Source organism: Micromys minutus (assembly GCF_963924665.1).
Source record: "Micromys minutus genome assembly, chromosome: 16".
Lineage (NCBI taxonomy): Eukaryota > Metazoa > Chordata > Mammalia > Rodentia > Muridae > Micromys > Micromys minutus.
In genome coordinates this window covers 48864876-49006834 of record NC_137985.1, presented here as the reverse complement: position 1 = coordinate 49006834, position 141959 = coordinate 48864876, and the positions used below count along the sequence as shown (strand labels likewise).

The window sequence follows — 141959 nt, the reverse complement described above, 5'->3', positions numbered from 1 at the left end:
CTCCAATTATAAACCAAGTCTTCCTTAGGAAGCTGAGGCATGTGGCAGAACCCCAGGCTTTCCTAGACACCCATGTGACAGCTATGTTCATCACACCCCCCAAGGCATACAGTGTGCAGGCACTGGGGCAGGCTGTGTAGGTCTCAAGTGCTCCCCAGTAACTGCTGTGAGTAGTAGCTTTCTTACCTTTGTGCTGCCTGTGCCCAGAGGCACAAGGAGTGCTGTTTGCTTACACACACACACACACACACACACTCACCATGCACATACATTCCCCTCTAGGCCTGCAACAGCCTCATCGACCTTGATGCGGATGAGCTGATCTCGGCTGCCTGTGTGGTTTATGCTGAGCTCATGCAAAAGGAGGTAAGCTGACCAGTGGACTGTCCTCCTCCTTTGTCATCCTCCTCCTCCTCCAATCCTCTTCCAAGAAGCCTTCCCTGCCTATAGCAGTCACCCTTGTCTTCAGAGATACTGCGTGTTCCCTCCCACTTCTCGCTATTAATATCCTGGGCTCGCAGCCTTTATTTTCCATTCCCTATGTCCTTCCCAAGGGGTCCAAGTACAGACCTGGATCTCCAGGGGTTCAGGAGAACGTCACCAGCTGGACAGACTGGAGTGAGAACAGTCTGGGTGTCTGTTTATACCACATCTTTTTGGCTTTCTTTATCCCCAGGTTCCTCAGCCGTTAAAGGATTTCTTGCTCTAAGGACACCAACACTCACAATGGACGCATACCCGCAATGGACTGGAGGAAGGCAAACTCTTCAGGAATGGGGTCAGGATTAGTGGGTATTGGGGTGGGGACATAGACAATACAGTACCATAGAAACCACCTCTGGACTATTGCCTTGTGGTGGTCACATGTCTCCTTTGACCTCGGAGACCTCAGAGTGAACCTACTCCTGTGAGGTTAGGGAGGAGACACACTGAGGCCAACTCATGGATCTTCAGAGGTGCAACCTGAAAACAAATAGGCAGGATAGGACGACTCTGAAAGCCTCCCACACATGTGTCCCAGACAAGAGTATACAGAGACCACCACAGCTGAGATTGGGTTCTCAGGGGAAAAGAGCTCTGGTCTTTACATGTCCTCATTACCCCCTTTCCTCTCAACACAGTCATCAGATTCTCTCCCACACCCCAGGCTTCTCTCCATCTATGGAAGAACCAACCCAAAACCCCGGCCATTAGGTCATTCCCCTCCTGGTCTCAAAAGTCCACCTCATAATTTTACCTTTATTCCTCCGCCGCTGAGAGTCTCCTAATCTAAGCTGAGCTTCCCAGGCTTTCTCATCGTCTTCCGAGACTGCATTCTCACCCTTGCCTAGGAAACTACTCTCTCCTGGAGCAAGAGGGACATGTCTCCTAGGCCATACCACAGTCCCCTCAAGTTCCCTGCCCAGCCTGCCTAGGCTTTGTAAGCATGGGAAAGGGGTTGGAACCACAGAGGGATTGGCTGTGTGCCTCAAAGTTGCACATTGGCACACACACACACACACACACACACACACACACACACACTTACTTATAGGTACTACAGTTTTCAGGGAGTCCTGTGGGTTCAGTGGTTTTGCAGCAGACACCAGTCCCTGGGGTAACATCCAACCATCCTTCCCCCAACTCCAACTAACAACGGTTCTTTCCTGGCTCTGAGATGTCAGTCCCAGAGACAGTCTCTCACCCATGCCCAGCTCTCAGTTTCTTAGCTGTTGGTTTTGATGGAGGTGCTGAGTAGTGGAGCCCTGTCCTACCAGCTGGGTTTTCTCCGCATAGTTAAGAAGAGCATTAGCAGCAAAGCCCGTGGTAAATTCATGTGCTGTGCTCTCCTTAGCTCTGTATCCTCAAGATGAGACAGTGTAGATTAGCGTTGGTTTTTGTTGTTGTTTCTCCAAATAACAGTATGAAGTAAAACATTCTCCTTGGCATTGGAGCAGTAGTTTCATACTCTTTAGAGGTCCTTTGGCCCGGTGGCATAAGTTAGCCTATTACTCTTAGTTTGAATGTTCACACAATACCATTCAGCTCAAGAATAAAACGCAAAAAACCAAAAACAACCCCCCCCCAACAAAAGTCATAACATTTCTAAGGAATGAGTTCAACCCTTTTCTTTTTTAATATTTATTTTTAAAATATCATGTATGTATGTATGTAAGTGTCTGTGTGCAGATATCCATATCAAGGAGACCAAAAGAGGACATCAGAACCCCTGGAGCTGGAATTACAGGCAGGTTTGAGCAACCCAGCCTGAACACTGGAAACCAAACCTGGGTCCTCTGCAAGCGCAGAATGAACTCTCAGCCACTTAACCACTTAACCCTGAGCCATCTCTCCAGCCACACAAACCTGTTTTATACATCACTGGAGATATTGGCAAGAAGGCTCAGAAAGTTAGACAATTACCTTCAAGTCTGACAACTTGAGTTTGATCCCTGGGACATGGTGGGAGGATATAATTGAATTCCAATAGCTGCCCTTGCCACCTATTTTCTGTGTATGGGTAAGTTTACCCTATGTGTGTGTGTATGCACGCGCACACACACACACATGCACACACGCAAGTGTACACATGCATGCACACTTTTAAATAAACAAAACGTGTTTTAAATTCACTAGCACCCCACAGTTACAGTCTTTTTCCTCTTGGCTGAAGTAAGGTTGCTGAGCCCAGAGCCTGTCTTGCTATATATGGTACATCCCCCTTGAATTTCACATCCTTCCTACAGTTTCTTCAAGGATCCTCTGGCCTACTGGAGAGCATGTTTGAAATCTCTGTGATGTCTTAAAGTTGAGGAGCTTAGGTATGAACAGAGAACAGTCCTGGTGTAGATAAAATCTAAGCTTGGGGGCAGGACAAGAGGTCAGAGCCCTCGTTCACCTGCTACATTCCCAGGGGGTCAGCGGCAGGCCATGGCTGAGACCTTCCTCTTTTGCTTGTTATATATAACCTGAGCCAGGTATCTGTGGATGAATCAATTATATCACCCGGTGGGCTTCTCCTAGCAAGGTCTGTGGAAAAGCCCTAGTGTCATCACACCCAAAGTCAGCATCGTTCAAGGGCCTGAATTTGGTATAAAAGGTTACTTCAGTGCACACTGAGTACTATATTGATGTGTTCAGACATCAGTAAAATACCTCATCCCAAATCATCCAGAGAAATCCTTGGTTGTCACCCTAGAAGCTGGGATGTTCCTGAGGAACCAGCCTGCTTCCATCTTAGACTCGAAAGTCATCTTATGGTAAAGACAAAATCCTGTTTACGATGACATCTGCTTCTTCAGGATTGGGCTATGTCCCACTTGTAACCTTAACTACAAATGGGTCTGTCCTGCCTGTTCCAGAAAATGGCAACCATGTCAGTTCAAAAAAAGTCTAACCACCTTCCAACTCTTTGTTTCAAAGGTTATTATGACCACCCATTGTCATGGCTATCTGCTTCTCTAATCCCATCTGTTTGCCAAATACCCCATTAGGAAACCCCCTACCTCTGAGCTATAAAAGCCAAATGCTAAAACTAAACTCTGTCTTAAGGGGAGGTAACCTATGTATATACATTTAAAAACTTGCTTTAATTAATTTGACCATGATACTTTGTGTTAGTGGCCTCTCTTTGTGTGTCTTTGGGATGAACAATTCCAGTACAAGGCACTGACTAAGTATGTGGTGGGTCCCACACATAGCAAAGGGGGTAAGGGCATCTCCCTTCAAACTCTGCTTAGCTATTTATTTTTGTTGTTTGAGACTCTCGTGTAGCTCAGGCTGACTTAGGACTCCTTTTGCAGCTTGGGATAGCCTCGAACTTTTACTCCTCTGGCTTCTACCTCCTCAATGCTGAGATGACAGACAGGCTTGTGCCACCAAGCCTGGTCTATGCAGTGCTGAGAATCAGACGCAGGGCCTCATGGATGCTAGGAAAGCACTCTACCAGTGACTTACACTCCCAGTTCCTCTTTCCATTAGGGTGATAACTGCACTCAAAAGGGGTTGAGCCTTTACGACAATGACAATCATGTCTCTGGGGTCTCTATTTCCTCACACTCCACAGGTCCCCCTATATGAACCTGAGGGGAACACCAGCACAAATGATAGTATTAATTGGGAGCTGCCTGCTCTCCCAGTTCCAACTGTTTAGATGAAAGCAACACAAACACTGTCCCCATGGCCCTTAGAGTTGAGTGGGGGCCAGTGGGGACATTGAGTGTCACAGCAATGACAGTCTCTGGTCTGCTATCCGTCCATTAACAGATCTGGTCCTCTTCGGGGCTGTTCTCTCATCTCAAAAACCACCCTGTGTTCTGTGTTTGGTAATTAAGGACCCCAAATAGGCTGAGATGCTAGTTGTTAAGGGGTGTGCAGGAGGTTCCACCCATCTCCCCCTTTCCTTCTTTCAGCAAATTATTTCTTCGGTAAATTTGGGGAAGGGCCCCCAAGGAGCCATGGCCATTGTATCAAGTTCAGGCTCTCTGCTGGGGAGGGGAGGAGCTGGGTGGATGTTAGGGGCAGGGCTAGGCTGGAGCCCAGGACTAGGTAGGTATGCGTGACTAACTAAATGGAGAGGTAGGGTAGCCTGTCAGGAGAGGATAGGGGGGCACATCGGTGTGGCATACAGTTATTCTCTTATGACAGACTCTGGAGCTTCCCCACCTTTCCACCTGGATCACTCCCCAGGATCCTTCTAGAAATAAGCATTCCAACTTTTTTTTTCCTGAACTACCACATAAAAGAATCTCTTGGAGATGGGGGAATTAATAAGTACCCGAGTCTTAAAGACCTGACCCTCACCAGCAGTGACATGCAAATCGTACCCAAACACCCACAGTGCAGTATTCCGAGGCTGGAGGCAACTAGATGCAAATGGATGCAACAATTATGCAAACAAGGGCAGCCCCAGATTAATGGCCCCCACCCTTCAACCAGGCAGCAGCTGTCTCTTTGGAGGTTAGCCTGGGAAGATGCTGAATGGCCTGTTGGAAGCATCCAGAGGAAGGGTCAGCTCGCGGGTCAAGAGGGGAGATTGTTCACACACCTGGCTTTCGGATCCTCTGCTCTGAAAAAGCCTCCGTGTTTATCATCCTGGCAGGGTGTTTTCTAATGGGTCCTGGTCTCCAGGCTCAGGTTTTGTTTTTTGTTTTTGTTTTTTTTACTTCTTTGTGAATTTCACGTCATGCACCCCAACCCCACTCTTCTCCCCATCCTTCCATGTCTGCCCTCCCCCCACCCAAAGAAAACACAAACAAATAAATAAAAATGAATCTCACCGTGGGAGCTGCAGTGTGCCACACAGCCTACTCTTTTGCCCAAACACCTTTCCTTTACATGCTCACTGCAATGACTCATTTGGTCTGGTTCCAGGCCTCTGGCTTCTGCTACACTATCAATACTGGATCCTCACCAGGACGCCTCTCAGATTTCCTGTTGTCCTGTGTCATTGAGATCTCAAGGACTGGCCCCTTCCCATGTTCTAGGAATTCATAAATCGGGAAGATGTTAGGATGGGCCAACTCCTAGCCCTGGATCTGGGCCTGGGTGGTAGCCAAGTTGTTCATCCTGCCAGCTCCCCTACCTGGGGACCACAAGGACCAGCTCCTGCTTTGCCCAAGCAAGGGACAGAACCAGCTCTCTGGCTCTCACACCCTTGGGACCGGCTTTCCTGTGCCCACTCCATCAGGGCCAGTTCTACCTCACTGCCAGGTTTCCTGAGTGCTGCAGCCAGTGAGAAGTGAGGAGTGTGAGGCTAGCTCATCAGTGAGGAGTGTGAGGCTAGCTCATCAGTGAGGGGTGAGGAGTGTGAGGCTAGCTCATCAGTGAGGGGTGAGGAGTGTGAGGCTAGCTCATCAGTGAGGGGTGAGGAGTGTGAGGCTAGCTCATCAGTGAGGGGTGAGGAGTGTGAGGCTAGCTCATCAGTGAGGGGTGAGGAGTGTGAGGCTAGCTCATCAGTGAGGGGTGAGGAGTGTGAGGCTAGCTCATCAGTGAGGGGTGAGGAGTGTGAGGCTAGCTCATCAGTGAGGGGTGAGGAGTGTGAGGCTAGCTCATCAGTGAGGAGTGTGAGGCTAGCTCATCAGTGAGGAGTAAGGCTAGCTCATCGGAGTGTGAGGCTAGCTCATCAGTGAGGGGTGAGGAGTGTGAAGCTAGCTCATCAGTGAGGGGTGAGGAGTGTGAGGCTAGCTCATCAGTGAGGAGTAAGGCTAGCTCATCGGAGTGTGAGGCTAGCTCATCAGTGAGGGGTGAGGGGTGTGAGGCTAGCTCATCAGTGAGGGGTGAGGAGTGTGAGGCTAGCTCATCAGTGAGGAGTGTGAGGCTAGCTCATCAGTGAGGGGTGAGGAGTGTGAGGCTAGCTCATCAGTGAGGGGTGAGGAGTATGAAGCTAGCTCATCAGTGAGGGGTGAGAAGTGAGGAGTGTGAGGCTAGCTCATCAGTGAGGGGTGAGGAGTGTGAGGCTAGCTCATCAGTGAGGAGTAAGGCTAGCTCATCAGTCTCATGCCCTGAGGTCAGCTCTCCCAAGATTCTCAGGCAAGGGGCAGGGCCTGTATCCCCCTCACTCTCTCAGTTTACCTGTACCCACCCTACCAGGGCCAGCTCTACTGTGCTGCCCAGGTGAGGTACAGGGTGGGGTCCAGGGGACCACTCCCTGGAGTGCAACCAATGAGGGGCAGGGCCAACTCTGTGCAACCCTCAGACATCAATATGGCCCCAAGGAGGCAGTCCAGACCAGGGACAGCTACAAAACCGTTGGTGGTCTTAGGGGCCATGGACCCTGCATGGGGGTCTATAGGATATTTACAGACTCCTGTAGCTTCAGGGCCACAGACCCAGACATGGCCAGGACATCACCGTGGCCTCGGGTGGTAGCACAGGCTACTCCCCTCAGGATGTTCCTTACCACCCTCTCATCTCCAGCTCCACCTCTATTCATAGTGCAAGGACCATTCTGCTGCTGCTCTCCCATCTCTCCACCACACACTTGCTCATTATGGTGGTGGGCAGGGGGGCCTCTCGGGTGTCTCTGTCTGCCTGTGCCACATGGTGGTGGGCAGAGGCTTGAGTCTCAGTTTTAATGCTAGACAATGTTGTGTGACACTATTCCTAGAAAGCCAAACTAACCTGCTCACGCCAGATGGGGAACTGTTGACACACATAGACACCACAAAAGTCCAGTTGGTGTCCCCAGAGAGGCACGGGCAAATGCCTACCCACCCTCAATAGGAACTGATGACAGACCAAAGGAACGAAGCTCTTTTGGTGAATCGATGAGTTTCTTGGGAGTTACTTTCGGAATGAAGCAGGGTTGAGTGGTTACAGGAGCAGAAATGACTGGAAGCCGGCTGTGTCACTGAAGTTCACCTCAGCATAGATGAAGAACTCACAAGGACTGGAAACCCGGAGCCCACTGCACAACTTGCAGGCAGTTCAACAGATTCAGATTTGAGTGCCTTTTAACAGTCTTTCTTGTCTACAGAAGCTTGGGGAGGGCGGGGCTCTAGTACTTCTGAACAGTTTCAGGGACTTCCTAAAGCTTCTGAGGTGTTTATGTCAAGCTCCCATGCTGAATAGAGTACGCTATGGGCATCAGAAGACTCTTCTGTCTAAGATGGGGCGTTTTATCTGGGGGGAAACTGCTGCACAGCAGGCTCTGGTCTTTGGAGGGATGGTGGCGGTGACAGTGACGGTGAAGGTGATGGAGGTAAATGGAGAGACATTGGTGGACACAAGAGTTGGAAATACAGATGGGTCTTGACTATGGTCATGCCATTTTGTAAGACTCTTCCATCTTGGTTAAACGATGGTAACTCCTGAAACCAAAGTCATTTCTATCCTAGAACTAAAGAAACGTGTTCGTCTAGATTCTGTTTCCTACTGACCACGCCCCCAACCCCTAGCAGCCAACCACAGAGGTGTTTATTGATCACATGGCATTCCTTTTTCTTATCCCACATTCTCTAGCCCACCTTATTTCCCCAGGAAGAGCCAATGTGGCCCCAAAGTAAAGATTTTCAGTTCCCTTTTCCTACTCCCTCTTCTGTTCCTCTACCCGAGTCTCTAAGCCTATACCCCAGACAACAGGACTGATTTTCTTGCCGTAGAGACCCCTCCACTGCAGGTCTCTTCCCTGATGAAGCCTGTGCCAGGGCTGAATTGCTCACCCTCCTCTCTGTCTTTCCTTCTCCCCAAGCTTACGAGGTCCTTAATTTAATATGGTTCAATACAGAACTTCTCAGTTTTAAGCAGTGCAAATGTGATACACATGCTGTTAAAAGCATAACCCTCAATATTGCTTTTTTTTTTTTTTTTAACTTCTGTTTTTCAAGCCAGTAAAGACTGAACCTAGGGCTTCATTCACGCAAAGAGAGTTCTCTACATGCTCAGCTTTTTCTTTCCCTCTTTAAAGACAGGGTCTAGCTAGGTCACCCAGGCTGTCCTTGAACTTAAAATCCTTTTTCCTCAGTTGCCCAAGTAAATAAGATTATGTGTCTTAACCAACCTGGTTGAATTTTATATTTTTGTTTCTTCTCAGGCTACCCACAGACCGTAGCATATCCACTTCCACTGAGCCCCTACACCGTAATGGTCCATCCATTAGATGTCGGTGCCTTTCGAATTAGGGCGTTTTCGGTTCATAGGCTTGTCGAGACACAGGCTCATTATAAGCTGAGAAGACGGCCAGGGTGGAGGTGAGGGTGAAGTTCTTGGTGATGGTCGTGGCGTGAGCAATAGCCATGGTGACCACAGAGGTAAGGGTGGGTTTGGGGGTGGTAATGGATACGAGAAGGGTGGCAATACTGACACCGATAATGGTGACAGGATAACAGGTGGCAAGGCAAGGTGCTGTGGGCAAATGTGCCAGGGCAAGACCATGAGAAGTTCCGCCATCTTGTATTCTTGCTGAGACCATTCTTGAATTTAACTTGAATCTGAGAGCCTTGGTGGAGGAGCCCCTGGAATATTACCCAGCTCTATTCTAGGAAGCCAGGGTCAAGATGTACCACCTAACTTAGCTTCTGCTAAAATGCTTGCGTGCTAAGCAGGATGCCCTTACCGGAGATGAGGGGAAGAAATGGGTGAGAACGATCAGAGGGCAGAGTGGGAAGGGGATAAAAACTGGACTGTTGAAAGAGAAGGTAACAACAAACAAACAAAAAAACACTTGGCACTAAACTTGGGTCCTGAATACCTAAGTGTAATTCCCATCCGTCTGGAATAAAGATTTTCAATTGACTATAAATTGTGCTTGAGTGGTCACCTCTCTTGTGCTTCCTCAGACACAGGAAGAGATGACAGAGGTCATGTTCATCACTGCCATCATGGAAAGATGTCACTGTAAGGGTGAGGAAAGTCAATGGTGAAGAAAGGTGTGGTATCTGATTAGTCTCAAGATGGGGCCATCTGAAGGTCCTAGGATGCTGGCACTATGGCTTAGTCCAAGCTCAAAGGCCCGAACCATGGAAGTCAATGGTGTAATTTATTCTGAGGCTCTAAGGCTGAAAACTAGAGGGCGTGGTGTAAGTCCTCAAGTCTCAAGACCACTGAGCCTGCAGTTCAGATGAGTCTAGCTAGCTTCAGCAGTCTAGTTGCTACCTAAAGCCAACCATCACAGCCAGATGACACTTCAGGAGTGTCCCAAAAGCAATAGCAGAGGACCTCTATGGAACTGGTAGCTTCTCACAGTAAGGAGGTACTTACTGGCTCCCAATGATCAGTTCTGAGAAACCCAAATTTCCACAGGACATTCTTCAAAGGGAATCAATCCACCAGACTCCAGAAAAGAGGGCTTGCCCCTCCTCACCCCCCACCCCTGCCAGGAGTGTCTGAGAGTCACTGGGCCATCAGTACCCACTACCGAGTGTAAGACAGAAGGGGAGAGCTGCACTGGGGGGTAGGGAGAAGGAATCTATTGGTGTTTGCCCTTTAGAACTAAGCCTGTTTTGGTTGCAGATGGGCTGGAAGGGCGCTTAGGGCAGACGCAGCTCTGGGATCCCAGGGACTGTTAACAGCCCCAGAGCCTGTGAGTAGGTGTGTAGGTGTGTTAAGGACCATCTCTTCTCTCATACTATCTTTATCAATGTGACTTCCTTCCCTAACACTCCTCTCTCTCTCCCTCCCTCCTTCCCCCTTCCCCTCTCTTCCTTTCTTCATTCCTCCCCTGAACTCCCCCCACACCATATTTCACTATGACAATAAACTTTATCTTAAGGGCCCAGGTGGTGCCCATTTCTTTGGGGGATGGTGGTTTGGAGAAAGCAGGAACCTAGGAAAGGGCTGTTCTCCCAGGAAAAGGAAGCCACTGCAATAGTCTTATCCCTGACCAGGTTATAGGGAGATGCTGGCTGCTGGCCACAGTCAGATCAGTGTGGGTCTAAAGAAGAAAGCAAGTTTCTACGACCTGTTTCCCACTATGAGAAACCATCCAAAGGCCTCTCTAGTGCTTTTCGAACCTAAGACCAGCTATACGCCACAGAAACAAATATGAAAAAACAAATATAATTTAATTGTCATATTTAAAAAGCAAAAAGAATCAGGCATGGTGGGGCAGGTCCACAATCTCAGCTTTTGGAGGACTGAGGCAGAAAAGATATGTCAGCCTGGACCACATAGCAAGACTCTCGTATAAAGGAAAAGTAAAGAGCAACAAGTGCACACATTTATTTCATCCAGAATATACAAAATATTATTTCAACAGGTAATCAGTATAAAGTCACCTATAAAATTTTGGGTTTTTTTTTTTTTTTTTAAGTATTTTGTCTTCACAATTCACACCTGTCACCTTCTGGTTTCTGGTGTTCATCCTAACTGTACGACTGTGTATAGGCTGGTGTTTCTTTCATGAGTCCCATAGAAGCTGAGTCCAAAGGGTCTGGGGTTTAGGACCGGAGAGCCGAGCCCTTAGTTTGTCCACTTAGGTTGTCCTAGGACCTCCTGGGATAAAGAACCTGCGGGCTCTAGGACCTAGCTCACAGTTGGGTACAGTCCCACAGAGGTTTTATCTTACATCCTGTCCGAGTTCACCTAAGTGCCATCTAAAATGCTAATCTGTATCCCCAAAGTTCCTTGTCCTGGACTGTACCCCTTCTGCTTAGCAGGGAAGGCCCTGGGACCTACAAGAGACTAAAAAGGAAGTTAGGTAGTGTGGTTTGACTATGTTAGACTCGTGTGTGTGTGTGTGTGTGTGTGTGTGTGTGTATGTGTGTGTGTGTGTGTGTGTGTGTGTGTGTGTGTGTGAATGCTTGGCCCATAGGGAGTGGCACTATTAGGAGGTGTGGCCTTGTTGAAGTAGGTGTGGCCTTGTCTAAGTAGGTGTGGCCTTGTCATTGTCAGAGGAAGTGTGTCACTGTGGGGGTGGGCCTTTGAGATCTATGCTCAAGCTACATACAGTCTCTTCCTTGCTCCCTGCAGATCAAGATGTAGAACTCTCAGCTCCTTCTCCAGCACCATGTCTGCCTGGATGCTGCCATGCTTCCCACCATGATGACAATGGACTAAACCTCTGAAACTGTAAGCCAGCCCCAATTAAATGTTGTCCTTTATAAGAGTTGCTTTGGTCATGGTGTCTTTTCCTAGCAACAAAACCGTATTTGAGACAGGTGGTGCCAAGAAGAGGATGAGAAAGAGATTGAGAACAGGACCATATGACAAAGATACAAAGATGTGGGATGTAGGAGACTGGTGACATAGGGCCAGAGGGGAGCCTAGGATGAGAAAAAAAGAAACTATTAGGTGCCCATTTACCTTTCTGTGTGTAAGTGCGTGCGCGCGTGCGCACACACACACACACACACACACACACACACACACACCACAGATCCCTCATACAAATACACATATCCCACACATACCACACATACATCACATACCACACACACACATATCACACACACACATACCCAGGCCACCACACATACCACACACCACACACACACACACCACACCACACACATACACCACAGATCTCACACACACATACACATACCCCATACATAACACACATACCACACACACACACACACACACCACACCACACACATACACCACAGATCTCACACACACATACACATACCCCATACATACCACACATCACACACACACACACACACACACACACACAGAAGGAGAGTGAGAAGGAGAAGGGAGGAGACATCAGGATGTGAAGTAAGTGTATCTGGGCACAGGACAGAGAAGGGGATCTGCGAGGATGAGCTGGGAAGTACCTACCCCGGGTGGTTAGAGATGTGGACAGCAGCCTTCTGCAGATGGCCCCAGGGTGCTCGGCCTAAGGACCTGGTTGTTGTCCCCATACACTCCTTACTGTCCTGCTGTGCTTGGCATGACAAGGGCTGAGGGCTGAGCTGTCAGCCCTAAACCCTGCAAAGCCACCTTTGAACTCTCAGACCCCTGGGAACCAATACAAGGCTTGTGTGAGAACTCAACAAGGCTGCCCCACTCTGGGTACAAACAACTCTTGGCAGACAGTGCCTTTGTGCCAAGCAAGTGGATGGATGTGGATCCCCACTTCCTCTCAGTAGCAGCTGAGCTCCGTCCGTCCTTCATTCAGTTCCAGAGTTGAGGGAGACTGTACACGGTACCAGTCAAACTTGAAAGCCACATGCCATCAGTACCTTTTCCTGTTCCTCCCTCTTCCCCTGGACCAGAGGCCCAGCACTGTGGAGCTAAATGAGACGAGGCACTGATGGGCTAGCGTGTGTTAGCCCATCACGCTGGACCAAGGAGGCCAGAGTAGCAGGTCTAGACCCAGGTACAACTGGGCAATCACTGTTGGCTTTTACGTGGATGTTGGGGATTTGAACTTGGGTCCTTGAGCTTGCACTGTAAGCCCCTCACTCATCTCCCTTGCCTTTTCTAGCTTCTAGATGCATGAACCAGTTATTTGTGACTCAGAACCATTTCCTTCCAGCCTCCCAACCTCTTACTGCCATGCGTATTTCTCCCTCCACCTTCTTGCTACCTTCTGGTGAGAATTCCTGTGACTACATTCAGGACTCACTTAAAACACCCAAGATAACCCTCCACCCCATTCTAAGATCCTTAACAACCTCATCTGAGAAGCTTTTTTTGTCGTACAAGAGAACAAGTTCTGGGTATAAGGAAGCAGTTGGTCTCCCACTGTGGCCTTTCTCATCTCCTGCCAAGCATCCTGTTAATACTGCCCTAGCAGGGAGATCTCATCCTATCCAAGGACATGTGGAAGGGTTTGATGGTGAACGCCTGCCTCTCTACCTGGTAACTCCTTAGTCCTGATGGTATGAGGCACCCCACTACAAGGAAGGCAGAAGCAGCCTGTCTCCTTTTTTCTCCATCTCTAACTATAGTGGCTTTTCAAGACCTTGCTGCTTCAGGAAGCCTTCCTCGGCACAGACAGAACAGCTGCTTCCCCTCTGGAATTGCTCACTGGTACCTCTGCCGGGCACACCCCACAGCCTGCTTCCTTCATGAGTGAATCCATCAGCCTTTGCATGCCATCTTTTCTCCACTGTAGGTTAGGTCTTTCTCATCCCTGGTCCTCCCCAACCCCCACTCTCCTCACCTCTGCAGCTGCAAAGCCTAGTACGGGGTCTACACCCCTGGAGAGCAGGGGCCTTGTCTGTGTCCAATCAATCAAATAAATGTTTACAGAACTGGGTCATGCTGAGCCATTCCAGGATTCCCAAGGAAGGGGACAAAGTGCAAGGTGGCAGCTGACTCAGTGTAGGCTGGGGTACTCTGGGGGCATCAATCCAGCCTGGCAGCCGGTGAGGTGGCTGGAGGCTACTCCTGCAAGGCCACCTACTTCCGTCCCTCCCCCTCCTCAAAGCAATGACACACCCAGCTCCCAGCCCATCTGTTTCAATACCAGGTTGCCTCAGGAAGCTTCTTGTCTTCTGCACTCGTCAGAATGGCACACAGTCCCTGGGAAGCCTTCCCTCTGATTCTCTCAGTAACACATTGCTTCCTGCGTTGGTGCCTTTCCTCCAGATCACCACACAACTCCATGATACTCACTCAGTCCAAGAGACTCCGCTGTTCCTACCTGGCACCCTTGTCCCCCAGCCTCTCTTTATATGAGGGCATTCTCTGGTGTGTAAGCCAGGGAGAGATTAACTCACAGGAGGTCCTGGATGGGAGAGACAGGAACTGGTGGATTAATAGTCCCTGCTGCTCATCCCTAGGTTGGGATAGTTCTGAGGCCTGTTGTACAGTTAGAAATCCAGGAGGAAGGAGTCCCAGTAGCCCATGGTGGTAGCCCACTCACTACCACACTCTCACCCATCACCTTTTCCCTGCCTCACTTCCTTGCTCCCTCACGTTTCCTGGGACCATCTCCCAAGCCTATGTGCTCACATCCTCTGGGTGCTGGGATGGCAGGCTTGAGCTATGACCCCCCACCTTACTATGACCCCCCCACCTTACTATGACCCCCCACCTTACTATGACCCCCCACCTTACTCTTCTGTCATAAGACAACCCGAGAAAGGAGCACAGGGGACCAGGGAACACTTGAGGTGGGGGTTCTGCTGGATTCAGGCCCTTCCCTATTTTAGGGAAAGCAGATACCAGTTTGGCTTGGCTTGAAAAGAAAATCAGTTGTTCACATCTTTTTCCAAGTACACATTCAGTTGTGTCATGGGGAAAAGCCCGAAGTTCACCGTGGTGGGAATATCACACCATGGGAATTGGCAACGACTACAACTCCCCTTCCTAGTGTGCTACCAAAGCCTTTACTTAACTCCCATTTGCTTCCAATTTTTGGTCCCTCAATCCCCTTGCACCTATAAGGGTGTTTCAAGGAACGGAGCAGAATCATGTGCCCGGGGGAAGATGGATGTTCTGACAAATGTCCCAGGAATCCTTGTGCCTCCCATTCAGGTAGTATGACTGGAAATCATCTCACCTGTCCAAATGAAAGGAAGGAGTCAGACATCCTGGACTCATGGGGTGGGGGGAGTGACTAGTTCCTGGGCTCTAACACTGTGGGTTGGTGGCCTAGACAGTATCCTGGCTGCCAACACTGTGGATTGGAGGTCTCTATGCAGCCTCCCGGGATCTGGCACTGTAGGTGAGTAGCTAAGCTTTTCTCTCAGGCTCCAGCTGAGCTCCTGCGAGTCCCAGCCACTCAGACAAGGAGAGCCAGGGGGCTTTCGGTGCTGCTTCTTAGATAGGAAAACTTTGTTTCGAATTTATAATTCTCCACCACTTTCTCTGGGAAGCTGAGTCCCAGAAGCCCTCTGCTCTGTCACTTTGAAGGATGACAAGGCAAAGAGAGGGTGAGGCTGGAGAATAAAGAATTAGGTGGAGATTTCACAGATTAACATTTGACAGGTGGCAAGAACATCAAAAGACTAGAAGATCCTGCCTCACCTGGGCTTCATTCAACCAAAGGAGCAGGCGCAAAGCCTCCCAGGTACTTTATATAAACTTGGGAAGGGTGGGTACCATGTAAATGACACACAGAAGGTTATGCCAGGCCACCCTTCTCTCCTCTGTCCTCTTGGAGCTGGCCCACAGGCTGGGTCTGACGTGCTTCTTCTGTTTGTCTATAATTCCCCTTTAAGAAACTGCCTCCTTTCCTGCAAGGATCCATGTGCCTCTGGGTAGTTCTTGGTAAATAGACATGAGAACCCGGCATCTGGGAAGGTGAGGGAAGAAAAAGGAGCAGGGAGGCATCAGGAATGTACAACTGAATGCACCAGCACAGGGATCGCTAGGGTGTGGTGATTCCCTGGGATTCAGTGGTGGTGGGGAAGTTAAGATGTGTGAGCGCTGCCATTTGGTCTAACCATCTGACTGCCCCAGACTCAAGTCCACACCTGAAACATCTTAGAAAGCCAGCCATGACATAATGGCAGGATGTTCCTGCTCCTCCCCCCAACAAGGCCACTGGCCTATTTCCCCCCTTTGTTTGAACATTTGGAAGTGAGAGTCAGACTTCTGAAGATGAATTAGTCATGACCTGTGAAATTTAGATTCAATTTCTCTCTGTCTCTTCCTCTTCCCAGCATCTGTTACTCCGTGGATGGGGCCCAAGAGAGCCCCTAGATTCTCTGAGAAACGTATGCATTGACAGCAGCCGCTGAGCCCAGACATAGGAGTGGGAGGCAGCTACCAGGTGACTGTCCATATATAATCTGTGAGATGTTTGGATTCCACAGCGACTCGTGCCTTGAAGGTAGATTGGCTCGTGTTATCATGGGGCTGACCGCTTCAGGAAATAACCATATGCCATTGTCACAATCTTGGCTAGTGACGTCACTAGCATGGCAAGCTAAGATTTCAACCATCACATGACTAGACAAAATGGCAGTGCTCACACAACTGCTTACCTTCCCCAATGACAGTGAATTTCGTAGGGTCACCATATTCTAGAATTCCCTGAACTACTGACCCCCATCCTCTGTCTTTTCCGGGATCACAGAAACAGGTGACCCAGACAGGACCCCAACACAGGCACCAAAGCAGCTCTTAACAGCATCCTCCTCATACTTAACACAGCCTCCCCAGAGACCTGTCCCTGCCTGAAGGTGCGAGGGATGAGGGGAAGGGATGCTTGTAAAGTGAGTATGACTCCATTCCCTGCTTACTGACCTATAGCTTTGAATGCTAATACCTCCTGGTGCCCCGGGCTTCCAAGTCTCTTCTCCATAGGGATAATCCCTAATGGGACAAGTCCTATCCCAAAGGGCATAAGTATGAAAGAGTGAGACACTCCAGCAGGACGGAAAAAAAAAAAACCCCTATCTAGTGATGTCCTGCTCTCCTCCCTGAGAAAAAAAGACTCCAGTAAGGCTAAGACGATAGGTTCTTTGCCTCCTCAAAACCATTGTCCATGATTATTCACTTCTGCTCTGCTATGTCCCAACTGCTCTCAATCCCTTTGTTTATTTACTGTTCACGGTCCTATCTCCATGGGGACAGAGAGAATTCTCCAGGGAATAAGCATTAGAGTCAAAGAAGGAAACCCCCACCCACTTGCATGCTTTTTTAAACTTAATTCGTATGAGTATTTTGCCTGCATATATATGTCTGTGTACCATGTGTGTGGCTGGTGCCCTTAGAGCTCAGGAGAGGGCATCAGATCTCCTGGAAGTGGGGTTATATGGTTGTGAGCTGCCATGTGGGTGCTGGGAATCAAACTGGGTCCTCTGAAAGGGCAGTCCTGATGCTCTTCTGAGAGATTAAAGATTTATTTATTATATTTACATGAGCACACTGTTGATGTTTTCAGACACACCAGAAGAGGGCATCAAATTTTATTACAGATGGTTGTGAGCCACCATGTGGCTGCTGGGAATTGAGCTCAGTCGGTGCTCTTAACTGATGATCCATCTCTCCAGCTCCACAACCCCCCATTCTTAAACACTGTTAATCTGAGCGACAATTTTAAACAAAAAGGAACAAAGCAATTCATACAAGCAAGTTGTCTCCTGTCCAAAACTAATAGCCCGGTAGCTCAGGCATAAAGTTTTGTCTTATGAGGTTACTCTTTGGGGTGAGGGTTGTTTGGTTTTGCTTTTTTTTTTTTTTTTTTTTTTTTTTTCCTTTTCTTCCTCCAAGAGCTTCTTATACAGAGATGTTTGTTATTCTACTGAGACAAAGAAGATACCTGAAAGATACTGATGTTGGTGACTTTGATACAATGTTTCAGAATCAGGGTGGGGGGTGAGTGGTGGTGATGGTGGAGGTAGAATCCTGGTTTAAGGGAGTGTAAACCCAAGATATGGAGCCCAAACCAGTGTGTAGAATCTGCCTGTGGCTGTGCTCCGGGCACCCCCAAGGGTGTTAAACTATAGAATCTGGAGACAGGAAGGAGGGATCTCTAGCTGCATGGTCTCAGGTGCGCATTTCTACTCTCGAAGCCCTGGCGCACGCTTCTTTCTCCATAGGATCATATTGGGAAATCTACTTCAGTTTCCTTGGATTCTCCACTATATTGTATCCTCAAGAGTTGGGACAAGTTTGATCCTGAGATCCTAAAACAAGAGGTCAAAATTTTACAGTAATGCTTCCTGAACTCAATACAACTTGAATGGTAGGGGGAACTTTTGAATTATAACAGCAGCGTACAGCTGAATCTATTTAGTAAGAATCAAGGAAAAGGAGGCTGGAGAGATGAGTCAGGACCCAACAGGGAGGACATTAGCCGAAATACCCAAAAAGGGGGACAGAACCTGTAGAGACCATATCCAGTGGGCAAGCATGGCCCCTAGTTGAGAGATGGGGCCACCCACCTCAAAACCATGAATCCAGAATTCCTCCTGTCAAAACAAAATGCAGGGACAAAGAGTGGAACAGAAACTGAAGGACAGTCCATCCAGAGACTGCCCCACCTGGAGCTCCATTCCATCTGCAGACACCAAACCCAGACACTATTGCGGATGCCAAGGAGAACTTACTGGCAGGAGCCTGAGAGCCGGAGCTGGACCAATACAGATGCGGATGTACACAGCAAACATCAGACTGAGCACAGGGACCCCAATGGGGAAGTTAGGGCAAGGACTATAGGAGCTGAAGGAGTTTGCAACCCCATAGGAAGAACAACAGTATCCACCAACCAGACCTCCCAAAGTTCCGAGGGACTAAACCACCAACCAAAGAGTACACAGTGGGAGTGGGGAAACCCATGGCTTCAGTTGGATATGTAACAGTGGTTGGCCTTATCTGGCATCATTGGGAGGGGAGCCCCTTGGTCCTACGGAGGTTTGATGACACAGGATAAGGGAATTCTGGGGCCCTGAGGCAGGAGAGGGTGAGCGGTTGGGGGAACACCCTAATAGAGGCAGAGGGAGAGGAGATAGAGACCTTGTAGAAGAGAAACTGAGAAGAGTGATAACATTTGAAATGTAAATAAACAAAATAACCAATAAAAAAATGAAGGAAATAAAAAAGAGCACTGACTGCTCTTCCAGAGGTCCTGAGTTCAATCCCCAGCAACCACATGGTGGCCCACAACCATCTGTAATGGGAACCGATGCCCTCTTCTGGTGTGTCTGAAGAGAGCTACAGTGTACTCATATACATAAAATAAATAAATTTTTAAAAAATGAAGCCATGCAACCTAAGGGAAAATCCAAATTTCTTTATTTTAGATGATCCCTGGGTATGTCCAAAACCATCACCACCACTACCACCACCATCACCACCGACAACAAAACCAGGTAAACAAGAAACAAAAACAAAATAAAAAACCAAAAACAGGTAACAGACCAGGGCAGAGTGTCTTCTCTTGTGGCCTCCCCTCTGCCATCCTCTCCTAAGCCTATGGCACTCTCCTAAGGGAAACGCCTGGTCCCATGGAGACAATCCAAGTCCACGTCACCTTCTAAGTCACACACCTCCGAAAGGTAATAAGGCCCGAAGCTTCTTGAGGACCCACCCAGACCCACCAGCAACTTCAGCTTATGAACTCAAAGAGAAAAACTTCTTGCTGTATTCCTGAAGGGACACAGAAGATCTGAGAGGAAGCTAAAGAACATGCAGATGAGTTTCTCAAAACCCTAATGTGCACCAGCCCAGTACATAGGCCGTTCGAGATCAATAACCCACTTCCCAGAAGGGACTCATAAGTAGAGGATGGTGATAGAAAGCCTTACTGCAAGCGTCAGTAATTGCACTAGGATACGTTAATTATGATGAGACCAGAGAAGTCACTCAAGGGAGGGGAGGGGATCCTGCTTTATTTCTCGGCAGGCTATCTGTGGCTTTCAGGGAATAAGCCACTGCGATTCCTAACCCCACAAAGGACAGGCCCTTTTATTAGCCAGTCAGCCGATGGCCACAGATAGTTTCAGAGTTGGGCTGTTGGACGTTACCTTCTCAATTTCAACAACCAAGGTCTGGGGGAAAGACTAAGAGAATGAGGAGAGAGGAGAAAGGGACTCAAAGGATTGTGCTTGTCCTTGTCTGAGATATTGGCCAGATGTGTCTGCCAAGGGATACCATATTAATTCTCAGAGACCAGAAGGCCACACTCAGGGTTGCTTCAAGTACAAAGCCAAGGCATATAACTGCCTGCCCCCTCTACAGTCACGTCCAATGAGTAAGAACTTAAAGACTTGGTACTGGAAGGCAGATCACCCCTATTCTAAAAGAAAACATCATCAAAGCCCCAGCATCATGATCACCATACAGAACTGAGGGTCCAGGGAGCAGATAGGATATTTTAACCCCTGCTGAAGAACCTCAAGTTACACCATGCATGGAAGGTAAGACCGTTAATCTGCTTATAGATACTGGGGACAGTTCCCCAGTCTTTTCTTGCCTTTCTCCCTGGAACTTTTTTCTCCTGATCTATAGGTATGGTAGGGGCCTAGTTATGCCAGAAGGAGCTATTCTGATTAGTGGATGATATCTTCATATATATTGATAGGTCGCCCTACCATGGCAAACTCAGACCAAACTACCACCAAAATCCTAGACTTTCTATCCACTCTAGACTACCAAGTCTCTCAGAAAAAAGGCTGAGATAACTCATAGTTGAACTTGATCCATAAAAGATAAAACAAACATCTTGGATTCTGCATCCTTTAAAAGAAACAATCCCTTAACATAAAAGTAGATTCTCATGGAGGCCCCAGCACTGGGCATGCCCAGTATCTAAAAGTCTTTTTTTTTTTTTTTTTAATAGGATGCTGTAGCATCAGACTGAGCCCCATCTCTAAGAGCTGAAGCAGCCACAGCTCTGCTAGTTAAAAGGCTTCTGAGCTATCTTTGAGGCCAACCATTAGAAGCCTTCATACTCCATTAAGTAAAGGCCACACTGGAATTAAAGGAACAAGTGTGGTTAATGGAAGTACATCAGCAAAGTGTCAGGCCATTCTTCTATACAACATAAAGGTAACCAGAAAAATCTGTGGCACCCTAAACCCTGCCTCACTTGGGTCCATGGAGACTTCAGATCTGGCACACTTCTGTACTGAGACCGTTTTCACCCGTCCCTGACATAAGCAACTCGCCCCTGGATAATCCAAAGGGGATCTGACTTTCTGATGGGAGCAATTATATTTTTAAAGGACAACATAAGGCAGGATATCCAGTGGTCATGAAAAGAACAATAGTTTAGGCTTCCCCAACCCCCTTCTACCCTGGCACAGAAGAGAAGGCTCATTCTGGGGAAAAGGAAACGATTCACACTGAAGCATGCCCTCATGGTCTTACGTGCCCATGCACCATCTATGAAGATTGAGAAGTAATCTGTGGGATCATACTTAATTATCTATTTTTGTGTGTGTGCACATAACATGCCATATATGCAGAGGCGAGAGACCATTGATGGGAGTTAGTCCTTTCCTTCTGTGTCGGTTCCTGAGATTGAACACGGGCTATCAGGCTTGGCAGCAAATACCTTTCCCTGCTGAGCCCTCCCAGCTCTTAGAGTGAGGGTTATAATAGCCACCAGCTCACCCATAAAACCTGGACAAGAAATTCTAGATCTATTAGAAGCTATTCGGCTCGCCAAACAAGTGGCAGTATTCATTACAAGGGCTACCAGAAGAACATGGTCCAAGAAAATAGGCTGGCAGACAAAGAGACAAAAAACGGCACTCTTACAGATCCCCTGAGAGCTATCGCTGTCCCTCCAAAGAAGGATTATATAAATCCAAACTATACTCCTGGGAGAGACAATGGGCTCTAAAACAAGGGGCAACCAAAGGGGATCATGGATCTGTGTAGAGAATTAAACTGCTCCCCCTGCTCTCCAGGGGAAAATAATTAAAGGAATACGTGACTCTGTCCACTTGGGGAGAAATGTCACTCCAGAAATGGTAACTCAGTTGTTTCTAGGGTGGGGACTGACACCCACAGTAAAGTGTGTGTGTGTGTGTGTGTGTGTGTGTGTGTGTGTGTGTGTGTGTGACCTGTACTATGCTATGCATATGCACTGCATATGTTACAACTCTAGCCATACTCGTCCTCTACATCTCAAAGACATCCAGAAGGGTCAACCAGATGACTCAGTACATAATGATCCTATAGCAAGTCTGACAAGCTTTACAGGAATAAAGGAACAAGGTTATGCCCAACTGATGGGACTGTAAAAAATGTAGATCTGAAAACTGGGTCCTCCTTCTAACTGGGAAAGACCCATAGAACAGTAGGGTCCTTACCTAGTGGTCCTTACCTGTTGGCTGTGAAGCAGTGGGGGCGGGGGCCTGGGCTCAAATGTCGAAGATAAAACCAGTTATATTAAAATAGAAGATCCCAGTGTAGCACTGGAGGGAACATCTGCTCCTGGGAGCCAGTGGAAAATCTTAAAGGTTCTTTTCAAAATTCAAATTTAAGTGACACCTTTGATGGCAACTCACGTGGATGCTTTGAAACACTCCTTTTTGGGCACCTCTTGTTTCTCTCTCTCTAGAAATTCTTTACCTAAGTATTATGTGAGAGCTTGCCTTTTCTTAACTAGATAAACTCATTCTGCTTTTAATTTTATTTCTCATTCTACAAAAACCAAGACATCCACTGGTTCCTATTATAAACAAGATGAACTTCATTGACTCCTCTGATTACTGGCTTTGCCCTAAGATGCAACAACTGTACTAAGAACAATTATCTCTCAGAGACCTCCTAATCAGTATAGAGAAAATAGCTCAGGTCACGACTTACACTCATCAACCATAGGGTAGGAGGTGGCCCAAGTCTCGGGTATCCACATGGGAAGGCTGTGTCTTTGGAGTACATCTCTGAGCCAGAGGGCTACATAAATACTTTCCAAACACAGGCAAGTTTCTGTGTTTCTCATTTTGAGAGAACTGGCCCATTTATAGGTTGCTAAATGATTTCCTGTTCAATTTAGTGTATGCCAAGGCAAAGGAGGACCACACAGGAAACCAGAGAGTGATGAGGATTCAGACTGTGACCTGATCTTCTCTGTGTCCGGGGGCAACAGATACTTTAACTATTCCCTTAATAACAATGCTGAATTGCCACAGTAATGGTAGTACTGGGAATCTTTTGCTTGCCTCTATCAATACAATGGGTTTTTGTTAACATATATTCATAACCAAGGCAACTCAAGCTATTCTCTACAATTCAATCTTCTAACCTTTATCACCTGGCATGTAGCTTAAGTTCCCTATAGTAGCATCTTTTCTCCTCCACTATACACATGTGGTAATTTCTTGAAAACCATCACCCTTCTATTGGCCTTGAGAAGTACAAGACCCTCTATCTCTCATCTCCCTTTAAATCTTTCTATATCTACCATTTATAAGTATATTTGGGTCCGGAGTGCAACTACTGCTGTAAATTTACAGGACACTACATCTTACATGGAACAAGAATATTTTCTGTCCTTTCTCAGAGATGGCAATGTTGAGGTACCACTGTATCCACTTTTCCAGGACTAATAAAGTACACTAGAGATAATTTTTCAACTTTCATATATACTAGTTACCTGGAGTCTTTCCTCGAGACTTACCTGTTATACCCTCTTTATAGAAAAGGGAGAGACAGCTCCATGGGTACCAAACCATTCCCGAGTTTAGGGGCTTAATGTTGACGGTCCAGTGTTGGAATAATCAATAATGGGTTGAAGTACATTGAGGAGCTTTTTTTTTTCACTTATGGAAATTTTAAATTTCAAGAGGCCAGTTCCAAAACCCGTCTTTCGCACTATGAGAGACATAGGAAGCCACTGTAGTGGCTTCCATTCTAATAGACTGGAAGTTTCGATGGACTTCACTGCCAAAGTACACGTTGAGGTCACATCCATCCATGGGTAAGAACCAATCCCTGACACTATTAATGATACTCTGTTATACTTGCAGGAACCTGGCATAACTGTCCTCTGAGAGGCTCCACCTAGCAGCTGGCTGAAACAAATGCAGAGACCCACAGTCAAACATTAATGGAGCCCAGGAAGTCTTAGAAAAGAGTTGGGGAAAGGATTGAGGAACCTGGAGGGGATAGGGACGCCACAATAAGACCAACAGAGTCAACTAACCTGCGCCTTTAGGGGCTCCCACAGACTAAAACACTAATCAAAGAGCATACAAGGGTTGGGTCTAGGTCCCCTGCACATACATGTAGCAGATGTGTAGATTAGTCTTCCTGCTGGTCTTCCAACAACTAGAATGGGGGCTGTCCCTGACTCTGTTGCCTGCCTGTAGATCCTGTTCCGCTAACTGGGCTCTGTTGTCTGGCCTCAGTGAAAAAAGTTGTACTTACTCCTTCAGTGACATGAGGTACCAAGGTAGACTGGTACCCAGGGGGAACCTCCCCCTTCTCGGAGGTAAAGTTAAAGGGGGAGGGATTATGTGAAGCAGGACTGGGGAGGGGGCTGTTATTAGAATGTAAAGTGAGGGGCTGGAGAGATGGCTCAGTGGTTAAGAGCACCGACTGCTCTTCCAGAGGTCCTGAGTTCAATTCCCAGCAACCACATGGTGGCTCACAACCATCTATAATGGAATCTGATACCACACCAGAAGAGGTGTGTCTAAAGATAGCTACAGTGTACTTACTTATAATGAATAAATAATTTTTAAAACAAAGAATGTAAAGTGAATGAATAAACAAAGGGAAAGAAGAACAACATTCTACTGTGTACTCAACCTGTTTGTTTAACCTGCCTTTAAGAAAAGAATGTAACAACTAATCTTACTTGCCTTGGACTTCCAACAACCTAAGCCAATCTATGTATAGCTTTAATCTAAAAAAAAAAAAAAAAAAAAAAAAAAAAAAAAAAAAAAAAAAAAGATTTATTTATTATGTATACAACATTCCACCTACATGCATACCTACAGACCAGAAGAGGGCACCAGATCTCATTACAGATGGTCATGAGCCACCATGTAGTTGCTGGGAATTGAACTCAGGACCTCTGGAAGAACAAACAGTGCTTTTAACCTCTAAGCCATCTCTCCAGCCCCATATAGCTTTAATCTTAAGCTATTATATACTCTTCCATTCCCTGACACAAGAGTAAAGCATGTGTTTTTGCATGTGTATTATGATAATCATTTGCTGGAAAAGGCAAGTTGGCTGACGATGAATATCCACCATAAATGTTGGAAGCAGCATTCTGATATTGCTCGATAGTGTCTTTTTGCTTGTTTGTTATATTGGTCATTTGGGGTCAGCTGGAGTCAGTGACTTAATCCCTTGTAAAACTTTGTTAGAGATTTCTGGAAAGTATCCTTCATTCCTTCCCCCATGTGATGTTTTCCGTGCTGTTCAATAAAAGAAAGAAGAAACCCCTTTATGAAGGACAGACACACAGTAAAACACAGACACAGGGGCAGACTCCCAGACAACCTTCAAGCAGGTACAATTCAAGAGTCAGACAAACAAACAGAGGAAGACAGAAGACAAGGGAGAGGAGCAGTGGATTCAAATATCAGCTTACCCTTGGTTAAGTGGCATTAAGGGAACATGTTTTGATTTCTTTCATTCATGTGACACTGTTCTGTTGCTGTGAAAAGACACCCTAATCAAGGCAACTCTTATAAAAAGAAAGCATTTAATTGGAGACTTGCTTACAGTTTCAGAGGATTAGTTCATGATCATCTTGGTAGGAAGTGTGGCAGCAGGCTGGGATGGTGCTGGTGAAGTAGCTGAGAGCTTACATCTGATCTGTGGGCGGGAAGGGGGAAAAAGGGAGGAAAGAGAGACAGACAGAGACAGAGAGAGATACTGGGCCTAGTAAACCACCCTTGTGATGAACTTTCAACAAGGCCATACCCCAATCCTTCCCAAACAGTTCCACTACCTACCAAGTGTTTAAATATATGAGCTTATCAGAGCCATTCTCATTCAAGACATCACACACAGAGATGCATTATTAGTGAATTTGATTTTATTATTAATGCTTTCAAACTGATGCAGAGAAGGAAAGTCTAGAAATGACATATAAAAGGAGAAACAACAAACAACTGGAAACTCTTAGCCTACCTGGGCTTGAGTCAGCCAAGGGAGCATGCTCAAAAAGCCCATCAACTCACTGGGTGGGTACTATGTAAATGACCCTCAAAAAGTTATGCCTCCCCTGCTATGGCTCTCTAAGAGCCAGGGGGCATAAACCAGGTCTCACATACCTCCAAGCTCATCTATATGTCTCCCTTAGAGGCTACCTTCTTTCCTGTAACTATCCGTGTGTCTCTTACAGACTCTAGCAGCTGCCCTCTGGACTCAAATTTCCTATAACAAGAGGAGGAACCAGGAGAGAGGAGACCCAGGTAAGGGGTAGAAGAAAATGCTGGAGAAAATCATCTGAGAAGGATTGCAGGTCCTCCAGAACCAGTGCTGTTGGCCTTCTCCTTTATGTCTTCTTGGGGATAGACCGAGGAAGGAAGTGAGAGCTTGGGACGCAGGATGAGGGACCAGGTTACATGAGGAGAGACAAAGCCTGCTGAAGAGGAAATGATCAAGAGTTGGGGGGAGCCACAAAGCTCAATGGAAGAGAGGCTGCCCTTGGTTCTCTGTTTCCCCCATAAGTTTCTGATTGGGCCAACGAACTACAGTTGATGTAGAGCAAGTTTCTTGGTCTTCACTTGTGAGGTACGATATCCTGGCCCACAGGAGGGGAAACTGATCAGCGGGACAGATTTAACCCTGATCCTCCTTGAGAGTATGCTTGTAGTGCTGAGAAATCATTCCTTGTGTCCTAGCTGTGTTCACCTACAGGGTCACAGGACCCATTATACACCAACATCAGACATGTGGAGAAGAGACACTCAAACCTGGAAGAGGCTCACCCATCTCACTAGCCTGGTGACATGAGCAGGTATGTCCCTCATCAAGAGGTCCCTGCCCATTAATTGTTCCAGGCAGAGCTGGCAGCAGAGACGGTGCTTTGGGAGCAAAAGCCTCAACCACTCATCCAGGTAACAGACAACTGGGTCTCATTCCCTCCCTCTATCTGTCTCCTGTCTGTCTGTCTGTCTGCTTATCTATCTATCTATATATCTATCTATCCATCTATCTATCTACTCTATCATCCATCTATCGTCTATCTATCTCCTTTTTATTCCTCTTTCTCTCTCTGGTCCTCTCTCTCCCTACCAGCTAACTAGCCCGCAGCAAATAGCTAAATATAGTCCCTTATTCTTTCACTCCTAGGAACTGTCCATCAACATTAATTTCTCAGCTCAGTCATTCTAGCCACAAGCAGCTGCTGCTCCTGGAATGCTCTGAGCTGAACTCAGGCCATCTTCGCTGGGGTGGAGAAAGCATGTCTTGAAAGGGCTGCTTTCAAGAATGTGAAACCCACAAGGACTTTGGAACCAGAGACTGGAGTTTGAATTTTGGCTTTTGTAATTCCCATCCGGTCAACCTTAGGCAAGTTCTCATTTCTCTGAGCTTTACTGTTTTCATCTACATGGTGGGCTCATAAGATTGTTAGGATGGTCAATCACGATAACAGATATAAAGCTTCTTGCTGGGCCTTGGGCAGGGATGGATGGCTGTTTGCCCCTTGCCTTTATGGAAAGCCATTCTTGCCTGCCCCACAATAGCTCAGAATCTAGACTTAGACTGTTTAAGGTGGCTTCACTGAGATCTGAGATCAAGCACACACAAGCTATCTGTCCCTGACTTTCCTCTTTGACCCTGTGTAGCTGTCATATGTGTTTCTGGGGAGCTAGATTACCGCCCTTCACTGCTACTGTCTCTCACACACACATATGAAGCAAGCAAACTCAGAGATAGATAGTTGGAACATGCAACATACAAACACCCACCATGCCAATTCACATATAAGATATTCAGCCACTCAGAGGCCCAGATACATCCAGCCAGGCAAAACAGCACACACAGATTCACATCTGAAACATGCCAGAATGGACACAAATGAGACCACTGGCAATCTATGTGGACTCCCAGAGACACAAGAAGGTGCAAAAACACACAGGGAGCCTTCTATATGAGCAAGAACACATGCACACTGGCTGGCTTTGTGTGCAGCTATACCACCCCCTGCTGGAGACAGAAGCCTAAGGCATGGAGGCACCCCTGCATGGAGCACAGAGTCCCCGCATGGCTGCCTGAAGCACCGAGCCTTCGCCTGGGTCCTCCTCTTCAGCCTTGAGCCAGGCTTGGGCTCTGGTGTGTAAAGTGACTTTGGCGTCCTCTGCTGACGGCAGTGTTGCCTGCAGCCTGCATCAACCTTAGGGAAAAAGAACCAAGGCTGCAACTAGGGTAGGAAGAGAGAAAACAGAAAGGAGGTGAGGAATAAGGGGAGGAGAGATGAGCAACGTTCCCCTGCTCACATCACCAGAATTAAGATCCACTTACAGCTATCAACCCCTGAGACTTCTGGGTGGCAGACTGTGTGAGACACACAGGCTTCGGGAAGCATTTCTGGCTGCAATTCAAGCTGTGCCCTGACTCAGATACCTTTATACTTCTTCCAGAAAAGCCTGGCCAGACTGTCAGTCCTGATGAAGCATGAGCAAGGAGCCAGACAGACACGGGGATGGTGCCCTTGCTGCCCACCATTAGCTGTGACTTCATCCGCAACGATCAGGAAACACACCATTGCCATGAGTGTAAACGAACAGCCACGAGGCTGTTCTACTGTAAGTGGGGATGTTATTAAGGTCACAGCCTGGGCCGTGGGTGCCATGACATCCTGGGAGGTGGGCGACATGTGGGGTGGACATTGTCACATCTCTGCAGAAGACACACTGATAGAACTCTGCTGGGAGCACCAGTCCTGGCTGGCTAGCCTGGCTTCTCTGCGGGGCTTCCCTCTCGCTCTTAGTTGAGGTTGCTGCCTTGCTTTCAGCTGTGCATCTAACCCCAGCTTGACCAGAAGGCGGTCATGAAGAGGCACTTCTTTTCCTTGGCTTATAAGTTACTTGGAAACAGCCAGTGATCTGTCCTGTGGACAAACACACCCTGTAAAGAAAGAGACAAAATCAAGAAGCTGACAGGATGTGCTCAGTTCCCCTGGTCTTTCTTGCTGAGTGATGGGGGTCCTGATTGCATCTGACATTGTGGCTGCATCCCACAATTCTGTTGTCACCTTAAACTATTGCAACAGCTCCCCTCTCAATCCCCAAGTCTCCTGTCAATCTCCTACCAGTGTCACGGGCACCGCCTTAGTCACTGTTCTATTGCTATGAAGAGACACCATGACCAGGGCAACTCTTGTAGAGGAAAACATTTCACTGGGGCTGCCTTACACTTTCAGGTTTTGTCCATTATCACTATGGCAGGGAACATGGTGGCAGGCATGGTGCTGGTACTGCAGTGACCTGAGAGCTACATCCTGATCTGAAGTGGGGGGAGGCATGTTGGTCTGTGTGTGAGCTTTTGAAACCCCAGTGACACATTTTCTTCAACAAGGCCACCCCAATTTTTAAAATCCTCCTCAAATAGTATCACTCACTATTGGAGAAGTAATCAAGCACGTGAGCCAGTGGGAGGCATTGTTACTCAAACCACAGTCTATACCTTTGCTCACACTGGAGCTGGTCTCTGCCCCCTGGCCTGGCTGCACACCCCAAAGTCATGGCATCCCGATCTAGATCATTTTTCCTCTCCTTCTAGGCTTCTCTGAGGCTGGGGAGGAAACAGAAGCCACATTACTGTCTTGCCCTGGGTAGAAGGTCCCTGCTTCCCTGGCTGCTTCCCTCTCTGCTCTCTGCCCTGTGACTTGTGGTTTTTTTCATGGAGGGCCCACAAGTGAGGCCCCGTGGTGAGGACACCCGTTGTTAGCTCCTGCCAACTGCTTCACCCAGCACCCTCGTCACTGGCCATCTGTCCCCTATTTCTTCTTTCTACTGCTCAGCAAGCTCAGGGGTATAACACCAAGACCCGAATTTAGTAGCCCTATCCAGGGAATGAGAAATCTCTTTCTCCCTGTAGGAAATGCCCTGTGACTACAGAGCCAACCCTACAGACACAGCAAGGGGAGCAAATGGCCACCTAGACCCTGTTCTGCACTCTGTGTGTAAACAGTAAATACTAACTAACTGCTAACTACTGTTAAGTAGTGTAAAATACTGTGTCCCATGCCTGCTCTCTTCCTTGTCCTTTCAGAAGTGGTACCAGGGACCCTCTAGTAGCCTATAGGCAACTCTGAATGCCCAGCACGTTGTGCCTCAGGGTTTTGCAGTTTCAGTACTCAACTTTGGGTCCAGCTGTAGTTCTCCATTAGGAAGGAAAGCCCAGCCCAGCACAGAGACCCTTCTAATGCCGAAGTTCAACCCCACAAAGCTCCCTCCTGATCTGCAGAGACCCCTCTCCCTGATCTCAGTAGTGTGGGAGAGAAGCCTGAACCAGGAGGGGAAGCTAGCGGGGCTTGGGGGTGAGGGTGAGCATTCCCACGCCAGGACTGCCAAGGTTCTATAAGATGTGCAAGGCCTAGACCGGAATGTATCTTCCCTTGTCCTTCAGTATGGAGTGCCAGTGTCTGAGTCAGAGAACTATGTCGTGAGTCATAGATGAGACGCTGGTATAATGGTTCCTTGAGGTAAGAGGCTAGGCGGGAGGCTACCGGGCTTGTAGAGAGCATATCATCTGGCAATCCCTTTGGGGAATGGGCTACTTTGAAGGAGCTGACTGGGGTGTCTGAGTGAGACCCACAGGGCTGGTCACTCTAGCCATGGCTGAAGACACACTCCAGACCATCCCAGAGACAGGTTCCTCCCAGATGCCACCTTCCTCCTTCTCTGAAGGGGCAGGGTATGGTTTCAGAGGGGCCATGCCTGGGGGAACAGCCTGGCATCCTGGGACACTGGGCACATGGAAGTGGCCCTGCTAACAGGTAACGCGTCTTACTGAGTTGACCCCTGCCACCTTCCACTCTTAATTCCAAGCTTAAGCCATTATCTAAAGATGGCATTTGGGAAGAAGTTCTTACATAGAGTGAAGAGAAACAGGAGACATGTTCACACATGTGTGTGCTCGAGTGTGCGCGCGCTCGCGCACACACACACACACACATACACATACACACACAGAGAGAAACCTCCAACCAAACACACATACACACACACACACACACACACACACATACACACAGAGAGAGACCTCCAACCAAACACACACACACACACACACACACACACACATACACAGAGAGAGACCTCCAACCAAACACACACAGAGACAGAGACAGAGACAGAGAGACCTCCAAACAGATACAGGGCTCTGTGTTGATGCGGAGTTGAGGATGTATGTCTTGTAGTTCACAGACACCTGGTTTGTGTAGCACTGTGCTCAGTCCTTTAGTTTAAAATACAACAGACAGTTGGAAAGATCACCTAGCTAGGTGTGATTCTGCACAGCCCTCTCCTCCCCACCTAAACATCCCCCTCCTCCTGGTTCTGTACAGATCCTGTGTTTGGGGATAGAAGGATCATAAGTTTTTTTTTTTTTAAAAAAAGATTTATTTATTTTCATTGTGTGTGTGTGTGTGTGTGTGTTGCCAGCATATAAATACCCAGCATGCCTGCCTGGTGCCTTTGGAAATCTGAAGAGGGCACCGGATCCTCTGGAACTGAAGTTGTAAACAGTCTATGTGGGTGTTTGGAATTGAACCTGGGTCCTTTGCAAGAGCAGCAAGTGCTCTTAACTGCTGATTCATCTCTTCACCGCTGGGAAAAAACACACACACACACATAAAATTTTATAAGTTCTTATCTTTAAAGGAGGATTGTACAGAAGAGCAAACATATATCTGCACATATGCTCACCACACACACACACACACACACACACACACACACACACACACAGGGAACATTTGAAAAAATTCCGTCCCATGAAAGGAGATAGGTGTATCTTTCCAAGTGAGACAAAGCAAAGGGACCCACGTCTCCCTGGCCAGGGAGTTAGCTGAAGACTGCTAAGCACTGCTAAGTGCTATGAAGAACTGTGAAATACTATGAGAAGTGTTAGTTCTGGGTTGGATTCCCATTAAATCTTTATTGTGACACTGTTAGTGTTTTCTGTGGATGACTAACCTTGTCTGTAGCAGGCATTTGACAGGGCCTCCCATTATGCCTGGTAGCCATGACTGAGGAGCTGTCAGTCAAGTGGCCCTTCTACTGGCAATCAGCCAGGCTGCCACAAAGGCAGCCTCGTGGCTTGGGGCGTTTACTCTGAGGTCGCTCTAACAGCTGCAGAGGACCACTGAAGGCGTGGTCCAGTCTTGGCCCCCCTCGATGGTCTCCGTGGGCTTTAAAAGGCAGTGTTTAAAGCAGGATAAGCCGCTGTGAACTCTAAATACCCCTGCAGCCTTATTCACCTAAGCCAGGGTGACGATTCTTTCCCTGGTGGCCCAGGAAGAAGGCCTGTGGACAGTGCACATTATAATTCTTTATTTTTATGAGAGCTGTGCCGTGATTGATATAAAAATCATTACCATACTCTCTTTGCTATACTCTTCAGTTTGCTTTCATTTTTTTCCATCTATTGTGTGTGTGTGTGTGTGTTCGTATGTATATGTCCATGGGTCCATGTGTGTATCCGTGTGTGTGTGTGTGTGTCCATGTGTATGTCTGTCCATGTATGTGGGTATCCATGTGTGTGTGTCCATGTGTCCGTGTATGTGTGTGTACGTGTATCCATGTGGAAGGGGAGTGGCAGCAGTGGAGGTGGCGCTAGATGTCCTGGCAACAGCAGGAGTTATGAAGAGGTAGCAGAAGAGCTCCAGAGACAGGCTGTGAGAGAAGTGATGGGGTGGGGGTGGGGGCGGCAGAGACAGGGATCACAGAAGCACAGAGAAGGGCTGGGAGGGCTGGCAAGAGGGCTCAGTGGGTAAAGGTGCTTGCTGCCAAGTCCGCCCACCTGAGTTCAATCCTTGGAAGGACTCGCACCATTTGTCCTCTGATTCTGTGTGTGCCGCCCCCATATACAGTAAATATTCTTCCTTAATCATGAGAGAAAGCATGAGAGGCAAAGAGCCAGGGTGTAAGGGAGGGCTGTGAAGGGTTAGGATATGACGGTATGTACTCCAGTCACTGGAAGGCAGTCTTAGTAGCTGCTAACTCTTAAGGAGTGATGATACCAACACTGTAGGCCTAAACATCTATTAGAGGCTGTGGGAGCCAAGGGTTGCAACATCCAAGCCCCACTACGAGCTGTAACACTAGCAGGGCCTTCCTAGACACTACAGCCAACATTATAACAGTTGCTAGTAGTTAAGGCGCCCTGAGTGGAGAGGGCCCTGGCCAATGCCTGGAGCTCTCAGGGCTGGAGGCATAAGTCCCCCAGTTGCTGCCTAGCCACAGACTTTGTCTTTGAGGGCCAGAGGTAGACAGACTGGAGGAGTTTCTCCATGCATGGCCACGGTCTCTATGTGGGTGGAGCAGAAGCCCCCCCTCCCCGCCAACTGACTGGGAACCAACAATTTCAAAGGATTTATCCTGAAAATATAAAAACTTTCAGATGGCGTCTGCTCTGTACTCAATGCACTCTGAAATCAGGAACCCCAAGAAGGGCATGTTGAATGTAATAGTGGTGAGATGGGAAGGCTGAGGGGCAGGTAGAAACCCTAGGAACATGGGAGGGGCAGGCAGCAGGGCTGTAAGGAAGCCGAAGAGAGAAGAGGTAGCGGCGGGATTAAATTTTCTGTCACAATGGCAAAGAGCAGAAAATTGAATCCCGGAATGTGGAGCTCTGATATGAGAAATTCACTGAGAAAACAAAAGAGAAGCCCAAAGGGATAAAAAGCAAAGAGAAAAATCTGATAAACAAAGCGAGAACCAGAATGAACAGAACGGGGGGGGGGGGGGCGGGGGGGGGACACATTTCGAGCTGATGGGAAAGCTAGGCCCTTGTTGAAAAGTTCCTTGTCTTCCTAACCAAACCGATCAAAAGGTGTGAAAGCTAACTAGCTCCAGGCGGTGGGCTGTGTTTATACTATCTGTGCTCAAGAAGCAGAGGCAGGAGGATTGCTGCAAATTGGAGACTAGCCTAATCTACACAGTGAGTTTGGGCCAGTCAGGACTTCATAATGGAACCCTGAGGAGGAGGAGGAGGAGGAGGAGGAGGAGGAGGAGGAGGAGGAGGAGGAGGAGGAGGAGGAGGAGGAGGAAGAGGAGGAGGAGGAGGAGAAGGAGGAAGAGGAGGAGGAGGAAGGGGCAAAAGAATGTACCAGAGGGATTAATTTTAATGTCAAAAAAATAATTCTGTCAGCGCCCCTGTAGCAGGTAACAGGGGAAAACACCAACAAAATTTATTTTCCTTTTTGAGAGGGAGGGGCAGGGTCTCTGACTCTGTAGCCCTGGTTGAGCTGAAATTAGTAGACCAGGCTGGCCTCAAACTCACAGAAATGCACCTACCACTCTGCCTCCCGAGTGCTGGGATTAAATGTGTACCACCCTGCCTGGTTTGTGATGTCTCTTTAAAATGTATATAGTTGGAAGGCAGATTCCACAGAAAGAATTCAAGAAACGTTAAATGAAGCAAACAGGACCAAATTCTGTACTGAAGCCTGCTTGATTTTTTTGTTTGCTTGTTTTGTTTTTACCCCAGTCCACACGTTCCTAAATTGCCAATATAAAAGAGCAGTCCTCCTGACGAAGTTGACTCTAAAATCTGGTTTTACAGTTTAGGACCAGAGCTCAGGGAAGGACACTCTGGTAGCCAGTCTACTGCAGAATGTTGAGAATTTGCTGCTGAGACGTAAAACGTTAACAATGTGCCAGGTGTGCTGGTGAAGACAAAGACAACAGAACAGGACCCCCTACATCCTGGCGTGTACAATATATGTCGTGGATAGTTCTGTCTTTAATGAGGAGAAGATACAGCTCCATTCTCAGCCAACAAGCAAGAATCCAAATAACGAAAACCACCACGATGGGGAAATTACTATATAAAAGATCAAGAAGTAACTGTTGCAAACCCACTAAACACAGAAGTTTGTCAGGAGACCAGAGTCACACCAAAGCCCTGTCTTTTGCCATGAGCCCTGTGCCCCCGGAGGCTGATACCAAAGAACAGTGGTGTCTGTCCCTGGGGTCCTGGATGAGTTTAACAGGGGAGAGAAGAGAGGGTTTGGTGTATTCTGCCTGCTGCCTTGGGTGTCCTGTCCTTTGGACAGTCAATAACAGTTTTCTTTACAGCATCAGCCTTCCTTGGACAGAGTCACATTGGCTCCTCCACTGGTCCCCAAAGTCTTGGGCACTGTAACAGGCTCCGCTATTGCTGGTCTCCAACTGTCTTGCCGTCTCTTCGTTGCTCCCTTGGCCTGAAGCACACTAGTATAGCCTGCCCCCTTTGTTAAGGTCTTGTTGGTTAAACCATTTTGGTGGATATTTCTTGACCGAACCCTGCCTCAAAGGTTTCCTGGTTCTTTCTATCGTATCTGAATCAGCCTGATGTGAAAACCTAATGAATGGCACAACGCACAGAATGAATGAGTGAGTCACAGAGCAATCTCATACACCAGTCTCGTTCACTGGGATGCAAGTTCCAATAAGAACCCGATCAGATTAAGTCTACCCTATATCCAACAATACGTGGAGCAAATACACTTAGCAGGCATTGCTGTGGCCATAATGACCCACAGGAGGCTGCAGCAAACTGACTTATCTCCGTCCTAAGTCAAAAGAGAAGAGATGATCTCACATGCTGGATACAAGTTATATAAACTCAACTGTGTCTTCTCCGTAAGTCAAAGTACACTTATCATATAAAACACGAACCACAATAATACACCTCTGACTGGAGCGATGTCTCAGTCAGTAGTGGGTTTAACTGTGCAGGTGTGAGAATCTGAACGTGACCCACTAGAGCTCATACAACAGAGCCAGCCATGGCAGTGTGAGCCTGTAATCCCAACACTGAGGACACAAAGAGAAGGGAATCCTCAGGACTTGCTGGCCAACTGTGGTGGTGTGAACATGCTTGGCCCAGGGAGTGGCACTGTTAGGAAGTGTGTCCTTGATGGAGGTGTGGCCTTGTTGGAGGAAGTGTGTCAGTGTGTCAGTGGACTTTGAGACACTCCTCTAGCTGCTCCTGGCTTCCTTTGGATGAAGGTGTAGAACTCTCAGCTCAGCTCCCCCAGCACCATGCCTGCCTGGATGCTGCCATACTTCCTGACATGATGATATGGACTGAACTTCAGAACTTGTAAGCCAGCTGTACTGGCTGGTTTTATGTCAACTTGACACAAGCTGGAGTTATCACAGAGAAAGGAGCCTCCCCTGAGGAAATGCCTCCATGAGATCCAGCTGTAAGGCATTTTCTCAACTAGTGATCAGGGGGAGGGCCCAGCCCATTTTGAGTGGTTCTATAAGAAAGCAGGCTGAGCAAGCCAGGGGGAGCAAGCCAGTAAGTAACATCCCTCCATGGCCTCTGCATCAGCTCCTGCTTTCTGACCTGCTTGAGTTCCAGTCCTGACTTCCTCTGGTGATGAACAGTGGAATGGAATTGTAGCTGAATAAACCTCTTCCTCCCCAACTTGCTTCTTGGTCATGATGTTTGTGCAGAAATAGAAGCCCTGACCAAGACAAATTGGCAACAGCATAGCAGAGTATTCCCGTGACAACCTGACGATGTTTTGGGGAGGACTGTGGAAGGACTTTGGAACTTTGAGCTAGAAGAGCCATTGGCATATTAAGATCTCTGTGGGATGGTGAGGTGGGCAGGTAATGGGAGAGGCATAAATGTGAACAGAGTTCAATGATATATGTCTGGAAATGCATAATAAAACTCATTATTTCTTATACCAGAAGAGGAAAAAAAAAAGAAATGAAGAAGGCAATCAGTCTGCAGGCTCAGGATCTGGTCCCCATGATCCAGCTAACACCTGAGCAACCCCCCACCATGACCCCCAACAGGGGGCATCTGTGAGAACAAGGCTCAATCTTCACTTTCTCTGGGCAGCTCTGAACCAGAGATGCTGACTGGAGAAATGTCCCTTGGCTGTTGCCACACAGGCTATAAACTAACCTCATGGCCTTAATGGCTGATTGAATGGGTGGGAGGGAGCCTCGGACAGTAGTTTCCTATCACCACAGAGCGTGAGGCGCTCTGTTTTGTTTCACCTTACTTCTTACATGGGACTTGGGTTTCTTCTGTGATCAGAAATAAAAATTTAATTTAAAAAATGAAGGGGAGGTGGCTCAGTAAGGGTGCTTGCTGGACAAGTATGCAGAGCTATGTATGCTCAGGTTCCTGGCACCCATGCAGAAAGCGGGGTGCGGCTGATCACACCTGTAATCCCAGTGTTCCGGGTGCAGTGTGAGACTCTGCTTCACAATGTGGAGTGGGGCCACTCAGTGGGTAAAGGTGTCCACTGCGAAGCCTGATGACCTGAGTTCGATTCCTGAAACCCACATGATGGAAGGAGGGAACTGATTCCAGCAAGCTGCCCTTTGACCTTCTAAAACATAACCATGGTGCATGTGTGCACACGCGCGCGCACACACTGGGATGGAAGATGGCTGAAGAAGACACCCCATGTCAACTGCTGTCTTTACACACAGGAGAGCCAACACAATGCCAGCCTCACCTTCACCCGGGACTGTTACTTGTGCCACCCATAGACTGGGGGCTTTTTGGGGATCTGGTGGGCCCACTCTGTTTTTGTAGCTCCTTTGGCCAGCTCAAAGGCCTGGCACTGGGCAGCCACCCAGGGAACACACTGAGTAGACTAGGGAAGGAGACATGGGAGAAACCGGGGGGGGGGGGGGGATGATGGAGACAGGGACAAACAGATGGAGATCAAGAGACATACAGAGAGATGAGATGTAAGGGGATGAAGGCTTAAAGATGGAGGAACCCAAAGAGATCCCAGGGAAAGTTAGAGACAGAGACAAAAGGGAGGGAGGGAGAGAGTGTGTGAGCACCTGGGCCTTAGTTTCTCAGCTTCTGGGACAGATCTGCCTAAGGGCCTGGCATCTTGTCTGATTTTGCCAGCTCCTTTGGACAGGGCACTCTGTTGCCTTTATTCCCATCCTTGCTGGCTTAAGATCATCTCTAGGATGGCTTTCCCACCCAGCAGACTCCAGCAATCACACAAAGTTCCTCGACCAATACAGGCTTCCTGGAACTGAACCCCCTCCTCACCAGCCTCCCTTCTGCAATTGTGGATGGAGTCAGAGGTGAGGAATGTTACTATTCTATCCCTGTCTAGCAGGGGAAAAGCCTCAAAGGACAACCAAGAAGGCTTCATGCCTTTATGAAGTCTGGCCTTAATGCCTGCTATGTGGTTCCAAGAACCCTTGGGGTGGGGCAAGGAGAGCTGGGGTGGAAAACTGAGAGGGGCGTGGCCAGAGTCACAGAATTCTCTTGGTTCCTAGAGAAGGGTGGGTCTCCCCGACTTCATCGGCCCCTTGAAAAGGCTCTGTCCTCACCTCCCCCACTCCAGAGTTCCAGTCCTAAAGAATGACATTCCCAAACCAAAGGGCCTCAGCCCCCTCCCTGGGCCCCATCCATGACTTCCTTGGCTCTGGGGACCAACCAAAGTTCCCCCCACTACCCCCACCACTGCGCCAGATGTGGCTGCGGGGGATGGGTGGGCGCAGGGCCCAGCTGGCAGTGGTCACTTGGTGGTCCTCTCCCTGCAGAGTCAGCACTTCCTGCGCCAGCCGGCTTGCCGGGTCTCCTCACTCAGCACCTCCTCCAGACCACTTTCCGAAGGCAGCAGATGGGGCAACACGGTCCCCAGCCACCACCTTAGAGTCCCGGTCCAGTACAAACTCCATCAGTGGTCTTTTCTGAGCTGTCCAACCTGAACCATCAGTGACAGGGAAGACAAGAGAGCCAGCCAAGCCTGTGTGGATAGCAGGGATCCTTAGCTCCTGAGGCTTACCCTCATTCTTTCAACCACAGAAAATTCTGATGCAGAGTCCACTCCCTGGTCTCCTCTCCTACAAAGCCGTGGGGCATCACACAGCCTCTGTCCCTTCCGTTTTCTAAACTCTCTGCTGAGCAAGCCTGCTGCTGCTTTCTTGTTTCCCCCAAGGACTTTCCAAGACCTGGAGTTTCTTTGGTGGGTTATGCACATGTGTGTGTGCACACATATTCATTGGGGAAGCACATGTGCACTGTGCTTACTACACGTGTGTGCAAGTATTCCATGAGCAGACATGCTGTTCACCTTTTCAGGGACAGGGTCTCCTCCTAGCCTGGACCTTGCCAGTAAGGCTAGGCTGGCAAGCTACCACGAAACCACAGGGATCTTCTTATCTGCTCCTCTATCACTAGGACTTCAAGCAAGCACTGTTCTCATGGGTTCTGGGGACTGAACTCGGGTCCTCATGATTACAAGGCAGACACTACTAAGCCACCTCCTCAGCCCCAAGTCCTGTAGTCCCACCTCAGAGTCACAGGGTAATGGTATTCCATGGGAGCACGGCCATGAAGCTGAGCACACAGTAGACAGACCTCTTTTAGCCTTGCACGGGTCCTCCAAGAGTCCCTTGAGACTAGTTCTTCTAGGGCCAGGAACTGGCAGTATGCCTCCGCCGCTCAGTCACATGCCTATGTCTTAAAATCATGGATGGGAACCACAGTAGAGTCTGGGCTGCCCAAGGAGCTGCCTCCCCACTTAAGAAGGCTCTGTCCCAGACTAGACTGAGGTTCAAGCCCTCATCTGACCTGTGTGTGGCACCCTCTATACCTGTCTAGGCCCCCTCAGATCCCCACCATGCAACCTAGGAATGCTGAGACACTGGAGGCTTCTGAGGTGAGGTCCTACCCCTGCATGTGGAGAGGTAGAGGCAAACTGGCCTCCTAGACTCTAGGAAAGAGAAGAAAGGGAGAGGATGGGCCCTGCCCTGCACAGAGTAAGATGAGTGGATCCCCAAGGTTCCAGCTTATCCTGACTGATCTGTTCCATACTAGGGAGAGAAACTGTCCTTAAAGAAGATGGACAGTAACCTTCCCTGGACAAAGAAAGATGAAGAGGGATCAAAACAAGAAAGGGACAGAGAAAATGAGCTGCGGGCTACCCTCCAGAGATAAAGCCCTCCCTCCTCTCAGGATTCAAAAGGAAGAAAACAGTGGCCATATGTCTGGCGCAGTGCTGGATACTTTTCATAATCCCTTACTTCTTCCCAAATCTGCCAAGAAAGGTTTTATCTGCCCCCTTCCCCAGGTCAGAGGCAAGACCTTGAGGTTACAAGACAGCTTACAGCTTCCCTAGGCAGTGGCCAGCTAGGTCAGGCCCCTGCCTCAAGCCATCCTGTAGACCCCAGGGCTCTGGTCCCAGTCGAGCTGGCTGGCAGACCCATGGTCCTGGCCCAGGGACTCTGTGCAAGGCCCAAGCTCTCTGTTCAGAGCAGTTTATTCAAACACAGCCTAACAGGAAACTTGGCTCTTCTGACTCACTCTGATTCGACCTTATTAAGAAAAAAGAATAAAGAAGCAGAGCCAACTCCAGCTAGAGTTTCATGCCAAGTGCTGGCTCCCAACAAAGTACTGAACACCATGGCCTGTGCCCTGATCTCCCCACCCCAAAACCCTGAGGCAACAGTGCCTTTTCCCTGTCCCCCTACCCCACCCTGCCAGCAAAAAAAAAAAAAAAAAAAAAAAAAAGCATCCTGTTAACCCCCTTCCCACCTCAAACCCATCCCATATCCTTCCACAATTCTTCTTCCTTCTCTTCCAAGCCCCAAGGTACCCTAAAGCCTGTTTCCATTTCTCCTCTGCTGCCCATCTGGCTAGCTGGAAAGTCCTACAGGACCCCCGGGATTCTAAGCAGCTGAAGCCAACACTGCAGGGGGCAAGCAGGAGGGAGGGAAGGCTTAACCCTCCAGGTCCCAGGATTCAGGCTTCAAATGAGCCCTGACTTGCTTGTCTTTAGCCTAAGCAGTCACTGTTGTAGGAATCCAGACATCATGCTGGATCTAGGGTGCCAAGGGTGCTATTGCAAGCCCCCACTTCTTTGGCTAGATTGTAGACATCCAGTGGCCCAAAACACATAAATGAAGTATCGGTCCCAAAAACAGTTTAGCAGATCAATAAATGCTTCCCGGTAAGGATGAGGGGCAGAGGGGTTCTTGTTCCCAAACAGTATCATTCTGGCTGTTTCCTTTTTAAATGGGGTCCAGGAATTTCCAAACAAGAGTCATCCAGCACTGAGGACAGGTCCTTTCTGTCTTGATTATTAAGTCTCAGGGGTAATTTTTGCCCTCTAGCTCCCAAGGCCATGGTAGAAGACAGCCCAGGGGTAACCTGTAGAACTGCATTAAGAGTGTAACTTCTCAGGCACCAAGTAAAAGTTAAAATGTACTTGGGTACCAAGTAAGTTGAAACATCTGGGACCTTTCTTATCATCCCTGCCATCCCCAGAGGGAACAGAAAATCACCCAGAACAAATGCATCTCCGTGGAATAATCTCCCAACGATCAAATATGTCTGTCCACTAAGTCAGAGTTGGAAGGAGCATAAGACTCCCAGGCCTCGGTTCTCCCAAGTCTTCCCTCTCCATGGCTTTATGTTAAAGGTGCCCTTTTGCCTCTCAACGGTCCTATCCCTTATCCAAGGCAGACGCCTGCTGGGTTCATCTTATCCATCTGTATACCAGATCCTTTCTGGCTATTAACTCAGGAAGCACAGGACAGAAGACATTGGGGGTGCCTGATGCCAGTATCTACCCTGAGCTCCCTAGGCCTGTTCAGCCCTGAGACACACCCACCCTAGTCTCCATGCCTGTGACTGAGACCTGGTAGAAGAGCTGAAGGCTCACTGTCTTTGTACTCAGGACCAAATGCCAAATGTCTTCAGGATGCAGAATTACAAGGTAGCTCCAGCTGGGGGTGGTCATCTCCCCAGGGAGGCTTGCCAACAAAGATGCCTCTTAGCACTTGCTCTGGAAAAGGGAGAAGGCACCTCAAGAGCTCTAGGAAGAGGTAAAGTCAATAAAGAAAGTGGAATTAAAAAACAAAACAAAACTGTATCCAGGACTGAGTAGAACCAGCAGGGTAGTGCCCACATCTTAATCCTGCTATGCTTGCCAGAAACCCCACTTACCAGGCTTGAGTCCCCAGGGGCCCCCTCCAACTCCCCGCCTCATTCCCTTCCTCCAAGGCAGGTCTGTGGCTTGGCTGGAAGCTACAAGGACTGAGGGAACATTGCTCTGTGGAACAGGCCACATAGCTAAAACCCGGCGGGCCGTAGGGCCCCGCGGAGGAGGCCCCAGCAGGCGGACCAGGTTTTTGAAACCTCCAGACACTTCCAGCCTGTTGCTTATTCATTCAGAGTGGGAAAGCGCCAGCCTAGGGAGCAGCCAGCCAGTGTGGGGCTGGCCATGTAAGGGCCCCAGGAGGTCCTGCCCGTCCCGTGCCCTGCGGAAAGCCTCGTGCAGCCCTGGGCACCGCCCCTGCCCTGCCCTAACCCCTTGGCCTCGAAATGCTGTCATCGGAGGAGCCGTCCCGCTCGGGACAAGGCCAGAATGGACAAAGCTAGAGCTTGGGCAGGCGAAGAGCCATCCTGTCCTCGAGGCCGTGGGAAGAGAAGCACGCACCGGGGTCCACTCCTGAGATCCTCTCTGCCCACCCGGCCTCTGCAGAAGGGCCACTATGGCTCTGGCCGGCAGCCAGCTGGGGACCCTGGTGTGGGGCGCCTGCCTTTGCGTCCTGGTGCACGGGCAGCAAGCTCAGCCAGGACAGGGCTCGGACCCAGGACGCTGGCGGCAGTTGATCCAGTGGGAGAACAACGGGCAGGTGTACAGCTTGCTCAACTCGGGCTCCGAGTACGTGCCTGCGGGGCCTCCACGAGGGGAGAGTAGCTCTAGAGTGCTACTGGCAGGCGCGCCCCAAACGTCGCAGCGGCGCAGTCAGGGGGGACCCAGGCGTCGGCAGGCGCCGACCCTGCCCTTGCCCGGACGCGTGGGTTCGGACACTGTGCGCGGCCAAACGCGGCACCCGTTCGGCTTCGGCCAGGTGCCCGACAACTGGAGAGAGGTGGCCGTCGGGGACAGTAACGGGATGGCTCGGGCCCGCACCTCCGTCTCCCAGCAACGACATGGGGGCTCCGCCTCCTCGGTTTCGGCCTCAGCCTCGGCCTTCGCCACCACCTATCGCCAGCCATCCTCCTACCCGCAGCAGTTCCCCTATCAACAGGCGCCCTTCGTGAACCAATATGAAAACTACGACCCCGCGTCGCGGACCTACGAACAGGGCTACGTGTACTACCGCGGCGCGGGCGGCGGCATGGGCGCGGGGGCGGCGGCTGTAGCCTCGGCTGGGGTCATCTATCCCTACCAGCCCCGGGCGCGCTACGAGGAGTACGGCGGTGGAGGCGAGGAGCAGCCCGAGTACCCGGCGCAGGGCTTCTACCCAGCCCCAGAGAGGCCCTATGCGCCCCAGCCCCAGCCCCAGCCCCAACCTCAGCCGCAGCCTCAGCCCCAACCTTCCGACGGCCTTGACCGTCGTTACTCGCACAGCCTGTACAATGAAGGTACCCCGGGATTCGAGCAGGCCTACCCTGATCCCAGCACAGACGTGTCGCAGGTCCCCGCCGGGGCCGGTGGCACCTATGGTGCAGCTGGCGATCCTCGCCTCGGCTGGTACCCGCCCTATGCAGCCAATGTACCTCCCGAGGCCTATGTCCCTCCACGTGCGGTGGAGCCACAGCCCCCATTCCGCGTGCTGGAGCCACCTTACTTGCCGGTGCGAAGCTCTGATGCGCCCTCCCAGGGTGGGGAGAGGAACGGCGCCCAGCAGGGCCGTCTCAGCGTGGGTAGTGTGTACCGACCCAACCAGAACGGTCGCGGTGAGTACTATCCTCGAGTGCCTTGCTCTGTTCAACATTCTGGCCACTGGTGAACTGTTGCCTCAAAGTGCAGACCCAGTATTCCTTACCAAAGGTTCCCCCAGTAGTGGCTGAGCAAGGACCTTTTAGCTGACAGCCCCAGTGTGCCTCTCTTCCTGAATGCACCCATTATCCATCCGGGTCAAAGGCCTACCTGGTAGGCCTGTGTTCTGACTCTGGCTTGGGGGTAAATAATGGGTCCTTCCAGGTTTTAAGGACTTTGCAGATCTGGCTGGGGTCATCTGGGGACAAGTGGGGAAAGCCTTTCTCCACTGCTTCTCCCTCTTCAGTCAGGGACTCTCTTAACACTCTTAGAAATGCCCCTATGCCTGTGCACAGAGTGAGTGAGGCAAGGATCATAAGAGCCTTGAACCTTCAGGGCCAAGAGGCCTTAAGGACACTTCAGTGCATCAGATGCAGCAGTGTCCCCGCGCCTGGACCTCTGTGAGCTAGCTAGCCCTTGGTGAGGTAAGTAGGCGGTCAGGGAGTGGCACGTGACCAGACAGAATTTTCAGATCCCCGAGTGGATCCCACAAACCTGGGGATTCCAGAGCCCACTGGCCAGGGCATAAAATTTAACTGAGCATTAAAAAGCCTGATCGATGAAGATAAGGACTGTTTCAGTGCATTAAAAAAAAATCTCTTATGAACAAGTATTTCCAGATTTTAAACAAACTCAGTAATGTTTCCATAACCTGAAGCAAACTGAAAAATCAACACCGGTCCTTTCTTTATTTGAAACAGGATATTTGTTCACTGCAGTTTTTTTTTTGTATTGATTTTGTTTTTAAACACATGGCATTAAATAGTCTGTACTTCATGATGTTTTGTAGAACATAACCCAGGCCAGCGCTCCGCTACCTCACTTTTATCTTGGCTCCGAGGGAGAGTCCCAGTAAGTGTCTGGAGACAGGCCACCCTCTGGCTTTCCCCAGGGATGAAGCTATGACCTATTCTTGGGAAGGCCATGTCATCTGCACACAAGGGTCAGGGTGGAGCAGTCTTCCTCCGCCAGATGGGCAGCTTCCACATGTGCTGTTATTGTGACAGGGGCCAACTGTTGCGTCTGGCCAGTACTGGATGGCTATCCGCCCATCCTCAGCTGTCCTAGAATCCCCTTGCTGATGCTCTCCATTCATGGCTGTCTGCTCTCTGGTCAGGCTTTCCAGAGTTCTCAGTGCACACACAGTACACCCAGGGCATTGCCCTCCGTCCACAATTTCCTTCTCCAAACCAGGGTTGCTATACCAGGGCTGTGAGCCTTTGTGACCGAAGGGTGCTGGTGCCCAGCCCAGTCTTGGCTCCTCAGCCTCTCTTGGCACTGAATAATGATTTCTCCAGCTAAGATGGCCTATTTGAAGTGCTGCTGTATTGGGGGTGGGGGTCCTGGGGCTGAAGACCAGGGGAAGGAGAGTCTGAAAGGCAGGAGAGTAATTACTATTCCATAGTGCACAGCCTTGACTCCAACTCTGAATCCCACTTTGAAAACCACAGGAGCTAAGCATGAATCAAAATGAAGTTTTTTTGGGGGGGGGCTTCTATGATGCAATGCCAAAGACCTCCACCAAGCCCTGTCACCAGCTTAACCCAGCCTGCAGTAGGCTAGCATAGCTTTGTGCTGACTTGCCCTGGGAACCCCATAGGAGGCTTCATTACCTATCAAGTACTTGACTTTAGTGGCTGCTTTTCTTAGAATGTAAGACTTCCACTCAGCGAAGCTCAGGCAGGAGGGCCCCACCTTTAGCAAAAACAGTGGCCTTAAATGGCACAAAGCTGGCAGAGGCAGGCCAGGACTGTACATCTGGGCCTCGAGCCAACGTGTTTTCTAGGACCCTCTGTGGTCTGCGAATTTACAAGGAAGTCGTTTGGTTCGGAGGACAGAATAGGGCAAGGCCTGTGTTTGCAGTGGGATTCTTGACACTCAGCAGGCTCTGGGTACTGCTCCTGAGCCCCACAGTTCATTTTGGACCAAATGTGCTTCTCCCCAAAGGTGGTTTTCTTGGGACCCAGGTGGAGAGGTTGGCAAGCATCAAATTCAGGCTCTGCTCTGGGAGAAGCACGGCAGAAAGGACAATTAGATGCTGTGAATAGTCAGCATTGGGAACGGGAGCTATGGGAAGCACGGAGTAATGCTCCCTCAGCTTGGGGGCGCACTCACTCAGTCATATCCATAATTCAGCCCTGAGTGGGGTTCTGAATTCCACTTCAAAAATCAAAGGAGGCAGAGGCAGGGTGATCTCTGAGTTCAAGGCCAAACCCGGTCTACAGAGTGAGTTGCAGGACAGCCAGGGATACACAGAGAAACCCTGTCTCAAAAGCACACACAAAAACAAACAGCAAATGGAATCGCAGGAACTGGGGGTGAAACAGACTGGGGAGGGGGGACATCTGTAATGCAACACCGAGTGCTTCCAATCCAGCGGTTCAGAGAGAACTTCTCAGAGGAGGAGGTGACCAAGCCTTGTGTGGGGGGGGGGTGATCAGCATCCTCTATGTTCCCTTTACTGTGATCATGGAGGAAACAGGGGATGGGGAGGAACTTGGGGCACATTCTAGTTTAGAGCCCACAACGAAGTCAGAGAAGGGGCATTAGACCCTCCCCCTGCTGTTGGTTCTCCCTCCCCACCCTGCTAGGCTAGGACCATGGAAAATCCCGGCCCAGTGAAGTCCGAGCCTTGTACTTGAGATCAGCCCTCCAGGCCTGGTGTGGGAGCCCAAGGCAGATTCTCTGAGGCTTGCTTCATCCCTCCTGGCCTTGTACCCAGGGGTCTGAGGCCGAGTGCTGGCAGCGTGTGCTTGTATGTGGGCGTGTGCATCTGTCCTTACAACACCAAACACATGTGAGCACCGCCCACGTCCCCCTTGTGTGTGTGGCTTCCAAGTGTCTGTCCTAAGCTCAGCCTCTGCCTCTGCAGCCTCTTTCTCTTCTCATGCTGGGTGCTGGGACTTCTGCAATACCTCTGTCTCTAACTGAGACCGGTCACAAAGGTGAAGGAGGGTTTCCAGAGGCCCAGGGGGTTCACATGTCTCATTCATTTCTCACATTTCACTCAGAGAGGCCTGGGGCATGACTGGCTGCCTCCCAGGGCTGCTAGGTCCCCTGCCCTGTGCCCACCCCCAGGTCACCTCTCCTTAAGGCCGCCAGACCCTCCCCCTCCAGCACCTTTGCTCTGGCTCCTGCTTATCACAGCCTCGAAGTTTCTGAGTGGATGGTCTCAGTGTTGAGATGCCCCCAGCCCAAGAAGACCGCAGCTCTCCTCTTCTACATTGGCCTGCCTCATGAGCCCAGACAACCCGTGAAAAACATAGACATTGAATCTGGAAGGGGTCACAAAGATGGCTGTGCACCATTTCTGGTGGCTGTGCCTGCCTTGCCTGGCACGTGTTATCCATTGTTGTCTTGACAAGGCCAATTGGATGTTGACAGTTCCACCTGACACCTCAGAGTCTAAGGTTCTTCCTTTCCTCCTCCTCCTCTTTTTCAGACACCCATGGCCACCATTGGTTCTGCTCCTGATCTACATGTTCTCCTAACATCTAAGGGCATTTCCAGGGTAGTATCCTCTCTAACCAGCCCCTCAGTGCCCGGGAGCAGTCTTGGCTTCTTGAGATAGAGACGGAAGGCGTAAGGCCGGGTATAGAGTGCTCGCTGAACTGCAGCACCTTCTGGGCCTTGTGACCCACAAATGGGATGCCGTGATTGTGTTTGCTCCCACGAGCTCTTAGTGACACAGATCGCAGGCCATAGGAATATGAGAAGAGGAAGCCTGGTGAGACAACTCAGAGACATCACAGCCAAGCTTTGTAGAAGATAAGCAAGGGGAGGTAGGACAAAAGTCCTGCCTCTCTGCCAGCTGGGCCTCTCCCTCTCATGCTCCTCACAACCGGGGGAGGAGCCAAGTGACTCCCAACTTCATCTCCTTTAATCCCCAAGTCTCAGCCTGGTACTGTTAATGGTCCCATTCTAGAAACAAGATGAAGGGTCACTCCATGACTTTTGATAAGGTGTTGTGCACAGCACACACACACACACTTCATTTACTCATTCATGTATTCAATCGCTTCGTGCCTACTTAGGCACTGGTTGTGACAATAAGGTGGCATGGGAGTGGCAGAACACATCCCTGCCACCACAACACTCTTACAGTCTCAGAGTTAAAGTCACTTCATCCTTCTAACTTCTGTGTAAGGCAGGCACCTCTGCAGGTGAGGTGTTCAGTGACACGTCCGGAGTCAGAATCACAGTTCAGCATCCCTCTTCCTTCCCTGAAGTCTCAGTTGCTCCTTCAGAGAGCAACGGAGTCTCCAGGCCAAGAAAGCTGTAGAGGGTCACTCAGGTGAGTTGAGAGAGAGAGAGAGAGAGAGAGAGAGAGAGAGAGAGAGAGAGAGAGAGAGAGAGAGAGAGAGAGAGAGGTGGCTGTTTGAGGGAACACGCACAGTTCTGAGAAGCCTCCTCCCAGGCAGACTTCCTGTCTCCTGGCTCACTATCCTCTCATATGGCCTCCGCTCCCCATGGACGGCTCTGAGGAGAAGTCAGGCGTCTGATGGTAGCTGCCTCTGCTTATAAACGAGTTATGTTCTGCCAAGCACTTTCTTCTCATTCGAGGCACCTAGCAACCTTAGGCACAGCCAATAGTGTAGGATTGCGCTGTCACTTTCTTTCTACAGGAGGAAACCAAGCCTGAGAAGCCAAGGCCACAAAGTTATGAGCAGCTGACCTGGATGGACTAGGAAGGGTGCCTACCCTCTCTCTGCCCCCCCCCCACCTTTGAACCTCTGGAAGGGGCAATGTTCTGTTGTTTTTATTGTTGTTGTTGTTGTTTTGGTTTTGCCGTGAGGTTACAGACACAGTCCCACTTCGCACCCTCACCCCTGTTGTTAGGGCTTCAGAGAAGTGGGGGATGGAGGGTTGTTAGTGTCTTTGCTGGCAGCAAGCTACTTCTGGGCTTAGCTAGGAAGTTCTGTCCCCCTCTTACCTTTCTCTTGATGCCCCCTGGGTGTATCTTCTGGACTCAAGGGGGGCACCTCTCCCCAGGAGCACCCTGCTGGAGTTCACCCCACTTCCTTCCCAAGCCAAGAACACATGGAAAACTCCCCAGGCGGTGACTAGAACAAGCAGGAGAGGAAGGGAACAGGAGGCCGCCAGAAGTCCAGCCAGGCAGCCCACACCTGCTTCCAATTCCTGTGCCCAGCATTCCTGCGGATAGCAGCGGGGGCAGGGGACTGGAAGGAGCGGCTGAACCTTGTTCCCACCCATGGTCTGACCCAACCGCCTCCTCCTAACTGCAGCTGGACCCAGGGGCGTTTTTTGTGTAGGTTTAGGCTTACAGAGTAAGGGCTGGGCTTGGGTCTCTTGCTCCTCCCCCTTGGGAGAAACCCCTAGAAACCAGGCCTCTGACTGTTTTCCAAGAAGCAGGAAGGGAGTCAGAATGCCAGACAGAAAGGAGAGAGGCCAGTGCTGTCAAAAGTGTCAAGCCTTGGGAGACTGCCTACCCTTTCCCCTGCTTGTAGGCCAACTGGAACCATGGGTCTTCCGAGCCCAAAGGAAGGAGGCTTAGATGACTAACAGCAGCTTTGCTTGATAATGAGGAGAGGCTCACAAAGGCAGGGGGTCCCAGAGTCTTTGTGGGTACAGGCACGCATACTCACTGAGAGTCTGCAGGTGCTGGCCCTGAGCACCCAGGCAGGTAGGAGAACAGCACCCTGGACTCATCCTTGCCTTCTCTCTCAGACAAACCAGTAAGCACCCCCCTGGCCTATGTGTCCAGCTCCCAGCTTCCTGTACATATGGTATACGAAGGCTGGCAGCTCAGGGCAGGCAAAAGGTGGCAATCCCCATCAACCCGCTGTGCCCAGGAGCTCCTGTCCAGCTGATTGTGGAGAACATCTGAGGAAGTGTAGTCACCTGGTGGGGATGGTAGCCCCTCACTGTGTGCTGAGTGCCTACAGGTGGGTACTGTTAGTGACAAGGGCCATGAAACATTTGCCTTTGGAGTCGGGTACTGCCATTTACGTACATAATTCATAGGTGAAGTAGCCGCTGAGGCTGAAATGGAAGTGTCTGGGGCAATGAAGAGCAGGAGGAAGGGAGCAGTTCCCAGACAGGGGGAACAGCCGGTTCAAAGATCCAAAGACAGGAATTCCCAAGTGTGCTCTGGTTACACTTACAAGGAGTAAAGTAGAAACAGAGGCTGGGCAGAAAGATTAGCAGGGTTCAGACTACAGAGAATTTCTGGGGCTACTCTGAACTCTTTGGTCTTTTCACTCTGTCTGTGTATTAGGGGCCACTGCAGGAACCTTACAGCAGTGCTGGGAGTGTGGTGTTGGGAGTTAGGAAGAGGTGTGAGCACTGTAGGAGAAGGCAGGGCGCTGGGGGAGGACGATAGGCTTGACAGGTGGTGGGCTCTGGCCCTAAGGGTGTTGCTCGAGTGGTGTTGCACCAGCGTGGGTAGAATTGACCAGGAGATTGGGGGAGGGGTTTGCATTCACAGAAGGGCACAGGGAACTTTCTAGAAGTGGAAAGTTCAAGCTTCTCCGTTAGGAGCTACTTAGTGATGCCTACACTTCAGAGTTCAAGTGGCAGGAAGGTTCAGGACAGACCACAGGAAGCCTTTCTAGCCATCCTGAAATCCCAGCTCCACTCTTTTGGCAGCTGGGAGCCACTGAAGGTTCTATAGTTCTGTGTCTATATTAAATAACCCCTTTTCCCAGGCTGGAGCTGCCAGGTCACCACGGGGCCCGAGTGACTTCTGGAGCTACCTTGTCTATGAGCTAGTAAGAACAGGTGGAGCACCTCTGGGCGGGCGCTGACAACTTAATGTTTCAATTATTAGCTAATAATTTTCTGGGTTTGGGAGCTGCCAGCTCTGCCCCTGGGCCGGTTCATCTTTATTCGAGTCTGAGCCGGGCAGAGCCTTCTGCTTTCCCCACCTAGGGGCTCCTCTGGAGTCTGGCTGTGTTCACTTGCCAAAACATCCTGCTCAGCACATATTTCACAACCGGCTGATGGGTTTCTGCTGGACTGTGTTTATCCTCCAGTCCCAGGCTCAAGAGATTAGGGCTCTGTTGGATTCCACTTCCTCCAGGAGCCCCAGCAGCAGGGGCTTAGGAAACACAGATGCCAGGGGAAGGCTGTGGAACCCATGGAACAGACAAAGCTTGGGGAAGAGAGATGAAGTGCAGGCATGTGCAAGGGCACACGCTGGATGGGAGGGAGCAGGTTTCTAATGAGGCAGGAAGGATTTGGGTCAGCCAGTGGGGTAATTTCCTGACTCTGGAAGCATGGGATGCTGAGGTCATGAGAGGTCTCAGCCTCTTACCCAAGGCTGGAGAATGGATCGAATCGCTCTGGGGGGAAAAAAAAGAGTATTTTTATCTCCAAGTGTTTATGGATCCGTCCAACCTGTGCTCAAGAGCCAGTTTGTTCAGTCTTTCTCCTGCATCTTTCAGACAGGGAAAATGGGCTCCAGATCGGGGAATGGGCCAGGACACTGAGATATCAACACAGGTGGGATCTAGGGTTAGTGATCTAACCCCTAAGGTTAGTTGCCTACTAGAAGACCACACTTGAGTTATGTCCAGGAGGATGATCCTGGTCATTGTCCTCAGATCCCCAGAATCCATCATGGAGTGGTCCAGCAGTATCAGACCTAGCCCATCACAGGAGGACAGGGCTTATCCTGAGACCATTGGTCTCAAGAATCAGTGTGGCTGGTCCTTTCATAGAGCCCTGACTGCCACAGAGGACTCTGAAGACAAAGCTGAGATGCAGTGATTGGCCTTTGCCTAGGATGAATCTTCACTACCTTGGCCTAGGGGCCCACCATGGCAGGAAGCTCTTTCTCTGATTGCTTAACGGCTTCGGACCTGGTTCACTCACACCCAGGCCCTCCCCGGCTGAGTTCTGGGCTCCGGTCATCCCAAGGGTGACATCTTTGCTGTCCTCTGACTCAGCATTCCCAGTACACTGGCCCAGGCCATGGATAGCACATCCCTCCCTAGAGAAGAATGAACATAGTGACCTGGCACAAGGATCAGACCTTGTGGGTGAGGGGATCAGAGTGGACACACAGAGGCAGAAAGGCCTAAAGAGGATCACACACAAGTCTAGAGCATGAAGAGCCCAGCCAGCACAGCGATAGAACCCAGCCACCCTCAGAATGGCCAGTGGGGTAAAGTTGTCACAGTCTTTGGGTTCTAACTCACCCCTAACCTGTGAGACAGAGATGAGGGAAGAAGCTGAATAGGGCTGCAGGTCCACTGTGGATTCAAAGGGGAGCTGATTATGTGTGCTTAGCAAGCCTATGAGAACATGTATGGGGAACAGGGATCAGAGGCCACTCCCAGGAGCCTGGTCAGATGAGATGCTGGGGAGGCACTCTGTAGACTCCTCTTTAGCAGTGCCAAGACATATAAGAGGTCCTGAAGGTTTACAGTGACTGAAAAAATAAATGAAGACTCAGTACAGGACGTGTAAGACTGTCATCTCTGTTTTTACATACATGAATGTTTTGTTGACATGTATACATGTGCACCATATTCTTGCCTGACTCTCAAAGATATCAGAAGAGGGCATCGCCCCTAGCCTTGGACTCTGGCTCTTCTAGCTGACCAGGATTACACAGGCAGCTCATGAAACAGCCTAGAGAGGAGGGGTTGGGCCATCAAAGCCCTGTAGAACCATGTGGAGCTACAAATGATTTGGAGCTGCCATGTGGGTGCCAGGAACTGAACCTGGGTCCTCTGTAAGAGCAACAAGTGCTCAACCATTGAGCCATCTCTCCAGTCCCCTTATCTACGGTTTTGGGGGTGAGGGTTGTTCTGTGTTTTCCCCTCCTCTTCATCCACCATTGTTTTAAACTCCTGGTTGCCCTGGAACTCAATTTCTAGAACAGGCTGTCCTCAGACTCAGAAACTAGCCTGCCTCTGCCTCCCATGTGCTGGGACTAAACGTGTAAATGGCCATTCCCACCTCTAATTTGTGTTTTAAAATTATAGCCCCATCTGACATGAGCTACTTGGTCTGTCCAGATCCACAGGTGATCTGGGACATACCTAACATGACTGGAGGTAAGGGCTGAAGGGAAAATTTGAGAAGCTGTACACAGACCATGGACCAGTTTTCTCCAAGTTAATCAGACATAAAATTGCTCCTATGCCTCATAGCTATAAAACATGGGCTGGAGAGATGGCTCAGCGGCTAAGAGCACCGACTGCTCTTCCAGAGGTCCTGAGTTCAATTCCCAGCAACCACATAGTGGCTCACAACCATCTGTAATGGGATCTGATGCCCTCTTCTGGGGTGTCTGAAGACAGCGACAGTGTACTCATAGATAAAATATAAAAATATGACAATCTCACAGAAGAGTACTCATGTGAACCCATGTTTTTAGTCTCCAAGTCCAGGCCTGAGAGTTGAGTAACAAACTCTGTGTTTGTTGGAAAATACATGCCAACCCCCACCTTACCTCAGAATTATTCTCCATAACTGATGGGGTCCTTGAATTTGACCCATCTTGGAACAAGGTTGTCCACACTGATAATACCTGGACTTCATTCCACATTGACCACCCTGCCTGTGCCCTACAAGTCAATGGCGACCAGCCTCCCCTATCCCTGATCCTGTCCATCTCTATGCAAGGCTTCCTTCTCCTCCCTCCCCCATCTGGTCTTCCTCCATACCCAAGCCCCACAAAGAGCATGGGAAGCTAGGCTGTCCTCCTCAGATCACAGCCTGAAGAAGGAAGCTTTGTTCCTGCCTGGTAAAACAAACCCAGCTAAAGGAGGGGCCTGCATTCCCAAGGACCTCGGTAGGGGTTCCTGAGGCTGAGGTGGGCGACCCAGTCCGAACTTCCAGGATAGCAAGGGTGTGGGAGCTCAGGTAGGGGAGCGGCATAGATGAGGCACAGGAACTTTGGTACTGATCAAAACGAAAGACAATGTTAACCTCATGAAAAGAGTGATTTTGTGTAACTACTCAAGAAGACATAAACAAACCACAGGGCTTCAAAACCCTATCAGTATGTGTCAGGGATGAGGACACTTCCCTCCCTCTCTTGTGGTGGTTGATGACATCATACATCTGTCAGAACCTTGCCAAACTGCACCAAAAATTTGTGTCTTTGTGTGTAGAGCATGCTTCAAAAAGATGTTCCTTTTCTTCTACTTAATCTGGGAGTGTTTTGTCTCCATGTATGTATGTGTATCATGTCTGTGCCTATTGGAGGTCAGAAGGTGGTGTCAGATCCCCTGGAAGTGGAGTTGCAGATGCTTGTGGGCCACCGTGTGGTTCTAGGAGTGGAACTCAGGTCCTCTGGGAGAACAGGAAGTGCTCTAAACTGCTGAGTCATTTCTTCACCCAAACATTTATTTTTATAAAAACAGAAGGATAGCAGGAGGGAGCTGAGACTTGGGGTTACAGGGTAGACCTCACTCCCTACTGGGATTTTCCTGCAGTCGGATTTCCTCACACTCCTCTGCGGGTTCCTTCTGTTTATGTGGGGGCCTTTCTGAGGGCAGGACCTGCTTTCCACTCATTGCCAGCAGACCACATGCTCTGTTTCTTTAACAGTTGGTGACTGAATACATGACTGTCCACATCTGTAACTGTGTACCTATCTCTTTAAGAGCACAGGGCATAGTATACCATGGGAAGTAGGAGGGTCCCTGTCTCTCCATCTTATTCTCAGATAACTACTCCCAGCAGCTCTTGGGCTTTCACCCAGGCTTCTCCTCCAGTAGAATCAGAAAGGACTTCTTTTGAAGGGTCTTCTCTCTTAGTCTATTGCTTTTGTTTACTATGTAGAGAAAGACACCAAGGACATCAAGACTAAGGCTCAGAATTGTTGATAGATCAGGGCTCAGTGTGCCCAGGATCAGGGCTCAGTGTGTGACCCAGCTCTGGGTTCTATGTGTGCATAGGATTAGGGGCTCGGTGTGTGGTGAGAAGCTCAGGGGTTAGGTCTCAATATGACCAGGTTCAAGGCTCAGTATGTGATTAGGATCACGGCTTAGTGTGTGATTAGAATTAAATCTCAGTGAGTGACCATGGTCAAGTCAAAGTATGACCAGAACCCATGCTCACTGTATAACGTAGACCAGGGCTTCCTGTGTGGTCGTTGGGTTCAGTCTTATAGCCAGGGTCAAGCTCAGCCAGGGAATAAGAACAATTTAACTGGCTTCAAGTGCCCCTAGCCTTGGACTCTGGCTCTTCTAACTGACCAGGATTAAACAGGCAGCTCATGAAACAGCCTAGAGAGGAAGGGTCGGGCCAGGAAAGCCCTGTGGAGCCATCTGTGGAGTATTTATTGAAACAGAGCCTGGGTGGGAGAGACAGACTGTCTGGTGCTGACTGCTGGGCCCATGAGGCTTAAGCCCAGCTGCCACACCCACCTATTGCTGAGTTGCTAGAGGGTGGGGAAAGGGGACCCCTCCTCTCTTCTTTATCCCTCTTCCAGAAACTTCTGGGAATCAGTGGGTGAGAACCATCTCCCAGCTGGTTTGAGGTCCTGAGGGTCCCTTGGGGAAATGACTGCAAACATTCCAGGGGGCTCATGTCATAGAACTTGGGCTGGCCAAGAAGTCCCCCATTTGCCAGGAGCCACCTCATCCTCACCCACCCTGTACTCTAAGCTTCTCCATTCCAAGTAGGTGAGATCACCCTGGCTGCCCAGACCAGGCGGCCCCTGAGGCCCAGGCCCCAGGGAGAATAGGTCCAAGGCAGGGGGCCCAAGGGGTGTATATAAGTGTATGTGTGTGTGTGTGTGTGTGTGTGTGTGTGTGTGTGTGTATGAGAGAGAGATGAGAGAGAGAGAAGAAGGAGGAAGAGGAGGAGGAGGAGTTAGAGGAGGAGGAAGAGAAATATGCAGGCACATACCTCCACCGAAGGCTATGAAGCCAGGCTTCCTTTGTCTGCCTCACTGCCAGGACCTTTAAGCTGATGGGAGGGATTGGCAAACAGAAGGCCTAGACACCTCTTTCCATGACTTAAGCACCTGACTGTGCCTGCTTTTACCTTTCCTCACTCCCCAAGAGTGAGGTTTAAGATGCTAGAAGGAACTTACTGTCTCCTTTACTCATTTACTGGACAGAATTTCCAAGGCTTTAGAGAAGAGTTTAAGGCCCCAGGCACTGCCTCCCCTAAGCTCACTGTGGAGCAAGGATCAACTCCACCAGCAGAGCCCCTCCACCTGAGCCCTCACTCCCAACATCAAGACCATCCTGCCCTTACTTCACTAGGATGGGTCTGATTCCTGCCTGCGGTTTGCTTATTGGTGCTAACTTACTCAGACTCTTGTTCGTGGAAGAAAAAAGGGAAGGCTCTCTGACCCTGGTATAGCCCAGAGAACAACAAGTGGTCCAAAGGCTAGAGAAGTCTTTAAATGCCCCTGAACCCTGCAGGGGTGGGAGCCAGGTCCTTCCTTATATTGGGCACCAGCGCTTGCCCACAGGGGATAGCTGTGGGCTGGCCGGGAGTCTGACAGCCTGAAGTGGCAGCAGGTACCAAGAAGAACATATTCGGAGCAGTTCAGCTGCCACCAGGCTTAGGATTTTTCTGGCTCAGGCAAAGCCTTTTCTTCCCCTGCTCACCCCTCCTACCAGTCAACACCCACCTAGCTCTGCCCATGAACCTTGTGGGGCCCACCCTGGGCCATAAGCCCAGGCTGTCCTGGTGGTCCTTGAAGAAGGCTGGCTATAGAAGAGAGAGGGGTGTCTTAGCTGGTGGGCAAGGCCTGGCGAGTGAGGACAGAGGGAACAGCTCTGTCAGGAAATCCCTTAGTCTCCCTGGCCCTGTTTCTAAGCCTTTCCCCATGGCATGCCGTTCCACCCTCCAGGCACCTTTTCCCTACAGCTCCTGGGTCTTGTTCTCATTCCAAATCTTCTAGGATGTCTCAATGGCTCTCACACCACCAAGCTGTAAAGGCAGTTGGCTGCCGCTGACCTCCTTGGACCCAGGAGGACCCAATGAGCAAGAAGAATGGCCAACAGTTTGGTGAAGGAGGTCCTTGGAGCCAACAGTAACCAGCCTGACCCTTTTGGCGCTGTGTTCTCCCTCTCCCACTCTCTCCAGGCCTCCCTGACTTAGTCCCGGACCCCAACTACGTGCAGGCATCCACTTACGTGCAGAGAGCCCATCTGTACTCCCTACGCTGCGCAGCAGAGGAGAAGTGCCTGGCCAGGTAAGAAGCTAGGGGGTGAAACATGAAGCACGGTGCCTTGGGATGGTCCTGGCAAAGTATCCAAGCCTCTCAGAGCTCTGCCCTCCATCTTGCCTGGCTCAAGGAGTGAGGAAAAAGGAAGGGATGGGTTCCATCAGCCTACGTTATCTCTGAGGTCCTTTACTACACTGTGATGCCCGTCTTAACACCAGCCCTGGCAGAATAGGCTGCCCCATCAGGAAACTAAGGCACAGTGACAGAAACGAAAATTGACCCTATGTGTACTTCCCGTGGTCCGTGTGGGTGTCAGGGAAGTCCCGGAGGGCACAAAGCTATCGGGCGAGGATGGGTCTGGCTTTGTCTGGCCCTGGTGGTCTGTCTGATCATAACAGGGAATAGCTGGGCATGGGTGACAAGGGAGCCTCAGTCATGTGCTGATCTGTTCTGCAGAGAGGAGGAGACCATTGTTTGGTTCCTGCAGAGCTTAGCTTCTGTGCTTTGGAGCTCCCCCGCTGTGCTGAAAGACCTGGTTAAAGGGGCCATCGATCTTCTGCTCCTCTGGACATCGATGCCCAAAGCATTTTTTTTTTCTTTTTAGTTGTTCACTTTAAAAATTTTTTAAAATATTTTTAACATGAGAATTCTCTTAGCTTTTACTCTCTAGAAAGGTCTATATTTACTCATTTCCAGACCTTTAGCCCTGTGCCCCTCACAGTAGTTGACCATAAGTCCTTAACTCTCTGTGGCAAGATAAAGGACTTTCATCAGCATATAACTCAATGTAATGTTTCTTTCGGAAGGCCCTCTGTTTTTAGAATGATACTAATCAGAGTGATGGGCAGAGCAGCTGATTTACACTCCGGAGAAAGTTCCTTACATTATCACAGATGGGCAAAGTATCCCTATTCCATCCATGGGCAGCCACTCTGCTGACCTGACCTTGTCTTGTGTCCCTTGTCCTTGGGAGGAGAACACACCACTTCTGATATCCTTCCAGTGGTAAGGATCTAGTCTCCACATCAGCCCGCACAGGTCTGAATCATTTTTGTCAAAGCCAAATTCTCACTACATCTTCTTGGACCATCTCAGGTGCCCAGCCCTGAGTTCCCAGCAGGGTGAGGAGAAGGCAGCCTGCCCTCTGCCCTGGGTGACTTCTTCAAGCTGGAGTGAGTGTCCCCTCATTCCAGGCTCTGAAGACAGAAGTAAGCAGGCAGCAGGAGGAGGAATAGAGCCAGGATGCACAGCTCTGGGGCTGGGGGTGGAGGGGGTGCTGAGTGAGGTCAAAGAAGGAGGGGCCTGCAGGGATGTGGCCTACAGGAAGACTGGGTACAAGATTATGGACTCAGAAAAGCCTGCAGAACTGGGGCCCTGCAGTGGGAGGATTCTCCACAATCGGTTCAAGTGTGGGCTGGAGCCCTGGGCCAGGTTCCACACTGCAGACGGAACCCAGAGAAGGGAGGGACTTGCTTCAAGTCTTGCCATGAGCCTGTGGCCAAGCAAGGCCTAGAAGCTAGATCCTGTTGCTTTCCCATGATGTTCTGAGACAAGCAGCAGGGCAGGATTTCACCAAACAGGCAAGGAGGATGTTTTGTTTCAACCCAGACACAGACAGATTCCAAACCTCCCCCAGATGGGGCCAGGGCCTTAGTCTGAGCCTCCTGCTGTCCAGACATATTCTCAGAGAGAACTAATCCCCATGATGGGCCACCTCTCGCCTCTGGCCTTACAACCCATCCCCAAATGAGGCCAGCCAGGACAGCTGTCAGCGGTAAGCTGCAAAAAGAAGAGCTGGAAGCCAGGCTCCCTGGTGTGTGTGCGTGTGTGTGTGTGTGTGTGTGTGTGTGTGTGTGTGTGTGTGTGTTCTCTCACAAGATATTCCTCTTTTCTCTTTATTTTTCTGGAAATTTAAAGTCACACAGAGAGCAAGCTTCCAGAAGATAAAGTACACATTGCTGAGCCTAAAGCCATGCCATCAAGGAGAGGGGGGTCTGATCACACCTGCACCAGCCAGGGTGCTTGTGACATCAGGATGAGCCATAGGTAGTATTTTGAGAGCTCACAGGAAAACGGGTGCTTCTAGGTGCAGCAATTATGGCAGGCTTCCTGGAGGAAGGGATTTGAATGAGCTTAATCAGCCCTAGGGCTATGGTCATACAAACAGCTTGGGAAGGAGGGGAAAGGGAGAAGTCTTATGGGAGAAAAGCCTTGGAGCTTGGTCTCAGTCTGTAGTGGAGCCGGGCACAGGGAACCAGGAATATGAAGACTTAGCCCAAGATGCTCAGGCGTGGCTTTCAGTCTCACACACTAACATGATACACACTTTGGTCACCAGCTAAGGCTCTGTCCAGAAGAAGGAAGAGTTTAGAAGCTCCTGGATGTGGCTGTTGGGATCTATTTATATTTGTTTATTTGTGTGTGTGCATGCATGCGTGTGTGTGTGTGTGTGTGTGTGTGTGTGTGTGTGTGTGTATGTATATGCGTGTGTGTGTTCATGTACAAGTGAGGACCAAAGGACAACCACTTCAGCCATCTTCCAGGATGTCATTCACATCTTTGAGTCAGGGTCTCTCATTGATATGGAAGTTTTCAGTCAGGAGGCCGGCTGGTCTGCAAGTGCCACGGATTCCCCCGGCCCCCGGCCCATAGTCTTGGACTGTTTGTTTATAAATTATCCTCCAAAGATTTTTCATGTAGTCCTAACCTCTCCCAGGCTGTGGTGGGTGCTGTCCCTAGCAGAGTTGTCTAAAAGCTTGTGGTCCTTAAGGTTGTGGTCTCAGTCCATTGACATCTTGCCAGTCACACACAGAAGGCCAGAGAGGAGAGGAGGCCAGGCCCGGGTGGTGTCAGGAGAGAAGAGGCCAGACCTCACTGTTGTGGGAATCTTTGAGGCAAGAGAGAGATGAGAGGACAGTGGCTCAGACTGGTCACAGGGACCTGACTAGCATTTGCTGACTTTTGGGCTCACAGCACCATTCCAGTCTCCTTGCCTGTCTCCACAGTACAGCCTATGCCCCTGAGGCCACCGACTATGACCTCCGAGTGCTGTTACGCTTCCCGCAGCGTGTGAAAAACCAGGGCACAGCGGACTTCCTTCCCAACCGGCCACGCCACACCTGGGAATGGCATAGCTGTCACCAGTGAGTGAGACTTCATTGGCCTTCGCTTCTTCCCCTCCTGGGTCAGGGCTTTCTGTCTCTCTGTCTCTGTCTCTGTCTCTCTGTCTCTCTCTCTCTCTCTCTGTCTCTCTCTCTCCCTCCCTCCCTCCCTCCCTCCCTCCCTCCCTCCCTCCCTCCCTCCCTCCCTCCCTCCCTCCCTCCCTCCCTCCCTCCCTCCCTCTCTCTCTCTCTCTCTCTCTCTCTCTCTCTCTCTCTCTCTCTCTCGGTACCTGGATCCCTCCCCAGTAGCACTGGGAGATTCAGGTGCTCCTTTCTGCCCTGGAGAGGATCCAGCTAGTCAAGGATCTTTAGGGGACCCTCTGTGAAACTGAGTTAAAAGGTGGGCCATAGGGATGGAAATGTCCAGAATACAGGATATTGCCCACAGGAGACCAGAACAGGAAGGAGTCCAGAAAAGAAGTGAAGACCCTTAGCAGAGGTCATTCTGAGGTGACTAGCATAGAGATGCTATCCTGTGGGACTTGGAATAGAAGGGCCCCGTGGTTAGGAAGCAGGTCATCTGGGTCACTTCCTGAGTGGATATGAAGAAAAGCCCTGGAGAAACTAGGCCATCTTGTCTCTCCTCCCTCCAGACATTACCACAGCATGGACGAGTTCAGCCACTATGACCTGCTTGATGCATCCACGGGCAAGAAAGTAGCCGAGGGACACAAGGCCAGCTTCTGCCTGGAGGACAGCACCTGTGACTTCGGCAACCTCAAGCGCTACGCTTGCACCTCACACACGCAGGTGGGGCTCGTGAGGCAGGGTGGGCACAAAAATATATGGATGCCAGCCAAGCGAAGAGAGAGCCAGTACCAGGCTGTGCCTGATTAGCTCTGGTTGAGGAACTTCTTGCCAGTCCTGAGACCATCAAAGGACCCTGCAAAGGCCCCTTCCTCCCTCATCTCAAGGGAGTCTGTCTTGGAGATAAAAGAACATTGATTGCTGCACTGGGCTGTGATGACCCATGCCTTTAATCCCAGCACTCAGGAGGGAAAGGCAAGTGGAATCTCTGTGAGTTCAAGGCCAACCTGGTCTACAGAGTGAGTTCCAGGACAGCCAGAGCCACACAGAGAAACCCTGTCTTGAAAAACTAAAAAGAAAAAGAAATAGAAAAAAAAGAATATTGCCATATAGTCTAGACAACACCACCACGTCTCTGTCTCATCTACCTAAGGGAGGACGAAGGTCTAACCAGTCCATCTTTCCGCTGCTTTATCCACAGAACATCCATACGCCCTTCTATCTTTTCGGCCCTTTCTCTAGGCACCTCTGCCAAGCATCTCCAAACATCTGCCCCCTCTACCTATGGCATCTCCACCTTCTGCTTGGCTCATCCTTCCAGGAGCTTAGCAAGGGCTTAAGCCTCAGTGGAGATGGAGTGATTTTAAGATTTGGTCTCCTTTATCCCCTCCCCCAGGGCCTGAGTCCAGGCTGCTATGACACCTACAATGCAGACATCGATTGTCAGTGGATAGACATAACTGATGTGCAGCCCGGGAACTACATCCTCAAGGTAGGGTTCCTACTCTGCAACATGCTCTCCAACCTGACACCCAGGCTTATTGCCTCCTGCTTCTGAAAGACCCTCCCTTCTCTGACTGCGCCCCCCCTCCCCCGCCCCACCGGGCCCGGTGCTCAGCTGGGCTGCCATCTGCAACATTATCTGAGATTATGTTCCTTTCTGGGGGTTCTTGTCTCAAGCAGACATGGCTTCTCTTTCCCTAGAGAACCCATGGGATCGTTAGCCCAGCTGTAGTGACAGGGGAGGTAATGACACCATCCCCTTTAAGTGACAAAAACCCAGAGAGCCATTTAGCCCATCCTCCCATGTTTGGGATGGCAGGCTCACAGCGCCTCACAGGACATATGCCAAGCCCCGGGGCACCTATGACCAAGATTCCTTCTGGCAGGAACCCGTCTTGTCACCGGGAGAGGTGTGAGCTTACCCATCACTCATTCCCTGTTACTGGGACAAATGAAAAAGCATGCTGATGATGCCCTGCTCAGCTCGGGACACCCATACATGCAGTGTGGGGCTATGTCCCCACAGCCTGACCCCAGGAGGCTAAATCTTAGTTCCCCCTTGCAGGTACCTGTAAGAAGAGGCTGGTAGAAAGAGATAGCCCTCAAAAACCTGGTCTACAGAGTGAGTCCCAGGACAGCCAGGAATGTCAGAGAAACCATGTCTCGGGCTGGAGAGATGGCTCAGTGGTTAAGAGCACTGACCACTCTTCCAGAGGTCCTGAGTTCAATTCCCAGCAACCACATAGTGGCTCACAACCATCTGTAATGGGATCTGATGCCCTCTTCTGGTGTGTCTGCAAACAGCTACAGTGTACTCATAAAATAAATAAACAAACCTTAAAAAGAGAGAGAGAGAGAGAAAAGGAAAAGAAAAAGTCCCCTCTCAAAAACCTGAGAGACAGAGAGGGAGGAGGGGGAGGAAAGTGGGGAGGGGAAAAGAAGGAGAGGGGAGGAGAGGGAAAGGATTGGAGGGGGAAGGGAGGGGAGGAAGAGGATAGGGGAAGGGAGGGGGAGAAAAGGGGAAGGGAGGGGGAGGAGAGGGAAGGGGAGGGGGAAGGGAAGGAAAGGAGAGGATAGGGAAAGAGAGGAGTAAGAAAGGGGAAGGGAGGGGGAGGGAGAGGGAAGGAGAGGGGGAAGGGAGAGGAAAGAGAGGATAGGGGAAGGGAGGGGGAGGGAAGGTTAAGGGAGGAGGAGGGGGATAGAAGGGGAGGAGTTGGGGAGGGAATGGGAGGGAAGAGGAAGGGAAGGGAGAGGGAATGGGAGGGGGAGGGGAAGGGAAGAGGAGGGGGAGGAGAGGAGAGGAGAGGAAAAGAGGCCCTCAAAAATACAAAACAGAAGTAGCTCATTTCTGTGCAGCCTGAGCACTGTTGCACAGGTTGTGTGTGTGTGTGTGTGTGTGTGTGTGTGTGTGTGAGAGAGAGAGAGAGAGAGAGAGAGAGAGTCCTGCTTGGTGAGCTACTCTTCAAAGTCTAATGAGGGCCCATCTGAGTTCCAGGCAGGCAATGGGCAAATTAACCACCTAAATGGTACATAGATCAAGCTATGAAGAATATGCTAAGATTTCAAGTAACATCTGTTCTTTTTAATATATATATATTTTTTTTTAATTTTTCTAATTTATTTTTTCCCTCTGTATGGGTATCCCTCCTGCATGTATTTCTGTGCTCTGTGTGTGTGTGGCACTTTCAGAGACCAGAAAATGGCACTGGGTCCCCTGGGACTGGAGTGCAAAAGACTGAGCTGCCCTGTGGGTGCTGGGAACCAAACCTGAGTCCTCTGGAGGAGCTGTCAGTGTTCTTAGGGGCTGAGTCAGCTCTCCAGTCCTGGTCTCTTTAAATATTTTGGTTTTTCTTTTCTTTTTTTCTGGTGTGTGTGTGTGTGTGTGTGTGTGTTACTGAAGATGGGGACCATCCATGCTAGGCAGGTGCTCTATCATAGGGCTGTACCCCCAACTCACCTGCATCCAGTCTTAAATGTCCCTCAGCGACTGCTAATCCAAACTGTCGTGGATTGTCTCTGTAGCTCTTCCAGACAAAGAGCACAGAACATGCTTGGGCCATCTTCTTAAGAAGGGGTGGCTTCAGGGTAGGGTAAGCATCCTCGGGCCCTCAGTGGGTCGCCTGGACCTGCTGTGGCAGGTAGCTGGGTAGATATCTGTGGATGTTGGAGTCAAGTAGATGAGGTGTTGACACCCCCACACCCCCAGAATTCTGGGGCAGAAACTGACAACAATGCCTACTCAGGGGCCTGGTGGAGTGGTCTCTGGCTCTGCAGAAGAAACAGATGATGCTTTCCTGGACCACAGCTGCCCCTTCCTTTCCATCCTTCTCTCAGTGTCCCCAGATCTCTGTCCCCTACACCACCACCACCTCCCCTTCTCTCTCACATCTGTGTCTACTTCTCCACTAATAACCAGGTGAAGTGCAGCATCCTGACAGGTCCCTTGTCTCGATTTCTCTTCTCCAGGTGCATGTGAACCCCAAGTACATTGTTCTGGAGTCTGATTTCACCAACAACGTGGTGAGATGCAACATCCACTACACAGGTCGCTACGTTTCTACCACAAACTGCAAGATCGTCCAGTACGTGTTTGCCCACCACCTGACTCCTACCCCAACCACATTCCTGCCTGGGGAGTAAGCAGGGCTCCCTGAAATACCTACGACTCCTGCAGTTTGGGGCTGAGTCACTGATGGTTGGATACAGATGTGTACCAGCCCCAAGCTGAGTGCTCAGATGAAGCTCGGGCTATGGGGTATTAACGTGGGTCCGGTCCTGTCGTCCCTGGAATTCTCAGATAGAGACTGGCAGAGGCAGTATGGTTAAATGCCTGGGCTCTGCAATCCTATAACACCTTTGCTCTCAGAGCTTACCTTCTTCACTTCCCACAGAAGCTTGGATGAGGACCTCAGGCTGGATACCAGCATGTTCAGGCCCCCAGCTCATGGAAGAGCAGAGCAGCAGGCATAGTCATTGGTGTCATTATCAAGTGGACTGTGTTAAATAATCCCAACCTAGGAGTCATTTTGGTTGGAATAAACCAACGTCTGTCCCTGGGTCTTCATCATACCGAAAGTTAACAGAATCTGGTCGTAGGCTTTTGGAATATGGTTGCTAAGCAGGGTCTTTAGGACCTGCTGTCCCAGGCTGACTGAACTCATTCCCCTGAATCTCTCCTTCCAGGAAGCATTTTGCATCAAACCCTCTGCTTACAGATTTACAACTTCCCTCTACTCCCTGTGAATTTAAAATATTTGTTTAGACCACAGCAATATTTTTCTACTAAAAACATCCATTGTGGTCGGGCTGTGAAACTCTACATCCCTGAAGAGGAATTGTTACCCCAAAGTGTGTGCTTGTCAATGAATGGCAAGAAGGGGAGTTTAAGCCTGTGGTGTCAGGGCTCATTGTGTGACTAGGATCAGAGCTCAGTATATGACAAGGATCAAGGTTCAGTGTGTGACCAGGATCAAGGTTCAGTATGTGATTAGGATCAGGGTTCAATATGTAGCCTGGACCAGGGTTCAGTGTATGACAAGAATCAGGGCACACTGTGTGACCAGGATCAGGGTTCAGTATATAACCAGGATCAGGGATCAGTGTATGACAAGGATCAGGTCTCAGTGTGTGAGCACATTTAAAGACAGCTCTCTCATTCATTAACCTATCACTCCCACTCATACGCTTACACCTAAAAGAACGGGTCTTGCTGCCTCTACTTCAGTGCAGAGATCAGGTGACTTAGGAGTAGGATCAGGCTTCCATCACCCAGGACATGGCCAGTGGGTGACACATCTGACTCCTGCTCTTCACTGCCAGTTTAGCTTTCATAAGCCTGGGTTTCTGATGCCTACTTAGTCTTCATATGTCTCAGGTGACAGGACCCCATCAGCACCATCACGGCCTCTCAGAAGGTAGACATCTGGGCTTCCCTGTGCTCCTCTGGGGCCTCTGGCTGTGGAGGCAAAGGCCCTTCCTTCCAAGACCTCTTTACATAAGTGCTTGGAAAGTCCCAAGTCTTATTAGGCTGTCCCTGTGACCCTGACCACAGGCAGGCTGCCGGGCCAGCATATACAGGAAGCTGCACAGAGCGTTCCCAGAAAGGCCATGGGACTGACACGCGGGTTTCCATCTTGTTTCTGAAGAGGGGAAAAGAGAACATTTTTCTCCTTTTTATGGAAAGGGGGGGGGCGTCAGACAATAACAAGCATAAATGTGTTTCTTGACAAGAACAGCGAGAAGCTGGGGCCTGGGGCAGCCAGCGGGAGGCATGCTGAGACTGTGCCCTGAAGGGGTAAGAGGCCCTGATGGAACCCTACCACCACCACAAGTAACCTAATCAATCGGTCAGAGAGGTGGGCACCTTGCAGATGTCAAACTATTGACTTTCTCTCTCTTTCCTTAGGTCCTGATCTGAACGGGTGGAGTCCTCCTTGTCTCTCCTTGAAAAGCAGGACCTGCTTCCAGGCAGCCTCCCCCAAGAAGCTCAGCCGCCTAGCCCAAGGGTGAGGACAGCTGGCTGCTGGGGCATCCCTCCCTGCCGGCCTCAGGGAGTGAACATGGACCAAACCCACAGGGATTCTGGATGCCAGACCCCCCTCTTGTACCTAATTCTCCTCTACAACACCATTTTGTCTGTTGTTGGTTTTGATTTTTATATGTTGGCCATCCCACACAGCCAGATTGCCCGGGTGCTTAATAAAACAAGGGTTTTCTAGTCTGGAGTTCTGCTGTGCCCCTGCTGGTTTGGCGGACCACAGCTGGGTCAGGCCCAAGAGATATTCTGGGGTTTCAGGCTCGGTGTAGGAAAATGCTCAGCCAGGACTCCAGCAACCTCCATGTCACCCGCCTTATGGCCAAGGAAATGCTGAGTCTAGTCCAAGGCCAGGCTGTCTTCCTGGGTAGAGGACCCCATCTCATGGACTGAGGGCAAAGGTGGTAGGTGGCTCCAGCTCCTAGCCTCCTCTCCCTACCCCCAGTCTTCCACCCTTTACTGCTCCTTCTTTCCTTCCCAGACTGTAGCTAACCACCTCCACCTCCACCACCTCCACCACCAGCAGCAGCCCTGGGAACTAACCCCACCTTTCACAGTGCTGGACAGGCACCCTCAGTACAACTGGGAAGAGACAGAGGAGCCTTAAAGTGGGAAAGGGCTACTTTCCCAAAGAGAGAGGACACAGGAATTCTTGGCAGAGGGGATAGCACGGGTTAGGGTAGGCTTAGAGGCTGTAAGAAGTGCAGGATGGTGGAGCTCCACTGTCCTCCCCAGGATATGGTATTCTAGAACTGGACACCAGTCCGGACCAAGAAGAAGTGGAGAGAAAATGTCGATTCCTTCCCTCCTCTCCCACCCACCTGCTGCTGCCACCCTGGAGAATTCCTGCAGGAAAGGAAGAGAGACTTGGCTCAGGGCTCCAGTTGTAGCTGTTTGATGCTGGGCCAGGCATGCTATACTTCTGGGCCTCAGGTTTCATCAGTAATAAAATGGAACTGCCCTCCTACCTGGCAACGCTACGGTCATGGAGAACCAACTGTCATTTCCACAGGGGAGGCACTAGGTGTCAGTACCTGCCCCTGAGCCCATCTGGAAATAGCTTCTTAAAGGCCACCCCGCCCCCCAACTTTGGTCTCTGTTGCTATTCTTGCCTCGGTGCCCCTGGCAGCCAGGAAGTCTTCTGGTGGATTGGTAGAAAGACCTCCCAAAAGGTTCCTGGCCCTCTCAAGTGGTTGGGCCAGGCAGCAGCCCAGGCAGCAGGACCCAACTCTTGTGGCAGGGGGGAGATGTCCTGGCCAGCCATTCTGCATCTGGGCTGGACCAGGAGGCTGAGCAGGAACTCAGGAGCCCCTCTGTCCACCTGACTACATTAAAGACGCTACTCCATACCTGCCCCTGCTGTACCTCTCTAGGTGCCCTGGAGTGAGCCAGGAACCTAGAAAGTAGGCGGAGTTGAAGACTCTGAATTCCTAGATCAGAATGGGAGACCATGGGAGACCACGGGTGAACAGGACTGGAACTGAAACATCTGAGCCTCAGTCGGGTTAGATGGCCGGTGTGTGCAGTTTCTGGGAGACAGTCCTATCCTTGGTGATGCAAAAGGAGGCTCAGGCCAGAAAATTGGGCTGGGTGAAAGGAGAGGCTCCTTTCAAACCACGGGGAAGGGACAGACTCCAGACACAGGGTTCCTATGTGCACATGAACTCTAACCCTGTCGCTCAGGCCCCAGCGGCTGACCGGACGACTGTAACTCTGTCCTTAGGGAGGAGTGGGCACATGGGCAAGTCCCTGGATTCTGGCAGAACCTTCTGAGACGAGCAGGAAGCCTCCACGTGACAGGAGATATGACAGCTAGGATACACAGGGACTGTGGGCGGTCACTGTTCCTTCTGAAGAACTGCCAGGATCTGAGGGATCTGCGCACTGCTCCTCCCACCTCAGAGAAGTAGCTCCTCTTCGGGGCTTGTCTGTGTAGGGCATGACAGGGTCTGTGGCCAAGTAAGGAGAAGAGTCCTAAGTGGCTGGGTGAGGGTGTTGTAGTCAGGAGGTACAGAGCTGGGAGAAAGACAGAAGGGGGAGGGGTCCCTCGAGGTTTATCTCAGCATGTCACTTGAGGGAAGAGTGGCCCCATTGCCCTTGTCTTGCTGTCACCTGGCTCTGACCCTTACCCAAGGCTCACCTAGTGGGAGATGCTCTGGACCTCATCCCAAGCTTCACTGGGTGTCATGTGAGACCCACAGGACAGGCCATGAGGCTCAGGAACTTGGTCCACTTACCACCTCAAACTCCCACATGTCCCTTCAAGAGCTGGCCTAAATCCAGTTCCTGGAAGCCTGGACTCCTTCCTTCTTCCCTCTTATCTGGGAACACTGAATGTCCCCACACATGGCTTCCCATCCCCCTGCTGTATGGACAGGTGTGGGGGAAGAGAAGCTTCCTCAGCCTCCTTCAGAAATAACCAAGGGCGAACAGACATCACCTCCACTCCAGGCCCACATGCTCCATTGGATGGGAGCATCCTGGGAACTCATTACAGAGAGGCTCAGGGTCATTTGCCCAGCAACCTGCACTATCCACCCCTGGCTCAGTCCTGTACTGAGGGCTCACTGCTTCTCCCAAGGCCTGCTGGGATAGTTTAGCCCATACTGGGCCCTGCAGCCCCCTTTGGTCTAACCTGTGGGATTCCTTATTTGGTGCAATGGGCATGGATATAAAAGGAATTCAGGAAAAATAGACAGAGCAGGGGCCTTAACTACCCTGTGGTGGGCCTCTGTCCTTATCTGAGGGCCTGGCTTTTTGGATCCCAGAGAAGAGAAAACAGGAAAAAAAGGGGGAAAGGATGAGAAAAGTCCAGCCCAATGAGGGAGGAGCAGAGCACTTGGAGGACTCAGGTCAGGGCAGTGACCAGGAAGACTGCTGGGCTTGTAGCTGCCTGGCTTAGAAGACGCCACAACAAATGCCTGCAATCGGGTGTTAGACCTCCAAACCAGGACCTAGGCCTGAAACCTTCAGAAAGACTCCAACTGAGACCAAGATGCCCAGGGGCCTCCAACAAGGTGGAGAGGCTACAAAAGCCAACCGGACGAGGTCAGTCAGACCCGTATGCCTCTTCTGTTAACTGTCCTGACTACACCCTGACCTTACCCTGTCCCATGCCCCAGGATGCAGATAGTTTCAGGCTCCACCCCTACTCAAGGGAGTAACACCCTTCCCACAAGACCCTGGGTTAATTCACTATCTTCCTATCTTCACCCACTCAACAGAAATCCCTGTGCAGGACCCAGCGGGACCAGTAATAGAAAAGGGCTGACAGTGGCTGTGAATGGGAGACACAGATCCAGTTTTGGGCTCACGGTTCGACGAAGGGTCTTGTCACCATCAGTGTCTCCAAGGGGGCTTTACCAGGCTGCTTGACCTGGGCCTGGGGACTTTAAAGATGCTTACAGATTCTACTCAAACAAAGCCTCTGAAACTTAACCCTAAAGAAAGAGGGGCTCAGGACCCCAACTCCTCATCCTTGGTTTGGAGGTCTCTGTTTCCAGAGCATTCTCTAACAACCCATAGACGTGGCTTACTCTTGACACCTGCTTCTTGGGTCTGACAGTGCTGAGGTGTCTTAGTGACAGCTAAAAATTGTTGGTAACAGCCACTCATCCAGAGTAAAGACCCCCTTTCTAGTCCCTACCAAGCTCCCCATCATGGACAAGGGAATCAGATGCCCCTTGAACGCTCACACATGGCTCTGAGCCTCTCCTGGTCACTGCAGGGATAGATTCTCCCTCCCAACAGCTTCCTCCATGACCACACCCTGGTATATCCCACACGCACGGCACATGTTGGGAAGCACCCACACTTCCCTGCCACCCACAGATGGAGTCATGAAGGTGAGGTTTGGCCCCAGCTGACCAGAGAGAAGGCAGGCATTTATATAACCTGGGAATCTCACTGGAACATACACACACACACACACACACACACACACACACACACACACTATAATATCTTAAAACTTAAGATTCATACATGTTTATAAGTTAGAGTGTTTCAACATTCAATACTTCCCTAGGAATATATTTTTAAACTGCCAAAATCAATACCAAGGAGTAAAAAGCATAAAAATGGCCAATTACCACAGAAGGTCTTTAGGATTTGTCACCTCTAAATGACTGCCAGATATAAGAGAATTCAAAAATGAGTTCTTTTAAAATGGAGAAATGGGTAATATCTATGTCATCTAAACTCTTCCAGAGTGCTATGCGAACACTGGGTTGATTCTGTGTTTTTTAACCAATATTCTGAAGTAAACATGATCCTGACACCGAAACTGGGACAGAGATAGCTATCCTGTCGACGCATGCTCACATGACAGCCACAGACTGGGTTAATTTGTAATGGCAGACATCAGAGTCCTGGGTAAAATCTCAGCAGATGGAGCTCAGAACCATAGTGTGGTCTAACACGATCGGTATTTGGCTTTACTCCTGTTTCTCTGATCTACGCTACAGCAATGGAGGGAGCCAAGGTCTGAGTCCAAGAAATTTGGACACAGTGTCTACTTTGTGTGGTCCTAAATGCCCCCTCAGGAAGCAGAGAGAGCCAGCAAAGCTAGTGTGCACAACTTATAAAAATACAATATGAAAGGGCTGCCATTTAGATTCCTGCAGTTTGCCGGCAACTTGTGGCTGGCTGGATCAAGCCCACTGGATTGATAACTTGGCATTTTTCTACCTTTAGGAGATTTTTTTTTGTTGGTTTGGTTTGGTTTTTGAAACAGCAGCTTTCTAGGTAGCTGAGGCTAGCCTTGCAGTTGTCATGTAGCTCAAGCTGGCCCCTGCTTTGGCCTAAATCCTGGGATTATCAGACAGGGTGCCACACTAGCCTGAAGCTCTTGGGTGTTTTGTGGGAATTGGGATGGACCCAGGGTCTTGGGCTTGCTCTATCACTGAGCCATCTTCCCAGCCAATTTCACTTTTAAAAGAAATGAGAACAAGGTCTTATTACGTTTTCCAGTCTGGTCTTAAGCTCACTTGTAGCATAGACAGGTCTGGAACTTGTCGTTTTACTGCCTCAGCCTCCTAAGTAGCTGGGATGATAGATAGGCATATGTCACCAGACCTGTCTTGTTTTGTGTTTTTTAAAGTGTTTGCCCTTTCTCCCTTCTTCCTACAAGGCTTGATTGCAGCTGATTCTAAAATTAAGAATCCTGACAGAAGTCTGTTTTTGTCAACATGTGTGATCCCTGTCCTAGTTAGTGTCTTGTCAGATTTACATAGAGTCCTTTTAGAAGAGGGGACCTCAACTGAGAAAATTTCCCCGCAAAACTGGCCAATGGGCAAGCCTGTGTGTGGGGTAGGGGTCGGGGCGTTTGTTGATTGATAATTAATGTGGGAGAGCCCAGCTCATTGCCAACCCTGAGCAAGTGCTCCTGGGTGGTACAAGAAAGCAGGTTGAAAAAGCCATGGGAAGTGAGCAAGCCAGAAAGCATCACTCTTTCATGGTTTGTGCTTAAGTTTCTGCCTTCAGGTTCCTGCCTTCTGGTTCCTGCCTTCAGGTTCCTGCTTAAGTTCCTGTCCTGACTTCCCTCAGGAATAGCCACTGACCTGAGAGTTGTGAACAGAAAGAAACCCTTTCCTCCCCAAGTTGCTTTTGGTCATAGTGTTTGATCTCAGCAATAGAAGAGTAATTAAGGCAGCCCTCAAACTTCAGGACGAATACATTTGACAACCACTTTCTGGTCTCAAGGAACTCCAACCTCAGGCAGCAAGAGGTCTTAGCCTCATTCCACCAGCTGTCAGTGAACATAGAGACCATGGGGCGGGGCAGGGGGAGGCAGGACTTTGTTTCCTCAGGGCTATTTCAGAGGTGGGGGTTTTTTGGGTTGGTTTTTGGGTGCTTGTTGTTCTTGGTGGTAGTTTTGTTGGTGTTATTGTTTTGCTTTGTTTTGTTTTCTTTGTTTTTGATATATGCCATCATTTCTGAGTCACACTCATTGTCTCTTTTGCTTTTTCAGTGCAACTAAAGACTATTGATGAATAATTTGCACAGGTTACATCCCTCTCCTTTATGTGTAGTTTGACAAGTTTTAAAAATGTAGATAAATATAAATATACCCCTGCAATAAAAATGTGGGGAAAATCCGTTGCTCTCAAAATTCTCTCTTGGGGATCAACAATTAAAAGCACTTACTCTCCCAGAGGATCCAGGTTCAATTCCTAGCACCTACATGGTTAAGCACATTATTTTTAGCTCCTGTTCCAGGAGACCAAGGTGTCATTGACACTGAATGAACATGGCTCCTGTACATTCAGACACAACACTCATGCACATAAAATGCAAACAAAAAAACCTACTCCTCTCTTGCTTCTACTGTGGGAGTCTTTCTGGAATAAGCACTCTGACACCAGTGGGGGTGGAAGAGAGGAGACATCTGGACCAAAGCCAGGACAGCTCCCAGCAGGCCTTGGCATTGGCCCAGCCTGTGTCCCCATTTTATATCTAGACCACAAGGTGGAGCTAGTGAGACTTTACTGATACGTGGCTGTCAGCAAGAAGCCTGTGTAGCAGGTTAAGGGCAACAGCCCATCCGTCCAACTATTTCTCCAGGTGCTTCTATTCCAGATAGGCAAGTGAAGCCATGTTTGGCGCTGGGCATTCTAACAGTACTTTAAGTGAATCACTAAATAAACCAATGAATCGGTGTCTAATAATTCTTTTTATCTAATCCTGTGGCATTTTCTTGTAGTCAGTCTCACAGTCACAGACCCCTGAAGTTACTGAGTTCTTCTCTGTCCCCGTAGTTTTGCCTTTCATGGGATCTCCTCAAATAGAGCCATATAGTATGCAGCCCCTCCCCCCAATTTCGTTTACAAAATATGCTTTTGATTTTAATTTTAATTTTGATATTGTAAATTGAAATAATCTTGCTGTATATATTATGGGGGTATGAAGTGAGGTACTTGGTGATTCATGAACATGAGAGAACAATTAATTCAAGTTCATTAACATAGTCATTCTGTCAAACACTAATCTTGTGATGAGACCATCCAAATGCACTTTCTTGGTGACTTTTGTTTGCTTTTTTGGTCAAGGCCTCTAGCCTAGGCTAGGCTTGAACTTGCTATGTAGCCAAGGATTACAATGAATTTCTGTCCTTGTGCCTCGACCTCCCAAGCCAGCTAACTACAGTCATGTGCAGTCAACCCCAGCTTCTACAATGCATGAGGACTGAGCCTAGGTCTTTATGCATGCTGGGTAAGCACTCTGCCCACTGAGCCACAGTTCTTCATGATTTTGGAATGTGCATTTGCCAAGGATCAGCCTCAGCTTGGAGAAGGGTTTTGAGAAGGGGTGTCTGGGAGCTAATTCAAGCTGACGACCTGTGTTCTGCAAGATACAGCTTTTCTAGTCTTCTTGAATACTGCTTTCTCTCTGGAGATTTCTCTGTCTATGCTTGCTTGCTATTCTAAAAGATCTCTCTGTCCATGTCTTGCTTGTGTGCCTGCTCACGCGTGCATGTGCATTCGTGCGTGTGTGCACATGTATGTGTGTGCTCGCACATGTGTATGCACACATGTGTCAGTTCTCCAAGCACTTCTCTTTTTATCCTAAAAAATATTCTCTGGACAGCTCATCTCCTGCAGAACACAGGTCCAGTCTTTTATTTTACATTTCAATCCAGCCATTTCTCCAGGTTTCCTTTTATCTTTTGAATCAGCAACTAGTGACCCCTTTGGTTCTTTGGAGACAGCAAGCATGTATTTTCTTTCTTAACATTGCAAACAGTTCAGAGCTCCATCTGCCTTTGTTAAGCACAGACAATAAACTAGTTAGGTGGGACCCTGCCCTGAAATTTTCACTTCCACCACACCTGGGCCTGAATTTGCTGTGTCCCAGGCTGACCTTAAACTCGGGAATCTGCCTGCATTTCCATCTGCCTGATTTTGTATCTTTCTGAAAATATGGCTCTTAGTGTAGCTACCTCTGTTCCTTTCAATTCCTGAAGCCCCTCATAGTTCATATTGCATCCTTATATTTTTGCATAGTTGAGAAATTAAACATTACCTAAATGTATTTAGAGCTCTTTCCCATAGCTTTAAGTGCTGTCCTGAAGGTTACCAGTGTTTACCATTTTGCTCAGACATAGCCACACCTTCTATTCCTGGACAAACAAGCCTTATGCCCATGGGAGCCACACTTCTGGAGTCTCACACAGGGCCCCGTCCGAGGCACAGGAACCATGTCACTTTGTCCCCCACCAGCCTTGGTTGGCATACATTTCAATTTAATATATTTGCTATGTTATGTACTTATCACAAAGCAAAACTACATTTCTTCTGGAAGCGAGGCTTTTGAGGCTCATTCATGTCCATTGTGTAGATCAGTATTTTGTTACATTGTTTTCTTGCAGTACTGGAAATGGACCACGTGACTTCCCCCATACTGAGCTGTGATCTCAACCCCAGAACTTACTTTCCCTTGTTTCCTCATATTCCATATTCATAGACATGCCACGATTTTCATGGACATACCACAACTGTTCATCCATTAACCGTTAGATTCATGTTCTTTTTTTTTTTTTTTTTTTTTTTTTTTTTTTTTTTTTTTTTGTTTGTTTTCTCCCTAGATTTGGGCCATTATGGGAAAACTGCTTTCAATATTCTCACAGAAGCTTCTGTGGTGGACATAGGTGTTTTCACCTTTTCTTGTTAAGGATGAAGTCACTGCGTTATAAGATGAGGGTAGATTTCACTGTCTAGAACTACTGAGCTTTCCCCAGAGACTACTGTCCCACCACCCTCCAGCACACAGAGTCTTCTTTGCAAAGCTGTTCTAGTAGCTAGGGGAGCAGTATTTCACTGTGGTTTTCAACGTGCCTCCCCACTAACTAATGTTATTAGGTATCTATTTATGCTTTTATGGGCCATCTTACCTCTTCTCCAATGAAGTCTCTGTTCAAAATTTTCCATTTTTAATCGACTTATTTGTGCATTATTGAGTTTGTCGTGCATTGTGTGAATATCCCAGTTCCCAGTTCCGGTCTGTCAGTCTGTGGCTTCTCTTCTTCATTTTCTGAATATAATTCTTAATTCTTTCTTTCTTTCTTTCTTTCTTCTTCTTCTTCTTCTTCTTCTTCTTCTTCTTCTTCTTCTTCTTCTTCTTCTTCTTCTTCTCTTCTTCTTCTTCTTCTTCTCTTCTTCTTCTTTTTTTTTTGACAACAGGGTTCCTCTGTGTAGCTATGGCTATTCTTGATTTGTAGACCAGGTTGGCCAGAAATTCACAGAGATGCCTCTACCTCCTGAGTGCTGGGACTAAGGGTATGTGCCACCACTGCCTGGCTACCTGGCCATAATACTTAAAGAGCAGTGCTTTTAATCTTAATAAGAGGCATTGTGTCTGGATATATTTTCTGCTAGGGACTGTGGGGTTTTGATTGGTTGGCTAGTTTTGTTTTGTGGTCCTATCAAAGAAATGTTTATTTAAACAAAATCACAGATATTTTATTTTCTTTATAGATTAATCTTAAAAGTATGGGTTTCTTGCCTGAATGTAATGTCTATGCACTGTGTGTGCAGTGCCAGAGAAGGCCGGAGGGGAGCACCAGATCATCAGGAACTATAGTTAAAGATGGTTGTGAGCTGCCATGTGGATGCTGGGAACCAATCCGACATCCTCTAGAAGAGCAACAAGGGCTCTTAGATGCTGAGCCTTCAAGCCAGCACCCTGTCTTTTCTATTTGGAAAATACTTTTCTTAAACACAGCTTTAAATTGTGCTCTGCACATTTTGACAAATTGTGTTTTTATTTTCACTTAATTAAAATATTTTTAATATTCTCCTAATTTCTTCTTAGAACCATAAGTTATTTTAGAAGCCTGTTGTTTGATTTCCAAATCCTTGGGGGTTTTCCAGATATATTTCTGTGTTACTGATTTATAGCTTAAGTTATCATGATAGAACATATTTTGAATGATTCCAATTATTTTTAATTCACCAAGGTTTGATTTATGGCTCAGAATGTGGTCCAAGTGAAGCTGCACGTTCACTTGGAAAGAATGTGGAGTTTGCTGTTGTTGGGTGGAACATCTCAAGGATAAATGTTCATCAGATTAAATTGGTTAGTGTTCTTCAAGTTACCCAATGACCCAGAACCGCTCCAATTGTGTGTGCTTGCTTTTTAACTGTGCTAAGAGGGGACTCTCTAGGTTCCTTCTCTCGGTTCCTCGGTTGTAATTGTCTGTCTTCTGAGACGCTGTTCTCCAGCACACATGCCCTTGGGACCTGCCATCTTCTCTGAGGAGCCCACTCCTTTATGTTCTGCTTTTCCTTCGTCGCTACAAAGTCTCCTTCTTCTCCCTGCTTAGGGACACCTTTCCTTTATACTGTTGTTTACACAACTTTATCTTTCAAGACTACCCAAACGATCTCAGACTGCAACCCTCCTGCCCCAAGTTTGAAGTTAATTTGTGTTAGACTCTCCTCTTGTTCTCCCATTTGTGGGAATGTGGTTACTGTGACTCTCTTGTGCAAGCCTGGTGGAAACTGAGTGTGGATGGGGGGATCACTGTGTTTGGAGCCAGTAGGGCACTTCTGGGTGCTGCTGGGCTCTTCTGGCCCAGCCTCCTAAGAGCCTGTGTCTTTGGTCTCAGAAGGTGGGGTTCCCACAGTGTTCCTGTTCTATCCACCTCTAGTGTGCCTGGGACGAAGGTGCCAACACTTTTACCTTGCCTCAAAAGCAGAGAGAGTTTTGGTTCCTGTTGCCTCTGCAGTGGCTTTGGGGATGGAGAACCTATTGTTTTGGCAAATATGCTGGAGAATCCCATGTGGGTTCTCCGTGAGGCACAGAGCCTGTGCTGCAGCTGTGGGCTACGTGTGCTGCTAACAAGGGGTGCTCCCTGCCTCTCTTCTGCATAGCCAAGAAAGGCCTTGTACAAGAGCTCACAGGAAGGGCACAGTCCTGCCCAACCCCCACATTTCCTGCCCAGGAGAACAGCTGGTCTTGTCTTTCTCAGGAAGAGCTTGCCATTGGAATTTAGTTTCTAACTTGCCTCTGACCTCAACTCTGACAGCTTTAGTAAATCATCCTTTCAGACACTTCTGCCTCTTCCTGTCAGAATGTAACAGACAATTCTCCTGTGGCTTCCTGCAGGCTAAGAAAAGGTTTTCACATATGCAAATAATCAACGGGTTTTCCACACACCTTTGCCTGACCCCTGACACCCTCTGAGGCCATGTCCCCAGCTAACAGTGTCTTATGGCTTTTTCATTTCTCAGCAGCTTGAGTCATAGTTGCTTCCTCTGAAGTGCCACCACCTCCATGCACTGTCCCACTGCCAGCCAGGTATGTCACCATCCTTGGTCAACGCCCCACCCTTTTCCTGTCATACTTTCATCCCATTTACTAGTTTGACTCAAGTTTCAAAACATAACCGGTTCTTTTCAAAACTAAAGATTTTCCAAAAGGCCCAGCAGTTCCAATGTCTCTCATTTATCCCAGAGAAAATGACACTTATTTTCCCAGTGGGACCTGTACACGAATGTTCATAGCGACTTTATTTGTAATAGCTCCCCATAAATAAAATACTCAGATATTTTCCCAGTTGTACGTAGGTAAGCACACTGGTCCATCCACATCCCAGACTGCTACTCAACAATGAGGAATGAACTCAGCTTCCATGAGTGGACCTCCTGAGAAAATGCTGAGTGAAATTGTATCAAAGGACACTGTGAGCAGAAATCCATTTCTATACCAACGGGGTGAAATGACAGATCCACAGACACAGGGGAGTTGCCCTCAGGGGCTAGAGATAGAAGAGACTGTGGTAAGCTGAAGGGGCAGCCTGGGGGAGTTGGTGAATGTGTGTTTGCAGCTCCTGGATACACGTGCATGCAACAAGGCTGCACAGGCCAAAGGAGCACAGTCCTTTCCAACAAATGACCTTCTGATGCTCAGATGGCTCATCCTGCAGCCCTGTTTCATTCTAATGCTAATTACCTGGAGGTAGTTTCAACGTCTTAAGGGCTTGGCCCCACCAGACAACCCTTTCAAAGGCCTGGTGCAGCTACCAGTTCCTGCATTTCTGCCTGCCCAACCCCAGTCCTGCTTCTCAGACTTGGTGATTTGCTAGAATAGTTCACAGAAAACAAAAACCCATTCTTTACCATTTACTGGTTCGTGTAAAAGGTACGACACTGAACAGCCACAAGGGAGATGCGCGCAGGGAGGCTTCTTAGCCTGCTCCCTCAGTTGTCACGGAGGTTGTTTCTATAGCTGTGATAAACACCACGACCAGAAGCAGTTTGGGGAGGAAAGGGTTTACTTGGCTTGTACTTCTTGTACACCACTGTTATGGAAGGAAGTGAGGGCGGGACCTCAAGCAGGGCTAGAGGCCATGGAGGAGTGCTGCTCTGTGGTTTGCTCAGCCTCTTTCTTACAGGCAAGACCCCGCCCACAATGGGCTGGTCTCTCCCCCATCAATCATTAATTAAGCAATGTCCTACAGGCTTCCCTGATCTGAAGGAAGGGTGGGATTTCTCATTAAGTTCTCTCCTCTCAGATGATGCTAGCTTCTGTCAAATTGATATAAAACTAGCTAGCACACCTGCTCAAGGCACAACCTCTCCCAACATCATGTGATCATGTGTCTCCTGACCTGCAAGTTCTCCAGACATCATTATCTAGAGAATACATGGAGGTGTACGTGTATATCTACATCTCTATCTCTATATCTGTATCGAGAGAGAGTTCTATGTTGTTTGCATGATCACATAAAACATTTGTCACCGGCAAGTGAGCTCATCCCTGCTCCTCTCCGTTCCCAAGATGTCGCAAAGAAAAGTTCTAATTTTAAACACTTCTTCCTGGTGAGCATCCTGCATGCTGTCACTGCGTTCCCTTAAATGGCCACCTTATTAAGTTAAACTCCAGTGTGAAGAGGCTTTTTATGAGTAAGCAGAGACACTCCTGGGTTTGAGGAGCTCTGTCCCAGGATCTGGGAACAGAGGCCATAAGAAGCTTCTCACCTTACACGAGGATTGCGCGTGCATTCCTAACTGCTGAGCCTCTAGCTTCCTGTGTCAGCTCTCTGCTTCCAACTGAGGACAACCCCTCTGAGCTCTGCAGCCTTTTCAGCCCGTTCTAGACTATTCTGTAGACTGCATGTTTGCATATTGTTCGGCCAACCGTTAATGTGTAATCTGAGGGTTAAGGTTAGGCTGGGGAGCGGGCTCAATAGGTAAAGGTGATTGCTACCAAGGTGACCCAAGTTTGATACCCACCCCCATGTGGTAGGAGAGAATGGACTTCCACAAGTTGTCTTCCGGCCTCTACAGGCACAGTGTGGTATATGCAAGTGTGCACACATGGTGAATAAATCAAGTAAGTAAATGGAATATCAATAAGTTTGGAATAAAAGAACTCCTGCTTGCCAGTGTGTAGCTATAAAGGGCAACTGGGACTATGTTGCTAATCGTAACCAATAAAACCATGTAGCCTGTGAATTTATTGGTTATCCAATAAAATCTGACACTATGGAAAGGCAAACGGATCTGTTTCTGACATAACATAATCACAACAGGGGCATGCTTGTCTTTCTCTGGCTTGTTGCAACTTGGCGGCAAGGACGTGAGAGACCTGTCAGTTACTAACACAGTCCCAGCCACCCGACTCGCTGATGCAGCTGGTTTGCTTTCTGGGTGGTTCCTTGGGCTCTCAATTTGGCTTCTTAAAGTCTGGCTGACAGCAAGCTAGCTTCCTGGCCGCTGACTGTGACAAGGGGAGTGGTTTTCCTGGGCAAAGGCTCAGGCTGTGGGGCCGAGTTTTACTTCACAAATTGTTCCATTGTTCAGTCTCCCCAGGGCATCTTTGGAATCTCTCAGTGTACACCCAGTGGCCTCCGGTGCTCCCCTGACCTGGTCCTCTTTCCCCTCTTGCCTCATCTGCCACTTCCTGCCTCTTCCCAGTCTAACCCTGCAAGTTCCGAATGAAATGCAGAAGGCCCTTTTCCCGAATACACTCAGCCTTTAATGTTATTGTTCATGTCTAGTTTTCCCCAGCTACAACGGAGCTCCTCAGGGTTCACATCTTAGTTGAGTCGGTTCACTGTTTGAACAGTGCCACCTAGAGCACTGCCTTACCCAGAAAAAAAAAAAAAAAAAAAAAAAAAAAAAACAGTGCCTGGTAAAACATTGCTTTTTGAAGTATATATCGATTATACATAGTGGGCTTCACTATGACACTTCCATACATATAGATGGTATATCTCAATCACAGTCACCCTCCATTACTGTCAGCATTGTGTCTAAGCTCCGCCCCATAGTTACCTGGCAACACTCACTATAAAAGGGGCTGCTTGACCCCTCCTCTCCCTCTCTCTCTTGCTCTTGTCTTCTTGCTCCCATTCTGTCCCCTTGATCCTTCCCCCCTCTCTCCCCATTCTCTTTCCCCTTCTCTCTCCACGTGCTCATGGCCGACCTTCTCTTCTCTTCTCTTCTCTTCTCTTCTCTTCTCTTCTCTTCTCTTCTCTTCTCTTTTCCTTTCTACACCTCTACTACCCTCATAACTCCCTTCCCATGCGCTGAATATTCTATACTATATCCGCCAAGGCACCCCCTTCCCCTTCCCTCACCACAAATCACCCAAGTAACACTCCTTTTACGTGTGTGTGTGTGTGTGTGTGTGTGTGTGTGTGTGTGAGAGAGAGAGAGAGAGAGAGAGAGACAGAGAGAGACAGAGAGAGACAGAGAGAGACAGAGAGAGAGAGAAACAGAGACAGAGGCAGAGACCAGAGAGAAAGATTAGGTTACATCAGAGTTATTTCTAAGAAGGTGAATTAAAAAGTAGGGTCCCATGAGTCCCTTCCTCTCCCATGACAGGGCGCTGACAGGCCCAATCCTGCACAAGTCTTGTGCAGGCAACCACGCCTCTGTGTGTTCAAGCGTGCAAAGTGTGACACACCTACACGTGATCGTCCCACAACTCCTTCACCCCTCCTTCAGCACTTACACCCTTCCACCCCTTCTTCCAGGCTGTTCCCTGGGCATCAAAGGGGATGCTACTATCGGTCCACTTACGCCCGAGCATTCAATGGTCACTGCACTCTCTGTACGCTGACTAGTCATTGGTCTCCATACTCAGTCCTGACCAGCACAGAGAGGGTTTTTGACAAAGGTGACAGCAACACCCTTCTGTGGACATAGGAGACTTATTTAGAAGCACATCTGACGGTCTCCTCATATCCAAAACAAAACAGCAGTAGTTTCTCCAGCCACCGGCATGGCCAAAACAGGTAATGAATGACCGAGTGCCCGGACCTTGGGTATGTTTAATAAAACAGCTGCTTCTGACGGGGTGCTTACGAGTCCACCGGGTACCACACTGACCTCATCTCATCATATCCGCTTTTATTCTTTTTTTATTTTTACCTTTTAAAGATTTATTTATTTTTATGCGCGATGTTTATGTGTGCAGGACTGTGGGCATCACATGCGTACAGGAGCCCTAGAGGCCAGAAGCGGGTGTCAGATCCCCTGGAGTAGGAGCTAATAGGCAGTTAATGGTGTGTTGCCATGACGTTGCTGGGCACCAAACCAGGTTCTCTACAAGAGCTGCAAGCTCTCTTAACTGCTCAGATGCTTTCATACCAGCCTTTTAGTTAGACAGGGTCTCAGTACATAGCTCTGGCTAGCCTGGAACTTGCTTTGTACCAGGCTGGCCTCAAAACTCTAAGATTCATCTGCCTCTGCAACCTGAGAGCTGGAATTAAAGGCGTATATCACTATAATCTGCCCCATTTTTATTTTGTATGGTTTTCCTAATAGTCCTCCCCTAGGGACATGCACAGAGCCCTTGGGGGTCACTGGACTCCAAATAAATGGTAAAAACCTAAGGTTTGATTGTAAAGTGAAAAAAAATCAAAGAATAATACAAATTAATTAATATTTAACCAAGTGTTTATAAGATGTCATCCATTATTAATGTATGTCATCAATTTCATGTCAGCCTCTTCCATTATTAAATGTAGCAACCATGAGTTTCATTATAACTGGAAATGATTTGTAGGGTTAGAAGAATTTTTTAACTCTGCAAACACATCAGGAATGAAGGGAGAACCTAAGGAGGCCAAGAACTGCTCTTAGCCTGATCATTCCCACAGGGGAAAAAAAAAACTACAAAATTCACATTGTATTGTCTTACAGGGTGTTACATTTGATAGATGAATCCTAACACATGGAGAGATAGCTTTTGTTATAAATAGCCCACTTCTCAGATTTTATCCACAACCCACAGTTTCTCAACTGTACTATTCAACATTACCCAGTATCTTCTGGCTAACCTCATGGTCACTTCCCTTTCTACCCTCAGCCCCACCAAATCCATCCAGCCCAAGTATAACAGGAATGTTTGTTATTAAGATGGGAAATGATCAGGCCTGGTGAACTCACCTGTGTCCCTTCATTTTCCCTCCACAGAAGTACCTCCCTATCCTTAAAACTGAGCTCCTCAAAAGCCGAAAGAAAAATCTGTTGCTACTCGAGCACCACTAGATGGCGCCACACACTACAGACTGGTTTCTTTGGCAAGCAGATCCTAAAGCAGAAAGCAGGGGAATGGCTGAGTGTCCCTCTCTAGTTTTTTCTCTTCTAGGTGACTCTGGCCACTCCAGGGTGACTAGCAGGCTTTATTTTCATCTGGGTGGCAAGCCTAGTGGTTTGGGTACACACAGGGTCTAAAACCAGTTAGATGCTTCAAGGCCAGTTTCCTGCCATTTTCCTCCTAACATTCTTCTTCTAGGTCTCCCTTCCTTTCTCAACACATTCAAATTACTCTTTTTGCATATGCATGTACCTGGGGTGGAAGGGTATGTGAAAGTGCACAGACATGTGAAAGTCAACACTGGGTGTCTTCCTAAATCTTTCTCTATTTCAACTACTGAGGCAGGGGTTCACCCAGCCCAGACTTTTCGAGTTCTGGCTGGTCTAGGGATCCCAATTCGGTAATGACAGATGGTCTCCACCCATACTTACCCAGTTTTCAAATGAGTTCTGGAAACTCAAATTCTTATCCCCGTGATTGTATGACAGAAATTATCCAATAAGCCATCTCTCCAGCCACAAGATTTTCATTTTATTTAATAAGCTAACTTTCAAAGCCAGCTGCTGGCGTTCATTAAAGATAGACAGTGGCTGCCATTGGAAATCCCATAAATGCTGGCTGGAGTTCCAACTCCAGACAGGTAATTCCTACTGGCGGGAGACTGTGAAGGGTGACCCCTCAGTCTCTCTGCTCTTCAGACTCCCCTCAGTTCTCTTTGTCTCTCCCTTGCTTCTCTTGTGCTAAGGAGGGTCTGGGTCCATAGGATGAGTTTCTGTCTGTCCCACCTCCAAGTCTGTACCCAGCCTTTACAATAGAGTTAGGTCTGACAGGACTAGAAGCCCTAGGGTCTTGAAACACTGTTTTGAGACAACCCTTGTCTCCTTTTGACACAGGGAATGAAAGAAAATTAAACTCAAGGTCTAAAAAAACTCATGTAAATTGGGGCAAAAAAAAAAAAAAAAAAAAAAAAAAAAAAAAAGGGTAGTCTGTAAGCTTAAAGGCCTAGGACTGTGAATGTTGTAAAACAAGTCCAGGCATACCCAGCTAAGCCCTTTGTTAAAAACATCCCTGAGGCTAGGTTAACTGACCTTAAAGAAGATAGAAATGCAGAAGCTGGCCCAGGCTGTCTTTTACAACTGAGTTGTCAGTCAAATGAGCCCCTCCTAAGTCTAATCAAAAGTAAATTAGATGTTAACCACATAACCCTCCCACTTAGATAAGCATCTGCCCCACCAGTTTCCTGACTTCCTAACTGCACCTAGGCTATGGGTGTTGGGTAAACTTTGTACTTCTTCCCAGCCCCCAACCCCCTCTCCCAACCCCCTCCCTATAAAAACCTCCAGCTTTCGAGCCTTGTGGTGGGTACCTCTATCTCCTGCGTGAGATACGTGTCGGCCCAGAGCTCTGCCATTAAACTACCTTGTGCTTTTGCAACAAGAAGGTCTCTCATGTTTCATTGGGTAACCCCGTGTCCCAAGACTCTAGTGGGGGTCCCCAAAACGGGGTCCTACAGGAACTGGCCCTGTTATAAACCCTCAGGGAAACATGTAACCTGGACCTTCCTGCCTCAGTCTCCTCATCCAGAAAGCGAGCTGGTAGGATCTATGTTCCTCCTACCCACCCCCACATACACCTTCTAGTTGTACACCCTAAGGTTTTCTTTCTCTGTCCCCATCCTAGCCAGACACCTGGTGCCCCCCACCAGCACTGAAAATACTAAAAAGAGATTTGCTGTTCTGGAGGGACTCCGCTGGACTCTCAGAACAGGAATCGAGAAGCATCCACAAGAAGCAGCTGGTCTTATCTTCCTGTAATCTGCACCTGGCTAATAAAAAATCTCCCCGGTGTCCCCTTCATTCCTCTATACTGTATGGTCTGGAGGCTGGGATGCCCATGCAAATGACTCGGTGGCCTACTTAACCTTCTCCTGACTCTGCTGGAACCTGGGGGAGGGGCTGAACTGCAAATAATTTCCTGCCCACGCTCAAGACCCCCTTCCCCTGTATTTGCCTCCCTCCTCTGTTACTCCACTGTTCCTCCAACAAAAAAGATTACTTTTTTCTTTCTCTAGAAACTACCACCAATGCCAGCCTCATTCCTCTGTTACAGAAACCTATTAAACTGCTTTAATCAAATGCCCTCCCCACCCTAGTCAATGCGGTGAAACAAGAAAGCATTGTGAAGTATCAGGAACAAAGGAGGCTGGGTGTGGTGACATACACCTGTACTTTCAGCCTTTGAAATGTTACGGTGGAAGACCCCACGAGTCCAAGGCCAGCCTGAGCTACATATGAAGACTCTGTCTCAAACAAACCAATGGACAGGGTGGGTACACCTGACCATGGTAGTGAACACTATAGTACTCTGGAGTGGAAACAAATCTATAAATTTGTTTATAAATTTAGGCTAAGGGCAAGACCTATGATAATAATAATTACCATTATTATATAAAATGACTTCTGGAAGATTAACTGAGAAACCAAGAGTTGTGTAGAGGAAGGTATGTGAACACTTAGAAGGAATCATGCACATTAGAGACAAGCCACAAGTTCTCTTTACTCCTTCACAAATGTAAGTTATTATTAATATTATATTATTATTTTAAGGGTTAGGATTTTTGGTTTGCTTGTGTGTATGTGTCCGAGGCCAGCTCAGGCAAACAACAGGTTCCCCAGAGCAGGAGGGAAAATTGAAAGAAAAGACAGACGGTTAGTAAAGGTTACAACGTGACTTCGGCCAGCTTTGAGGTTGAAACCTCGAGGCTGAAGGGAGGCCTTATTCATTAGTCCTCTTATAAACCACTTTAATTACATGCAGAAAAATAACACCAGTTCTGAGACAGGGAACAAGCAAGTTAACAATCAAAGATCCTATAAACATTTTTCTGGAGGCCAGGTGTGAAGATCAGGGACAAAAAGGGGGTCTCAAAAGACAAAGAGACTGCTGAGCCTACAGCAGCTGAATCTGCCCTGTCGGGAGCTACATTCCTACGCATACTGACTGGAGCTTCAAAGGCAAATGTACTTCCCTGGGCTGCAGTCCTAAATGTTCTGCCCTGAACTTCAGATGCAAATGTACTTAATTCTAGCCCTTACAGGGCCCAGCACAGAAGCCAGTTTCCTGCCTATAGTCAGCTTCAAGATGTCCTGGAAAAATAATTAATATTACCCAACCACCAATTGTCCAGAGGTGCCAAAAATGTTCTCCACATGTATGTCTGTGTACTATATGCATGCTTGGTGCTTGAAGCCAGAGGAGAGTGTCAGACCCACTGGAACTGGAGTTACCGCTGTGAGTTCCCATGTTAGGTGCTGTGTGTTGAATTTGGGTCCTCCTGAAGAACGGCCAGGACTCTTAACCTCTGAGCCATCTCTCCATCCCTTAAATTCTTGTTTTAAAACCATGTGACTATATTGGCAATTATGGTGGCTTGAATGAGAATGTCCCCATTGGCTCATTTATTTGAATAGTCTGTTCCCCAGCTGGTGGAACTGTTTAAAAAAGAATTCCAAGGTGTGGACTGTCAGGAGGTGTGTCAATAAGAGCAGGCCATCATGCCCTGAGTCTTTCTTTCTCTGCCTTCTGCTTGCTGATAAGAGGCTCAGCCACTGCTACAGAGACATGCCTGGAACTTGCAGTCAAGTTCCCCACCAGGATGCTCACGGACTCACCCTCTGAAACTATAAGCAAGCCCCCAATTAAATGCTTTTTTTAATAAGTTGGTCATGGGGTCTCTTCACAGAAAATAACTAAGACACTGTAGGACCCCCCTTTCGGGAACCTCCACTCTAGTCTCAGGACACGGGGTTACCCAATGAAACACAAGAGACCTTCTTGTTGCAAAAGCATGAGGTAGTTTAATGACGGGGCTCCGGGCCGCTATGTATCTCATGCAGGAGCTAGAGGTTTCAGCAAAGAAGCTCGAAAGCTGGAGGTTTTTTATAACGAGGGAGTTGGGAGCTGGGAAGAGAAGCCTGCCCAACATTCACTGTAGGCAGGAATTCAAGAGCCCGAGCCCCACACAATGACCTCTTCACCCCATTCCCTCTTTGTGAGAGGATGGGCTCTTCTCAAGGACCTGGCATTTACATAAGAATTAATTACACTCCGGGTCCCAGGCACTGCGGTGTTTATACAAGATAAGTTACAGCTTCACTAATAACCGTGAATTCCAGAGCTCCACAATCAATGGTGTCCGGGTGTCCAGAGGAGGCAGTTAAGCAGTTAAGCCCTAAATTTCCTAGTTAACAACTGACAAGATACTCCTCTCTGTCTGTTCACTCCCGTATCTCTTTGTATAAGAGATAGCCTAGACAAATCATATTCAGACAATAGGAATCATTATTTTTCCTAAAAGAGCAGATTCAGCATTGCAGAGACTGCCAGATAGTGGAAGGTCTTAATTATTAAAGACTGAAATATACTAACCAGCAACAGGATTATCAGGCCTTGAATTTAATTCTCTTTCAACACCTATTCAGAATGTAAAGACTGACAGGTACATCAACACACACTCACACACACACACACACACACACACACAACACACACACACACACACACAGAGAGAGAGAGAGAGAGAGACCTACTTTAAATGACACCAAAGCAACATATTATATTTGCATATCAATTATTGAGGAATAGCCATTAACATTACTCACTAGTTTATTTCCATGGGGAAAAGAATAGAGATGTCTGCCCAGTGCATGCCACAATAATAGCTACTGTTCTATCTCCTCAGAATCTCTACACACAGCCCCCCCCCATTTGAATTCCATCTACTCAAATTAGAGGCTTAGCCTGTCCCTTCCACGGGGCAGCAATGTAAGGAAAAGATGACATCCCGGGTTTTGGCACCAATGTTAAGGGAAGGATGAAGAGAGTAGGGGGCACATGGCCCATGGAGGTGTGGCGAGGCCTGGGGCAAGGGAGATGCCTCTGGGGGGCCCATGTTGGGAATCCCTTCCCCGAGAGGGATCAGCCGCACAATGGTATAGTACAGAATAGAGTTTATTCAGGTCATGGGAGAGTTAAGAGGGTAGTAGAGGCAGAGAGAGAGGAATAGAGGAGTAGAGGCCGGCCATGAGCACATGGAGAGAGGGGGGGAAGGAAAGGGGAAGAGGAAGGGTAAGGTTGGGAGAGCAAGAGAGCCAGGAGGCAAGAGAGGCCAAGAGAGAGAGGAGGGAGCAAGCAGCCCCTTTTATAGTGTCAGGTCACTGGGGCAGAGCATACCTGGCTACTGCCAGGTAATTGAGGGATGAGGTTTACAGAATCCCAACAGTGTCTCCTTGTCGTCTTTCCATCTTCAGAGCTCTACCCACTAGAAGTCTCAGGGAAGATTTCTGGTGGACCCTTCAGGTACTTATGTGCTCCCTCCCATGTGGACTGCTTGGTTTGCCCTGTCTTTTTGTCCCAGGGGCAATAGAACATATGGCTACATCTCTGGAGTGCTGGCCACACTAACAGTTGGTGTAGGCGTTAGCTACAACTATACAGACACCCACTGAAGTTTCTTTCCATTTACCGGAACCGACATACTAATCTGAAGTTCATAAAGAAAAGGGAGGTTCAGTTCTGCTTAAGCTATGATCTCATCTTTCCAGCCGACACCTTCCCAGGGTACAGTGCCAGTTCCCATGGGGCTGTGCATGAACATGAGAAATGGCTTGGGTTCCATGGGTAAAGCAGCCCTGTGGGGCACTGGGAGCTGAATGCTTACAGGTAGCTCATGGCCCAGTGGGGAAGCGGGGTAGCATAGAAAAGGAATGCTCGCTGTTCCTCTATTTATGATAGCCGGAAATTGGAAACAACCCAGATGTCCCTCAACAGAATAATGGATAAAGAAAATGTGGTTCATTTATACAATGGAGAATTTCTCAGCTCTTTAAAAATATGGCATAGTACACACCTTTAATCCCAGCACTCAAGAGGCAGAGGTAGGAGGTTCTCTGTGAGTTTGAGGACAACCTGGTCTACCATGTGAGTTCCAGGACAACCAGGGCTGTCACACTGAGAAACCCTGTCTTGAAACTGGTCCCCCAAATAAAATAATAAATAATTTAAAAATTACATCATGAACTTGGCAGAAAAATGAAGGAAGCCAGAAAAACAAACAAAGAAACAAACAAACAAACCCCATCTTGAGTGTGCCCAGACCCAGAAAGATAAATATGGTATGGATTTATTTATATCTGGATATTAGTCTTTAAATAAATGATAACCAAGTCACAATTTAGAGAGGTAAGACATAGAGGAAGGGACCAGGGTGAACACGTACATTTCCCTGGGAGGGAAAAAAAGATTTTATGGGTGGACGGGAGTAGGGGATTGAGGGGAAGGAAATGAGAGGAGCAATTGGGAGGGGAAGGGGAGATGGTACTGAAGGAGGAAGCAAGGGGAGAGACAGCTAGAATCGAAGCTGAGGGGTGGTGTGGAAGCCAGTGCAGTGGAAACTTCCAATAATATATGACGGCAATTCTAATGAAGTCTCTAGATAATGAGGAAGATGGAACCCCTCCTGGACACCTCTTGTCACCAAAGCTTCAGTGCCGGGACAGGGTTTCATCCAACTGAGTTGTTGGCCAGAACGGTTCCGTGGTGTGGTGGTTTGAATAGGGACGGCCCTCAGAGATTGGTGTGTTTGAATGCTTAGCTATAGGGAGTGGCAAGCTCAGGGTGTGTGTGAGACCTGTTGTAGGAAGTATGTCATTGTGGAGGAAAACTGTGAGGTCTTATTTACTCAGGCTGTGCCCAGTGTGGCACACCGTCTCCTTCTGCTGCCTGCAGGTCAAGATGTAGAACTCTCAGCTCTTTCTCCAGCACCATGTCTGCCTGCGTGCCACCATGCCTCCCACCATGATGACAATGGACTGAACCTCTGCACTGTAAGCCAGCCCCAATGAGATGTTTCCCTGGTCATGAAGTCTCTTCACAGCAATGAAATCAAAAGACACGTGGAAACCCCCATATAATCCAGGCTGTTGCCAAGACAATAAGTTGCTCTCCACAAAATGATAACCAGCCTTCATTGCTGAAGAAAATGTGCACATTGCCCCTTGAACACGGAGAGGCCAAGCTGGTGCCTTAATAGAACCTTCGCTCCCCACCCCCACCCCACAAGTTCTAATGTATATAACACAGAAAGGTGCCAATCAAACCACAAAACCACTGTGAGGCCCATACTGGCCCGAGGGACGTGCCCATGCCAAACAGATCTGGCACCAGAAAAGACAGAGAGACACACTGTGGGCCTGGGACGGTAAAAGGGGCCCCCGAAGAAAGCAGAATGCGAACTGAGGCCTGTGGACTTGTGCCAGTTGTTTTTTTCTCCACGAGCCTCTCCGGGATGTGGGACTCACTTCCTAGCCTTGGGTTGGGGTCTGTCTGTGGAGCAGAAGCCAGCTGAGCCCAGCATCAGGCCTCGAGCTCTATCTCTCTCCTCACCTAGGGAAGCAACAGCAGCCAAGAGCAAGAGGGCTGCCCACAGTGGCTCCGGTTCCTCTCTGGAACACGTTAAGAGCCCCTCATCTTGCTCTTCAGTAAATTTGTAGTCATGCCCTATCTCACTGGGAAATCTGTTCCCCCACTATAAAAAGAAGCAGAGCAACCCACAGCTACCTCACCCTGACTTCCAGGCCTGTAAGACACCCCACAGGAAGCGCTCCCCATGCTCTGAGGGCCTGTGTCAACTTCTAGCATTAGTGTCTTGCAGACCCTTTCTGGCCCACCATACCCCACAGCCAGCCGCATTGCTCTATTCCACACCTTAAATGCCACATTTATTTGTTGGAGGCTCCAAGTCTCCAGTAAGCACAGAATAGCAGGGCTCTCCCACATGCTGCCCCAAACCCAGCTCCTCACACATGCAGGATGGAGCTGGTGGATAAGGCCTGGTGTTTTCAGGAGCAGACCCACAGGAAAAACAAACTGTTCTATCCCATGCCCTCCCCGTTCTGGCTTGCCAATGGATCCACTGCAGTAACCCCTTCTTGGGGCTGCCCTCCCTCGCCTTCCCTTCCCTCTGATCTCCCTGAATGTCAGAGCCATAATCCATGTGCCTTGATCCTTCACACGGCTGCTTCTGTGCTTCTTGCCTCTCCAGTCAGGTTATCAGCCGGGTAAGGCAGGCCGGGCTCTCTGTCTTCACTCTGTGGAGCAACTCGGGACTAAGCATTTGTCGGGGGATTGAGTGAGCAAAGACCCGTCCAGAGAATGACCACAGGCTAAGGCGCAGGACACCCGACTCAGCTGTGACCAGCCGTAGATGTGTCCCAGCCTTCTGGGCTCCTCGTTGGGCCTGAAACATCTTCAGGCCTCAGTTTTCCATGGCCCAAGCCAAAGCCTCCTATTCCAAGAGGCTTCTCTGGCTCTGCACCAGGTTCAGGGATAGGTGATGGATGGACAGCCAACACTGTTACTTCAAGGCCTTGAGGACAGCCTCCAGCTTCATGACCACGGCCAGGTCACCCTTCACCTTCAGCCGCCCACTCATGTAGGCCCCCAAGGGCCGGAGTTCCTTGCACAGCAAGGCCTGTAGGTCTGCCTCAGCTATCTCCACCACCACATCAGGGATGCCCTCAGGCACTCCGTGTCCCACTCTGCCTTGTCCTGTTGGGAGGTGGCACTAGCATCAGTAGGAGGACGATATGGGGGAGGGAGGAGAGGGGGGCCTAGCACATCCCACTAGCATCATTAAGTGTTGGTTAGTTCATATTCTAGAGCTGGGGATGTGGGCTAGACACATACACACAGATACACACAGACACACAGACAGACACACACACACACACACGGTAGGGGTGGGCCTTAAGTCTAGCTGACAGTGGCTGTTTGTTGCTTCTGTTTGCAAATCTATGAGTGACAAAGGTGGTAACCCTGCCTCACAGGTCCACGGTGACAAGTGGGAAGGGTGATCAGGGCAGAGCCGAGCCTGGCATGTGATGGACCTCTGCTATATATAAGGGCTTCTGGTTACCAAACTGAGCTGCCCTGCTGGTTCCTTTTAAAGACCATGGGGGAGGCAGCCCAAGTGGGAAGGGAAGGGAAGACAGAGAGGACAGCCACACCTGTAGTAAGGTCCAGGAAGTAGATATTCTGGGTGCCACTGGGCAAGATGACGTTGAACTGGTAGCAGGCCCCAACCTGGCTGACCAGTGCCTCTGACAGGAACGGTTGCAGGGCAGTGAGGAGCCCCTCCGCCACAGGCTGCTTCGGGCTGGGCTCAGTCCCAGCCCCAGCACAAGAGGCAGGTGGGTCCACTTCGTTTATCATTTCCAACGTGTCTACACAGGAGGCCAGCAGGGTTGGGGAGGGGGAAGAGAACAGGTCAGTGCTCTAAGAAGGTCAGGATCACTCCATCCCCTTGTGAAGTTTCTTCGTACCCTTCATCCTCCATAAAATTGCCTCCCCTCCTAAGAAGCTGCCTCCTGGTTCCCCGCAAACAGCCCGAACCCATGTGTTTGAACTACTCTAGCCTGGAACACACTGCCCTCCTTCCAACTACCCTGGCAGGATTGTGGCTTCTTCTCACAGAGGCTACCTAGGGCCTGTTACACACTTGCATGCTTGGGCTCTTCTCTATACCCTCACTCTGGTCAGCTCTAGAAACGGGGTAGACTGTATTAGCTAGGCCAGAGGGACTAGAAGAAAAAGAGCATGCTGCGTGACATACCTGGTCCTGGAGACTGACCATGTCCTACCGCCGAGTTCATACTTCCCCCTAGCAAGTGGAGGGCCAGCTGTTGGAGGGTGCTGTCCAGACTGGGCATGGCTAGGCTGTCTTGGGGTGGCTGTAGTACAGCCTCAACTGCCAGCTCTACACGGTCTACCTCCAGTCCCCAAGCTCTGGTTACGTCATTGATCTCCAGCTGAGGGCAGTGAGGGGGAAGGGGAGAATCATTTGATAAGGGCCCCCATGAACATTTCTAGACAACTCACTGTAGCCACACAAGGACACGGAGGTCCCATGTCTATGTTGGAGAGGCTGCCAGCTGGGAATTCAGCAAGAAGAGCCAACCATTTGGCTAGGCAAGTGCAGGGTCAGGGATGGAGGGAGGGACTCTAAGTAGAAGTAGATGGAACCCTCTCAGCAAATCCCAGTCAGACGGCTCTAGAGAGTTCTATTTAGGTTCTCAAGTATGGATTGGGGCAGTGGTGAGAAATGAGGGTTCCTCTAACCTCTTTCTGCACAGCTGGGTTTGTTCTACATCAACGAGGGACCCCAGAGGGATTATATATACATGGAGGTGCACAACCAAGCAGACTCCCTTTTTGAAGGAGATCCTCCTGGCTGCTGTGTAGACACTGTGTTGGAGAAGGCTGAGTGGAGAAACGGTTTCATACTGCCGGCAAGACATGGGGGTGGGGGCTGGGCAGAGGGTGAGAGGCGTGTAATGAGGGAGATGCAGCAAGGGAGGCCAGCCTTGGAAACGCTTGTAAAAGTCGTGGGAGAAGGGAACAGGCTGAGCCATGAGTGTGGATGGCACAGGGGTGGAGGGAGGCAGGCTCCTGGCATGGTTTCCTAGGGTTATGGTGATAGCCTGGAGAGGACACATAGGGATGGACGGGGGAGGGAAGCAGCTATTTTATAACTGTCCAATTAGTGAAGATGTTTTACTACGTTTCCAAAGGATAATGGGGAGCAAGGGTACACAAGCATCAGACTAGGGCAGTATTGCTGAGTGTTCTGGAGTGAACTTTCCTGAGGCAGGGGAGTGTCAAAAAACTAGAAGGTCAATGGCAGATCCATTTTATCTTCCTAAAGATGAGAGTTATAACGGGCTGTGCTCGTGTAAAGAAAATTTGGTAGCACCGTCTTACCTGAGCTGTACTAGCTAAACACTGGATAATGGGTAGAAGCTGGTTGGGCTCAGGCCCAGAACTGTCCTTTACCATGAGTGGTTCTCAGAGCCAAGTCAAGTCATTTCTGAACCTTGGTCCCCCTCCTCCACTAAAATGACAAACTTGGGCCCTCTCACAATGAAAATGGGAAGCTGAGATTCTGCTGGGCTGGTACAGGGACCCTGTAAGCTATAAAATGCTGGGCCTGGGGTCGGCGGGCTCAGTGGTAGAACATTTGTATAGCATGCTCACAGCACTGGGTTCCACTCCCAACTGGCACTGTCACAAAAGAAAACAAAACACAACAACCACTGTGTTTTGAGGACCCCAGTTAGGGCTGAACCCTGCTCAGCTGGGGTGCTCCCTGAAGGCGGATAAAACCCAGGAGCACAGCTGGACATGGGAGGGACATGCCATCACACAGGTAGCACACAGAAGAGAAGATACATTCCAGTGTACCTAATTTCTCATACATAGAGCAGGGACAGAACAAGACTCAAATGTTCCCATGTCTCTGTTCTGTCCTAAACAAGGGGGGAAAACAATAGAACCACATGTACCAAGCACTTGGCTGTACATGGAGAGCTCCATTCCTGCCGCCCACCAGAACAGAAACTGCAGAGGGCTCAAGGCTCAGGGCCGTGATCACAGGGGCAGTGAAGGGTAAAGAGAAACAGCTGCCCGGGAGTTTCCACTAAGCATTTCTTTTCAAGACACGTGCTCAAAATGTTCCTCCGCTTGGGCAAGGGGTGGGGGTGGGGTCTCACCTAAATTCTTTTCACGTGGTTATAGTGTTGAGCTGTAGTGAGTCAATACCCAGTGTCATCTGGTCCTGGTCCTCATTCAAAGTTACCTGGCAGAGAAAGCCAGGCCCTCCTGCCAGACCCTGGGTCGCCCATTGTAAGAAGCCACCTACCAGGAGCTGGTCGCCTATCTTGAGCTTCTCCATCTGGATCTCCTGCAGTGGCCTCCTGAGTAGGGCCTTGGTCATGGCATTGTGGGCTGTCATGCGAGTGGCTGTGTTTAGGTCCTTCACAGCCATCACGGATAGCACTGGGTCCCAGATGCGGAACTGGACATCAGCTCCCACAGACAGCACAGCCCCATCCTTAGAGGCCAGCTGTTTCAGAAGACCACGAGAGAGATAACGTTAAAAGGTCTGGAGGCTACTGGGAGGTCATACCCACTGAGACTATTCACCTTGACCCACTGGCCTGGCAGTCAGCTCCTCAAACATAAATGTTATCTCCAAGAAGGTGGAGTCAGGGAGAGGTCAATCCCGCCATGCCCATGCCTCATTCCTTTTGTGCGGGGACACCTTAGAAGCCTCTCACCTTGCAAGGAGGAACATTGAAGGCTCGGGTCCTCAGATCCACCCTCTGGAAGGAGTCAATGAACGGCAGGAGAAGAACCATGCCAGGCCCCTGGGGGTTACGGATTCGGCCCAGTCGAAACACAATCATCCTCTCATAGGTGGGTACAATCTGGTCAGGATGGCATAGGAAAGGTCTTGGACGTGGCCGGCCTTGGCTGGCCAGTATCATTTGCCAGGTCCTCCTCTGCCCTTCACACTTTGCCATTCAAATGCCCTTCACTGAGTATAGTATAGGCCAGAAATCAACCTGGGCTATCTTCTATTTTCCTTTTCCTCCGCCACGAGGGGAGGGACTTCCTGCGGTACCCTCACTGCTCTGACGCTCTGTTCAAACATATTTTGGGCCAAGCAACCAAAGGCTGATACTTGGGAAGCTGAGGGCCGAGCCAAGACCGCCCTCTGTCCCAGTGGTAAGACCAACACGCTGAGCTCCATTTACACGAGAGTCACTGAGCTCAGAGATGGACTCGTCGATCCCACAGACATCGGCGAAAGGGGCATGATCCGAAGGTGGAGCTCAGGGATGGGCCATGCCTTAGTCACCGCAAGAACTGGGTTGATCAGAGAAACGTCTTCTCTGGGGCCTGAAGCTAGACATGACCCATTCCAGGGAACTGTTGGCTCTTGGGTTAGTTGAGGGAAAGGCTGGGCTGCTCTAACAAATGCTCTTGAGCACATGGTTTTACCACCTTCAGATCCCTGGATCCTCTTGTTAAGTCTAAATTGAGGACCAAAGGCTAGAGGGACCAGGCCACATGCCTGTGGTTATAGGACATTTGCTTCAGAGGCTAACACGGTAGAATCGGGTTCACCTCTGTGATCCCTCCCGTCTAGACCCACAAACTCAGAGGCCTTCTAGGTACTTCACTGCCTGGGGCCATGCAAAGGGGAAGGCCTGCCTGGGTTCCACCTACCCTGCTGCTTTCAGATGTGTTGCTCAACTACATCTGGATCCCTATCTTTACCTGCAAGCACCAACCCTTATGCAAAATGAGACTTGACTTTCAGTATTCTGTGCTTGCTGGGTATACCGGGTGCTTTTCTTTCCCTTGGACCGCAGCCAAAGGAAGGATGATTTTGCAAAGGTGTACGTCCGGATTCCAGGACTTAGAAAACATGTCTGCTCCTTCCTGGCTCCCAAGATGCCTTTAGTTCAGTCTGGGCTTCAGTTTTTTCTTCTGAAGGATGGGAAAGGAACTGCCCTAGTTTCTCCTGTTGCTGCGAAAAACACCGTGATCAAAAGAAACTTGGGGAGAAAAGAGTTTATTTGGCATCTGGGTTACAGACTCTCACTGAGGGAAGAAGCTAAGGTTGGAACTCAAGCAGGAAACTGGGGACTGAAGTGAAGGAGAGACCCCAGAGGAAGGATGGTTAGTGCTAGATATCTCAGGCCCAACTGTCTAGCGATGGCACCGCAGAGGGCTGTGCCCCCCTACACTAATTAAGCAATCAAAACTACCCCCAAAGATGTGGCCACAGGATGAAGGCAATCCCTCAGTTGAGGTTCCCTCTTTACAGGCATGTCAAGCTGACAACCAGGACGAGCCATTATATAAAATGAGTAACCCTCACCTTGCCTATTTCATGGAAGTGCGATAGTATTTAGAATCAAGGAGCCAAAGACAGGGAGTCCATCCATGAGTGCTTTGACTGTGCCTCCCAGGTCCCCCCCCCCACAGCCCCCAGACAACCTTACCTTCAGAGCAAACCAGCCGGAAACGGGGAAGGTGAGAAGCAGCAGCAAGAACCCCAGGAAACTGATGAGGCCATGGCAGAGGCAGGAGGGCCAACTCTCCGGTGCATCTGGGGACAAAAGAGCAAAGCAGCCACAGAACACTAGCTGGGCCTGGCAGGACAACTTCACATACAGTGTCCCAGAGTACAGCGGGCCATGCGTATGTTAGGGGCCTCCATCATAACTAACCTATGTGACACCCTAGACAAGATTTTTCTCTCCTAGGTGAGAGCCACCGAATCTGAGAACAAAATCCATGGGATTTCTCTTTGCTGGACACGGACCAACCAACAGCCCCTTGTCTGGTGTGTACTGCTCACCTACACCTGGAACAGAACACTCGTGCTGGGTGGACCGGGCACATTCCCCCAGCAGCCCCAAGTATGCTTTCAAGGGGTTCTTACAGAGAAAGCACCTCAGCTACCAAAGGAAAAACTAATTGCTGTCAGTAACAGTCACACTGGGGCTGAAGTGTCCCTTTCTAGTTTGACCTTTATTCCCACTGTAATGCCCTGAAGATACATATTTTTAAAATATGTATTTCAATTCAAGTCGTTTGGAGGGAGGAGCTGGGAAGATGAGGCTAAAGCCAAGGATTCTGATGCTTGAAGAACTAAGAATCCAGAATGGATGTTGAGTAGACAAGCCCAGAATCTGAGGGTGAGACTGCTATATGCTCTCTCCTCCCCAGCCCTGGACAGGAAGGTGACAAGAGACATTCGTTCTATCCTTCAAGAAGCCCCTGCCTGCAGGACATTCTAAGCCATAAACCACCCTGACCTCTTCAGGAGAGGAATCCTTAGTCAGAGCAGGGGACAGAGTATGAAGGAATCCCTTCAACAATGCCAAAGCTTTCGATGCTGCCAATACCGGGGAACCCCAGAAGACCCTAATACTCCAGAGTCAGACTGAGCCAAAGGAGCCACAAAAGGCTTTGGAGAGAGAAAGCCAAAGCGAACAAGCCGGGCACTTGCAGGCATGGCTTTTTGTTCTGTGCCTCTTCATCAGGACACAAGAGACTGCTGCTCCCCATGCTGCTACCCTAGGGTGACTCTTCTTCTATTTCTGCCTTGTGGGTTGTGGCTTCCTCTGCCTAGGGCTCTGTTTTCTTTCTAAGCATGAAGGGCTATCCTGGTAATAGTAACGTGATGGGCTAAGATTTGGGAAGATTGGGCTGTGCAGCTTCTAACGCTGCAGCTGGTGGCCCGAGGGAGGATAAATCAGCAATAGCATCCCGACGCCTTGTCTGGCACCCTCTTCATATCCTATTCCCTTCGCTCTCCTTCCTTCTAGAGGTAGAGAGTACAGGTCTGGGGGTAGTGACTAGTCCCTCTGTCCGCCGTGCTGGGCAGCCACTCACCGGCCCCCGGCCCCACGCCGCCCGGCTCTGGGGATAAGCAACCCTTCTGCGAACCCAGAAAGCCGAAGCTCGACTGCTGGAAACGATCAAAATCCCCTAAGGGCAGTGCCCGGTAGCCGGACCTGCCAAGCATGACTTCTAACCGGGACACGCCCAGAGCCACTACCCGGAGCCTGCCCTGCCCAGCCCGTGGCAGCTCCGCCCCTCCTCGTTTTCACTGCTTCCGGCTTCACTTGCACTGCCATCAACAGTGGCTGCGTAGGATCAGGAATCGGGCCGCGTCCATGCCCGCCGCCCCACAGCACCCCCTGCGCTAGGAGGACCGAATGGCGGGCGCACAGTTTGGGGCATGTGGCCTTGGTTCTAAACTAGAGCACCTTGAGGCTTCCTAACCACCTCCTTCCAGATCTCTTACCTGGTTTTAGAAGAGGAGACAAGGAAGTTTGGCTTAAAAGGAGCATCACAGGAGTGTTTTCTCCAGAATCAGGGAAATGCTTTTGGCCTCAAACTAGTTCTCCAAACTCAACACACTGAGGGATGTGCTTTTCCAGATTGTGGTCAGCAAATTGGTCTTTGTTTGTTTGTTTCCCCACAGAAAACAGAGCATGTTATACAGAGTCCTGTCCTTATTTGCTTAATGATGGTAGATCCAAGTCACTGTGGACACGTTGAAGTCAGAAGGCCTGAACTTTGCTATAAAAGAGAAATTTCACATGCAGACAGCTTAGGTAAGATAGCAGTGGATGGTGGTGGGTGTGGCACAGAGTTATAATACAGGAGGACTAGCACCGCCTTACAGCAGACTCCTTGATCCAGAGACTCGAGGTAACTTTGTCTTTCTGTGGCTTCAGAAAGCCCAAATGAAGGTAGAAAATGTACTCTAATAGGATGCTGGGAGGCTGACAGAAGGCAATTTTACAAAGCAAAGGGAGAATGACTCTATCCCAGTCTTGCATCCCCGGATCCCCGCCATAGCCCATTTCTAAGTTCCTCTCCCTATGACTGCTATGCTGGCTAGTTTAATGTCAGCTTGACATAGGCTAGAGTCATTTGAAAGGAGGAAACTCCAGTTGAGAAAACGCCTCTATAAAGTTGTGCTGTAGGCAAGCCTGAAGAGCAGTTTCTCAATTATCGATTGACACTGGAGAGCCCTTTCCATTGTGGGTGGAGCCAACGCTGGGCTGCTGGTCTTGGGCTCTATAAGAAAGTAGGCTGAGCAAGCATGGGGAGCAGGCCAGTAAGAAGCACCCCTCCATGGCCTTTGCAGCAGCTCCTGCCTCCAAGTTCTTGCCCTATCTGAGCTCCTGTCCTGGCTTCCCTCACTGATGGACTACAGTGTGGAAGTGTAAGGAAAAGAAACCCTTTCCTCCCCCAACTTGCTTTTTGGTCATGGGGTTTTGTCACAGCAACACCCTAAGATGAGTGGGTACCAGGAGTGGTGTTTTAGTTAATTTCAGATGTAGTCAAGTTGACAACCCAGAACAGTCATCACAAGTCCACCCCTAGTCAACTTGACACACAACCATGTCTTCTTATTAATTTCCAAGTGAAAACAAGGAGCAGATCATAATAATGCCCAAACATAATATCTGACATACAATTGCAAGCACATTTTATGTTTAGCCATATTATAATTACACCTAGCATGATACAACTATTTCTCATACAACTGCAAGTGCATTATACATTTAGAATAGGTGACAATGTCCCTTGAGAAACATTCCTTTACTATCTCAAACTTCAATATGATAATCATTGATATTCTCTTAATAGATATTACATCACATAATAAGGAAGCTGAGGGGGGTTACAGAGACAGCTCAGAGGTTAAGAACAGTGACTGCTCTTCCAGAGGTCCTGAATTAAATTACCAGCAACCACATGGTGGCTCACAACCATCTGTAATGGAAGCCAGTGCTCTTTTTTCTGGTGTGTCTGAAGACAGTGACAATGTAGTTATATAAATAAAAAAATTAATCTTTTCTTAAAAAGAAGCTGAGGAAAGAAGAAACAATTATTTGTACATGATGTGATTGAAACTACGGCTCACCACACTTGGCTGATCTTAGTTTGATGGCCTGATTTTAAAGGCAACAGGATAGTGGTCAGCTTGGGAGTGTGGTGTGCTTTCAACACTCCCATGGTCTCCAGGATGTTGGGTCTCCCTTTCACCCCCTCAACCCACCTCTACATTTACAAAAGCAGGGGCCTGTCACCATCCCTTCTCATCAGTTTCACATAGGGACAGAGGGTAGGATGGATGCATACAGGGGCCAGAAAAGTGGGGGTGAACAGAATGAAGTCAGAAGCCAAAGACACTGGCCAAGGAGAGTGTCGGCAGATGTGTGTTTTCCTCATCCACTGGGCTCTGAAATGCTTTTCCTTGGCCAAAAAGTGAACTTTCTATCTCCTTGCTCTCTTCACTACTGCTGGCCAGGCCCCCCCCCCCATTCTCTACCACTGCACAATGCTCATTCATCAGACCTATTCAACGCATCATCCCCTTCTGTCACCACTGTCCTTCCACTGACTCAGATCTAACTCTGCCTCCCACAGCCTGAGACACAGCTGACAGGAGAGACACAGCTGACAGGAGAGACACAGCTGACAGGAGAGACACAGCTGACAGGAGAAACACAGCTGACAGGAGAGACACAGCTGACAGGAGAGACACAGCTGACAGGAGAGACACAGCTGACAGGAGAGACACAGATGACACAGAGACACAGCTGACAGGAGAGACACAGCTGACAGGAGAGACACAGCTGACAGGAGAGACACAGATGACACAGAGACACAGCTGACAGGAGAGACACAGCTGACAGGAGAGACACAGATGACAGGAGAGACACAGATGACAGGAGAGACACAGATGACACAGACACAGCTGACAGGAGAGACACAGTTGACAGGAGAGACACAGATGACACAGACACAGGTGACAGGAGAGACACAGTTGACAGGAGAGACACAGATGACAGGAGAGACACAGCTGACAGGAGAGACACAGATGACAGGAGAGACACAGCTGACAGGAGAGACACAGCTGACAGGAGAGACACAGCTGACAGGAGAGACACAGATGACACAGAGACACAGCTGACAGGAGAGACACAGCTGACAGGAGAGACACAGCTGACAGGAGAGACACAGATGACAGGAGAGACACAGATGACAGGAGAGACACAGCTGACAGGAGAGACACAGATGACACAGAGACACAGATGACAGGAGAGACACAGCTGACAGGAGAGACACAGCTGATAGGAGAGACACAGCTGACACAGAGACACAGCTGACAGAGACACAGCTGACACACAGACACAGCTGACAGGAGAGACACAGCTGACACAGAGACACAACTGACACAGAGACACACCTGACAGGAGAGACACAGCTGACACGTTGTAACAAACGCTTCAACAACTCTAGGATCATACACAGAACAGGTCTCTCTCTCTCATCTTCTCTGGTATCACTTCGCAGGATTCCCACCTCAAATCTGAAAATGGCTCTGACTACTTCCTAATGGCTCTCCTGTTTCAGGCCTCCACTCCTTTCCAGGTGCTTGTCTCTCTTTAGAGTGTCAGTGCAACCCTGAATCCCTAGTGATTTTCTATCTCATGCTTCATTCTTGGGTGAGGGATGCCTTTCCAGGCAAAACCATCCCAATACTGGGTCTGAAGCCTCCATCTAGGGTCACTTGGGGGCTTTCTCGAAGAGGGGTTTATTTCTCTACCTGGTTGTTAACTAGAAAAAAAAAAAAAAACCACATAGCCAGCTGTGAGGTGAGTTGAATAGCTCACAGTCAAGGAAATAAATGCCTGTGGAGCACTAAGCTGTGCACCTCTCCTAGGGTGCATGCTGCGTGCGTGGTAGGATCTTCACTCGTAGAGCAGTCAGCCTCGAGATCGTTCTCTATCGAGTCGTGCCAGCCTGCCGGGCTTGTTTACTTGCTTGTTTGGTTAACCTTTCTGGCTCTACCCGAGTTGGTTCCATAGCTCAGCAGTCTTCCTCTTAACTTTAGAAGGGAGACTACAGATCCAGCCTCTCCACCCCTAGACCCGCCCAGTCCTGTCTCACTTCCTCTTGGAAGGCGGGTCTCCGCGGGCACCTCCCCGCGGCTCAGTTTTCTGGCTCAAGTCTGGGACGCATCTCCTCACAGACCCAATCCAGAAATCGAAACTGAACCGGTCTCCATGCAGAAGGCGCCTGCACCCCCTGGATCTCCCTGTCAGCAACAGGACCCTGCCCTGACCCCCACGCCCACCATGCCTCCCCCAGAGGAGCCCTCTGAAGACCGTGAACACAGCCAAAGCCCCACGGAGGTATTTCTGGGTTAGGAGATGAAGGGCTTTTAGGGTTTTTTTTTATTCGTTTACTTTGGTGGGGGAGTGGAGAACGGAGAAGGTCGTTATAGAGAAGTGACTTGGTATCCTAAAAAGATACCAAGGTCCTGAACCTCCTGGCTATGCTCGGGTAGAACTAATCGCATAGAACAAAATAGGAATCAGGATGAGTTACCGTAGCCTGGGGATAGTTGGGTTGTAACTCCTACTCCCCGAATTCTTGCCTTTCAGCTCTTACCTCTGCCCTAGCCTGGAGCTAAAGTCATGTCCCAGACGCGGCAGAACTATAGCACACACACACACACACACACACACACACACACACACACACACACACACACCTTCCGACCCTCACACAACACTTCCTGTTTTTTTTTTTTCAGCTGTGGTTGCCCATCCCAGGAATGTGAACAATAGCACAAAATAATTTATTTTATTTTATGTGTATGAGGTTTAGGGATTTATTTATTTATTTATTTATTTATTTTATTTTATTTTATTTTATCATTTGAACACAGGGTCTCACTTTGTAGTCTTGGCTGGGCTGGAGCCCACTGTGTAGAGCAGGCTGGCCTCAAACTCATTGAGACCACCTGCCTCTGCTTCCTGAGCTCTGGGATTGATGTGTGGCACTGCCAAGCTCATGTGACTTTTCCTAAGGAACCCTAGGTCATGGTCCTCTGGAAGTATTGCCTCGACCTTCCATACTTACCCTTGAAGGAACAGCACAATAAGACCACCTTGCCATAACCTTTTATATTAGCATTCTGTAACTAAGGATTAAAAAGACTAGTTAACATTTATGGGTACTTATTTTGTGCAAGGCACAGTGTTGAGCACTATCAATCATTTTACACAACAACTCCACCTTCTCTATGAACTAACTATTCTTACTATTTTTTCTGACTGGAATTACACACTATTTCTCATTTTATGGCAGGCATAGTTCATGTCCCATAATGTCTTCAGGGTATCCATGTTGTTGAATGTATCAGAATTTCATTCCTATTTAAGGTTGAATAATATTTCGTTACATTTGCAGACAAGCGTTGCTCATGCTGTATGTGCTAAGGGATACTCGGATCACTGTGACTTTTGTGGTGGTGTAGCTAGACATGTTAGTATATAATTACATGCTTGGATATTTTCCCCAGTTCTTTTGAGTATATATGAAAAGTAGACGTTCTGGTCATATGGTAGTTTAAGTCTAATTTTTTAAGGATCATCCCGCCAATTGTGTTTATATCAAGTTGGTACTTTTCCAAACTTGAGTTCTTTAAAGGCAAAGATGTATCGAATCTTGTATCTTAGTGTCTACTACTGAGTCTAATCACAATTAGATGGGTGCCCAGAAAATCGTGCAGCGAGAGCTGCAAGGCCCGAGTGAATGAGGAACTGGAGTGCTGATAAGCCAGGACATGATCCAGTGAATCCCTGGAATGCAGTGCGAGGTCCTACCCACTCCAGCATCCTGCGGAAGGGATGGGCGGCCCGTGGAGGGGACAGGACTCTGGGGCTTTCTATAGGCTCACTTCTCTCCTTGGTTCACCAGCAAGCCATAAAGGAGGAATTTCAGTTTCTGCGCTGCCTGGGCTGCCAGGCCCAAGCCAAGTGCCCCAAACTGCTGCCTTGCCTGCACACGCTGTGCTCTGGATGCCTGGAGGCCTCCGGTCTGCAATGCCCCAACTGCCGGGCACCGGGGTCCGCCGGTGCTAAAGAGGAGGTCCTGGATAACGTGTTCTTCGAGAGCCTGCAGCGGCGCCTGGCGGTGTTCCGGCAGATCGTGGATGCGCAGGCTGCGTGCACCCGCTGCAAACACTCGGCTGACTACTGGTGCTTCGAGTGTGAACAGCTCATGTGCTGCAAGTGCTTCGATGCACACCAGTGGTACCTCAAGCATGAAGCCCGGCCCCTGGACGAGCTCCGCGACAACTCAGTGCGAGAATTCCTCGACGGTACGCGCAAGTCCAACATCTTCTGCTCCAATTCCAACCACCGCACCCCTACGCAGACTAAGTAAGTGGAGCATCCTGGAGCCAGGGGGTGGGAGCTTCAGGGAACTGTCATTCAAAATGGGGTCTTCTGGCTTGTAGTCGTTTCTTATATATATATGCTATATATATATATATATGTATGTATGTATGTATGTATGTATGTATGTATATGTCGTTCTTGCTCCCTTACCTAGTTTTTAAGGACCAAAAATTTTCAGAGTGCCTTTGCAACGTGATGTGTAAAAACAGCACGTGTTAGTACGTGTCACCACCGAACTTTGGATGTCTTAAGAGTGGACTTTTCCTTCGGAGGTCCCAGAAATGTCAGTAAGGCTGGATGTTAGCATAGGGCAGATAAATAGTGTTTGAAAAGTCAAAACTATAGCATCGGGGAGTGTTATCTGAAAATGATTATACGCAAAGAACAAAGAAATTCACTTGTAATTATTTTTGTTAAACAGCATATTTTCTATTTATATAAGGAATATATTTCTGTGGCTCACAAGCAAAATGTATACTAAATAAAACAGCGTGCCACCGACGTTCCATTCCCATCTGCTTAGTTTTTAACACTTTCCCTGCATCCAGAGAGCAGCTGCCTGTTGCTAATTTGGAATGCTTCTAAATTTCTTTATGAATAAAATGCAGGTCGGGTAATCTTATCAGGGTTTGTTTCCACCCTTGTAGCCAATAAGTTAGTGTCTGATAAATGAACTTTTGGCCACTCAAAAGCAGATTGCTGGCATAGGGACTAGTCATTTTGGGGGAATCAGTGGGAACAGAAAATGTTTCCACTTTGGGGGACACTCCTTAACCTCTGCACTCTAGGAGCTTACTTCCTGCCAGAGTCTCATAAGGAGTCCCACCCCACCCCCTTTCCTCTGCAGCACTGCTGCTTAATTTGCATTTCATGGTGCACCCATTAAGATCAAATGGCTCCTCTCTCTTTATTGGCCCTTGTGTTTTCTCTCTTCTGTGAATTGCCTGTTTGGAGCCTACTCCCCTCCCCAGCACACTCACACACTTTGAGGAGTTCTTACAGGTCCCTCCCTCTGTAAGAATCTCTTGTAATATTTCACTTAGTATGTGGTATCAGATTGAAAATGACTCTTTAGTTTTAGGGGATCAAATGTGTCAGTTTCTCTCTTATAGTGTATGACTTTGAATCAGTCCAAGAATGAGCTCCTGCCAGTGTTAAAAATAATCTCTTACATGATCTTTGGTCTTTTAGTATGATAAATTAAATCTATTATCTTTTCTCTGAACTAAATTTTGGATCCTAAGAGGAAAAACTCAACCGGATCATGATATATTATTAATTTTGTTCCTAGCTGGGTTACATTTTGCAATATTGTAATTGGGCTACTCTCTGTGACAATACGTATAATCAGTTTCTGATGGCGTTTGTATGGGTTTTGCATTAGGTTTTCCTGCCTGCTTTATACTCATCTCTTTAATTTGAAAACTTTTATTTCTTTGAGCATGATAATGCAGACCTCCTTCATAATAGAGAGGATGATTGACCCCCCACCCCTGACACCACAGAGAAGTGCTCATCTTCATCCTACAAACTCTGAGCCACTTCAAGATTACTCATAAGTCAGGGTGCCTTTAATACCAGCACTAGGGTGGTAGAGGCAGACAGATCTTTGTGAGTTTGAGGACACTCTAGTCTACATAGCAAGTTCCAGGCCAGCCAGTGCTACATAGTGAGACCCTGCCTTTAAAAAAATTACTTATAATGCTCAAAAATATAAATATCATGTAAATAGTTTTTATACTTTAATATTTGGTAATAATGAAAAAAGTCTTACAAGTACAATATAGATTTGTGCATGCACGTGTGCAAGCATGTGTGTATGTGTGCACTCGAGTACACATACAAGTGCATGTGTGTGCTTATGTATGTAGAGGCCAGGGGACAGTTTTGGCTGTTGTTCTTTTGTTACCATCTTGGTTTATTTTTTGTTTGTTTAAACTGGTGGTTATGGAAAAACTTGTTTTTGTTTTTTTTCTTTTTTTTTCTTTAACCAACCTCAGTGCCATAAATAACCCACAATTTGCCTCTGGCCACAAGTCAAAATAAACCATCCTGGCCTTTGTCATTGAGCTGACCTGTAGCTTATGCTAGGGAGTGGCACAAGAGCTGGCTTAAATTGGGGTTAGAACCTGCCTTCAGGTCCTTGGCATTTGCTCTCCACACCTGTGGTGTGGGTTGTTTCAGCTCACGGTCATGTCACGCCTGTACTGAGCCGTGTTCTCTGTTGTGTGTTGGAGTGTGAGCATAAACAGATACAGCCGTGCCCTCCTGGGAACCTGTAGAAAACCAGCAGGGAGCAGCTCAGGTCAGAGTGACAAGGTGGGGAGCCGGTCTTACTAGTCACCCAACTGTGTTTTCAGTGACTCTGATTACACTGCCTCTTTTGTTATTTTCCCTTGACACTGTCGCCTGCTTAGGACACTTGATAGCTAGTGTGTGAGCAGACAGAAGAAGGAAGGCATGTGCCCATCCTGGACTTCAGGGAGAAGCTTCTAAGAGGGTATCATATTGACTCAAAGTAACAATGCCCCCTGGAAGGAAAGAGAAAGGCCAGAAGAAGGTTTGTGTGCAGGGCAGAGCTCTAGAGAGTCTGAGAGCCTTAGAAACTGCACTATCCAGGGAAGGGAAAGGTGAGCTGGGTTTGCAAGAAGTTACTTTAAAAAAAAAATTTTTTTTTTTTTTTGAGACAGAGTTTCTTTGTGTAGTCCTGGCTATCCTGGAACTGGCTCTGTAGACTGTTCAGGCTGGCCTTGAACTCACAGAGATCCGCCCGCCTCTGCCTCCTGAGTGCTGGGATTAAAGGTATGAACCACCGTGTTATCATGCTTGCTCCTTGTTAGCATGCACACACGCATGTCTTGTCGTGGGATAGCTGTAGAGTGTTAGTGGGACGGTGGACTAGACTGTTGGAAAGTCGCTGCTTGACCTCATGGCTAGACCCTCTACCTGCACTCTGGTTCTTTGTCTCAAGTGTTCAGTGTTGGCAGCTGCAAGGCTGAAACTTACTTAGCTGCATTCTTATCTCAGTTTCACTCCTGTTCATAAAGGTTTTCAAAGGACATATTACCCATATGTTGGATATATTCAGAAACTAAAGTGTAGGATCTGGAGGGAAAAGGAAGTCTCTTAGAAAATTGAGGTGTTGGGGGGGAATGGGTGGAACACAATGGGGTCTCACACTGTCAGAGTCAGAAGGACCTGGAGGCTTACCTGAGAGACCTTCCACCCCTGAGTGTTAGGGATCTAGACTCTCTATGTCTGGATATCAGAGCCTAAAATTTGATAGGTTGGGGTGAGGCCATTCATCCAGGGCCATCAGAGTCTATGGGCAGATTCTGTAGCTGTATGGGGAAAAAAACGAAAAACTTGTTAGTCAAAATATAGAAGTGTGGTGGGATGAAAAACCCAGGGGAAAGTCTTCAAGATGAGAAAAGCTGGAATGTTTGTCAGCAGGTGACAACAAGCCAGCCCCAGGCAGGAACCAATGACATACAGCAGCAAAGCCATGACAAAACCAGGAAGAGCTAACTGCTGTTGAAGGGGGGAGGGTGCTGATGGTTCCTGCTTAGCATTGGGACTGTAGGCAGGGGGGGGGTGAGCCAGGTTCAAACTTGAAGGAGACTCCCTTGCCTGGTCTGAATTAACCCAATGGGAGGATCTGCCTGAGCTTTGCTCCCTGGATGCCTAGCAGCCCCGCCTGTCCCCCCACCCTTCTTACCCACCTATCCACCTCCTCGGGGCTCCTTGAAATTACTAAGATTGATTTCTGCCCAGGGAGGAGCACCACCCCGTGGCAGAAGAGAGACTGCCGCTAACAGTTGGGCAACATAAGAGAAAAGACAGGAAAGTGTAAGTCCCCCGGGCAGCTGCTCACTCCTCTCCAACATTGGACTTAGCTGCTCAGCAAAGCTGGAGTGAGACCTTGGCCAGTGTAGAGGAGTGGTTAACAGAGGGACTTAATCTTAATTAGGTTTAGGAGTTAGTAATCAATGTTGAGTCATAAAGTGAAACTAACTGGAACCGTATATGTCGCTCTGTCTACGCAGCCACTGAACAATCAATTAGGGAGTCAACAGTTTACTTTGTGCTGGGCAAATAAGAATTGGAGTCTGAATATACAGCTTTTGACCCAAAGGCTGTGCTAGGTCCACACAAGGCAGTGCTTCCTGGCAAGGAACATAGGCCCCTGGAGATGGCTTCAGATACCTTGCTGGCCAGTTTGATTGGGGGGGTGGGATCTTGTATCTGATTGTAAGGAGGCTTAAGGGAGTCTTGATAAAAGAACCAGTCTTTAAATCGTACATTGAGTTCTATGAATTTCATGAAAAACAATTTGTAAAAATGAGCGAGAAATGTTTAGTTGGCTTCTGGAGTATAAAATGGTTAACAGCCCACTTAAGCCCGGAAGGTGGTCTGGCTCAGGCCTGACCTGGGGCGGGTTATACAGTAGATGCTGTCACCAGGCTGGCTTTGCATTTCTGTGGCCTGACTTTCTGCCAAACTCCATTTACCAAAGGCTCTCTTCTCAGTGTTGCCAGAGGGTTACAGGCACCGTGGAGGTTACATATGGCTAGCCTTGAGTCCTGGGGGTGGGGGAGTGAGGGAATGGAATGGACAAGAAACTGTTGTGCAAATTCAGAGCTGAGTCTCAGCGTTATCTCCAGTGGGTCAAATTCTCTCCTTGCAAAGCTTCTGGGAATGCTAGGGGCCACTCAGCTTGGATGCTAAGTCGTTCTTTCTAAGAGCTCTAAACTGTAGCCTTCTTAGAAGGAAGTCTGATTTCATCCTGTTGTTAGAAGGGGAAAAACACTTCACTGAGTTTCAGAAAAATAACCACTGCAAAGGCATCAAAGTAAATAAAGTGCCAGGTATGGCCAGAAATGAGGGCAAAGGACAGATTTGTAGTCAGCATCATAGAAAGCACCCTGAGTCCTTAGGATCCTTTCCTGAAGAGCCGCAGAATGGGGTGTTGTGATTTGATCTCATCTTCCTCCTCCCACATTAGAGCACCCCCCCATCTTCTGAAGTGTTCTCTGAATCCCTGACCCTCAGCTGACACTGTTTCCACTGCCCAAAGGAGATCAAAATGGGAGGTTATAGCAGCTAACCTAGAAGGAGGGCAGTCCCACCCAGGGCCAGAACAGAATGAAAGATTCCTGACTGCAGAGGTTGGGCTCCCCTGCCCTGCCAGCCTGCAGCTAGCAGAAGGATCCTGCAGGTTGCTTATTTGGAACTCAGGCTGGTTTTCCCTTAGAACAACTACTGTAAAGGAAACATGCTGCTAAAGCAATGCAGAGTTTCATTTTTTTTTAAATTTAACATATATATAAAAAAACCAAATTAGACTTGCCAACTTCAAGGGGCCTGGGATACAGCTCTGTGGAAGAGTATCTACTGAGTTTTATAAGCCCTGGGTTCGATTCCCAGTCACCAAAAAGGGGAGAAAGGACAGAGGAAGGGAGGGAGGAAGGGAGGAAGGGAGGGAGGGAGAGAAGGAAGAGGGAGAAGACCACTTTTCTAAAAAGATTCCTCCAAGATTACCTATTTAAAGCTCAATACCTAGACTTTAAAAACATTGTTGGAGGGGCTAGGAAGATGGCCCAATGGATGAGAGCACTTGCTCTCAATCCTAATGGCCTAAGTTGGTCCCAGAGGCCTCACCACAGAGAGCAGTGCGTCCTGCAAATTGTCTTTTGATCTCCATACACAAATTGTGTCCTCTGACCTACACACACACATGCACACACAAATACTTAAGAAAAAGAAAAAAACTATTGAAGTCTTACAACTTGTGTGTAATGAAGTGCTCCACCTTAGTACTATTGAACTCTCAGCCTTGGATGATCTGCTATAGTGATCATCTCAGGGCATTTTGCATTATTAGCATCATGATCCTCAGACTGGAGATGGTACTCAGGACACATGCATGCCCCTGCCTCTGATAGCCGGCTGCCAACACCCAGATTCTTTTGTTTTGGTTGAGCTCCTGACTGAAGGGATGTTGTCAGTAAATATTTTCCTACAAGGACTTCTGTGTTCTAAGTTGCTTGAGTCTCTTGGTTTTGAGGATATTCATAGCCACTCTTACACCCGAGAGTTGTCTTAGCTAGGTTCAGTGTTCTCGGGTCACACTCTCTTCTGAGTCTTGTGCACGCTGCTGCGTCTTATGCATTAAAGAAAGCAGATGTCTAAGGGAAAACTGGTTTTCTTTTGTCTTTGTGTGTATAAGCGTGTGTGCTCATGTGTGTGAGGGGTAAGCATGCTCAGACATGTACATTTGGAGGCCATAGGTGAGCGCTGGCCCTCTCCTTTTGGTCTTCACCTTACTTTTTGAGGTGTGGTCTGTTGCTCGGAATGATGCTCAGCCCCTGCATAACTTGTTGTAGCGAGCTTTCCCCACAGGTGCTGGGGATCAAACTCAGGTCCTTGTGTTTATGCAGGCGGGCACCGAGCCATCTCCCAGCCACCCCTATTCTCTCTTAGTCTCCAAAGGTATTTCTTATTCTTGAAATTGTTTAGTTAACAAATGTGCTGGCTGATGTGTTGACGTGATGTAAGCTAGCATCACTGGAGAGAAGGGAGCCTCAGATTGAGAAAGTGCCTTTCCAGTGTTGGGCTGCAGGCAAACTTGTAGTACATTTTCTTGATTAGGGATTGAGGCGGAAGGGCCACATCCATCCCTGGACTTGTGAATTTGGATTCTATAAGAAAGCAGACTGAGCAATCCATGAGGAACGAGGAACGAGCTGTAAGCAGCATCCTCCATGGCTTCTGCATCAGCTCCTGCCTCTAGGTACTTGCTTTGTTTGAGTTCCTACCCTGACTTCCTTCAGTGTGAAAGTGTAGATCAAATAAACCCTTTCCTCCCCAAGTTGCTTTAGTCATGGTGTTTCATCACAGCAGCAGAGACTAGCTGAGACATTCAAGGTGTCTTTTAAAGATTTATTTATTTATTTCATGTATGTGAGTACACTGTAGCTGTCTTCAGACACACCAGAAGAGGGCATTAGGTCCCATTACAGATGGCTGTGAGCCACCATGTGGTTGCTGGGAATTGAACTCAGGACCTTTGGAAGAGCAGTCAGTGCTCTTAACCACTGAGCCGTCTCTCCACCCCTCACCCCCTGCCAAGCTGTTTTGATGGTGAGCATTTTGCATCAAATTATTCTGGAACGTGACAGACTCCATCCATCTAAAACTCTCTGCTTATTTTGGTGATATTTTTCTCTTTTTTCTTCTTTATCTTTTTCTTGTTTTGCTGCCACAAATACCCCACCTTTTGCCTATTATTTTTAAGTGTTTTCTTAATGTGTTTTCTACAATGTCACTATGCTTTGAAGGGAACTTCCTTAACATCATCTGCATGGGTAACAAAGATTAGCACTACCACATACAGACAAAGCCACATAATAATCGTTTTTATAACTGATCTGATGATTCCACAGTTGCTTGTGTCTCATAGGGAGTCACTGACTATTTTGTATGTCACCAAATTCTGTTACCATTTAATGATGAATTTTGGTCATTGAATTTTGTAACAAATAGCATATCTTATACTTTGATTATATTCTGCCAAAGCTGTTAAGGTTAGCATGGTAATTCAAGATGGGCATAAATGGCAGAGTTGACTGTATTTTTTTATGTTGTTTATTGAATAGATGCATGCTATTATTATCATCTTAGTCTCTTACTAAATATCCACTCCCCCTTAAAAAAATAAACAAAAACTCATAACCTTAACTAATTATATGGGTATTCTATTTTGCTATTTTGTTTAGTGGAAATAGAGCAAATTTAAGAAAAACAATTTAATCACTGTTATTGTCTATAGAATAAAGCTTGTCTTATCTTCTGTGTGCTGACTGTGTGTGCACATGACTGTATGTGTATATAACTGTGTGTGCATGACCATGTGCATGTATGTGTGCATGACTCTGTGCATGCATGCATGATTGTGTGTATATGTGTGACTGTGTGTGTATTAATATATGTGTGTGTGCATGATTCTGTGTGTTTGTGTATGACTCTGTGTGTATAACTGTGTGTTTGCACGACTGTTTTTGTTGGCTGGAAGTTGATGTTACTGTCTTCTCAATAGCTCTCCACCTTACATTTTTGAGACAGAGCTCACTAACTCAGCCAGACTGACAGGCCCTAAACTCCAGGAATCCACTTGTCTCTGCCTCCTCCATCATGATCAGAATCTCTCCCCTCCCCCAACTCCTCCTGGATACTCTTCTTCTATGTACTGGATAGCTTGTTCTCTCTCTCTCTCTCTCTCTCTCTCTCTCTCTCTCTCTCTCTATCTATCTATCTATCTATCTATCTATCTATCTATCTGTGTGTGTGTGTGTATGTATATATGTATAGATATAGATATAGATGTCTTCCTCTCCTGTCCTCTGCCTCCCCCCTCCTCTGCTTTCTCTCTTACTCTCTCAGTTCTGGGGTCATCTAGTCAGTTTTTCTCAATAATTTCTCGTTGGCTCAGTAGTTTCTTACTTTTTTTCTTTTTATCCTTTTTTTGTATTTTGGGAGCAAATACCTGTCCTTTTGCCCTTCTGGGGACCCAGCTCTCTGCCGTGACTGAACCTAGGTTCTCGGCACAAGCCTTTCTGTGTAGGTGCCCATCTCACCTCTGCCTCTTTCATGGGGCCAAGCACATAGTGTGTGCTCAATGAGTGTCCCTCAGATGAAGAGGAAGAAATCACTTGGCCCAAAAGATCATTCCTGGGTCTAGGATGCAGCCCCTTGATGGGTTGCCCTAATTCCAGGTCTACCCTTAGCCTTCTCAGAGAATTGGAGGCTTTGGAAGTTCAGTGACCTGCAGATGGCACGAACCTAAGGTCAGCCTTTATCTGTGCAGCCTTCCCTCTGGTCCATTGCCGCTCACCTCGGTCAGGCACTGTCTCTCTGACAGAACTCTGTAACACCAGACACCCATGGCTGGGAGAGCTGCATGCTTGGGGCCTCTTCTCTTGCCTGAGCTCTCTGGGAATCCTATGCTGGCTTGAGTAAGCCTCCAGTGTCGGAGGAAGCACTGGGACTTCATCACCGAGTGACTGGGGGAAGCTGAGGAGCGCGGTCTGACCAGCAGCTCTCTGTTGCTGGTTTCAGGTCATGCTGGTCTTAGTAACTTAGACCAAAATAATGCCAGAAAAGACCTTCTCTCTCTCTCTCTCTCTCTCTCTCTCTCTCTCTCTCTCTCTCTCTCTCTCTGTCTGTCTATCTATCTACATTTATTTTATGCTGAATTTATTCTTGTGCTATGAGTTTTTGCTTTTTTAGTTTCTTCTGGGATATCTTTTTCTTCTGTGCAACCTCCTCTCCTGGCTTTGGAACAATCTGTTCCTTCTCAGTGAGGATCATCTCAATGTGGTGGGGGGTGGGGGGCGGGTTCATGTTTGGGTTAATCTGATCATGAGCTCTGTAGGTTCACCAGTGCATCTTAGGTGCCTTGTTCACCTGGATGTGTTCAATGACTAGAGAATCTACATCTAAACCCTTAAGTTCAGCATTACTTTCTGCATTCTTAAGCATGTACAGCACAAATTGAGCACTCTTTTTTTGGCCACCGTCCCTGTGTCCAGCCCCACTGTTTGGCCTGGGCACACCCACTGACTCCACCATTATAACGCCGGAATGGAGCACATTGCTTCTTTAAAGTGACATCCTTCAGACACTTGGTAGCTTTGTGGATACGCATACCCTTGATGGCTTGGGCAGTTTCCTGGGTGTTCTTAAAGTGAATATGGAGGTTTGAACCTCTGGATTTGCATGATTTTGTGGGGTTTTCTGGGTCTAGAGAGTCGTGACCCATCTTCACAGGTCACCTCTGGCAACTTTCATGAAGAGGAAGCCATCAGGAGTGAGAACCAATTGCAGAATATCTCTGGAGAAGTAACTGAAAGTACTTTTCCTCTATCATTTAAAGCAACAGCGTTACAATGGTTAAGAGCTGAGACCAAGGCTGCTGCCTGGTTTCTGTGTTAGCTTCCTATTGCTGTGCTAAGGAATCACCATAAACTCAGGGGTAAAATCAATTCAGCTCCCTTATCTTGTCTCTCTGGATTCCAGACATTTGAAATAGTTCTGAGATTAAATCAACATTCCTGCTGAGCTTGGCTTTCTTGGCAAACCCCTGGGAAGTCTCTTCTCTCAATTCTGTGCTCCCCTGACACCTTGGTTCACGTTCCTTTCATTACCTTTCACCTCCAAAGCCAGGAAGAGAGCGTCACTCCAGCCTCTGCTCCCAGGTCCTCTTTCACACACACATACTTTTCTTTCTCCTATTACAACTCAGGATAACACCCAGGTAACTCAGAGCAATCTCTCAATCTTAAAAATTCTTTTAAAACATTTTTAAAGACTTACTATTTATGTGTTTCACCTGTATGCATATATGTGTACCACATGTGTACTTGGCTCCCACAGATAGAGAACATCAGATCTCCTGGAACCGGAGTTACAGATCACTGTGAGCCACAATATAGGTGCTGGGAATTAAACTGGGGACCTCTGCAGGAGTACCAAGTGATCTAAACTGCCAACCTCTGCAGCTCCTACAATCTCATATTCTTAATTAATCAATCACACATTTATAGTCCCCTGACCTTGTAACATATTTTGAAACTAGATAGAATGATCACAATAGATGCTGTGAAAGTCTCTGTTAGCTTATATGTACATTAAATTGAGTAGTAAAAAGTATATATATTTATCGTGTACACTATGATGTTGTGAAATACACTGTAGAACTGAAAAAAGTCCAACTAATTAGCATATTCACGACCTCATTATTAGTATTTAGATGCATAAAATATTAAGAGAGATATACATTTATTGATCTAGCAGCCTATTGTTTGAGAGAAGGGCATCCATACGTATATTAGGCTGCCTAACATTTCTACATCGATGAAGGAACTGTTACTGTGGTAGTTTTTTAAAGCATGTCTTTTTTATGTGTGTATGTGTGGGTGCACATGTGCTGTGGCACACATGTAGAGCTCAGAGGACTGCTTGCAGAAGTTAGAGATCCAACTCAGGTTGTCAGGCTCGACACGAGCACCTCGATTTGTGGAACCGTCTCTTCTTACTGTCTGGTATTTTATGGGTAGATCCGGTACTATAACCAAATCCATAGACACTGACTGAGGAAAAGCACAAACCGTGAAACAGTATGTTGGTCTTATGTCTCCCCAGCATCTACTGCCGAGGCTGCTCTAAGCCTCTGTGTTGCGCATGCGCGCTCCTGGACCGCAGCCACAGCCATCTCCAGTGCGAAATTAGTGACGAGATCCAGCAGCGGCATGAGGAGCTGGGCACCATGACCCAGGCTCTGGAGGAGCAGGGCAGAACCTTCGACGCTGCCCATGCACAGATGCGCTCAGCCATAGGCCAGCTGGACAACGCACGCGCAGACACTGAGAAGCAGATCCGCGCACGTGTGCGCCAGGTGGTAGAACACGTGCAGGCTCAGGAGCGCGAGCTGCTCGAGGCGGTGAATGTGCGCTACCAGCGCGACTACCAGGAAATAGCTGGCCAGCTGAGCCACCTAGACGCTGTGCTGCAGCGCATCCGCACGAGTGGGGAGCTGGTCAAGAGGATGAAGCTCTACGCCTCCGACCAGGAGGTGCTGGATATGCACTGCTTTCTGCGCAAGGCCCTCTGCCGCTTGCGCCAGGAGGAGCCCCAGAACCAGAAAGTCCAGCTGCGCACAAGCGGCTTCGAGGAGTTCAAGTTGTGCCTGCAGGACCTCATCTCCTGCATCACCCAGAGGACAGGTAAGGGTAGAGGCCATGCTCAGAGGCAGCTGGTTTGTCATTTAAAGGCCCCAAGCTTCGCTGCTGCCCCCCAGGGGAAGGCAAAGCAGCAAAGATGGTCTTTCTTTGATTGATGAAAGACAAGTATCAGATCTGAGGATCCAGGGGACAGTGTAAGAGGATATGCTGATCTGGTGGGGCAGACACCCGGAGGAGGCACTTTGCAAACTTATACGACTATGGAAGAGATGTGACTTTGTGAGCCTTGGGAAATAGGTGGAAACTGGGTAGCTGAGAACCTAACGTGGTACCACTGCTGCCCACTCTAGACGTCAGCCTCCTCTGCCCAGGAGAAGAAAAATAACTGGTCTGCAAGCTTAGGAGAGGAGGAAGCTCAGAATACCTAGCCGTAAGGTGTTTGGTCAGACACTGAAAGGAGGAATTCCCCTAGAACAAAGCAGCCGTCTGCCAGCCTCTACGTCCTGTCACTGGGCTTTAGTGATGCTCAGAAGTGGCGGGCCAGTTCCTGACCTCAAGTATTGTCCATCTGGGAGAGGATTCTGGGCCACGATCGCATAGCTAAAGACTTGCTCAGCTCTGAATCAAAATCCAGGAGCTGTGTCCTGAATGAGCGGGTGGCATCAAGTGTCTTTCCAGACAAAGACCATGAGTGCGCATTTGCACCTTCAGGGTTTTCGTTTAAATCTTTAAGCTGGGACTTTAGCTCTGAGCAGCTGTTGAGAGATACCCCCTTTTGGCTCCAGTCAGGTTCCAAGGGTAGGAGGGTTGGACCACATAAGCCATGGGCTTATAAAGATACGGGCCTAGAATGGAGATGGACTCCCCTCCCCTGCATCTGGGTGGTGAGTGGTTCCCTGAAGACGCAAAGATACATGCACTTGGGGTTTAGAGCCAAAGGTATCACCCAATGCTACTGCCCCCCCTTCTATTTAGATTCATGCCTACATGAACCATCAACTCCAGCCCCTCTGTGGGGGTGTGGGGGTGTACTCAATACTGTTCCAGAATAGAGTGCCCTCTATGTTTTGCTTTGTTTTTCCCCCAGATGCAGCTGTAGCTACGAGAGCCAGCCCGGAGGCAGCCAGCACTCCTGCAGACTCCATTGACCTTGAGCAGGTGAGAGGGGTTTGATGTGTCAGGGGACGTGGAAGGGCACAGCACACAAATGCTTGGGGGTCCTGATGTCCCATGACTGGAGGGACAGCGCCTGAGAGAGGACAGCAAGTGGCTGGGCCGGAGCTCTCAGGTCAAGGAAGGGTTGGCTGTCTGGCGCAAGGGTCCTAAGTGCCCGACTAGCTCTTGATATGCCATGAGCCAGTTCAAGAAGGTCAGACCCAGGGGTGGGCAGACAGTGAATGTGACACAGGACATATCTGAAGCTCACATCGACTGTCTGATCTGTTTTCTGGGGCTGACGTAGACGGACCTCCACTCCCACATACATGGTTCTTGGACTGAAGGCTAGGAGTCAGAGCTCAATCCCACAGATTCCAGGGCCATCATATACCTAAAAAACCAGTTCCTTGGAGTTGGAAAACACCCTGAGATAATCTCATGTTGGCGTTCCCTCTGCTGCATCCTTGACTCCGTGGCCTTTGGGAACAGGAAGTTCATTCGTTCTTGAGGTGGTACCTCCTGTTCTGATTGCTCTGATTGAGCACTTCTCAGGGTAGGGACGCACGTGTACCCTTTCAACACCCATAGGCATGGGTCCCCTGCAGCTGGTTACATTCTCTCAGTTCCTTCCTGTGCCTGGCATCTTTCCCAGCTTGGTCACTCTGTAGTGTGTGGCTGCATGTCAAGATGTGGGCCCAGGACCAGGCAGATCTTCTGATGACCAGCAAGGGTATTAAACCTTTCTAGCTTTGCCTTGTGGTAAGCCAAGGAAGAGAGATTGCTGTGGGTTACAGCAATGGGGGAAAGGCTTATTGAGGGAGGCAGGGCTTTAGAGAATTTTAGAGCTACGGGAGAGCATAGCATCTAAAACCTCTTGCAAAGATGGACCCAAACAGACTCATCTGTGAGCTAGTTTGGCACAAGAGCGATCTTTTTCATAGAACTTTGTCATTATCATTGTGGTCGTCACCTGGGGGCTGAGGCTAGGACTCAGGTAAAAAGTCAGTAGCAATGTGTGGGAGCAAAGGTCATGGGGAGGCTGAAATATGGCTGCATGACCAGTGCTGTCAGAAGAGGCAGCTTGGGCCGACCCCCCCCACACACACACCTTACTATCCTCTGCTTCTTCAATGCTGCTGAGTGTGTGTTGAGGGAACAGAAGCAGAGACATTCAGCCTTGTCTACAGGGAGCTCCTGACCTAAGCAGAACCAGAGCCTTTTGTATGCCAGCAAGTGCAGAGCCATAAAGGCAAAGATAAGATGGCTAAACTTCCTGCTCCTGTTCTGAAGACCTGGGCTTGGAACATGGTAGGTTGGTGTTTTACCACTGGGCTTCCTGCCCAGCCCCATGCACAGTTTGCAGTTGAATATACATCTACCTTCAGTACTTTTGAGGTAGGACCTACGAGTAGAATTGGGAAGCCATGTGGTAATTCTTTCATTAAAAAAGATTTATTCACTTTTATTTAATGTAAAGGAATGTTTTGCTTGCATGTGTTACCATATATGTGCAGTACCTGCAGAGGCCAGAAGATGCCCTAAACCTGGAGTTACAGATGGTTATGAGCTGCCCTGTAGGTTCTGGGAACTGAATCTGGCTCCATTGTAAGAGCAGTCAATGTTCTTAACCACTGAGCCATCTCTCCAGCTCCTTTTCATTATTTGAGGAGATAGAGACGCAAAGCCCTGAACACTAAGTCTGACATGGAATAGTACTCAAACTGTATTGTATTCATCAGCCACCCCATCACCCTCACTTATGGGTCTCTGTAAGTACTAGATACTCTTTTCTAGGCACATTAATGGCGTTTGGCACATTTCATCCACATTGCCATATGAAGGAAGTATTATTATTCCATTTTTATGGAGGGAGACTGAAACCCAGTGAGTTTTAAGTAATTCCAGCTTGTGTATCAGGGGTAAGGCAAGTTCTTAGGAGGCTGGGAGTTCCTAACTGCTGCAACTCTATCACTGCTGAGGGAAGTGTTGTTTTCAACAGCAGGCAACTTGTCTCTAGAGGCATACAAGCTAGGCTAGTTGTCAAGCATGTTCTGAGGAACTAAGCACTGTGGTCCCTGAGGTTTCTTTCTGCCCTGTCAGGATACACACAGATTGAAGTAGTACCTAGGTACCAGCAACCCAAGGTCAGAAGGAGGTGACATCATAAAGGATTTGGGAAGAATTACTTGTCCCAGTGAGCTCTTCGATTGGGACCAAGAAGCTTACACCTGAGGCAGGTTGTAGGCCTAGGGTCACTGGTCATTTATAATTTTTCTTGTTTTCTGATTTTATAGCCCAAAGAAGTGCAAAGGGCACAGGCTCAGGCCCTTGAGCTGTCTAAGACCCAGCCTGTGGCTATTGTAAAGTCGGTGCCTGGAGCACACCCTGTACCAGTATATGCCTTCTCTGTGAAAGGCCCCACTTACAGAGAGGTAAGCCTCCCACTTGGTCCTGTCTCAATCTTAAAGGCTTAGACTCCAGCCAACAGTGAGGTGTCGTCGGATAAGAATATGGGCCTTTCTAAGGTCTTCGTTTGCTCCATATTCTCCATTGCTCTGGGATGCTCCACTAAGAAGCTTAAACTAAGCTTGAGGCACTCTTAGCCCAGCTGGGATACTGAGACAGCAAAGCTATGAGACCAACTGAGACTGTTGCTCAGTGGCCATGACCAGTGTGCTTGGTAACCTGAGAGAGCCTCTGTTTGCAGATGCATGCTCAGCATGGACAAAAGAACAGAAGCAAAAACATACCATAGCATGTTGTCTTAGCCCAGCAACACCAGAGGCACCCGAGTCACCCCTGTACCTCCCCCACTCCTCAGGAGGCCTCTCAGACAGTCAGCCCCATGAAGAGGAAATGCTGCCACAGAAATTGCTCCAGGAAGATCATCAAGATGGAGTCCACAGAGGAGAATGGGGACAGGTTGGTGACAAGCTCTCCTGAGCAACCCAGGCCCAACACTTCCAAGGCCATTTCACCTCTCCATCTGGATGGGACTTCCAGCCCCGAGAGCATCATTCCTGAAAAAGAGACTCTCCTGCCCAGCAACAATAATGTTACCAGTGACACCGGGGAGACAGGTAGGAGGCTTAGGCAGAGGAACCCTCTGTAAGATTGTCATCTTGCCCTCAGACATCTGGAACACCCCAGGCCCCAGCTTCACATTCTAATCCCACCTGGGCACTCAAAGTCACCAGTTGCCCCAGTTACTCTGAGCAGTCATTGAGTATGGCACCAGTAGCTTACCTTGCACTTTGCTATGGTTCCAGTGTGAGACACCCGAGGGACCTTAGCTCAGCCTCCTTCCCTTCAAAACTGCCAGTACCAAGCACTGTGCTCTGCGGACATAAGCATTCCATCTCCTCCTAACGCACCCAGGGCAGGGCGTCCATCATACTCAGCCCACTGGCTTACTGGGATTCTCCTAGATGTCTCACCCTGGCCAGTGGACATCCCAGGAAGGATTTAATGCTGCCGCCCCCTCCCTGTTTCAGAGGAGCGGATCGTGGTGATCAGCAGCTCAGAGGACTCAGATGTTGAGAATCTGGTGAGTAACTCGGGGTTCAGTCTAGGACTTCTGCCTCCCTTTGTTCAAGGTCCCAAAGGCTACAGCCACAGCAGGTGACTCTCAGGCTCACCTGGCACCTGGGAAATTTCCCAGCAAGGCAATAAAGCCTATGTCATACCAGGACAGACTGCAGGAACTAGATGCATGCTTATGGCATCCTGGCTTTCTCTCTGCACCCGGCAAGAACACCTCTGCAGTGCTGGCTGGGCTGCTTGCTCCAGGCCTTAGCTATCCTCTGTAATATCCTAAGCCCCTCTCTAGAGCTTCCTTGTGTATTTTCTCTCTGCTAAGTACTCCATGAGGAAAGCTGGACAAAAGTTCATTCCCTGACTAATCAATGAGCTGGGCATTGTGGTGAATCACACATTTAATCCCAGTGCTTGGGAGGCAAAGGCAGATCTGGATCTCTGAGTTCAAGGCCAGCCTGGTGTATAGAGTGAGTTCCAGGAAACCCAGGGCTGTGTAGAGAGATTCTGACTGAAAAGCAACATCAAGGTCAGCCAGCGAAGGTGAGTGATAGGTAGAGTATGCCCATGGGTGACAGTGATGGACAGGGGATGTCTTATTTACTTGTGTATTGCTGGGGAGAGTCATCAATACAAAGGCATCTTAGAGTCGGAAGAGCTTATTTGGCTTTGTCATTTCAGTCGGTTATTCCATGATCATCATGACAGAGAGCTTGCCAGCAGGCAATAGGCATGGTGCTGGAGCCAGAGCCGAGAACTCACATCTAATCCACAAACATAGGTTACAGAGAGAGCTGCTAAGTAGGAATGACATAGACTTTTGAAACCTCAAAGTCCACTCCCAGTAACCCACCTACTTTAACAAGGACACACCTCCTAATCCTTCCTAAATAGTTCCACCAGCTGGGGTTCAAGGATTCAGAAGCTTATGGGGAACACTCTCACTCAAACCACCACAGAAGCCCTATGCAAGATTTTACTTCATGTTAAAAAAAAAAAAAAAAACTTTTTTGAAGGCATCTTATGAAACCAGTGACTCATCTGTATCTGGAGGCATGTCATCAGAGACAAGACTGTTATGTGTTCAGGGAAAGCAAAGCATGAGGAGAGTAAGAGGTCCCTATGGTCCCCAAGCTCACAGTCTGAGATTCTGTATTGGAGAGTTTACAGACCTCTCATTACTAGCACACACCTCCCTGCTGAGCACCTGAAGAACCTCCTACCTACATTGGACCTCCCACCCAGTAGGACCTGCAGTACACCAGTGCCTCTGCTGCCCACTGAGTTGGTTTTCCCATCATCCTACTGAGCAAGCCCTGACTCTAAGTCTTCCAGTCAGCCTAACGCTGGCCAGAAGTTGCTGCTATCCTCTCTTAGATCTGTATTTTCTCACACAAAGCAAGGAGAGCCACCTGCCTTCATCACACCCACCAGGGGTATTGTGCCCAACACAGGCCACCACTCCTGCCACTGTAGGGCTTCCCAGGCATCCTGCTGATGCCCACACACAGAGGGGTATCAGCACACTCTGCTGGATGCACAGAACCTTCCTGTCCCCTGGACACTCCCTCCGGGACTCCAGCGGCTTTACAAATTGCCTTTTCTCCCTTGCTCCTCCATGGCTTCTCAGCCCAATGCTTCGTCCATGGGTGGTGCTCAGGAAGCAGGACCCCAACCCCAGAGATTCTAACAAAGCCCTCACAGAGAATCCCCAAGTTCAAGGCCCTCCTTGAAGTCTTTGAAATTTCATTACTACCACCCTCTCCAACCAAGAGGCTGCATCTCTACAAGTCCAGGCCTGTGCCCTCTATCAGACGGGTCTGTGAGAGACTGAGTTCTTCCCTCCCCCATGGCTACTCTGCAGTCTTATAGCCAGATATCTCTGTCCACCAATGCAAAGATTCTGTCCATCCCAAAGCCTGGCAGGTATGACTGCTCAATAAATACTTTTGAAAGAGGGCATCAGATCCCATTACAGATGGCTGTGAGCCACCATGTGGTTGCTGGGAACTGAACCCAGGACCTCTGGAAGGTCAGTCAGTGCTCTTAACCACTGAGCCATCTCTCCAGCCCTCAATAAATACTTTAAGGTAATCTCCATTGTGAACCCTTTTTCCTGTGGCCACCAGAGACTGTGTAGGATCTTCCCTGCAGGGCCATTTGTCTTCTCACTGCATGCAAGCTCTACTCGGGGGAAGACCGTGGCTCTCTTCCCTCCACTCTGTGATCATCCAACGTGGAAAGCAGGGCAAGGCCTATACTATTGTCCATCACTGGTGGCTTTGACATCTTTGTCCGTCTCAGACATCTGCTCACCTTCTCTCACATGGAGGAAAGATAGGACCTTCTGCCTAACCCCCTAGATTTCTTCCTTCCCTTCATGTCTTGATTTCTTCCTGGTTGATTTCAACACTCACCATCTAACATCTGCGCCTTGACAACTCGAGGATCTTCAGCCTGTCAGTCACTTCAGCAGGCAGCCAACCGTATGGCCACGCCACATGCCTCAACACCATCTCTAAACGGCCTGCTCTGACCCAGACCACAGCCTCATGCTCCTTGAGCCCATAAATCCACCATCACCTCCTACCAGCTCTTTCCTTTTCTATTATTATCTTAATGGAGATCTGGCAGAAACCACCACAGGAAGATTCGGGGCTTCTTCAGGGAGTCTGTTCCCTGTTGACTCTCTGCTGCCCCCTGTAGACATGTTAGAGAAAAGCCACGCAGGAAGGTGTGACTATACCCTCCTGTTCTTGTTTGGCTCCTCAGGGGACACTTCTTTGAGCTTCATCCTGATCCTCCCTCTAACCTGTTGACTGTACCTTCTGCTCCTGGGAGGAAACAGAAGCCCCTTTGGCAGTGTGGGAATGGTGAGCATCTGCTACCTAATTACAGATCTGCCTGCTGTTGGCACTTGGTTTCTTCTGTCATTTCTGCCTGGTTGGAGGGGAAGTCTGCCTGACTTGAAGACCTGAGTCCTGGCCCAGCCCCTGCCCATGAGAAGCCTTACTCTATCTCCTGCTCATCCCCTTGTGTCTTCTGATTCATCTACTTCCTTTTTGCCATCACTGCCCAGTCCCTGCCTCCCCCTTGGCCTAAGTTTCTCACCCCACTTTCTGCATCTCCACACCATGCCTACACCGTCGGCACCAGGGAAGCTCTAGGCCTCTCAGCACTGTGGTCCTAAATAGTTCATAGCATTCTTGACCAGGTCGGCCTTTCTCAGAAGTCCATTTCTCTTTGCATTTCTGGGTGCTCCATTCCAGGTCTTCTTGCTCTTGTAAAGGTTGACATTCTGGCTTTGGTTCTGGGCCCTCATTCCCCTATACTGTGTACAGTCTCTGGGTAAGGGTAACCCACTCCGACTAGTTGTTGTCTAGAAGGAGCTGATGTTCGTACTTGCTCCTGCCTGCTAGACCAGAATGCCAGGGCCTTCCAGAAGCTTTGCCTAAGCCCCATGTGCACTGTGCACATTTTCTCTGTCTCTCCCCTTGGATTATCACTCAGCCCTCTGGCATGTGCTGAGGCAGGGCATCCCTCGTAACTGTTTCTCACCTGTAGCCAACCTCCGATTCTTGCCTTTCCGTTGCCTATGTTCTTCTGTTTCCTGGACATTTTTTTTCTATCTCATCATCATCTTTGAGAATGTGCAAGCTACTGGCCCTGGATGGAATTGGAAACCTAGGAAGAAACAGTGGAGAAAAATATTCCAGCAGTTTCCCCAGACATTGTGCATGGTTGAGCTCAGAAGATGCCACAAGCAATGTAGCAGGTGGGGAGAGGACACTGAGAGCCTAACCCACCATCAGTGGGTTATCAGGATCACCAAGGGAGGAGGGAAATACACATTTCAGGTTAGGAAGAGGTGATCATTGCTCACTGTGCAGAGCAAGCGAGTGGGGGGCGGGGCGGAAGAATCCATTGCTTTAGTGTATATATGTAAAAACTAATCATTGGAGAAGTCCCAAATTTAGAAATAAACTAAACCTTTCATGCCTTTTCCTCCTGTCTTCCAGAACCCTTCCCAGCCCCTGAGATATGGTAGCACACCTCCCCACAAATCTCCACTTTGCAGTTTGGAGGGACAGACAGTGGTCCAGGCTACCCATCTCTATGTCCTCTCTGTAGGGTCTTTGTTTTGTTTAGAATGAGGGGTTTTTCTACAGTATTGGCCTGCTGAAGTGCCACCTTTTCCAAATGAGACAGTAGGGGTAAGCCCCAGCATGGCCTGCATCTATGTTGGCTACAAGACTTCCCTGTCCCGAGGGAGAAACTGCCCAAGGAGGAGTGTTTTGGGAGAACTCACTCTTACTAGATGAGGCAGCAGGGTCTCAGATTTCGAGAGAAGGCAAGTCCTAGTCTCTTGTAGAGACCATGGGAGGAAAGCTATGCTTAAGCCTTGGAAAGATGGGTGGGCCTTGCACCTAGCCAGAGTCTTGCAGCAGAAGAGCTAGGTATTCTCACCCATTTTTATGACCCATGACCAGAGGTCTTGACAGTCTCAGGATCAAGCAGGAACAGGGGCAGCTTTTGGCAGACCAGCAAAGATGGCTGGCAGAAGAAGGGAGACCCATGCACAGCAGCTGGCACAGAGATGCCACCATGGTTCTGATAAGCGTGTGTATTAGGTGCTTGGCAGAGAAGGTGGGAACTGTGTGCCCAGGAGCAGAGCTGCCTGCAGAAGGCCTGGAGCAGCAGGTAGAAGGGTCATAGCAGCCAGTTACATGGCCTCCTTGTGCTGATATCTGTGCCTCGTCTCCAAGGCCTTCAAGACGCAAGAGCAGTGTCCGCAAACCCCAGAGACACTAAACTTAGCCCGGCCGTAGCTGAAGCGTAGGCTTGAGCAAGTTCTTCAGGATCAGAATTCTTGCTGAGCATCAGTGGAAGGTTCTAGATGACTCCTCAAGCTAAATATCGGCTTTCCAAAAGGAGATGACCTTGTCTGTTGAGCTTATCATCAAATATGGAATGAATGCCTGCAGACCACAGGGTCTCAGACCTGACTGTGCACTCAGGACTTTAAGCAACAGCACATTGCCGGATCCCACCCCCACAGATTCTAATTGAACTGTCCCTTGGACAGCTGGGACTTGCTATGCTACAGAGGCCTAGCCAATGTCAAAACACCACTGAACGGGGGGGGGGGGGGGGGGAAGGGGTGTAGTTGCATATCTGTGTGAGAAGAATGTTTTTTTTGTTTTTTTTTGTTTTTTTTTTTTTTTTTTTTTTTTGAACAAGAAAGGTTGGCTTTCCACTCCATTGGAGAACAGGGAAGGGAAGAGAGCTTAATGGCTCATGGTCACTCAAGTCCCCTGTTCTGTTCCTTGGTCTCTCACCATCTCACTCCACAGGGCTTTGTGGGTGTTGTTGTTGTTGTTTTAATTCTTTGGCCTTCTCTTTGCTGGTCTCACTTCTGCCTGTGTGAAAACGCTCTTTTCTCAGCCCTATTCTCTTCTGCCTCCGTTTAAAGCATTTCTTGACTTTTTTCAGTCTCCCTGCCTCCTTTTCTTCTCTCCTTCCCTCTTCCTCCTCCTACTCCACACCCAGCTCTCCTGATATTTAAAATAAGATGGAGGAGTGAGGACTTCCAGTGTGACCAGAGACTCCCTTGCTGAGCTAGGAGAGAAAGATGCTGGTCCAGATGCTCTGTGCCCTTCCTATAGACTCTTGTCTTTAGAAATGTCTTGCTTAAATGGTCGATTCCTGCCAAGCTGGCTTGAGATCTAAGGGAAGAGACTAAGGAGTTTACAGCTGCCTAGCTTGGGTACATGGTGTTCCAGTGAGACCAGACTCTGCCATAGTGCATGGCAGTTCCTGGGGGCAGAGCCGGGGGGGTGTCCAGGCTAAAAGACAGACCCTGCCTTTCCTTTAGCCACAGCTCAGAGGAAGGAAAGGGGGGCATCCTGTTAGTGAGACACCCACAGGTTCCCCCAGAGAAGGCAGATCTAGAAATGAGGTTTCCTACCATAAGCGATGTGTGAAGATGAAGGCAGTTCCCCAGCTGGCCCAGAGACACTGTTCCTATCTCTTCCTCCTGGGCTATATCCACAAGTGGAGGATATCTCCAGAAGTGGAGCTCGTAGGACATTCATCCGCTGTGCTGATGAGTAACTTCTGTGTTAGTTATCCTCAGAGGCTCTACCCTGTCTGTAGCCCCAGCTCCTTGGGAGTATCTGAGCTAGAGAACACCCTTCCCATCCATGAGGGCTTTCAAATGCTGTTCCAGCCAGGACAACTTGGATGCTGGAGAGCAGGGCCTTAAACCTGGGGTGGGTCCCGGCACCCCAAGCTTCCCTGTGCAGCTGAGGTATGAATAACTCAAGGATCTGGGGGTCTGAGCTACTACCTTTAGGGAAATCCCCCAGGCAGGGGGTCTGTGCCCACCTTGATATGGACTTCAAGGGGTCCAGCCACCCTTGCCTTCCCTGTAATGCAAGATATCGTGGGTCAGGCTGGCTTTGAGGACAAGAAAAGACAGTCTCCTTCCCCTTCCAAAGAATCACCTGTGGTTGCTGATGAGGCTCCTTCCTCTCACCTCCATTTGTGCTGTTTGCTTCTTCTGAGTCTGCTCTAGAGAGGAAATGAGTCACAGATATCTCAGGCCTTGCCCACCAGAGTCACTGGCCCCTTCTCTGAGCCTCTGCAAGCACAACGTATCCTGCCCTGTCTCACACTTCCATGTACTTGTGTCAACACAGTCTATAGATTCAATTGTCTCACATACACACCTGGACACACTCCTGTTCACCAGCAAGGTCTTACCCTTTCATACCTCTCTCCCTAAGCCGTGTGTACTGGCTTATGTTGTGGGACCCTTACATGGGGCACATCCAGTTCACACCTGCCTACACATGTGTGCAACCCTTACATGGGGCACATCCAGTTCACACCTGCCTACACATGTGTGCAACCCTTACATGGGGCACATCCAATTCACACCTGCCTACATGTGTGTGCGTCCCCACTAATCCACCCTCTCCTGTGCACAGAGAGGCACTGACTGTGCCGGTGGGTAACGTCCCCACAGCTCCCTGTGTGCACACTTGCCCCAGAGGGCAAACTTGCCTAGCCTTGGACCTTCAAGGCCTCTGAACTCCTGACCTGTTGGCCTCTTTGTGTTGCAGTCCTCCCACGAGCTGGATGACAGTGGCACTGAGTCCAGCGACATCCATCTGGAGGGCCCCAATTCCCTCAGGGCCTTGGATGAGAGCTTCACCGAAACCCACTTGGAAGACAGGACCCTGGTTTTCTTTGACCTCAAGATTGACAACGAAAGTGGGTTCCCCCAAACCTACCCTGCCTCTTTTTAGCTTAATGTCTGAGTCCCCAGGGAAAATGCAAGTAGAGCCACCTCTAAGGTTCCAGCCAGCCATGACAGCTAGATGGACAGACCTGGGATGCCAAGTGTTGCCATATCTGCTGGAGTGTAACCACGGCATGGAGGGAGGCATGTACCTCCAGTGTATATAGTGTATTGTTGACAAGTAATCCACTGCTGACATTTGGGTATGACCACAATTTCCCAGAATACGGCCCAGTACACCAGCAGATACATGGGAGGCCTACATAACCCAAGTCACAGAGAGTTGTGACTCCTTTTCCCGGAAGCCCTTAGTTGGATTCCTCTCTGTCATCTGTGCCCTGGCCCCTCAGCTCTGGCCCTTTACTCTGATCAACAGTTACGGGCCGGGTATTGGGGCTAGGCCAGCTAGCCAGGATCATCAGGTATTCCTTAGCACAGAAAAACCATCTTTGGACTTCAGGAGGAGGCTCTGGGCCATGCCCTTAAGGAATGCAGCCCAGGGCTCTGATCCAGCAGGGACTGATGGGGTTGGAGGTGGGAACAGAAAGGCCAATAAGAAACACTATGGGGGTCTCTGTTGGAGGTGGAGGCTGAGAAAATACAAAGTGGGGCAGAATTCTGAGGGTTGGACAAGCTCCAGGGCAGGAGGGATAGGAAAAGCCAACCGCAGGACAGACAGACAGGTGAGCTTCCCCCTCCCATCAGAGCCAGGCAAGATCTATGGAGATATTTGGTACCGGCCAGCAGGCTTCAAGGTAGGATTTCTAGACAGTGGGTCAGCAGCCCGATCGATACCTTGCACCCACCCCAGTGCCTCCTGAACCCCGAAACCTCACCCTGCCCTTCTTTCCTGCCTAGCCCAGAAAATTAGCCAGCTGGCAGCTGTGAACCGAGAAAGCAAGTTCCGAGTGCTCATCCAGCCCGAGACCTTCAGTGTCTACTCTAAGGCCGTCTCCCTGGAGTCCGGGCTGCAGCATTTCCTCGGCTTCCTCACCTCCATGCACCATCCCATCTTGGCGTGTCCTAGGCTATGGGGGCCCGAGCTCCCCATCTTCTTCCAGGCCCTGAATGATATTAACAAGCTGAAGGAGTTCCAGGCGACCGTCTCGGGTTTCTTGGCTGTGCTGCCCCTCATCCGGGAACGCATACCTGGCGCCAGCAGCTTCAGACTTAGGAACCTAGCCAAGATCTACCTGGCGAGAAACATGAGTGAACGGAGTGCCCTGGCCGCTGTGCTGGCCATGAGAGACCTGTGCAGCCTCCTTGAGGTCTCTCCAGGACTGCCGCTGGTCCAGCATATCTACACCTTCAGTAGCTTAGAGTGCTTTGCTTCCCTGCAACCCCTAGTTCAGGCAAGTGTCCTGCCGCAGCCCGAGGCCCGCCTCTTGGCCCTCCGCAACGTGAACTTTCTAGAATTGCTAAAGGCATACCGCAGCAACGGGCAAGAGGGCTTGAAGAAGTATGTCTGCTATCTAAACCTGCAGACCACCCCGTCATCAGCTTCTGCCCAGGTTGCCCAGTTCCTGCAGGCTCTGAGCACCTACATGGAAGGAGTTTTGGAAGGTCATACCCTTGCCGGGGCAGAAGGCAGTGTTGCTGCTTTCTCTGACACAGCTGAAAATACAGGACGCCTGGCCTAGCTGCTCAGCACAGAGGGAGGGGCCCCAGCCTTCACTGCATTCCCAGGTCCTGGTCATTTAGTTCCGAACAGGTGTCCTTTCTTTAGGACCAAACCCCCTTCCTCTGCAATTTCTGCAGCGGACACCAAAGGCCACCCCAGTCCTAGACCTCCTTTTTAGAAGCCAGAACCAGGAAAGCTTAGATAAAGAAGGCATGGCCTCTGGGGTCCCAAGGACCCCAGTCGCCACCTACCAGTACCATAGGTGGCCTTGCAGCTTTCTGTGGATGCTCAATTCATGTCCCAAGTGACCTGCTGATAGCCCACAAATAATTTTACGTGGCACCCACTGCTGTACCAGCAGCCCCACGAGCACTCAAAGTGCCTTTCGAACCAAACTGCCCTCATAAATTTGGGTTTTCTCAGCCCCAACTGACCAGAGGCCAACTGTATTCCCTTTTAGTTTTCTAAAAGTACTTCTGTTCCAAAGGGGCTTTGCAGGAGCCGAGAACTAGGAGCTGTCTATCCATTTATACCTGTTTCCACAGGCTGGCCCTTCAGACTTTGTTCAAGCCACCCAACTCTTCCCTGTGCTCAGCCCTTCCAAGGGACGTCCTTTAGAGCACTGGCATCTCAAGCTTGGGATGGTGGACCTGTGGGCTTTACCAAAGGTCTCTCTGGAACCTGTTGTGTTAAGTTCTCCAGGTGGCTCTGTATGCTCAATTCTGAGCACCATTGTTGCCTCAGACCACACATTCCCCCACAGGGCAGCAGAGAAAACCCCGGCCGTGCACATGGAGTATGATTAGGAAAGGCCAGAAGCCCAGTGTTCTGTGAGTTGGGCTGGCTGACCTGCGGTAGTATCTCAGTCCCCAGCAAGCTCTACCATCCTGGACTTTCAGAGTCAGACAGCAGGTTACCAGAGCAGCAGATAAGAAGTATCCTTATTCTCGGACCCCAGCTCTCCTTTGGAGCCTTTGGTCCCTGTCTTATGGCCATCTTGGAGGTCAGTTGTTCCCTGTGGTTGGCTGAACTGCTGTTGCTCTTCATCCCCCCTCACCCTGACCTACTCTCTGCTTGTTCCTAGGGTGTTTTCCAGATAGCCCAGAGTATCAGTCTTGACAACTCGGTGGCCTCTGCTTCCATATGGGTGATGCCTGCGTGCCCATACCTCTGACTCATCCTACGGGTGTTCTAAGTCAGTGTCTCAGCCTTCCCAATGCTATGACCCTTTAATACAGTTCCTCGTGTTGTGGGACCCCCTGACCATAAAATTATTTGGTGGCTACTTCATAACTAATTTTTCTACTGTTAATGAACTGTAACGTAAACATCTGGCATGGAGAATATCTGATATGTGACCCTTATGAAAGGGTCATTTGACTCCCACTGTGGGTCACAACCAACAGGTTGGGAGCCGCTGTTCTAAGGCGTGCTGTAGAAGCTCGTTCCTACCGCCTTAAGGCTGAACTCCGGAAACCATCCATCAGAGCTCAGGTTCTGGGTGGGGATAAGGATGGGAGGGAAAGGAGGGCCGTGTCTCATACCTTGCCCTCGGCCTACCCCTGAACTAAACAGGACCGACTGAGTCTTAGCCTCACCAGACTGCTTGTCTCAGCTGATGATAGATTAATGGCAGCTTTTAGTAAACTGGTGAATCCAGAAACCCTAACATTCCAATCACAGACTCTACTCACCCCCCTTCCCCAGAGGAGCCTTCGAGCTGCCTCTTTTCCTGGGGACAAAAGGCTCTTCCAGGCATGGGTGAGCAGGTGAATTGCCCAACTCAGCTTTGGGAAAAGTCTTTCAGAGTCTGGCAGAGCTGAGGAAATGAATCCTCTACTTCACGTAGGGAAACCCAGGTGGACTATTCCTCAGGATGGTTTCCAAAGGTGAGAGGCACCAACTTCAAGGCTCGAACCAGAGGCCAGGACCTGCAGGAACCTGGCTGCTGGGCCCTCCCCTTTCCCGATTTCAAGTTTCTAGAGCTGGCAATAAAATCCGATAAACTGAACTCAGGGAGCAGCATAGGGAATTGGCAATGTGTGGTTCATCCATTGTCTTTGATACCCTGGGTGGGGCTTGGCTTAGAACTTTTAAAGCTGGGTGGGTGAACTGCCAGGCTCCTTCAACAACACCACCACTGTACCCCACTTTCTGTCCCAGATGCCTAAGCCCCACTGCTTTAGTTACTCAGCTGGGCCCTTTGACCAAAACATATCAAAGTTTAGATACGCTGTGTGTGCCCCCATTTTAATTTTTGTCAAGATTTACCCAGAGATACACCCACCAAAACCTTACTGGTCTGGAAGTTGGGATTCAGGTTTTTGGTCGGTTGTGGCCCTGATCTGGTACACCTAACTGCCTTGTTCTCAGCAGCTCCTCTGTAAAATGAGATAACGTATATTATATTTTTACTTTGTGAGATCTTTGCTGGAATTAATGAGAGCAGTGTTTGTGACTTAAGGTCTTATTTTACGGACAAATAAGATGAGAGTTACCACTTTTTAAGGAAACAAACACCAAGCCTTAGCAACGTAACAAGACACACTGTGTTGGGAGAGAGGCATCTAGAGCTATGGGAGGGAGGCAAGGAGAGTCAGACCCCACCACATCATAGCAGCTCTGTGTTCCTGACACACCAAATGGGAGAAGGACCTGAAATAAAGGTCAGGCTTCCTGGGGCTGCTTGGCTTATTTCTGCCCCAAGCCCATTTTTGGGAGCAAAAGCTAGCTCATGCCCTTGTGAATGTCCCTTGAAGGTCTGCTTTAGCCTAGACCCAACCATGCTACTGCAACCTGCCCAATACCCAAATGCTACCCAGGCGCCTGCTATTCTGCCCCCTGGACCCTACTCCATTTCACCTTCAAAGTCTAACCTTGGTCCTGCCCTTCTCAGCGGATCCCCTAGGTCGTCTGAGACTCCCTGCCAGCACCCTAGGTTTGTCTGGCTCTCCTGCATTCCGGGTTCCTGCCTCTTTTTTTCCCCCTTTTTTGCCCTTAGCACAACTAGTTAGTGTGGACTCCCTGGTTGTGGTAAGCTAGCCATTAAGTCAGGACTCTGAACCATCCCAGGTGGAAGAGGAGCCAAGCTCACATTTCCCCCAGCTTCTGTCAGCAGAGGGCGCCACAGCCCACATGTCTGACCAGAGGTTTGGCGGACCATTGTGCAGGGCTCCGCAGGGATTGGAGGCCCAGGCATAATATATCCCAGCCCTTTGTAACATGTAGGATATTCTTCTGGCACTACGAGAGAGGGCTAGCTGATCCATGGCGAACAAATTTCATTTATTTGAACACCTATCAAGAACAATTTTACCGATCTCGCTGATTTGTGAGGTACAGTTGCTCAGAATGCCACTCACTTGGAATTCTTCAAAGGTCTGCTTCTCATCGTTATTAACTATAAGCCCACCAGGGACACGGGCACAGCAAACCTGTAAATGTGAAGGCGCTTGGGAAATGTTGGGTAAGAGATAAAATCAGGGCAAGGACCACAGGAGAGCGAAAGCTGAGCCAGGTTGGTGTCCAGATTAGAATTGGGGGTGTAGTGCATTGGTCCAGCTGAGGGTAAATGGTAGTAAGGTATGGGGTTAGACTGGACTCAAGGTGGCGTCTGGAGTGAAGGTTAAAGGTCGGGAATCCAGAGAAAATCCGAGCCGCTCCCTCTTTAGCCTCCAGGTGTAGCTTTAGCAATGAAGGATCCCCTAAAACTTCCGAGGAACTCCTGCTCATGTGGCACCCTAATGCTTTATCCCTCTCTAGGACCATCTTTTAGAAGCATCTAGAAAGCTGCAGCTCACTGAACCCCATTGGGGCCAAGCCCACCAGTCACGGGAAAGACCGAACCATGTGCAGCTCTCTCTAGGGGCAAGAGCCCAGGACAGAAGGTGCAATCTCAGTGCTGGCTAACAGACTGGGAGGGAGACTGCATGCTGTGACTTAGCCACCAGAGCAAGTGGATTCAATGCCTTCGTCTCCATCTTAGCAGTGAACACAGGTACCAGCAAGGCCAGTGTCTTGCTCAAGGTCAGCTCTCTTGCCTATACAAGCAGAAATAGAACTGATCCCACAGGGAGCCCGTGCCCAGGCCACTGCACCATGTATCTGACCTTGAGTTTGGGGGGTGGGGGGTTCCTGTCTCCTTCCAGTGGCATCCTGATTGCCCAGTCTCAGGTGATGAGAAATGGAGGCCCTCAAAGCTCCTGTCTCCCTCAACCTGGTCTCATCGCTCCAGCTTATTATCCTAATTTTTTTTTTTTTTTAATTTTAGGGCAGCTTAGCTTCTCTCAACCTCTTTTGGTTCTATTACTGCTACCCTCTAAAGAATCTTTTAAGATAATTTGATCCAGTTTTCACATTCCCCTGACTTATGTGTTAACACCAGTTTTGCCGGGCCTTCTCCAGAAGGTTTTCTATTTCTGACCTCCCTAAAGAGTGTTTTCTTTCCTTCACAGTTGTCCCTATGGAATGCAGCTGTTTGAACAGTGACAAATCAGATTGGTGATTTCAGTAAAGTTGTCCGCTGTCCGCCAGGGATCAGTTTCCCTCCCCTGGGGGCGGGGCTTGCTGCCTTTGTTAAGGATGTGCAATTTCCGGAGAGGCCGCATCTCTGGTTACAGTGCAAGTCAGAACTGGCCATGCTGTCGGGGAGGGGCCATGTGGAGAGCAATAAAAGAAGATCTGGACGAGATCTCTGAGGACACATTTCCCCTCAGAGTAGTCACGGTTCTAGTTCTACATGAGGGCCGCGCTGAGGCTGGAGCCGCGCTGAGGCTGGAGCCGCGCTGAGGCTGGGGCCGCGCTGAGGCTGGGGCCACGCTGTGGCTGGAGCCACGCTGAGGCTGGAGCCACGCTGAGGCTGGAGCCGCGCTGAGGCTGGGGCCACGCTGTGGCTGGGGCTCGAGAATGGTAGGCAGGGTCGTCATTAGCTTTTGTCATTTGACCCGGATGTTAACTCCAGATCCACTGGGCCTAAATGACAAAGATGCCTGTGGAGAGAAGGATCTAGAATTTCCACTCATTCTCCTCATCAGTCACACACACACATATACAACACACACACAAATACACACACACACACAGGAAATTTGAAAGTCTCTATCCAACCATAAAAAATATTTGTTGTCAATCTTTGAAGGGGAAAAATTCCTTCAGTCTTGGCTCAGGGGGACTTCCTTAAACTCAGCTCAAAGGAATTCTCTCTTGGACCAGCTGCCTAGAGTACAATGCAATTCATACATATTATAAATATCCTCAACTCGATAGCCAGAGTGATTACAAAAACCAGCCAGCTAACCATAGAAAATTTCCGAAGAGCCAGCCAATAAGACCAGTGTGATAAGACCCAGGAGGAAGGAAAAAAAAAGAGGTTGTTTGTCTGATTATCTAAAACTGCACTCACATGCGAATTAAGGGCAATAATAAATATGTAATCCTAAGAATTAAGCAAGTACTAACCTTTAGCCAATCAGCTAGAGAACACAATGAGAATCCATCTCTCTTCCCAATAGAGAAGCCTGTGAGCTGACCCTCCCCCTCCCTGTGCTGATCCTCCCCCCCCCCAGAACAGACTTTTGCCTCCCAGTATCCTCCACTTTCTTATCCCCTCTTCTCTTCTTATTTCTTATTGTCCCCTCTCACCTGATTCCAGTCCATTCAGAATTTAGGTTCCATTCCACCTTTCCAAGCCCCCTTGACAATGTCCTTTACCCTGATGGGGTCACCTCCTTGGTGGCAGGCTGAAGGGATTTATAGCAGTCCCTGCCTACCTCTGTCCCCCACCCAGCTAGTAGACAGCCATCTGCAGGAAGGTCACTTTCTCACAGTGCTGGCAGACTTGTGGGTTGGATATAGCCCCACCCCCTTACACAGATCAGAGCAAATAAATACATCAAGTTTGCAGCTGGGTCTGGAGATAAGGACCCAGGGAGATGGGAACACAGGCTCACAATGGCTACATGGGAGTTTCCCTTTCCAGCGAAGCTTATTTGAAAATAGGTTGAACGGGGGGGGGGGGGGGTGTCTCTTGGGGAGGGACTAGACCTAGGGACTGCTGAGCTTGGATTTTGTAGGCACTGGCCCGAGGAAAGAATGAATCTGTTCGGGTCAAAAGATAGGAGGAAAACTTAACACAGGAGGGGAAACTGAGTCTGAGAAGGGTGAGAGATAAGCTTCATAGGAGTTCGGCAGGAAGTTCAACCTGTGAAGCCCTGATCTTCCCTGATCACGGACCATGCTTGGCGATCCCCAGGATGAAACCACTGGAGCTGACTTCGCCTGGTTGCAGAACCAGGGTGGTCCAGGACGCCTTCCATCCTTCATATCCCATCTTCCCCAGGCAGCAGCCTGACTGCAGTGCTCCTCTGTGAGGTCCAACGTTGGAAAAGGGAGAGTTTAACATCTTTCTCGGTAGATGTGATCATGGCTCCTGTCCTGGTGCTCTTGAACTTAAGGAAGGCTACCACTTCCTCCTTCAGAGGCAGCCTCCCTCACCCCTGGAGAGACCTTCTCTGTACAGGGTCTTCCAAATAGAGGTCTTACCCTTGGCCACTAAGCCAAGCACATCTCTGACATGGACCGGCCCTGGAGAGGGAATGATTCAGCCTCTACATGCTATGCCTTTCCCAGGTCCCTCTGCTGCTCCGTGTCCTCTCTCTGATGTCTCCCCTCTACTATAGGACATGAATCGAGGACGGGGGACCCCAGGCCCCTGATGATGCTTGGTGACACTGGGACTCTTTCAGCCTGTCTCCATGGCACCTTTTTTGTCCTTTCTCTCCTGATCCCCTAAAGTGGCACAGGCCTTACCCAGGCTTCCCAAGCTACTAGAACTGTGTACAGGCACAGAAAGGAAAGTGCATATGCGATTCCACCCCACTGGCCGTCCTCAGCCCAAGTCTGATGCCACACTCCATGGAAGCCCCTTGACTGGAGGTGGGAAGAGCTCTGAGAGATTGTTCTGCCTGGGAGCTCCGAGGACGCAGACCCGGAAACCACACCATGGTCTCCTTCCCTCCTTGCCTGTTCTCCCTTCTTCCCCTGTACTGCTTTCTTCTGGAGTATTCCGTAACCAGCCGCCTGTGCACAAAACATCAACGGTGCTTCTAGAAAACCAGCTCTGACATTAACGAGAATAGCCAGAGCCTAAGAGAACCAAGAGGAAATGTGATGTCTCACCCTTCCATGTGCTCTGCCATACACTGCTCTGAGCTTCCGTGGGGCCCGTGGGTGGGAAAGAGCTTGAGGTTGAGGAATAGAGGAGAAGGCGCCCTCCCCTCCCCCAGATCATGCCTTGGGGAATCTAGAGAAGAACTCTGAGTCCCTGTGGAATGTAGCCCCTCTCTATGTGTTGTGAAGATCCAGGTGACAGCCAGCTGCTGAGCAGAAGGAGGCACCTCTGTTTCCCCTGCCTTGGTGGATGTCCCAGTAGAATATCCACTGACCAGATTCTAATCTCTAGGAGTGGTTCCCCCCACTGTCTTTGGGACTCTCTATGTCCGTAGAACAATGTGCGGTATTGGGGGAGGGGATTAGCTCCCTAGGTCCAAGTGTTCTGACGTCCTTGTGAGATCAACCATGCTATAACGAGACGTGAAGAGAAAGCCTGGCCCTGCTGAGGACATGAGGGAAGGGATTAGACTTTGGGCTTGCTCAGACCACCTCCTTGCTGTAGCAGCCTGACTAAGAAGTCCCACTCACTCTGAAAACCTAAGGCTGCAGCACCCCAGAGACAGATCTCAGTGACGGTGGCACTTAGAGAACCCTGGCTGCATCCAGCCCACTTTCCTTGTTAGATTTCTGAGGTAGCATAAAGAGACTGAAGGTAGAAAAGAAACCAGTCTGACCTCTACAGAAGAGACTGTTTATTCAAACCTACGAAAGGCAGGTATTCTTCCAGTTGTGTGTGGAGGGGCCCTCAACAAGAATGAGGTACACTTGGGGTTCATAAAGGAAGATTGTGTAATGAAAAGTTAAGTGCAGGCAGCTGGGCTGTTATGGAAGCTTACAGTTTGCTCTCCTGCTACTGTCTACCCCATTGAGATATCTTGGGGCTATATCAGTTTATTTCAAAAAAAAAAAAAAATCCTTTCTAGGGCCCACGATAACGGTTTTGAGAAGAGCCAGATAGGCTTCCTAAGGATTCTACCTTCACAGCTGTGGTACTTTATCTCTCCTAAGGAGAGTGACCAGGAACTGGGAGTGCAGCTCACTTGGCAGTGTTTGCCTAGCTGGCACAAAGTTCCAGGTTTGATCTCCAGCAGAAGTGGGGGTCAGAAATCCAATGTCATCTTTAACTTAGTATAAAATTTGCCAGGTGGTGGTGTCTTTAATCCCAGCACTTGGGAGGCAGAAGCAGGCAGATCTTGAGTTCAAGGCCAGCCTGGTTTACTAAATGAGTTCCAGGACAGCCAGGGCTACGCAGAGAAACCCTGTCTCAAGCAAGCAAGCAAACAAACAAAAAAACAAAAGGGTTAAAACCCTTAGTATAAAATTCGAGGTCAGAGTCTTAATTACTTTTCTAACTGTGATAAAACACCATAACCAAGGCAACTTATAGAATAAACCGTTTATTTTGGCCTCAGGTTTCCAAGGTTTTGTGTTAGATTTCTGAGGTAACATAGAAAGGCCATGGGTCTTGGACTTCACAGATATTTTCTTTAAAACAGTGAGGGGCAGGCACTTTCTGGTGGGAGAAGGGGTGGCGTGTAGGGGGCCACATGCCCGTCCAGCCCACAGCCTTTGCTTCCTGGAGCCATGTGTCCAGACAAGGCTGAACTTTAGAAATGGCCTCAACTTGGCTATCAGGACGCTGGTGATAGTGGGTGACTGAGCTTGGGAAGGCAGCAAGGTGAAAATGGCTGTATTTTCAACACGGGAGGGGGATTTCAGCAAGCCTTAGGGGACCAGAAAGTTCCTTGGTTGGAGTCTGGCATGTGTTCAAGGTTTATTCTGACAAATAGCATCCACGGTGGCAGACTAGAGGTGACTGAGAAGTGAGCAGAGGCTCAGAGGTCACACCTTGAACTGCAAGTAAGGAACAGAGAGGACACTGGGAATGGTGTGAGTCTTTCGAAACCTCAAAGCATAGTCCCCAATGGTACACTTTCTCCAGTAAGGCCACACCTCCTAATTCTCCCCCAAATATCTACCAACTGGGGACCCTGATACTTGGTGGGGGGGAGGGTAGGCATCTGATTCAAATCACTACAACCAGACTAGACAGTATGAGACTCTTTCAAACAAAAGGAGAGGTCAGACAGACAGACAGAAGAATGGAAACCCAGAAGGAGAGTAACTACGAGTGCAAGCCGTGGGCTCTAACCCCAGTGACATCTTCTTGGCTTTCTACTTCCTCTAGGTTCTTCCGTGACCACTGGTGCCTTCATCCTCTTGTTTGTCAGCCAATAGTGCAATGCCTCTTTTCTCTGCCATGGAAGGGTGACAAACCCAGGATGTAAAGTCATGCAGGAACATCTTTGAGCTCATAAATATACAGCGTCTGGTGCTACCAAAATAGCTTTGGATCCCAGCACAGGAATTTCCAAGAACAGACTCATCCTTTCAGGAATTCTGTGAAAGCACAGGATCCTCTGGTTTGTATGCCCAGCAAAGAGAGTTCCTCAGACCTGGTCACACATGCTTCCCTGATCCCGATGCTGGTCACGGAAAGTGCAGACCAGCCTCATCTCCATGTAAATACTGACTCCAGCTCATTCTGGTTATTCAGACTGCGATTCATTCTGACCTCAGCTTTCTTTGAAGATCCAAATCCCCAGTTTGTCTAATGGAACAGGTCCTGCTTGGGGTAAATTTGGGATTGACTCGACTAGATTACTCTAAATTGATCACCCCATTTTCTTGGCCAGGATTGTTTTAGAGATGGGGAATCCTAAATGTCTATGTGCCAGCATAATCCAAAGAAAGGCACAACTTTGGGCTAGAAAACTGGTCTTCTATCCACTAGTCCAAGGCTTCTGAAACTTTCTAGTCATGATGGATGTACCAACCAAACATCAATCTGGTAGTGCCAGATAGAAATTTATCTTAAAACAATGCCTATGTATAATTATTATTAAAGATGGAGCAAATGAACGTTCATGCAGATGAGATGTGTGTGCCTATTTATTTTCACATAAAAAAAGTTAAATCTTTGCTGAATATTTGACACTGCAGATAAAAGAAAAATAGACTTTGGTGTTTTTTTTTTTCAGAATTGATGGTCATTTTGATTTATAATCACCAATGCTGAGAATGTCACAATATTAGTGGCCAAAGTATATTCAGGGGCATTTTCCAAATTGTTAGAGGTGCCGTCTTAATCCCACACTGAAATTCATGTAGTATTTTCACACCACAAGAGGGCATTTTCTTAACTGCTGAGCCATCTCTCCAGCCCCTACTTAGCTTTTTTTTTTAATGTCACTCAAGTTAAAAATTTAAACAGCAATCTTAGAAATCAAACAGTCTAATTTGATACAATTCAAATATATACTAATGTGATACTTATACACTGGGGAGTGACTATAGAAAGATATTACCTTTGTCTCCCTGATTAAAATATTATGTTTCTATAAGAGCAGAAAACTCTGTATGGACAGTAAAACCCTGCCACCCATGACATAAAGCAGTCCTCAATGTGAACCAAGGTGTTCCTGGATGCTTTTGTTCATGTTGGGTGTCAGGACAGTCTGCACAAAGTGTTCACGGTGTATATTCAGAACCAAGCCTACAGTGATGTTACAAGCTATAACACAGGCAGCACTGCTAGAAACACTTCTGCCAGTGGAGATCTATTGTGAATTAACACTGACCATTGTGCATTCAGAAGCCTTTTACAGTTGCCGAAGTTTCTCACACATTCAGCTATGTAACCCCATGTGATGTCACAACCTATAGCTTCAGGAAACAAGCCCTGTGCTCTCCTCTGTGCTGGTGCTAACGGCTTCAGTGAGCACGGCCAGCCATCCTACTAAGGGTAACAGGAGAGAAAGGGACAGGGGGCTGCTGATGGGGCAGAGGCACAGAATCGAGCAGCAGCCAGCTTTGCTTCCTGCTTTACAGAATGACAAGGTTACTGGTCTCGACCATTTAAGGTGGAACTTTTACCATTGTATCTTGAGTGATACCCCAACATCATCCTTCCTCTAATTTTTCTTTAAGAACATCTCTCTTTTAAGAAGATACATGTTTTCTCCTCCAGCTGAGCAAGATGCCCAAAGGAAAGAAGGCCAAGGGGAAGAAGGTGGCCCCAGCCCCTGCCATCATCAGGAAGCAGGAGGCAAAAAAAGGTGGTCAATCCTTTGTTTGAGAAAAGGCCCAAGAACTTCTGCATTGGGCAGGATATTCAGCCCAAAAGAAATCTAACAAATGGCCCCACTACATTAGGCTGCCGAGGCAAAGAGCCATCCTCTATAAGCGGCTCAAAGTACCTCCTGCCATTAACCAGTTCACACAGGCCCTGGACAGGCAAACAGCTACCCAGCTGCTTAAGCTTGCCCACAAGTACGGGCCAGAGACAAATCGAGAGAAGAAGCAAAGGCTACAGACCCGTGCTGAGAAGAAAGCTGCTGGCAAAGGGGACATCCCAACTAAGAGACCCCCTGTCCTCTGAGCAAGAGTCAATACAGTCACCACCTTGGTGGAGAACAAGAAGGCTCAGTGGTGATTGCTCATGATGTAGACCCCACTGGGCTGGTGGTTTTCCTGCCTGCCCTGTGTGGAAAGATGGGGTACCCTACTGCATCATCAAGGGAAAGGCCAGACTGGGGTGCCTGGTCCACAGGAAGACATGCACCACTGTTGCCTTCAAAAGCTGGTGGAAGCTATTAGGACCAATGATAATGACAGATAGGACAAGATCCGCTGCCACTGGGGAGGCAACGTTCTGGGTCCTAGGTCGTCTGTGGCTCGAATTGCCAAGCTGGAAAAGGCAAAGGCTAAAGAACTCGCCACTAAACTGGGTTAAATGTACACTAAGTTTTCTGTACATAAATATAATTACAAAATTATCTTCCAAAGAAAAGAAGATACGTGTGTGCTTATGTATCTATGCGTGGGATTGCATACAGGAGTCACAGTACCCCTGAAGAGCCCAAAGGTATTGGATCTCCCCGGAGCTGAAGTTATATGTGATTGGTTGTAACCTGTCCTATGTGGGTGCTGGGGACTGAACTCCGGCCCTACTCTTAATCTCTGAGCTATCTCTTCAGCCCTTAAATTCTTTAAGATTTTTTAAAATGTTGTGTATAGGTGGGTGTGCATGCTAACCACAGTGGTGCATATAGAGGTTAGGGGACAATTTACAGGGATACAGCCTGTCCTTCCATTGTGTGGCTCCTGAGG

General features: G+C 48.9%; 4 protein-coding genes and 1 pseudogene across 7 annotated transcripts in view; 3 read left to right on the top strand and 2 right to left on the bottom strand.

The window, feature by feature from the left end:
- TBC1D21 (TBC1 domain family member 21) overlaps positions 1-709 on the top strand; it is a gene marked incomplete at both ends in the record, with an annotated part of 10146 nt that extends 9437 nt beyond the window's left edge. For both annotated transcript variants that reach the window (XM_080930371.1, XM_080930370.1), the window contains 2 exons: positions 283-366; positions 677-709. In XM_080930371.1, coding sequence (XP_080786497.1) covers positions 283-366; positions 677-709 — 117 coding nt within the window. The remainder of the gene's footprint in view (positions 1-282; positions 367-676) is intronic.
- A 41391-nt stretch (positions 710-42100) lies between these two features.
- On the top strand, positions 42101-66204 carry LOXL1 (lysyl oxidase like 1). Its single transcript, XM_080930348.1, has 7 exons — positions 42101-43599; positions 56708-56816; positions 59795-59932; positions 60544-60700; positions 61374-61469; positions 63947-64062; positions 65886-66204. Exons 1-7 carry the CDS (start codon positions 42405-42407, stop codon positions 65890-65892), a joined length of 1818 nt encoding a protein of 605 aa, XP_080786474.1. The 5' UTR covers positions 42101-42404; the 3' UTR covers positions 65893-66204.
- Positions 66205-90355: 24151 nt separating this feature from the next.
- On the bottom strand, positions 90356-98045 carry STOML1 (stomatin like 1). Its single transcript, XM_080930362.1, has 7 exons — positions 97875-98045; positions 96476-96582; positions 94739-94888; positions 94321-94524; positions 92236-92431; positions 91631-91846; positions 90356-91172 (listed from the first exon to the last, which is right to left on the bottom strand). The coding sequence occupies exons 1-7, from the start codon at positions 98005-98007 to the stop codon at positions 90979-90981; spliced, it is 1200 nt and encodes a 399-aa protein (XP_080786488.1). The 5' UTR covers positions 98008-98045; the 3' UTR covers positions 90356-90978.
- Positions 98046-102061: 4016 nt separating this feature from the next.
- On the top strand, positions 102062-133496 carry PML (PML nuclear body scaffold). 2 transcript variants are annotated; one of them, XR_013975370.1, is made up of 10 exons: positions 102071-102202; positions 103776-104239; positions 115460-116040; positions 117086-117156; positions 119451-119588; positions 119978-120236; positions 120651-120703; positions 127818-127968; positions 128855-130812; positions 133380-133496. XR_013975370.1 is itself a non-coding variant. In XM_080930345.1 (9 exons), the coding sequence occupies exons 1-9, from the start codon at positions 102074-102076 to the stop codon at positions 129634-129636; spliced, it is 2628 nt and encodes an 875-aa protein (XP_080786471.1). In that variant the 5' UTR covers positions 102062-102073; the 3' UTR covers positions 129637-131939. The 2 variants fall into 2 exon arrangements, 1 of the variants encoding a protein (XP_080786471.1); XM_080930345.1 differs by lacking the exon at positions 133380-133496 and having other exon boundaries at positions 102062-102202; positions 128855-131939.
- On the bottom strand, positions 113513-114077 carry LOC308431042 (large ribosomal subunit protein uL22-like; annotated as a pseudogene). Its single transcript has one exon. The product of its transcript is annotated as a large ribosomal subunit protein uL22-like (transcript).
- Positions 133497-141959: the final 8463 nt, after the last annotated feature.

Bases quoted from the DNA above. Each gene is read 5' to 3' on its own strand.
- STOML1 (XM_080930362.1), bottom strand. From the start codon at position 98,007: ATGCTTGGCAGGTCCGGCTACCGGGCACTGCCCTTAGGGGATTTTGAT. The intron at 96,583-97,874 runs GTGAGTGGCTGC...TTTTGTCCCCAG, and splicing joins CGGCGTGGGGCCGGGGGCCG to ATGCACCGGAGAGTTGGCCC. The intron at 92,432-94,320 runs GTAGGTGGCTTC...CACTGCCCTCAG, and splicing joins AGATAGGCGACCAGCTCCTG to CTGGAGATCAATGACGTAAC.
- LOXL1 (XM_080930348.1), top strand. From the start codon at position 42,405: ATGGCTCTGGCCGGCAGCCAGCTGGGGACCCTGGTGTGGGGCGCCTGC. The intron at 43,600-56,707 runs GTGAGTACTATC...CACTCTCTCCAG, and splicing joins ACCCAACCAGAACGGTCGCG to GCCTCCCTGACTTAGTCCCG. The intron at 61,470-63,946 runs GTAGGGTTCCTA...TCTCTTCTCCAG, and splicing joins CCGGGAACTACATCCTCAAG to GTGCATGTGAACCCCAAGTA.
- PML (XM_080930345.1), top strand. From the start codon at position 102,074: ATGCAGAAGGCGCCTGCACCCCCTGGATCTCCCTGTCAGCAACAGGAC. The intron at 119,589-119,977 runs GTAAGCCTCCCA...CCCACTCCTCAG, and splicing joins AAGGCCCCACTTACAGAGAG to GAGGCCTCTCAGACAGTCAG. The intron at 120,237-120,650 runs GTAGGAGGCTTA...TCCCTGTTTCAG, and splicing joins CAGTGACACCGGGGAGACAG to AGGAGCGGATCGTGGTGATC.